Source organism: the organism of the source record quoted next, unplaced genomic scaffold (genome assembly GCF_019419815.1).
Source record: "Pyrus x bretschneideri cultivar Hongxiangsu unplaced genomic scaffold, Pyrus_bretschneideri_v1 Contig12, whole genome shotgun sequence".
NCBI lineage: Eukaryota > Viridiplantae > Streptophyta > Magnoliopsida > Rosales > Rosaceae > Pyrus > Pyrus x bretschneideri.
This window is the reverse complement of record NW_025999413.1, coordinates 1,804,454-1,940,595: the sequence shown is the minus strand read 5'-3', so window position 1 is coordinate 1,940,595 and position 136,142 is coordinate 1,804,454. Positions and strand designations below refer to the sequence as shown.

The 136,142-nt window shown below is 37.9% G+C and overlaps 21 protein-coding genes, 1 long non-coding RNA gene and 2 pseudogenes across 34 annotated transcripts; 8 read left to right on the top strand and 16 right to left on the bottom strand.

The window, feature by feature from the left end:
* Positions 1-128: 128 nt before the first annotated feature.
* On the top strand, positions 129-3,431 carry LOC103936433 (protease Do-like 9). The gene is made up of 8 exons (XM_009346264.3): positions 129-934; positions 1,184-1,383; positions 1,484-1,856; positions 1,987-2,219; positions 2,388-2,483; positions 2,582-2,632; positions 2,750-2,854; positions 2,966-3,431. Exons 1-8 carry the CDS (start codon positions 502-504, stop codon positions 3,149-3,151), a joined length of 1,677 nt encoding a protein of 558 aa, XP_009344539.1. The 5' UTR covers positions 129-501; the 3' UTR covers positions 3,152-3,431.
* Positions 3,432-3,674: 243 nt separating this feature from the next.
* Positions 3,675-6,806, bottom strand: LOC103936449 (WAT1-related protein At3g28050). 2 transcript variants are annotated; one of them, XM_009346285.3, is made up of 7 exons: positions 6,581-6,805; positions 6,378-6,443; positions 6,028-6,141; positions 4,880-5,126; positions 4,607-4,765; positions 4,370-4,521; positions 3,675-4,223 (listed from the first exon to the last, which is right to left on the bottom strand). In XM_009346285.3, exons 1-7 carry the CDS (start codon positions 6,775-6,777, stop codon positions 4,067-4,069), a joined length of 1,092 nt encoding a protein of 363 aa, XP_009344560.2. In that variant the 5' UTR covers positions 6,778-6,805; the 3' UTR covers positions 3,675-4,066. The 2 variants fall into 2 exon arrangements, with proteins under 2 accessions (XP_009344560.2, XP_048433840.1); XM_048577883.1 differs by lacking the exon at positions 6,028-6,141 and having other exon boundaries at positions 6,581-6,806.
* A 2,131-nt stretch (positions 6,807-8,937) lies between these two features.
* On the bottom strand, positions 8,938-11,416 carry LOC103936452 (WAT1-related protein At5g40230). 2 transcript variants are annotated; one of them, XM_009346286.3, is made up of 7 exons: positions 11,094-11,416; positions 10,948-11,010; positions 10,723-10,836; positions 10,095-10,326; positions 9,603-9,761; positions 9,362-9,513; positions 8,938-9,246 (listed from the first exon to the last, which is right to left on the bottom strand). In XM_009346286.3, the coding sequence occupies exons 1-7, from the start codon at positions 11,291-11,293 to the stop codon at positions 9,108-9,110; spliced, it is 1,059 nt and encodes a 352-aa protein (XP_009344561.2). In that variant the 5' UTR covers positions 11,294-11,416; the 3' UTR covers positions 8,938-9,107. The 2 variants fall into 2 exon arrangements, with proteins under 2 accessions (XP_009344561.2, XP_048433841.1); XM_048577884.1 differs by having other exon boundaries at positions 10,723-10,807; positions 10,938-11,010; positions 11,094-11,414.
* Positions 11,417-14,141: 2,725 nt separating this feature from the next.
* Positions 14,142-16,472, bottom strand: LOC103936453 (WAT1-related protein At5g40210-like). Its single transcript, XM_009346287.3, has 7 exons — positions 16,173-16,472; positions 15,996-16,058; positions 15,638-15,751; positions 15,310-15,553; positions 14,767-14,928; positions 14,547-14,698; positions 14,142-14,467 (listed from the first exon to the last, which is right to left on the bottom strand). The coding sequence occupies exons 1-7, from the start codon at positions 16,358-16,360 to the stop codon at positions 14,311-14,313; spliced, it is 1,080 nt and encodes a 359-aa protein (XP_009344562.2). The 5' UTR covers positions 16,361-16,472; the 3' UTR covers positions 14,142-14,310.
* Positions 16,473-18,636: 2,164 nt separating this feature from the next.
* Positions 18,637-20,712, bottom strand: LOC103945041 (eIF5-mimic protein 1-like). Its single transcript, XM_048577882.1, has 3 exons — positions 20,552-20,712; positions 19,569-19,910; positions 18,637-19,110 (listed from the first exon to the last, which is right to left on the bottom strand). The coding sequence occupies exons 2-3, from the start codon at positions 19,757-19,759 to the stop codon at positions 18,804-18,806; spliced, it is 498 nt and encodes a 165-aa protein (XP_048433839.1). The 5' UTR covers positions 19,760-19,910; positions 20,552-20,712; the 3' UTR covers positions 18,637-18,803.
* A 149-nt stretch (positions 20,713-20,861) lies between these two features.
* On the bottom strand, positions 20,862-23,528 carry LOC103936454 (annotated as a pseudogene).
* Positions 23,529-26,543: 3,015 nt separating this feature from the next.
* On the bottom strand, positions 26,544-29,154 carry LOC125474336 (WAT1-related protein At5g40240-like). The gene is made up of 7 exons (XM_048577879.1): positions 28,158-29,154; positions 27,989-28,051; positions 27,787-27,900; positions 27,444-27,687; positions 27,177-27,335; positions 26,933-27,084; positions 26,544-26,851 (listed from the first exon to the last, which is right to left on the bottom strand). Exons 1-7 carry the CDS (start codon positions 28,349-28,351, stop codon positions 26,695-26,697), a joined length of 1,083 nt encoding a protein of 360 aa, XP_048433836.1. The 5' UTR covers positions 28,352-29,154; the 3' UTR covers positions 26,544-26,694.
* A 156-nt stretch (positions 29,155-29,310) lies between these two features.
* Positions 29,311-31,799, bottom strand: LOC125474337 (WAT1-related protein At5g40240-like). 2 transcript variants are annotated; one of them, XM_048577881.1, is made up of 8 exons: positions 31,359-31,799; positions 31,167-31,232; positions 30,931-31,044; positions 30,788-30,851; positions 30,611-30,682; positions 30,256-30,414; positions 30,014-30,165; positions 29,311-29,907 (listed from the first exon to the last, which is right to left on the bottom strand). In XM_048577881.1, exons 1-8 carry the CDS (start codon positions 31,547-31,549, stop codon positions 29,751-29,753), a joined length of 975 nt encoding a protein of 324 aa, XP_048433838.1. In that variant the 5' UTR covers positions 31,550-31,799; the 3' UTR covers positions 29,311-29,750. The 2 variants fall into 2 exon arrangements, with proteins under 2 accessions (XP_048433838.1, XP_048433837.1); XM_048577880.1 differs by having other exon boundaries at positions 30,611-30,851; positions 31,359-31,798.
* A 4,607-nt stretch (positions 31,800-36,406) lies between these two features.
* Positions 36,407-38,717, top strand: LOC125474103 (probable inactive receptor kinase At2g26730). Its single transcript, XM_048577540.1, has 2 exons — positions 36,407-37,667; positions 37,987-38,717. The coding sequence occupies exons 1-2, from the start codon at positions 36,407-36,409 to the stop codon at positions 38,565-38,567; spliced, it is 1,842 nt and encodes a 613-aa protein (XP_048433497.1). The 3' UTR covers positions 38,568-38,717.
* A 2,880-nt stretch (positions 38,718-41,597) lies between these two features.
* Positions 41,598-44,512, top strand: LOC125474335 (RING-H2 finger protein ATL46-like). Of its 3 annotated transcripts, none has more exons than XM_048577878.1 (3): positions 41,598-41,860; positions 41,997-43,445; positions 44,280-44,512. In XM_048577878.1, the coding sequence occupies exon 2, from the start codon at positions 42,264-42,266 to the stop codon at positions 43,440-43,442; it is 1,179 nt and encodes a 392-aa protein (XP_048433835.1). In that variant the 5' UTR covers positions 41,598-41,860; positions 41,997-42,263; the 3' UTR covers positions 43,443-43,445; positions 44,280-44,512. The 3 variants fall into 3 exon arrangements, with proteins under 3 accessions (XP_048433835.1, XP_048433834.1, XP_048433833.1); XM_048577877.1 differs by having other exon boundaries at positions 41,598-41,865; positions 44,286-44,512; XM_048577876.1 differs by having other exon boundaries at positions 41,598-41,865.
* Positions 44,513-52,339: 7,827 nt separating this feature from the next.
* LOC103963935 (potassium transporter 8) lies at positions 52,340-57,608 on the bottom strand. 3 transcript variants are annotated; one of them, XM_048577874.1, is made up of 9 exons: positions 56,892-57,608; positions 56,706-56,785; positions 56,296-56,570; positions 56,128-56,181; positions 54,414-54,674; positions 54,279-54,331; positions 54,074-54,197; positions 53,738-53,992; positions 52,340-53,650 (listed from the first exon to the last, which is right to left on the bottom strand). In XM_048577874.1, the coding sequence occupies exons 1-9, from the start codon at positions 56,928-56,930 to the stop codon at positions 52,599-52,601; spliced, it is 2,193 nt and encodes a 730-aa protein (XP_048433831.1). In that variant the 5' UTR covers positions 56,931-57,608; the 3' UTR covers positions 52,340-52,598. The 3 variants fall into 3 exon arrangements, with proteins under 3 accessions (XP_048433831.1, XP_009375087.2, XP_048433832.1); XM_009376812.3 differs by having other exon boundaries at positions 56,296-56,785; positions 56,892-57,607; XM_048577875.1 differs by lacking the exons at positions 56,706-56,785; positions 56,892-57,608 and having other exon boundaries at positions 56,285-56,416.
* A 3,649-nt stretch (positions 57,609-61,257) lies between these two features.
* LOC103936173 lies at positions 61,258-63,421 on the bottom strand. Of its 3 annotated transcripts, none has more exons than XR_007255882.1 (5): positions 63,194-63,421; positions 62,651-62,767; positions 62,080-62,188; positions 61,556-61,822; positions 61,258-61,410 (listed from the first exon to the last, which is right to left on the bottom strand). It is a non-coding gene; the product is annotated as an uncharacterized LOC103936173 (long non-coding RNA). The 3 variants fall into 3 exon arrangements; XR_007255883.1 differs by having other exon boundaries at positions 61,258-61,405; positions 61,556-61,749; positions 63,194-63,420; XR_665592.3 differs by having other exon boundaries at positions 61,556-61,749; positions 63,194-63,419.
* A 3,789-nt stretch (positions 63,422-67,210) lies between these two features.
* On the top strand, positions 67,211-71,273 carry LOC103964002 (cyclic nucleotide-gated ion channel 18). The gene is made up of 6 exons (XM_048577539.1): positions 67,211-67,899; positions 68,533-68,745; positions 68,855-69,168; positions 69,662-69,773; positions 69,925-70,161; positions 70,290-71,273. Exons 1-6 carry the CDS (start codon positions 67,423-67,425, stop codon positions 71,076-71,078), a joined length of 2,142 nt encoding a protein of 713 aa, XP_048433496.1. The 5' UTR covers positions 67,211-67,422; the 3' UTR covers positions 71,079-71,273.
* Positions 71,274-71,954: 681 nt separating this feature from the next.
* On the bottom strand, positions 71,955-74,360 carry LOC108868435 (proline-rich receptor-like protein kinase PERK3). The gene is made up of 8 exons (XM_048577634.1): positions 73,712-74,360; positions 73,588-73,626; positions 73,378-73,494; positions 73,160-73,276; positions 72,846-73,064; positions 72,640-72,755; positions 72,297-72,557; positions 71,955-72,194 (listed from the first exon to the last, which is right to left on the bottom strand). Exons 1-8 carry the CDS (start codon positions 74,358-74,360, stop codon positions 71,955-71,957), a joined length of 1,758 nt encoding a protein of 585 aa, XP_048433591.1.
* A 1,038-nt stretch (positions 74,361-75,398) lies between these two features.
* LOC125474334 (protein DELETION OF SUV3 SUPPRESSOR 1(I)-like) lies at positions 75,399-77,075 on the top strand. 2 transcript variants are annotated; one of them, XM_048577872.1, is made up of 3 exons: positions 75,399-75,586; positions 75,751-75,862; positions 76,713-77,075. In XM_048577872.1, the coding sequence occupies exons 2-3, from the start codon at positions 75,769-75,771 to the stop codon at positions 76,844-76,846; spliced, it is 228 nt and encodes a 75-aa protein (XP_048433829.1). In that variant the 5' UTR covers positions 75,399-75,586; positions 75,751-75,768; the 3' UTR covers positions 76,847-77,075. The 2 variants fall into 2 exon arrangements, with proteins under 2 accessions (XP_048433829.1, XP_048433828.1); XM_048577871.1 differs by having other exon boundaries at positions 75,433-75,618.
* Positions 77,076-78,151: 1,076 nt separating this feature from the next.
* On the bottom strand, positions 78,152-83,004 carry LOC125474333. Its single transcript, XM_048577870.1, has 15 exons — positions 82,736-83,004; positions 82,292-82,386; positions 82,082-82,195; positions 81,786-81,890; positions 81,594-81,665; positions 81,270-81,382; positions 80,837-80,977; positions 80,323-80,391; positions 79,874-79,961; positions 79,694-79,765; positions 79,500-79,600; positions 79,252-79,369; positions 78,862-78,921; positions 78,632-78,742; positions 78,152-78,448 (listed from the first exon to the last, which is right to left on the bottom strand). The coding sequence occupies exons 1-15, from the start codon at positions 82,830-82,832 to the stop codon at positions 78,341-78,343; spliced, it is 1,464 nt and encodes a 487-aa protein (XP_048433827.1). The 5' UTR covers positions 82,833-83,004; the 3' UTR covers positions 78,152-78,340.
* A 2,239-nt stretch (positions 83,005-85,243) lies between these two features.
* LOC125474332 lies at positions 85,244-88,749 on the bottom strand. The gene is made up of 6 exons (XM_048577869.1): positions 88,482-88,749; positions 87,384-87,674; positions 87,168-87,274; positions 86,926-87,058; positions 86,602-86,796; positions 85,244-85,853 (listed from the first exon to the last, which is right to left on the bottom strand). Exons 2-6 carry the CDS (start codon positions 87,654-87,656, stop codon positions 85,539-85,541), a joined length of 1,023 nt encoding a protein of 340 aa, XP_048433826.1. The 5' UTR covers positions 87,657-87,674; positions 88,482-88,749; the 3' UTR covers positions 85,244-85,538.
* Positions 88,750-92,633: 3,884 nt separating this feature from the next.
* LOC125474331 (methyl-CpG-binding domain-containing protein 9-like) lies at positions 92,634-104,625 on the top strand. Its single transcript, XM_048577868.1, is given in 12 exon segments — positions 92,634-93,530; positions 95,197-95,911; positions 96,034-96,096; positions 96,098-97,126; positions 97,128-97,151; positions 97,267-97,956; positions 98,774-99,079; positions 99,612-99,947; positions 100,111-100,209; positions 100,347-100,778; positions 101,041-103,221; positions 103,820-104,625. Coding segments are annotated over 12 exon segments (6,657 nt in total). The 5' UTR covers positions 92,634-93,051; the 3' UTR covers positions 104,123-104,625.
* Positions 104,626-106,914: 2,289 nt separating this feature from the next.
* On the bottom strand, positions 106,915-110,178 carry LOC125474330 (homeobox-leucine zipper protein HAT5-like). Its single transcript, XM_048577867.1, has 4 exons — positions 110,036-110,178; positions 109,779-109,927; positions 108,759-108,998; positions 106,915-107,513 (listed from the first exon to the last, which is right to left on the bottom strand). Exons 1-4 carry the CDS (start codon positions 110,145-110,147, stop codon positions 107,010-107,012), a joined length of 1,005 nt encoding a protein of 334 aa, XP_048433824.1. The 5' UTR covers positions 110,148-110,178; the 3' UTR covers positions 106,915-107,009.
* Positions 110,179-116,797: 6,619 nt separating this feature from the next.
* On the top strand, positions 116,798-119,624 carry LOC125474328 (peptidyl-prolyl cis-trans isomerase CYP38, chloroplastic-like). 2 transcript variants are annotated; one of them, XM_048577864.1, is made up of 7 exons: positions 116,798-117,131; positions 117,406-117,702; positions 117,797-117,996; positions 118,458-118,693; positions 118,802-118,944; positions 119,080-119,151; positions 119,235-119,624. In XM_048577864.1, exons 1-7 carry the CDS (start codon positions 116,973-116,975, stop codon positions 119,460-119,462), a joined length of 1,335 nt encoding a protein of 444 aa, XP_048433821.1. In that variant the 5' UTR covers positions 116,798-116,972; the 3' UTR covers positions 119,463-119,624. The 2 variants fall into 2 exon arrangements, with proteins under 2 accessions (XP_048433821.1, XP_048433822.1); XM_048577865.1 differs by having other exon boundaries at positions 116,799-117,131; positions 117,409-117,702.
* Positions 119,625-119,631: 7 nt separating this feature from the next.
* LOC125474329 (serine/threonine-protein kinase STY13-like) lies at positions 119,632-123,829 on the bottom strand. The gene is made up of 6 exons (XM_048577866.1): positions 123,231-123,829; positions 121,946-122,067; positions 121,389-121,585; positions 121,032-121,206; positions 120,153-120,287; positions 119,632-120,053 (listed from the first exon to the last, which is right to left on the bottom strand). Exons 1-6 carry the CDS (start codon positions 123,520-123,522, stop codon positions 119,847-119,849), a joined length of 1,128 nt encoding a protein of 375 aa, XP_048433823.1. The 5' UTR covers positions 123,523-123,829; the 3' UTR covers positions 119,632-119,846.
* A 2,480-nt stretch (positions 123,830-126,309) lies between these two features.
* LOC103926913 (deoxynucleoside triphosphate triphosphohydrolase SAMHD1 homolog) lies at positions 126,310-131,075 on the bottom strand. The gene is given in 20 exon segments (XM_009335785.3): positions 126,310-126,727; positions 126,828-126,938; positions 127,283-127,298; positions 127,435-127,526; positions 127,625-127,705; positions 127,804-127,905; positions 127,993-128,085; positions 128,166-128,239; positions 128,321-128,376; positions 128,665-128,705; positions 128,707-128,728; positions 128,847-128,914; positions 129,021-129,059; positions 129,239-129,329; positions 129,494-129,578; positions 129,660-129,711; positions 129,803-129,909; positions 130,189-130,211; positions 130,297-130,334; positions 130,689-131,075. Coding segments are annotated over 20 exon segments (1,419 nt in total). The 5' UTR covers positions 130,809-131,075; the 3' UTR covers positions 126,310-126,619.
* Positions 131,076-131,798: 723 nt separating this feature from the next.
* Positions 131,799-133,175, top strand: LOC103926979 (annotated as a pseudogene).
* Positions 133,176-133,235: 60 nt separating this feature from the next.
* Positions 133,236-134,805, bottom strand: LOC103926914 (uncharacterized protein At4g28440). 2 transcript variants are annotated; one of them, XM_018642522.2, is made up of 3 exons: positions 134,670-134,805; positions 133,947-134,185; positions 133,236-133,805 (listed from the first exon to the last, which is right to left on the bottom strand). In XM_018642522.2, the coding sequence occupies exons 2-3, from the start codon at positions 134,167-134,169 to the stop codon at positions 133,585-133,587; spliced, it is 444 nt and encodes a 147-aa protein (XP_018498038.1). In that variant the 5' UTR covers positions 134,170-134,185; positions 134,670-134,805; the 3' UTR covers positions 133,236-133,584. The 2 variants fall into 2 exon arrangements, with proteins under 2 accessions (XP_018498038.1, XP_048433819.1); XM_048577862.1 differs by having other exon boundaries at positions 134,544-134,670.
* Between the last annotated feature and the right edge of the window lie 1,337 nt (positions 134,806-136,142).

Genomic DNA, 136,142 nt, shown 5'->3' with positions numbered 1-136,142 from the left:
TTTATTTCATTATTGCTTTTTGTCTTATTATCTTTACAAAAAAAATCAATATAAAATATTAACATCACTTAACTGTAACCGCACAAAATAGGAGAGCCAAGAGTGTATGGGAACTGGAGCGCTGAGGAGCCGGGTCCTGTACTCACAAGTCTGAAGACTCTTTGAACACTTTCCGCCATGTGAACCCAGTAACGAAAGTCTGAAGACTCTTTGAACACTTTCCGCGATGTGAACCCAGTAACGTAATTCCTGCGACGCGTAAGCTTTTCCCTCCGCCTTCATTTTCTTGTCCTCTACTCCTCCCTCGGTTTTTCTTACGCGCAGCTTCGACGAAGGCCGCCGTTGACTCCAGCGAGTCTCCAACGGCCAAAAGAACAAAACCCATTTTCTATGACGACCCACCGCCACCCAACCACCCAAACCACCCCCATTCCACGCCTTTTCATTATATAATCAAAACTAAAATCCCAAAACACATAACCCACTATTTGATCCAACACTATGCATATCCAACGCATCAGTCCCGCCAGCGCGGCCACCGTGAGCGACGCCGTTTCCCTCCCTCGCGCAACCGAGCCCATCAAGATATCGGCTTTCGGACTCCCCGACCAAAACGGCGCTTGTGGGAGAGATTTGTCGGTCGTTTCGGAGCCGCTGATGACGGTGCCGAGGTGGGAGAGGGTGGGGAGAGTTGTCCCGTCCATGGACGCGGTGGTGAAGGTGTTCTGTGTCCACACGGAGCCGAATTTCTCGCTTCCGTGGCAGAGGAAGAAGCAGTACAGCTCCAGCAGTAGTGGGTTTGTGATTCGGGGCAGGAGGGTTTTGACCAATGCGCATTCGGTGGATCATCATACCCAGGTCAAGCTCAAGAAACGGGGCTCCGATACCAAGTACTTGGCCACCGTGTTGGCCATTGGAACCGAATGCGATATCGGTATGCAGACAATTTTAGAATTACTTTTTGTAATTGCATAGTAATCCTTGAGGTGAATGCAGTTTAAAGTTTGCATCTTTTGTCGATTTTAATTCCGGGTTTTCGTTAATTGGTGATGCTTCTTTGTATGCAACGGTTTTACATTTGCATTTGTAATTGCATAGTTGTTCTTTGAGTTTGCTGCAATTTAGAGTTTGTTTCTTTTTCTTCTTTTGCGTTGCAATTTAAAGTTTGATGCTTTACTTTCAGCGATGCTTACGGTGAGTGATGATGAGTTCTGGGAAGGGATTTCACCTGTGGAGTTTGGAGATTTACCAGCACTCCAAGATGCCGTGACTGTCGTTGGGTACCCGATTGGGGGCGACACAATCTCCGTGACGAGCGGAGTTGTGTCGCGCATGGAGATACTGCCTTATGTCCATGGCTCTACTGAGCTTCTGGGAATGCAGGTGGTTATCTTATATAGTCTCTTACATGAAAATGAAATTTTGTCCGTCTGATTTCGAGTCTTGACTTGTGTTTTGGGGTCATTGGGATGCTTTTTTGCAGATAGATGCTGCAATCAACTCTGGAAACTCTGGTGGGCCTGCCTTTAATGATAAGGGAGAATGTGTGGGAATTGCGTTCCAGTCCCTCAAACACGAAGATGCGGAAAATATAGGCTATGTTATACCTGTACCAGTTATTATGCACTTTATTCGAGATTATGAGAAGAATGGCGTATATACAGGGTTTCCAATTCTCGGGATTAAGTGGCAAAAGATGGAGAATCCTGATCTTCGTATGTCAATGGGAATGAGACCTGATCAAAAGGGTATCCGAATTAGAAGGCTGGAACCTACAGCTCCAGAATTTCAACTGCTAAAGCCATCTGATGTTATTCTTAGTTTTGATGGGGTTAACATTGCTAGTGATGGCACAGGTATACTTTCTCTGTGTGTTTGCTTACTTTTCATGTCACTTTTGCTTTCATGCCCCCGTTGGTGACTCTCTATAGAAGAGTGGCAGATGAAATGATTCAGAAGTAATACCAGTTTGTATCAATTTTTTAGTTCCATTCAGGCATGGAGAGCGCATAGGTTTCAGTTACCTTGTCTCTCAAAAATACATAGGTGACAATGCCGTAGTACAAGTTCTTCGAAACTCGGAGACACTTGAGTTTAGCATTAAACTAGCAAAACACAAGGAGCTCATCCCTTCACACATTGAGGGAAAACCTCCCTCCTATTATATCGTTGCTGGATTTGTTTTGACAGCTGTATCCCTTCCATATCTGCGTTCTGAGGTGTGCCCTTGCTTTGAATTCTCTCTCTTCTGTGCTCATTCTCTCTAAGACTGTAATATGTATGTGTTCATTAGTTTCTGCCTAGTGCATCCAGGTTTAATTGTAAAGTGAACATAATAGATTTGTTTACCATGCTAAATCTTAACCTCGGTGTTTACTTATTTGCAGTTTGGAAATTTATTTGACGTTCCAATTAAACTGTTGGACAAGCATTTACATGCAATGGCGCAGTCTACTGATGAACAGCTCGTTGTTGTTTCTCAGGTTTCTCTCTCGCATTCTATTTTTCTCATGCTTTTCCATATTAGCATAAGTTCTTGTTGCCCTGATTTTATGGCTAACATTGTGCAAAATTGTGCTAGGTACTTGTTGCTGACATTAATATTGGATATGAGGACATCGTTAACAATCAGGTCAGAGACTAAGCTTTTCCGTTTTTCCTTTCTTTATCTGATGCAGCAAATGACGGTGAAAAGAATCGGTGATATAACATCTTATACACTTGTGTAATTATTCTGTGAAATGTGCAGGTTCTTACTTTCAATGATATGCCTGTGAAGAATCTGAAGAGCTTGGTGATCATGGTTGAGAATTGTGATGACGAGTACTTAAAGTTTGGCCTTGAATATAATCAGGTCTTTTTCTGTTTCTTTATCCCACGCACACACAAATACATGAATATATGCATGCATGCTATGCATTTTTCTTTTGTTGGCTGAATTGTGAGTTGCATACTTCCTGCGCAGATGGTTGTTCTGCAAACAAAAGCTGCCAAGGCAGCGACACTGGATATCCTCACAACACATTGCATATCATCTTCCATGTCTGATGATCTTAAGACTAAAGAGAATGCTTTAGAGGAAGTAAGTTCTATGGCCGATGACCTTAGAGATACGATCTTAGAGAAAGTAGAGGCTGTCTGCTGGCCTTAAGACTCAATTCAAAATTTAAGAGCAAACGCAGAAGATCACTTCACCTCTAGCTTTTTACGCAAATGATTTTTAGGATACTCTTATAGGAACCATGAATAAAACTTATCCCGACCCAATTTCCGAGTAGAGAGATTGTGGGATGAGTTCTTTACTTTTACTTTTAGTCGGAGAATATGCGATACTATGGGTAAAAGGAAACAATGTCACTTGTACAATAGCATATTTCGGGTTGTAAAATTATTTTTATGAAATAAAGATTACATCAGAAAGTTTCATACAACTTAAAAGTATCCTCTCTCAAATCATGTCCAGATCCCTCCCAAGCTCTTCCTCAAGTCTCTAAGTCTAGGATGACCTTGTAAAGTTTGATTTCGAGCTAGTTGTTACGTCCACTCCATCGAGATGAGGCGACTTCCAAGATTGAAAATCGCCGTTAAGTTGAGTTCCATCCATAAACAAATGTCGTCGATTATTTAACTTAAGGGGTCTCATTCCTCATCACCACTGTCGTGCATCACACATATACGGTCAAGAACAAACATCGATTTACATGCAGGAAACAATCCGTAGAACAGAGCAATACTACAGTTAATTACATATGTTAAAGATTAGAAGACCATCACAGATTGAGGCGTGTATGACATTTTGCTGTCCGCGCTTTGACGAAGTGATTCTGTAGTGTCAAATTGTGACTGATAATTAATGGTCGAATGCTTCTTACTTATAAGGAGCCAAGCAGTGTTCCAGAAGGTGGGCATTCCCTCATTGCATCTACAACTTCTGCAGTGTCTGCTAATTCTCCAGGCACAAACAATCATATGGAAGATTTCTAGTAAGCAAATAGACGTCGATGGTCAATCGAACGTCTTGTTTTCTACTTTCATACATGCATATATACATTTGCAAATCTTTGATTTACTTCTCGTTTATGTAGTTTTGCAATAAAGGGGCCTTGTGGGTGGTTGATGGGGATTCCAGGCTAGCAGCTACAGATTCTTCACCGGCATCTTCCTTTGTTTTTCCCCAGAGTACAGTATAAAACCCAATAGATATTATTGTTGCTCCAACTAGGCTGAAAAAATGCAAAAAACAAAGACATATTAAGTTGCACTTTCGCTAGGGGAAAAAGATAAAGGAGAGAGGAATGCACGATGACTATATTAGAGTGTCAACAACCCCTCTGAAAGAAAAAAAAAGAGGTTAGTTATGCTTTCTAACCTTCCGAGACAAAGAGTGTCACGAAGGAAAGCAACGCCCATGGCAACGGCAATGGCCATGGACAAAGGCTTGAACATTGTCACAAAGACAGGTCCCTTCAAGCGCAACACCCATGTGTGAACAGCATTGTTCAAACATGACCCAAATAGCCCCTAGACACAGAAAAATCGATACGATTAAGGTGTACTAGTCACATTAGATAGGCACTGTTTTTTTACCATACAATTAGTATCTTACTGAGCAGAGTATGGAGAGCAATGCAATATCAGGTCGCAACTTCCAAGCGCTGGAATTCGGTTCTGTTATCAAGGCAACCGCTGCAGATACGGCAACCACGCATACATTGTAGAAGAAGATCACGGTTAACTCATTCGGGTACTCTTTCATGATTTGTGCCTGTGAAAGTATTACTACTTTATAATTAAAGATCACGATAAGCCGGAAACTGAAGGATTTAGTAAGAATAGGATTTAGGGTTTAAGGTCGGAAACTGAACGATTGTATATTTACCTGAACAATGTACCAAAGTGGTACCAATATGTACTCAGCCGTTAGCAGAAGGCCACCAACTATCCAATTTGGGTTTGTTGGTGTAGAGTTTAGAAGAGGTTGGTGGAGTGAAAGGGACTGTGACCGATTAGCAAACACAATCGAAGGGCCCTTGTAGAGAGTCACCACAAATGCACCTGCAAGTGAAACTATTGTACCCAAGATTTTTGCTTGACTGCTTCTCTTTCTCAGAGCTGCACTTTCCAGCCTTTGGTTGGTAAAAGGAGAGAGAAACAAAAGTTAGTTGTTAATCATTGTCATGGTAAAAGACATCAATCTATGACCTACGTTGCTGAATTCAACTATTAGACGTGAGCTGAAGAATTTTAGGGGATTTAACAAATGAATCACTTAAACGGTAGTGTATATACATTTATGTATGGTAGGACTCCAAAAGTTACGGAATCCAACAATAGGCCTACTTTATTATTAATATAACGAGCAAAAATATTAGATTGATCGTCACACTATCATGTGTTGTCACATATCCATTCATGTTGTCACTTGTATGTTTTATTATAATACCATACTCTAGGTCTGTGAAATATTAACTTTGTCGTTAATTTATATTAATGCTTGGATAAATATAACGAGAAGAAACTTACATACAATGTACGGACCGTCATCAAGGTATATTTATAATAATACAGTGTCCTGTGCAGAGAGACTGACACATTTGCATATTATTAACCCAAAATGTCACAGTAATATCCCGAAGAGAACAAGTAAGTCGTTTACTAATAACACCACATATCATGTAACGGCACCCAAACTTTTGCATTTACCATAGAAGAAAACTAGAAGCTCAAGTAACCAACAATTATTCATCTCACGGTGTGCCTGCCCCACTCGAGAGAAAGAAAACTTAAATAGGAAAAAGCACAAAGAGGGGAAGTGTGATGGGCACACGTCCTCTCCCTTATCATAATTCCAAAAGCAACGTAATTTCTCTGGTCACTTCAACTTTTTTATACAGAAAGCAACATCACAAATTAGGTCACTAGATTTTTATCATTGGAGGGTAAAATAGTAAATGACCCGGGGCGGGGGGGGGGGGGGTGGTGTGGTGTGGGGAATAGGTGGCGTGGGGTTTGGGAGAGAGGAGGGACCTGAAAATGATGGCGAGGATGAAAGTGAAAGCTGGCACAAGGTTGCTGATGGCTGAAGCAAGCGTTGGAGAGCTGTAGTTTATTCCTGTGTACCCCATGATCTGTGATGAACTCCTGCCCAACCCAAGAACACCAAATTATTTAGCACTAAATAGTTAAACAATTAGTTAGTCCTAAAAACTTTAGCGAAGTGATTTGTGTACGCTCATTTTTCTCTTTCTGCACACCTTTGCATACATCCATTCGTTTGATTTATTTAATCCAAACGGCAGTAATAAACAACGGTGTACGTAGGGGAAAAAGAGTGTGCTGAAATCGCTTTGGGAACTTATGGGTTGGTATGATTGTACCCTATGAGTCCAAGAAGAAGAACTTTAGACATTATGGAGAAGTTGAGAGGAGGAAGCACCCTTGATCTGCAAGTTAAGAAAATTAGAGATGCAAGTTAGAAAAATTGATGAAAAATTTGTTAATTTTGACCAATTATATTGTTTACTGAGAAGACGGTATTCTAAACTGCTCTAATTTATGAGACGAGGAAGGAGATTTGAACCTGTGGGAGACGAAAGGAGCTGGGATGAGAACAAAGGCAGCAACAGAGTAAGAGTAGACAACAAAGACATGGTAGCTCATTCCATTTAAAGTGGCAGCTTTGAAGAGTGTGTTTAGGCCGACGTTCATGCACTCCATCGTCACCATCGCCGTGAACGGCAGCACATCTGTGTAACAAGACCTCCCTACTGCTGCCATGGATGCTCCTCTTTCGCTCTCTCTCTGTGTTTCTCTCTATAAAACTCAGAAGGAAACAGAGAGGATGAGATGGTAAAGTTAAATAAATAACGGGTGTTATCTGAGATCACAAAGCTACATCCTTCTTAAAGACAGGAGGCAACTGTAGGTTGACAACGATGTGAAATGTGGAAGGTTGATTGGCCCATTAAGGTCCTCTCTTTCGGAAAGAGATTTTTTCCGGATCTTTTCCTTCAAATTTCAGAAATCAAATTATTTGGATGTTTAAAATTTGATTCATCAGTAAAAAATTATTATAATTTAAAAAGGTTTTTACTAACTTCTTTATTTTTAACCGTTGGATTAAATTTCAAAGATCCAAATCACTTAATTCCTGAACTTTAGAGGAAAAAATCCGAAGATGACATATTTCCCTCTTTTTCTAACAAAAATACAAAACAATAGGAAAAGGAAATGATATGACTCTTTGCTTACATGACTAGGTGGTGCAGTAATGAATATATAAATATTATTGGATTCCACGCAATCTCAGAAAGGTAAAACAAGTTAAAGAACCCGATTTAATGCCGTGTTAAGGGTTTTAGATATGCGGATTAGCGGCTCACTGTTTGTCATCGTTGATAATGTTCTTTGGTCAGTATTGATATAGAAATGGATTGTCTGTCCTCCTATTTTCATATTTTTTTCATGCCCTCCTGTGATGTGTGGTTACAATTAAGCCACATCAATATTTTATATTAATTTTTTATAGCAATAATAAAACAAAAAGTAATAGGAATATAAAATATTGATGTAGCTTAATCGTGACCACACAAACAGAAGGACATGGGGAGAATATGGAAATGGAAGGGCAGACAATCCACCTCCTATTGATATATGTCCCAACTTAACTCAAACAAGCAACCCGTTCTATACATTATTAAGCTTCAAAGAAGCAGGTCATTGATCCATCACTAATTAAGATTAATATTATCTACAACTTAACCACATTTGCATGTAATTATGTGTGAGATTTTATAAAAACTGTCTCTCGATCCAATTTGTAAAAAATCATTCAAAATAAGGCTTATTTTGTTTTATAAATTATTTTATGTGAAGTTTTACATTTTTCAACCGTCTAAACTATGAAGAACATATTCGAACTTGAGTGCAAACTGCTCTAACTATCTTAGTTACGCCTAAATCTGCACCTAAGAAAGCTTTGATGACTAGTATGAAAGGCATCTCTATGATTATGGTATAGGATGCCATTTCTGAAAAAAAAACTATATAATATATGATATGGTCCAATAATGTATGTTTTAAGATCATTTTTCAATTGCGTGCAATAATCGAAGGGGGACAATTGTGCTAGTTTCGTGCTGTTTTGAACTTTTAAGATAACTTTATTTATTTGGGGTTCTAGTGTTTTCTATGATGCAAAATTTTCATTTCATTTTAGAGGACAAAAAATGGTGTGCAATCAGGGGACCCCTTCGATTTATTGGCTTCTTGTTAAGCGCTTCTGAGTCAACATTTATTGGCAACTTGTGACGAGTGACGGGGGCCAATCTTAATTCACAGTTGTTTATGTAGCTCAGGACAAATTTAATCAAATTATTATATGACATTATGCCAGCTTGGTTGAATTGATGTTTGAGAAATGGTAAGGGACTTTTTAAAAGTGAGTCTTTATATTTTCTGTCATCTCATGTTTTTGACACAATGTTTTGTAATTGTTATAGGAATTGACGTTAAATTGTGAGGTAACAGAGATTTCATGAGGAGCCCTACTTTTGAGAAGATTCCCTTAGCATTTATCTTGACGTTTAGGCCTAATTGAGCTTTGTCCTCACAAAGATTAATTTTAGTTCGAACCAACAATAATCACGTTTAGATGGAGCGAACAAAACCGTTGAAAAGCGATTTTATCTATTATTGAGTCTTAAAGTTATTCAAGGTCAAAATAGATTTTATGATGGTTTTTGGTAGATATTCATAAAACTGATTAAGAAATGTGATTTATAACTCACAAATTTTGAGATAAATATAATTGTTGACTTTTGGAAAGATCTGTGGTGCCGATTTAAAGAAATTGAATAAGCTTGGAAGTTGGAAGTTGTTTTACCATTTATTGAGTCTCAATACATAGTTTTATTATATTAGGGGCGGCAATTTGGGTAAAGCTATATAAGTGATAATTATATATTGAACTCGCAATTTATGAGAGTCAAATTGACTCAAACTCCAAACCTTCCACTTACTAAGTGAAAAAAATATCACTAGATCGTAATGCTAGCAGTGATACTTAACAATCCTTAATCAGCTAAATGTTCATTGTACACATAATTTTACATATTTTCAACTTTGTAGCTTTCCAACAGAGGGACCTTTCCCATACCAATAGGCAATGGTTTCATTTGTTCTTCCTTCGATTTACCCCATATTACAGCATAAAACCCCATGGACAGAATTATAGCTCCAACAATACTGCAAAATTAGGAAGATCATAGGGCAATATTTGTTATTCTAACTCCGAAAAGAGTCATTTTGCACTCCTTCCTAGAGAGAGAGAGAGAGAGAGAGAGGGGGGGGGGGAGAGTACCTGCCGAGAGAGAGAGCATCACCAAGGAAAATGACACTCAAAGCAGCAGCAATGGCTATAGACAACGGCTTGAAGATCGATATATAGACAGGCCCCTTCAAGTGCAGGGCCCAAGTGTGAACAAGCGAACCGAAGGAAGAACCAAGGCATCCCTTTAGAAAAGGAGAAAAAGTTCTGAGAGTTATACATTTCCTGAAGTAGCATAGTAGCTCTATGAATCTGACAGTCCTCACTCACGTACCGAGTAAATAATGGCGACCAATGCAATATCAGGCCTTAGCCTCCAGGCACTCAAGTTTGTTTCTGCTATAAAACATACTGGTGCTGATATAATTGTCCCACACAAGTTGTATAAGAAGACTAAAACTATCTCAGCTGGATATGCCTTCATGACATGGGTCTGTAATATGCAGCAGAATGATCAAGGCTAAATTTTCTAATCACCTTTGTTTCTAAACAACAATAGTGAGGCATTAAAAGATTAGGCGAGCATAACTAAACATTAAAGGATTAAGTGAGTAAATTAATGGAGCATGATGAGATATTGCCATCGCATTGACCGTTTTGTGACGAGACATCGACCATATATATGTATAGACTGTTTAGAGTTTAGTGTTTCTGCCTTATTTTTGGCTCCACAATAAAAGTGTGCTACATGGTCCATACATGGTCACAAAACAGTCAATACGAGGTCACATAGTAGGCCTCTAGTTGTACATATATATGTATATACCTGAAGGATATACCAAGTTGAGTAGAGAAGATACTGAAGAGCACATAGGAGGCCTCCAATTACCCAATTTGTTGGTGGTGTGCTTAACATTGGAGATGGATTAGGATCAGATGGAGTGGATAAAATCGTAGGGCCCTTGTAAAGAACCACTACCAATGCCCCTGATATTGATACTAAAGTGCCCATGATTTTAGCTTGGGTGCTGTAACTTCTCAGAGCTAAACTCTCCATCCTAAAATTAAAGAAGAAATTGACATACACAAAAGTACAAGAAATCCATCCACTCATATCATATTAGACAGCACCATCACATCACATAGCTTTATACCTCACAAGAAATTTCATAGAGCATAATATTTTTTTTGTGTTTTAATCATTCAAATAGGAGGCATCTTGTCCATTGTACAACCACTGTTGAAGATATTTGTAAGCCGCTTCTACTTGCAGAAAAATCACAATATATGTACATTCTTGTTTTCTTCTATAATCTTAACAAATTACTTTGCATGCGTGTCAAACTATGATTTGTATGTACAGAGAAGTAACATCTTACAAGTAAGGAGTCAAGCAAAGTCCGTAATGTATGTTTGACATGTACATAGTACAGGGGGAAGAGATAAAATGGAACCTGAAGAAGACGGCGAGAATGAAAGTAAACGCCGGTGTGAGGTTGCTCATAGCTGAATCAAGAGTTGGTGAACTGTAATTTATGCCTATATATCCACATAAATCAGCCAAAAACCTGCTTAGTTGATCAAAATCAAACATAATAACCAACTTAAATTACTTAATTAAACACAAAATTAATCAAAAACCACCATAGCTTTTCATGTGCAGAATTACATATTAATACCCGATCAGTCCGAGGAGGAAAACTTTGAGGAGGAGAGAGAGGTTGAAAGAAGGAAGCCCCGTTCTGCATCGAATTCGAAACGAAGACTCGAATTATCGGAGCATGGTAAATCTGGTATGCAGTGAAGAGATGGATGCTGTTATTACCTGGGATTTGGAAACAAGAAAAGCAGAGGGAGGAGGACAAGAGTGGCAACTAGGTTGGAGTAGACGATGAAAACATAGTAGCTTAGACCTTTTAAGGTTGCTGCTTTGAATAGGACGTTTAATCCCACGTTTGTGCACTCCACCGTAACCATGGCCGTGAACGGCAGAACATCCTTCTGAAACCACCTCCTCCATCCCATCTCTCTCTTAGAATGATTTTGTTTTGCTCCACTAGAACATCCTTATAAGTAGACCTTCTTGACGATCGGTTGGAAACAACCCAACCTTTCCTATCCCTTAGAGCAACTCCACCGTGACAATTAGCCCGTTGGACTGGCGACTTTTCCAACCTAATAGCTAGAGCTGCAAGCTCCAGCCCATGTGTGCGTGGGGATTGAGGGGGCCCGAGTGAGAGGCCCGGCTCCAATCGGTGATCCGAGAGTCTTGGGGCCATGTGATGCAAGCTAACATCATGATGACGTTAGTCATGATTTAAAAAAAATTACGTCAGGCGCGTGTCGTTCACATGTGCGTGGGGGCGCGTCATCGACAACTTTTCAATCGGTAGAGCCCGCAGCACCGAGTTTTGAATTGTTACCATTGTGGGGCATGTGGCGCGACGTCGTCTGTTGGATTTCAATGGATAGCTTATTTGGACCGTTGGATTTCCGACGGTCAAAAAAAAAAAACAATCAAACCTTCCGCCAACGGCTAGATGATGTGGCACAATATCAACCGTTGGATTTGAGATCAACGGTCCACGTTATTCGCCTTTATAAATTAAAAAAAAACAAATAACATTTAAAAATTCTGAAATGTTATGTTGTGCCCGTGGCACAATCTAGAGGGTTGGATTTCAAATTTTTTTTAATCCAACGGTAGAAATTAATTAAGTTAAAAAAATTAATAAAAAAATCCAAAAGAAATTAAAAAAAAAAAAAAGATTTTGCTTTTCTATAAATGCCTTCTCATTATCTTCTACTTTACACCACAATTTCATATTTTCTCAAATACTTTCAACCACATTCTAATCTTTCTCTCAAAGTTTCAATCCAATTGGTTTCCAACAAAATGACTAATGATGCAGGTACAAATTGGACGCTTTTTGAAGATGTTACGTTGTGTTCTAGTTGGGTTGAAATTACTCTTGATCCGATTACGGGTAATGAGATACAGTTGCGAGAAATGTGGAGTCTTATTCATACCAATTATCTTGAGAAAATTGGTGGGAAAAGAACCAAAGAATCGATGTCCAGTCGTTGGAGAATACTCAACCAATCGTTTAGTCTTTGAAGAGACGTCTTGGCACAAGCTAATGCTAATCTTCGAAGTGGGGAAAATTTAGCGGATCATGTAATAATATATTATTTATTTGTTTGTACTATACCTAAATTTACATTAGTTACTTTGATTATAATTATTTCTTCTCCTGCATTGTGTAGATACTTTAAGCACAAACTTGGTATGATGCCAAAACCAAAAACAAAAACAAATCATTCACCTGGTGGGAATGTTGGAATATTGTCAAAGATTGTCTTAAATTCAGAGTTATGCATGTCAGTTCATAAGTTGTCATGAATAACACCCCTCTACACTCTACGCCCGTTCAAGGAATGCACTGTTACGGACAAAATAATCGTCTAAAAGATCCGTACCTCATCGTTGCCTACTTCTATCAATATTTACAGAACGGCTGGACCTGCATATCTGAGCCGCAACTTGGATGACTCGACGGGAATGTGAGGCTCTTTGCTTCTTGCTTTGTCATCTCTCCTTCTACGCTCCTCATCTTCTTCCTCTTCCATCACATTTTCGCCCACCTGGAGATTGAACATTTCTTCTCCTTACTTAAACAATTCTTTTTCTTACTCATCAATTTCCCACAACATCCTTGAAGAAGACATTGTAAGAAGGAAGCAGAAACTATGAATAATGATAGAGATTTTGATTTTGGTGTGCGATTTCTTAGGATGGATAGTGGGTTATATGGAGGAAAAAGAAAGGATTAGGTTGTAAATAATGCCATGTGGCATAGCGTCGTTCGTTAAAAATCTAATCGCAACCTATCCTCAAAGATTGTAAACAAATTATGACACGTGGCGCAGCGTGATTGGTTACAAATCTTATTGGAAATCTATCCTCAACGATTATGAAAAGGTAACGACATGTGGCACGACGGCATTGGATAAATATCTTATCGAAATCTATCACAAAAAATTGTCTTTTTGGATAATGACACGTGGCGCAACGAGAGCGATTAAAAATCTTATCTGAAATTACAAATAAAATTATTTTGTAAAATAAAAAATACCAATATTTTATTGACTATTGCCATGGCTATTCAGTGTAAGGGGTAGAGATGCAAAATGCAGTTACTGTTCACTTGAGACTATTCAATAGTTAGTTGCCCTAGGGGGCCTTTGCAACGCTGGAGTTGCTCTTATGTGTTAGGTGTTGTGCCAAACAAAACATGAACTCAAGATTTTGAGTAATGGTACAGTTACTAAATATTTATACTATCATTTGTATTAGAGAGATAGTATAAATATGTGGTAAACTTAACATTTTGGCAAAAGATTTTAAACAAACAAAAAGATGTACAAAAAAAAATTGGTGCCATACCTCTTCCAAATCTCAGAATCGAAGGTTTTTTTTTATTTTTTTTTATTAGGTTTTTTTATCCAAAACGATCATGCGATTTGAAATGGTGGACAATCTTAGGGACCAAAGTAAGGACTTATGACAATCTCAGTGGCCATTTTGGTTAAAAAGTCTTTTTATTATTAGGAGGAGGAAAAAAGGTTTGAAACTATTTCAATAATATAGGAAGGGAGGGGGAGGGGGGGGGGGGTGTGGGTTTCGATTCGGAGATGCATGAGTAGAAATTCAATACCTTTCAAACAAAGTTTGGTCATCCATTCTTTTAAAATTTATATCAATGTGTCAATAAACGTGAAAGAGGATGGAGTTGGTTTATGAAGGTTTGAAGGGAGTGAGTGAGTCGTGACTGTTGTGTGGAAAGAACGAAAGGTTGGCAGGAGTTTTGGGTGGGAAGAGTTTTTTGTTTACATAATTTAAACTAAATTTCGAATAAATGTTGCAATACAAATCCGAATTTGGCATGCCTCACATTTTATGCCAATAAAATCTTGGCATTACCTATTACACATTCTTCTAAGTTTCTTTTCTGAAACTCCAATTTCCGGGTATTGCTATTTCATACTTCATTACTGATACTGCTTCGCAACAGCGGAGTCGTTTGGGTCGACGGTTCTGATCGTTGAACTGCATTATCAACCTCCATCACTTTCTCCTTTAGTTGTGCATATGTCACGGTATAAAATCCCAGCGAGATCACAATAGATCCAATCAAACTGCACAAGAAATAAATCCATTGATAAACATGATGAAAAGCATTTAAATGCAAAAGTTTGTTTATGTGCCTGAGCATACCTGCCAAGATAAAAGGTGTTGCCAAGGAAAACAACCACCACGACTGCTGCAATGGCGATTCCTAAGGGCTTAAACATGGCTACATAAACAGGCCCCTTCTTGTGCAAGCACCAGACATGAACACTGATGCGAAACACACTCACACAGATTGCCTATAAACGATGAGATCATATTAAAATTCCTTAATAAACACTATAACAAGATTTTTTGTTCTTCTCACCGCATACAAAATGCCGATTATCTCAATGGGAAGCTCCATTTTCCAAGCACTCAGATTATTCCTTTCCACAATTAGAGAGATAACTGTGCATTGAATTGTCAGAAACATGGTGTAGAAGAAGACTATGGTCATTTCTTCCGGGTAATCCTTCACAGTGGCTGCCTGAAAGTACAAGTTCATTTAACCAAAAAGAAGTACAACTTCATGCCACGCTTGATACCAAAAGTGACTTTTTATAGCGTGAGAATGCATGTGTTGCGTGCTGTAAATAAGTATTAAGGCGTGCATCAAACGAGGGATGATCGGGGTAAAAAAGGGATCATCAATCGATTTCAAAACAAATTTACCAATTTGAAATTTCCTCTTAAGAAATAAGTGCTAAAGAAAACCTCCAAACTACATCACAAAAACCATTTACATGTCACAAGAAAATCCCATCTCGAGCAAAGTTTTGCTTGAGTAACACATAAGACAGGGTAAACCAAAATATTCCCAATTTCTAATGCACCAAAGTATGAGGTGAGTTGTGGGATTAAATTTTACCTGAGCGATGTTCCATGTCGAAGCTACGAGGCATTGGATTGCAAGTAGCATACCTCCAAATATCCAGGTTGATGACTGTGAGACGAAAGATCTATGAGTCGAGTGATTCAAGAAGGAAGACAAGGAAGAATTCAAAAGAGCAGGGCCGTCGTAGAGGGTCACTATCAATGCCCCTCCCACTGCTATAATGGCGCCCAAGGATTTGGCATAACCGGTTGCTTTTCTCAAGTCTAGCTTTTCCATCCTAAAGTTGAAGTCCTTATTAGCCAAATACATATAGACCGTCACAGAAGTACATACAATTTATGAACTTAAAAGATATTCCCACCTGAAAATTATGGCAAGCAAGAAAGTGAAAATTGGGGTGAGATTCGCCATTGCTGCCGCAAGAATAGCCGAACTGTTTTTGACACCGGCGAAAAACAGAATTTTCCCTGAGCTCCTGCAGTACAGTTTTCTTCATCATTTATATGTCTGTTTTTCCCTTTGAAAAGAAAGCGGTGGTAGGATGGACTTCTCAGGAGTTCCATCCTAGACCATCCTAGTATTATTCTCGTCCAAACTCACTTAATTTTGGAGTTCGGATCCGATGCATTTGAGGTGGTATGATCGCATCCTTCATCATTTATATGTCTATATCAATTACTTCAATACGAATTTGATCAAGTGAAAGCAACTAGAATTACCCTATTAGGCCGAGGAGAAAGAATTGGCAAATGAGCCTGAAAGTCAAGGGTGGTCGCTTGTTTCTGCAGAAAAAATGAAATTGTACCTTTAAATAGTAGCGGGCACTGCCACATTGAAGTCAACGCTTCCCCAACAACAAAATACAAATAAACTTACTAAGAAAAAGATAATCACACCTTCGGTAGATGAAGAATGGGAGAAGCAAGAGGGTACCAAGAGCATTGTAGTAGACAATGAAGACAAAGTGGCTCATCCCTTCCGCCATGGCAACTTTGCTTATTGTTGATACGCCAACTTCTGCACACTCAACGATTGCCATGGCAGTGAAGGGCACGGCCCCCCATATGCGCTGTTGCCACACCATCTCTTACTCTCTTTTCGCGGTTGCAGAAATCAGAATGCTCCTTGTTCTTGTGAAGAAAAAGTTGCAAGGAGAGCAGAATTTGTGGTGCTCTCTTTCCTCTCACCTTAAGAGCAATATATATATTACTGAGAAGAATTCTCCACTCTCTTATTCTCATCTCCTTTCGTCTCCTTTTCTCATATATTATTTTTATAAAAAAATTAATATAAGATATTGACGTGATTTAACCGTAATTGTTCAAATAGAAAAATATAGAATGATAAAGTGATTAGAAAGGTAAAAAATCCTCTGTGTATTATACCAACCAGTCAGCATCTGTATAACGAAGTTATTAAATACAGTACAAGGTCATGTTTTTTTTTTTTTTAGGTCAAAACAAGTTCATTGTTTTACATACAACAAAAGTCATTACAAGTATCAAACGCAAGCATGCGCAGCATGAAGAATCCAAGAATAAGAGGTTCAGGCAGAAAAATATTTAATAAACATGTGTCTTTCTTTTATACAAACGATAATCAATTTATACTAAATTAATCTAAATTATAAAAAAATAACTCATACTTAAGTGCAGTGAAAAAACCCACTGTTCTAACCAATTTCGTAAAACGAAGATATGACAGAATAAGTTAATTTGAAAAGTACTGCTAATGACGTGCATTAACATGGACATTTCATACCTCAAGTTGCCCTCATTGCCTCTACTCAAAACGGCATGCTTCAAGCCTTAATTTTTTTAATTTACAACTTGGAAAATGACCAACGATATTTAATTTTCTAAAAATAAAGTAATGTTGACTATTTATCCATCGGCTTATTAATTTGCGAGAAGAGATTATTTCTGAATTTCTTTCTTCTAAATCATTAAGTTCGAGGATTCAGATTATTGAAATTTAATCAAACGATTAAAATTAATTTAATTTTTAAATTGGATCATTGTTTATAATCGTTAGATTAAATTTTAATGATCTAAATCTTCATGATAGTAATTTGCTGCAAGAAGCTACAGTAGCACAGAAACCAACTAGCAAGAAGCCAAACTATTAATGTTGAGCTGCTGATGCAGCCTTTGCATTAATTGTGAATGGCCTGCATCACCCACCTGTTAAGACCTTAAGGTGGCAGGACAGTATATGTACTTGCCCTCATTATTAGGGGAGAAATTTTAGTAGGGTTGTCTGAATTGATTGATCGTATATTTCTCATAAAAGAATAAGTTCCCTTGTATTTGGAGAGAAAATTTTAGTAGAATTACTTCTCTATCATTTGTTGGCACCTTGAGTGTAAGACTCGTTCCACATGGTTGTGTAATAGTGATTTGGAATGGCACAATGACGGTGAACCTGTTCCACCTAGTTTTCGTAAATCATCCGACCTCTCACAAGTACAACTCTCAATGCACACGATCTTACTCTTTAAGTCAAGCTGTTATACTCAATTTTCTCTCATTTAATAGAGCTCGTTTATAAAAATTCATTATACATTCTTGTTTCCCAAAATACACCAAGTGAAGAAAAAACAAAATTAAATACAAGTGAATGAGAAAAATGTTCTTTTGAAACTTTTGGTTCCTCTAGGTAGCGTTTGGTACGCAGACGGGACGGGACGGGACGGGACGGAATGGGACGGGACGAGACGGAACAGATGTTCTGTGTTATGTTTGGTACGCACAGGACGGAACAAGACGGTTGTTCCGTCCTGCGTTTGGTAGCACATGGACGGAACGGAACGAAAAGATTAAAATGACTAAAATACCCATGTTCCGCTGTTGTTTGGTACAATTTCATGGGCGGAACGGGACATGACTCTTTTTTTCTTTTCTTTTTTTTTTTTTTTTTTTTTAATAAGTTGTTCAAATTTGAACACTATTATCCATTATTTGTTTTTCTTGGTCCAAATTTTAATAGGTATATGTTGTGTTTCACATGCAAACCCCTTTAAAATTTGTAATTTTCCCCGTTTTCTACACCTCCATTCGAATTTTCACCACAAACCCATCAAATTTTATTGTGCAAATTGCAAAACCCACACCCCAATTCAATTTTTAGTCCTTAATTTTGGTCCTTTCAATTGTGGGTTGTTGTTGTAAGGATGGATTTATAAGATGTTACAATCCTATCACTAAGGAAATAAATAATTTACATAAAATCATAATAAATTGTTGAAGAGAGCTGGAGTATTCAAAGTAGGTGTGGATGGTTGGAGAAATGGCAACGAGAATTAAACTCTTCTAGTGAAAATTTGATGAAATGGAGTAGAAGAAAATTTAACAGAGGAAGGGAGGAAATTGATCATCTAATGCATTATTTGGGTTGCCTCCATGATAATTGGGAGGAACATGGTGAGCAGATTAAGGCCTTGATAGAGTGTATTAACAAATTGAAAGAAAGAGAAAAGAAGTTTTAACTAGGTCTCGAATCAAATGGATGCAGGTTGGGATTCTAACTCAAAGTTCTTTCACTAGACCACCATATAGAATAGATGATTTAATACAGTTGAAAAATTGCAAAACGTTCTGCTGCTGGTTCTTGCCGGACCACTGCACAGCATCCATAATAACATCCCACAAAATCCGCACAACTTCAACATCAGGCAATTTGGCGTCTTTGACACGCTGCTTCACAGTCTCAATGACTTCAGACATATCTGTTTCCTCTGTTATCTGGGTTGTTAAAGCAGATTTCATTTCCTTGAGCTTCACATCGAAAATCTTCTTCTCGTTGTATTCAACTAAGGCGAGTAGCCCTTCCTTACTGAAAATTGATACAAATAAGCACCAAGGTGTGTCAATAAAACAACCTTAATTTTGGTACAAGGTGTGAATAAAACAAAACGAATGTTCAAGTTAACACATACTTCACATGAAAGCCATCAATGAGCAATTGACAATAAAAAATCACATTACCATTTGCGGTACGATGTATTATCATGGGGTGACCAACCAAAGGGACTACTGGGTAAAAATACTTCACAGCATAATCAAAATTCATATTACAATTGACTGATGATAAAGACTACACGAAAATCAACTAAATTTATATGATTCATAGCCCTTCTACGAGAGAACCAAAAGCTTTGAAATATTTTACAGAGATCATACAGAAAGATGAATCAACAATAAAACAAAAGCATCGGCACATCTTAAAAATCAAAGATAAGTCTTATCTCTCAAGATGATCCATAATAAAATTCAATAACAGATCAAACTTACGTGAAATGCTCAGAGAAACTCTCATCAGTTCTCTTTGTGGATGGGAAGAATTCCAAAAGATTGTCTTCCACTTTACCCCGCTTCAGAATGGAGATCAAATCATCAAGGCTATTATCAATCAAATACTCCTTAAAGAAGTCAGTAATGAACGATAGGACTAGCCCTTTGCCAACAAGATTATCCTTGAGCATTGGCTGGAACACCGTTTCCGGTGGAAGTCCTGACAGTGCATCCGGCAAAACACCAGCATTATCCAGATAAATCTGGACCACTGCATCCGCAAAAGCTGCAGTGTCCAGCGGTGCTGCAATATTCCGTTTGCGGGTCTTAATCCGCGTGCCACTGTACATAAAGGAGAAACAAAGGAAAACAAAATTCAGTATACAGGGCTAAACAATTCATACTAATGGGTGTGGAAAACCTACAGTATGCAAAGATGGGCAGATAAACATTGTCCAAAACATACTTTCTTTGTTAGATTTCAAAAATTCATTATAACCTCAAATAATTACAATGCCAGCATTATCAATTCCATTTTATTGAGTAGAGCCTGATGCAACAACTCATTTTACCGTCTTTACAAAAGGACAAAAGGTCATAGGTTATAACTAATTAAAATTGATAAAAGTTCCTTCCTCAACAAACCATATAGTTATCAGTTAGAGAAACCTTGACTCTGAAACGTAAGAAAAACATGAAAGCATATGCAAAATACACAGAGGAAACCAACCAACCAACATAAATAATCCAGAACCTAATTAAATAATAAAACAATTTTCTTAAAGCAAACCAACCAACATAAATAATCCAGAACCTAAAATCAATTATTATCCAAATAACCCTATCACAAGATTTTCTCCAAATTAGAATCGACTACTAATTAAATAATAAAACAATTTTCTTAAAGCAAACCAACCAACATAAATAATCAAAACCAAAATTACCCAAAAATACAGAGGAGAGAGAGAGAGAGAGAGAGATACCTGAGGACCACCAAGTTCGCAGAGCTGCTACACGGAAGAGGACGAGGAGGAAGGTTGCGAAGGGGACGAGGAGGAAGGTTGCGAGGCTGCACAGAAGAAGATGAGCAGGAAGGTGTTGCGAAGGGGAAAGGGATGCAGAGGTGAAGAGAAACGGCTGAGAAGAAGAGATTTTGTTTTTAGGGTTTGTAAACTGATTTTGAAGTTGTAAATTTTGAAAAAGACCAAGGGCATTTTTGTCTAAAAATATTGGAAATTTCTGTCCCACAGACGTGGAACAACCCGTTCCAGGGTGGGGGTGTGGAACAAAAAATCATCCAAAATCTGTTCCGTGGAACAGCGCGTTCCACTCATTTTAGGCGCACCAAACGCGGGACGGAACGCCTCGTCCCACTCTGTTCCGTCCCGTCCCGCGTACCAAACGCGACCCTAGTGAATGAAATGTTGTTTAAGCAATGCAAAAGAGGGGTCTTTTTGGTGGATTGTGTCAAGCCGTGGACTTCCTTCGCCACAAGATTGCTTTTTCTTTTGCTCTTTCCCCCAAATTGTAGCATAAGATGCAATTGCAATGATCATAGATCCAATCACACTACCACAAACATATAAATTTCAACAAAGTTTCCAATGTACTTGACTAATACATGTCTTTTCATCAACAATGCAAATGGATAGTGCATCTATCAGAAGGTTTCGGATTGAATCTAATGATGTAGATATTAAGAGAAACTGTTGCGTACCTGCCAAGGTAAAGCGCGTCGCCTAGGAAGATGACCACCATGAATGCTGCAACGGCAACTCCCAAGGGCTTGAACATGGATACAAAGATAGGTCCCTTTTCGTGCAAGCACCACAAACGAACACCAACTCGAAAAACACTCCCGAATATGGCCTAATTAATCAAAACCAGTGTGTATATCAATTTGAAGGTCAAAGAGACCGAATTACAAACATTCTCAAGGATCAAGTTTAAGGTTCTTCTCACTGAGCAGACAATGGCTATCATCTCAACGTCAGACCTTAGTACCCAAGCGTTTGGATTTGTTTCTACAATTAGAAAAAATATTGTCATTGGCTTGTCATGAAGAAGGTGTAGAAGAATACAGCGGTCACCTTTGATGGAAAATTCTTCACAAAAGGATGTCCGAGGGAGGGGGAAAAATCAAGGTCATAGCAGGAGTTCTTTATTCGCAAGGAAATATGACAATGTAACAGGCTGTTACTGGGTTAGTGTAGGATTACCAGAAAAATGTTCCATACTGCCGCTAAAAAGAAAGTGATTGCGAGGAGAAGACCTCGTAGACCCACATTGTCTGGTCTGAGATAATCAAGTGTAGGTGAAGGAACTCCGCAGTGATAAAGCTGTTAACTTTAAGATTGTTGAGACCTTGTATAGAACAACTACAAATGCCCCAGATACCGACACAAGAGTCCCCAACAATTTAGCAAGACTGCTTGATCTCCTTAAATCCAGTGTTTCCATCCTTGTTTAGAAACTGCTAGCAACGCTAGCACATTCGATCAGTACATAACACGAGAAAAACAAAACAAAACCCCTTCTTACCCAAAAATGATTGCCAATATGAAAGTAAAGATTGGCACAAGATTCGACATAGCGGATGAAAGTACTGGGGAACTGTATTTGATGCCATTATAATCCAATATCTGACCCGAAATCCTGCAACAACGTATCTTTCTTTCTCGTCGTATGATATTTAAGTAAATTCAAAATGTATGCTTTATGAGAGCATTACGCAGATTATGAACAAACAAAACCAATAGAAAAGTTAAATAATTACCCAACTAGGCCAAGGAGGAAGAGTCTACAAAGGAGTGAAAGAGGAAGACAAATCGGCTTCTTTCTGCAGAGTATTGAAAATGTAATTATATATTACATGGAAGTAAAAGTAATCACTATACATATAGATGAATTGCAGAGGTGATACATATGAAATGAAATTTAAGGGTGAGAGAACTACTGTAAAATGAAAAAAAGGAAGGAGAAGGATGGTAGCAAGGGCGTTAGGGTAAAGTAGTAAACGGCAAAAACTGATGTGCTCATTCCTCTTGACATTGCTGCTTTGCTTATAGTTAATACGCCCACATCGTGGTAACACACCAACCCACCTACAACTACAACCAGCCGGCATATCCATGGATTTCATGCCTCTGTCTCTCAATTTAATTTATTTTTTTCATATTTTTTTAATATAGAACTCTCATACATACAAAGTAAAACAAGTATATATACAGGAAGCAGGCGTACTGATCAGGGTGCTATATAATTTATCACATTTTATACGACACGTGGGGAAAAGGCATTGGTAACAAATATATTAATACCTGAAGTGCTGCTACAACAGCCAAATTATGAGGATTCCTCCAACATAATCAAGATATGCTGGATTAATTTAAGGTTAGTGCCGAGTGTATAATCATTATAGCTCTTTTGCTAATCCGATTCACGAATGAAACTTTGCGAGTTAATTTCGTTGTCATATATCTTTTCGCAGATGATATAAGTGTTGATAGATGATATTTTTTTTATGTATGATTTTCATAGATGATATAATGTTAATAAATAAAACACAAGATGGAGTAAATGTAAAGCTTAACCTTTGACAGAAAGCGTTCGAATCTTAAGATCTTCACCCAAGTAGGTCAAAGACAAAGTATATAAAGTGCAAGTGCAAGTTCACTAGGAATGGAGTTAAGATGAGATAGGTGTGAGGACTAGAAATCAGGAAGTACCAAAGAGTGAACACTTTTGCTATCTTGAATCTTTATTGCAAAAAAAAAAAAAAAAAAAAAAAAAAGGGAGGATTAGATGAAGATCTTTACCATAAAATACAAGCTGAATGGATGAAGTGAAAGAGTGCATAGGATGTGTTATGCAACCATATGCTAACACGGCCCCCACACCTATATCACCAAATATCAGAATAGGCACGTGTTGGCCGACACTCGAGGGTGACGAAGCCATTTTGAACATGCATGCAACATATAAAGAAAGAATGAACGTAAACAAAATGTGTAAATTTGAATATAATGAAGTATGCAATTGCAGGATCATGTTCAGAACATACAACTAATCAAGAATAATGTGAAAGAATTAATATAAAATGTTACGAATAAAGGAGTGGGTCCTACACAAGGAAGACTTGATGATACCTATGCGGAAGTGCCCTGACACCGCGATCGAATGCCTCGATTCTAACTCCTGAGGGAGTGCAAAACAAAGGGTGAGTGGATCAAAGTTTATAATAATAATACTAATAGTAAGAAAACCATTTTCTTTATGAACATACTAACCCCTTGTTTGGAAAACACATATATAGTACTACATAGTAGGTTTTCTGAAAACTCTAGCATGCCATGAAAAACGTTCGTAAAATACATATGTGTAAACCAGTGCTTAGTAATGGTAATATAGTCACCCGAAGGCAAATTCGTAAACATCTGTAAATCATAGCAATGATGTACTCAACTAGGGGAATCATAATGGCCCGAAGGCATAACCATCACCCGAAGGTGAACCTCTACGACATTGGGTTACGCTAGTGAAGAACATAAGGGTCCATCACCCGAAGGTGAATCTATACGACTCTGGGTTATGCCAGAGAAGAAACATATATGTATATGTAGTGGGTCCATCACTAGAATATGAAGCTGTACAACTCTGGGTTACGCCAGAAAAGAAATATAGGGTCCATCACTCGAAGGTGAAGCTGTACGACTCTGGGTTACGCCAAAGAAGAAACATATACATATAACATAACACACTGATACTAGCCGTGGCTAGTGAAGCTGGGAGTATGTCATAAATATCCACAACTATTCCTTATGTCCCTAGACGTCTACATACTCGGTTGTGTGTATGTGTTGTATGATAACCCACTAGATAATCACTGAAAACGTATCTCAAAATCTCATATCAAATCCGGAGCTCAAAAACTCAAAGCCTCATCACATAAATCCATGATAATTCATATTCGTAAATCCATAGAATTTCATATACGAAAATCCAATAATTCATAACTTTTAGTAAAATGTAAATTCGATAAATCATAAATATTTTGTAAAAGCAATTTAAATAAATCATAAATTCTCTGTAAACCATAAATATAGAAATTCGTAAAACATAATATAAAACATACTCAATTTATGAAATATGCAATACATGCAAGCCTAATATTTTATTAAAAAAACATGTAATTTGAGAAAGGGTCCACTCACAGATATTTTGTTGTCGGGGTGCTGCTCGAACTAGAGAGGACGATGTCATTTCCCACCGACGCAACTAACACAAATAAGGGCTATTTAATTAAACTCTACTAAAACGATTGAATTTGGGAAAACGGACTGCAGATTCGAATTCAGCACGTCAAAAAACCTAAAGAGGAACCTTGGGTTCTCCTACACCTTGCGACAGGACGATGGCCTAGAAGACCACATGCCACCGCACGCACCGAGATGGGTCGCCGAAAATTCACAGACAACAGCCACTGCAGCGGAGCACAGTACCTTCGGCGAAAGCGCATGATTTCCACGCGTCGACCATGAACACTAGGATTGGGTCTGGGTCAGGTCGGATCTGGGCTTTGGGTTGCTAGGTTGGATCCGGGTCAGGGTTCATGGCCCAAGGGTTTGGGTTACATGGCCTAAAGGTTTGGGACGGTTATTGGATCGGGCCCAGTAGCTGGGTTTTGGATCTGGTTTGGATTACAAGTCGGGTCGACTCGATTTCAGGCCGTGGGTCGGCCGAATTTTGGAAAAATGTCCGGGAAATCCCCGAGCTCCGATTAGCTCAATTTCAGGACTATAACTAACATGCCATATATAAATTTGAAGCTACGAATGAGCGGGATAGAAATATACTTTTCGTTTCCTTGGCCATGGCTAGAGTTGGCCGGAAAATCACTTTAAAGTCATCGGACAAATAAGGGAAGTTTCCCCTCTTCGTTGTTTATGTGTTAATCCGTCACAAAAGTCCACATGGAAGTTAGGAAAATAATGTAAACAGTGATAATGACATGATATGAGGGTTTTCGATCCTTACCCGTCAGTGTGGTGGTGCCTCGGTGATTGGCAAAGAACAATAAATAGTGAGTTTGAGGGAGGAGAGAATTAGAGCGAGAGAGTTTAGATGGGAGCAAGAGGGAGAGAGAGAGAGTTCAAGAGAGGGAGAGAAAAGTAGAGAGAGTTCTAGAGAGAGAGAAGGCACGAAGGAGAAATGGGCACCCCAGAAATGGGGAGAAAGTCTACCACATGTCAGCCAAGGAGAGGCCCAAAGTGGAGAAATATCTCTGATAGTGAAATTACCAAAATGCCCTTAACGTTTTTGAATTCTGTAAAATCTTCGTTTTAGCTCCAAATTCAATTCCACTTACGCCGACGCATTCATAACGATGAGTGCTACAAGGATATGCCAAGGAAACGAATCTTACAAGACATGACAAGATGGTCAACAAAAGTCAATGTTTTTGCCTCTAAGGGCGTTATCGTAAATTCACACTTTAAAATTATAAAAAACTGTAATATTTGGGGATAGGTCGTTACATATACCACTAAAGCTCAAAAAAAAAAAAAAAAAATTAGACGACAACAATAAGGCCAACAATGCTTATGGCATGATATGTTGGGCAGTCAAGCATTAAAGCGTGCAAAAAATAAGTATAGCAGAGATGAGAATGTTTCGTTAGATATGTGACATATGAGAAAGGACATGATCAAGAATGAAGATATCTAGTAAAGTAGAAGTGGTGGCAATTGAAGATAATATGAGTGAAAAGTAGTCTATATCTTGGTTTGTAGACGCAATTAAAGCAATGCCCATGTTACCTGTATCTTCCAAAAAAATTATTTGAAGAGATCATTGCGTATGGTACTACTATGTGGATGATATAGCACCTGATCGTGTTAATCAAGTTCGAAGTAGTAACAATGGCAGATAAACTATTTAGTCCTGGCATTGTCGATTAGGTCATGCATCTTTTGGTTATTTGAGAAAGTTCCATCTTTGTTTCATAATGTTTCATACTCTTCCCTAAATTGTGATGTGTGCACAGTAGCTAAAAGTCACTGAGTTTCGTATTCCTTGAGTTCAATAAAAAAACACGTTCCTTTCGAGTTGATTCATTCTCGAGTTGTCATACATCTTCCGTGGCTCTGCATTGCAGAAGGGGAGCATGTTGGGTGGCTGATGCCGAGCTGTGGACTTCTTTCTCCATAGAATTGCTCTTTTCTTTGCTCTGTGCCCACATCATAGCATAAAATCCAATTGCAATAATCAAAGATCCAATCACACTGCCACAGACAAATTTCAACCGATATAATTTCTGCCTTGATCATAAATCTAATGAAGTAGATATGAATAAAACCCGTTACCTGCCAAGGTGAAGCGCGTCGCCCAGGAAGATGACCACCATGAATGCTGCAATGACAACTCCCAAGGGCTTGAACATGGATACAAAGATCGGTCCCTTTTGTTGCACGCACCATGAATAGACTCCAAGGCGAAAGACACTCCCCAATACAGCCTAAATAATCAAAAGCTGGTATATATCAATCCTAAACATAAAAGATACTTAAATAGCAACATTTTCAGAATCAAGTTTATAGTTCTTCTCACTGAGCAGATAATGGTGGCCATCTCGAAGTCGGGCCTTAACACCCAAGAATTTGGGTTCCTTTCCAGAATTAGAGAAAATATTGTGCATTGGATGGTCATAAAGAACTTGTAGAAGAATGCAAAGGTTGCCTTTGATGGATAGTTCGTAACAATCGATGTCTGACAGATCAGGGGAAAAAAATAAAGGTCAGAGCGGGAGTTTGTTGGTTTACAAGTGATATATCCGTTTCTAGCTATTAATCGTAAATGAAGGTAACCAATACGTACCAGAGCGATGTTCCATAATGCACCAAAGAAGCAACCCATTGTAAGTACAAGACCTCCACAGACCCACATTGTCTGTTCTGAGATGATTAAGTGCGGGTGAAGGAAGTCGGGGGTTGATACAGCCTTTAACTTTAGGATTATCGATCCCTTGTATAGGACAACGACAAACGCCCCAGATACAGACACTAGAGTGCCCAACAATTTTCCTTGGCTGCTTGCTCTCCTTAAATCCAGTGTTTCCATCCTAGTTCAGGAAAAAACACGAAAGGTAATAGTAATTCATCTGATGTGTACATAGAGGAGAGGGGAAAAAAAAAAAACAAAAAACAAAAGCCCTTACTACCTAAAAATGATTGCCAGTATGAAGGTAAAAATTGGTGAGAGATTTGATATTGCTGATGAAAGTGTTGGGGAGCTGTAGTAGATGCCACTATACGCCAATAGCATAGCCGAACTCCTGCAAGTTGCACAAAACTGTATGCTCTACGAAAGCTTTACCCAGATTATGAACAAACAAAACCAAGGGAACATTTAAAAAATATTACCCAATTAGGCCGAGGAGGAAAAGTCTACAAAGGAATGAAAGAGGAAGAGAAATCGGCTTCTTTCTGCAGAGTAATGAAATATGTCATTAATTATATGTTACATTGAGTAAAAATAAACACTATATATGTGTGTGTATGAACTGAAAGGGTGTGAGAGGAAAATTATTACTGTAAAATGAAAAAAGGAAGGAGAAAGACGGTAGCAAAGGCGTTGGAGTAAACAGCAAAAACATAGCTGCTCATTCCTCTTGACATTGCTGCTTTGCTTATGGTTGCTATGCCCACGTCTACGAACTCCATAGCTACCATGCCTGCGAAAGGTAACACACCCCACATACAAGTACAACCTATCTCCATCTCCATCTGAATCTCTCTCTCTCTCTCTCTCTCTCCCCCCCCCCCCAACTAATCACAAAGTAAAACAAGATACATAGAAAGCAGGCATATTTTCCAGGACGAAACTTTCATATAATATATGGATGACCAGAGAGGAAAGGGACAGGTTAACTTATTGGCAACAAATATTAAAAATATTGTCACCTTTTGTGGCACGATAATAATTAATCAAATTGTTGTCTCTTTCCTACAAAACCAATTGTGATGATTCCCCAAGACAAAATGAAGCAAGTGCAGGACTATTCAACATACAAATTAAAGTCCCCACTAATTCTTAAAGAGTGTTACCACTTTTTATTAAAGTTTTAAGGACTAATTTATCCTCTCATAAAATGACATATAAGGACAGTAAAAAAGGAAGTATCATTCCCTCGTCCCTAGCGATTTAGCACACCGCTCACACCCCGTTTTATTGTCGCCTCCTAGCCCTCTCAATCTTTTCTGAAACTTCAACCTCCAGAATGGACAACATGATTAAGCATGCTATTTGATCAAGGTTATGAGACGGACTGGATCTTGTGGACAGGTGATACAAGTGAGGGTCATGTTTCTATTACTTTGTGTAGGTGAATGGTGAGGAGAGAGAGGAAGGGGATGAGGCATTTGGAGGGAAGTTGCTTATTGCGGATTGAGATGCCATTGCCAAACCCGCTAGCCAGGCACAAGCAAAGCATGCAAATTACAATGGAAGTGCAGCATATGTGTATGATTGTTTCAAGTCACTGAAGAGCTCCGCATTTTTCTTTCTATTGTGTTTCAAAATTGTTAAACAAGAGTCCCATGTTCATTAGAAGTATATTGTAATCTGTCAAAGGATGTGATAATTGTAATCTTGTGCATTCAGTATAGATGGGATTATGGGAACTCAGTATCCCAGTAGGACTCTTGTAACTCAAACTAATTATTTATACCAATGAATGCAGCAATAAAGCCAACACTTCCGTCATATTTGGTAATATTATTCAAAGAATTGAAAATAGAATGGAGAACATGTTACATGAGAAGGAAATCAAGCATTGATCGGGCAGTAATGATCGGAATAGGAGGCCAATGAGCAGGGTGTTGGGGGTAAGGGTGCTTAGGGAATAACAATGGGCGGGAAAATAGTATGGGTTTTTATTTACTTTTTATGGTGGATCGATATATAAGATGAGTGGAAAGATAAGATATTAGGATCGGTGTATCAGCACTTTTCTTAAATCGACCTCACACCTTTTACAAGTTTAAATCCCATTTTACCCTCTAAATAAATTTGAAGCTCAATTCTTTTTTATCATATCCTCTGTATCGTTCTAATTTTATTGGATATCCCCGAAGGGACCTCTTTCTCATCCTATTCATGAACAAATTTTTGCAAGTTTCTTTGTCATTGATCTTCCGCCACTCTGCACGGCAAAAGTGGAGCCTGTTGGGTGGCTGATGCCAAGATGTGGACTTCATTCTCCATAGCGATTTTCTGTTCTTTGATTTGTCCCCATATCATAGCATAAAATCCAATTGCAATAATGATTGATCCAATTACACTGCCATAGACATAGATATTAACATGTAAAGGTCATTCGATTAATCATGCAAATGCTTAATCTGGGAATGTTGAGTTGAATTTAATGAATGAGATATAAATAAAACCTGCCAAGGTGAAGCGATTCACCGAGGAATATGACCACCATGGCTGCTGCAATGGCAACTCCCAACGGCCTGAACATGGTTACAAAGATTGGCCCGTTTTGCTGTAAGCACCAAACATGAACAGCGGTACGAAAAACACTCCCAAACATAGCCTAAAATAATGTAAATCAGAACATATCAATTCATAATCACCGTGAAACAAGTTCCATCACAATCAAATTAAGATTTATGGTTGTTCTTACGGAGCAGACAATGGCGATCATCTCGATGTCGGGCCTTAATACCCAAGAATTTGGATTCCTTTCCACAATTAGGGAATATATTGTAGTTTGGATTGTGACGAAAAAGATGTAGAAGAATACTATGGTCACCTTTGATGGAAAGTTGTTAACAATGGGTGCCTGAGAGATGGGGAAAACTGAAAACTCAGTTTCTAAGTGAACTTTCCACTGATAATGTAATGAATATATTAATTGGATTGCAAACGAAAAACTTGTATGTAATCGGGGAAATATGCCATGTGAGTGTCTTGCTCATCATGTGACCTGAGGATATATCCCCCGATTACAAGGTAGAATCTCTTGGATTGCAGGGTACCTGCACAATGTTCCATATAGCAGCCAAAAGGCAAGACAGAGCAAGGAGAAAACCCCCAAAGACCCAATTTGTCTGCTGCGACACGAAGTGCTGGTTAGAAAAGTTTGGTGGTGATAAACCCTTGAACGTTAAGATTGCCGAGCCCTTATAAAGGATCACTATGAAAGCACCAAATACCGATACAATAGTGCTCAACAATTTGGCTCGAGTACTTGATTTCCTTAAATCCAGCTTTTCAATCCTATATAGTTTTGAAAGAAGTTATAAGAAAATGCAAACACGCGATGTGTGCATAAGAAAGTAAAGAAAGGGTTCCATACCTAAAAATGACTGCCAGTACGAAGGTAAAAATTGGTATGAGGTTTCCCATTGCTGATGAAACTGTTGGTGAGCTGTAGTTGATGCCATTATATGCTAATATCAGGCTCGAACTCCTGCAACAATCTTCCTTGTCACATAAGATTTCGATAGCAGTACGAAATTGATCTAGCGATGAGAGCATTCATTACGCAGATTATAATTAAGCAAACAGAACAAAATGACACAATATTCTTACCCAATTAGGCCAAGGAGGAAGAGTCCGCAAAGGAGCGAAAGAGGAAGAGAAGCGGCCGGCTTCTTTCTGCAGAGACAGAGAGAGTAAACGGAAGAAATGTCATTGTTTTACCTTAAGGTAAAAGTAATCACTGATGAACTGCAGAGAAGATATGAAATGAATGGATGTGAGAAATGAGAAGAGAATTATTACTGTAAAATGAAGCAAGGAAGGAGAAAGATGGCAGCAAGGGCGTTAGAGTAAACAACAAAAACATAACTGCTCATTCCTCTTGACATTGCTGCTTTGCTTACAGTCGTTACGCCGACGTCTGTGAACTCCACCGTCACCATAGCCACAACAGGTAACAAAACACCCCACCTGCAACCTACCTGCATATCCATGCTTTCTTCTGCTCTCTCTCTCTCTCTCTCTCTCTCTCTCTCTCTCTCTCTCTACCAAACTCTTTAAGTACTGACAAAGAAGCGTACAAAACAGGCATATTAAAAATCAATCTTGCCATTGTTTGTGGATAATGATTATTATACTAAATTCTGGATTAATTTAAGATTTGTGGACAAGAATAAACTCACAAAACCCACCCACCCCAGATTAAATGAATTTGCTCTTAAGCGTTTCGCAGTAGACTGGAAAGTTGGAGATATTAACAATATGAGAATTAAACTCCTTCCATCTGAATGTTCTGATTCTTATTTTTTGTCCAATCAAAGAATAAAAAATAAATAAAAAGTAAGGCCAAATTTTTTTCATGATCCTTGTGGTGATACCCAACTTTTAAATAGACCTCTCTGGTGAAAAAGTTATTAATTGTAATCATGTGGTGAAATTTGTTATCAATCATAGTCCAAATTAGATTTTTCCTCATTCTTCTATCATTTGTAAGGACAAAATTGTTTTTTTTCGTTTTTATTGATTCCATCAACCAATCATAAAGCATCATATGGACATAAATTTTTTTTTTTTTTAAACTTTTAGAGCTACAATAAAAGAATAAATAAACAATAAAATTTCAAGATTCATATTATCAGACTTTCTCATTTCAAAATAGCCAAGAGTCCAAAATCAAGATTTAAAAAATTACAAAGACATCACCGCGTTTAGATTAGAATATAAGTTATTATATATGCAAACATTGAATTTAGTTTTATTTTAAGAAGAATAGCGTTGGAATGGACGGCTAGGTTTATGTGAGAGAGAGGGGGAAGGTGGTGGGTGGTCGTTGTGGTTGTGGCTGACAAGGATAGGGATTGGGGAGGGATTTTTTTTTTCCTTCTATTTTTGTTGATTATAAAAAAGTGGAATTACCAAAAAGAAAAGAAAAAAGAATGGAATGACCTTTATACCCTTGCATGTGGATGAGATTTTGACAGAAATTTCAATTTGGACTACGATTGATAATGAACTTCACCACAGGGTTAAGATTAACACTTTTTTTACCACATGAGTCGATTTAAAAGTAGTGTCTCACTATAGGGATCAAAAAAAAAAAATTTAGCCAAAAGTAAATGGGTCTTTAAATTTTTATATATAACTCATTTATTAAACTCCCACTTTTATAACAATAGCAGAATACGAATTAAACTCACAGTGTCTTATTCCTATATAAGTATTACACTCACCTTAACCAATGTGGAAGGTATTAGTTAATTAATTTTCAATGATTTTGATTAGAAAATTCTTCCACTAAAGTGACTACAACTCTAGAACTGCTTTATTAAGATAGGGTATTGATATTCATACATTTTTTTTTTTTTTAACTTCTCATATATTCTTGTTATGTCTATTGATTTCTCCAATTCATTTGATCTAGTTGCTAAAAATTAAAAAAAAAAAAATTTACATGAGAAGTATAAAAGTATGTGCGGAAAGCACTCCCTGAAGATATTATCCTTCCACATCTATATCAAAACAGGTCTTTGACACTTCATCTTACGATGTGTCACCCATGTTGTCTGCCATGTGGCTTAACATCTCTTGACACCTGTTCCTTAGCCCCAATGACTGCATTCTTTCTTAAAATAGAACTGCTAGAGCAACTCACTAACTTTATTTTTTCACGATATTATATTCTCATCCCACATAAAAAGTTAAAATATATATAAATAAATAAAAAAATTTTAAAAAATCCTGTTTTCCCACCAATCAATACTCTTTAAAAGTCCTTGCATCAATTCAACTTTTTTTTTTTTAATTAGAATAATAAAAACTGAAAATAAATTAAAAGTTTTAATTTATTTTTTGTTGGAGAAGCCATCCAACGCCACAACCCACAACCACCCCCTTACCCAAAATTGGTTAACCCCCAGGAACACCTTCTAAAATCCCAACCACTCCAACCTACAGGACCCACCCAAAAACCCCGGTTGCAGAACCACATCCCAAACCACCGCATTCGGACCTAGACGGCAAATATTCACAAAGAAAATAGAGACTGGGAAGGAGAAAAAGAGAAAAGAGAGGAAATTAGGGCTAGTTTGGGGGTTACTTCAATTTTTTTAAAAGCAACTTCTAAAAAAAGCTGAGATCTTAATTGTATTTAGTAAAGAAACTTTTTTTTTTTCAAAATTATGGGTCAAAAACAACAGAAAACAAATGCAGCTCTACACAAGCTTTTAAAAAAAGAGTTTTTTTTTTTTAATTGGAGACAGTTGAACAGTACCAATTAATGAAACCCAATATACGACTGACCTTTCAGCATTATGCAAGTTTGCAAAGAGACAAAGAAAAGAGTGGGTTCCTGACCTTTTCCTTTTTCTTGCTGATATTTCTAGGCGAATGTTAAAAGAGTAGGTTCCTGACCTTTTTATCTTGCTGATATTTCTAGGCGAATGTTCGAATTCTTGTGTTGTCTGTTACGAAATCTGTCAATGTACTGCACCTAGGTCAGTTGTTTACTTTAAGTCGATCGGGATCGCGTTTTTAATTTGAAAATTTTGGTTCTGTATGCCTGGATGTCATCGATCGATCGATCGATCGATCAATCAATCTTGGAGAGTACAATATTTGGTAACTATATAAACTTTCACATACAAAATGTTTTATTGTGTATTTGAATTTGATACAAAAACTTCTGCAGATATTGCCTTGTCCTAGAAACATGCTGGCAAACTTTCACGGGGCTCTTGAAGCTTAGTGATGTGGTTATGATTTGTGTGTCTAAGTTACTCGACAATGTGCAAGCAACTTGGATCATATCTAGCTGCTGCAACTATTCCAGGAGGATCAACCATTAGGTTTCGATCCCGAATAGAGGAAAGCCATTCTAAGGCCTTATTCAACGCTTGAATGTGCAAACCAAAAACTGAGGCTAAAACCGCGTTTATGGATAGATGAAAGCTCTTAAGTTACTGAAATCAGCATGAACAGGAACTGGAAGGTTAGGTTTGCTTCTTCTTCTTATTGCAGCCTAGGCTATTAATTTTCACTCTTTCAAATCAAATTATCTCGATTTGGTGTTGTAGTTCATGAGAGGTATTGGCTTGAGGAAACTTTTCTGGTCCCATGCATTTTTCTTTTACGGAATGATATCCTAATCTAAATTATATGGAGATTCGGACTTTAGTGCAAAAAGGAGTACACTGCCTTAGCAACTTGGTCCATGTACTATTACAATCAATTGTAGCTGAAATTTGTTTCATATAAAACTAAACGTATGGGATGAATTAATGATCTCTTAATTAACTTTATGTGATGTAGGATTTGATGATGTAGAGATCAGTGATGAGGATATCAAAGATGAACAGGCTGCTTCGTGGTGATGATAACGTGCATCTCCCCATATGCTATTTACATATGCTGGTAAATTGGATCTTGAAAACAAACAGTACGATATATTAAGTTAGTATAAAATGATTCGGATATACAGTTTCGGCTTTGTTATTAAGTTTGTAAAAATTCGACCACTTGGAGTTACCTAAAAAATTTTGTGCGGCCCTGGTTATAAATACATGTCATATCACACATATTTACTATCTCTCATCATGTTATACGATAAAAGACAGAGACACACGATCAAGTAAAACATTCAGTGACAGATGCGCAACGAGATAAGAAGTTTCAAAGTTTGGCATCATCAGATTGTCTATTTTGTGTTTGAGCCGAATGAAACGCTGTAAACATAATTATTCGAATCTGTTTCAGAAATATCGACTTCAAGCCTGAGCTCATCTAAATTAATTTGTCTTATGCTTTGAGTTTTGTGAACTTTAATACTCCCTCAGGCCAAAGTTGCAGTCGATACGATGAGCCCCCTAGATAGGCAATAGCTATTAATTAATTAAGAGATAAGCATGAAAGCCACGGAAGAATATAAAATAGACAATCATTGTTAGTTAAATAAGTGCAGCACTATAGGATAGTGACCTAATTATTTTGCATTGTTTCTGTACAGTTGTACTGCATGGCAGTCCCTGTTGGATAGATCAACGCTTGATGAATACGTCTCAGCCATTGAATCATAAATTCTTCAAGCATTTTAAGGTGACTTTTTGACAAGATCAACTTCACCAATGGCTTTAGACGGGAGAGTAACTTACCTCAGTGTGACTATAGGTCAAATTAATCAAGCATCGATTTATATTTTCAAAGTCTTATATAATAACGTTAGATTGATTTGAAATATCGCCACAACTACATTCTTGTTATAAGTAATTTTTTCTCTTTCCAAGAACAACTAATATTATACCAATGTTAACATGGTTGATAAAGAATTCTTTTTAAAAGTATTTACGAACTTGCTTTTTGTTTTCATGTGCTACTATTAGCCTTTAGATTGAATAAACCAAATGAGATTAAGTGACCAACAAAGAGAAAGAGTGCATAAGGAGTAAACAGAGTGTGAAAATTACTACGCTTTTCTTGTAAAGTTTAATTCTTTTAAGTATTTCTCATTCACATTAACATATGTCAGAAAATTACACTAATTAAGCATTAATAAGTAATTACAAAATAAAATAAGACTTTGTCACCCCCAAAATCATTGTTCCAAAGGAGCTGGCAACACATTTCCACCCGTCATTAGGCTGCCGGCGCCATATATTTTTCAAATAACTACTTAACCTTAGCTAGCCAACGGCTTTATCTCCTAAGTCTCTAACATCAAGGTAAACAAAAAGACGCCAAGCACTCATTGTATAGAGTCGGCAAATCACATCACCCTTGAGAGTTTGTTCTCCCTCAATCCCACTTATTGCAAGCCCTTTTACACGTACGAACGCTAGATCGATATTTGTTAAAAAAAAATGAATAGAATCTTTGTCTTGGTAATCTTCTTTTCGTTCTCCCTCGTCCTCCATAGAACGCATTCTGTGGAAGTTGAAGTCAAGAACTCACTCATTATCTTCCTTGCGAAGATTTCTAATGGTGTCAAACCCGGCCTCTCGTGGGGTTGGAATCCTTCCTCTGATCCCTGCAAGGACCATTGGCAGAATGTGGACTGTGATTCTCTCAACACTACTGTCACAAAACTCTTTCTCAATGGCCAAAATCTCACCGGCGCGTTTGATGCTGCTTCGCTTTGCAACACGAAACCTCTCGCAGCTTCTCTTACCACCCTTGCCCTTGATGACAACAACATTGCTGGACAAATTTCAGGTGAGATTGGACACTGCAATCAGCTCACTCAATTCACTGTCAGCAATAACCGTCTTTCAGGTACCCTCCCTGAGTCCCTTACTGCACTGAACAACCTCAAAACGCTCGATTTTTCCAACAATCAGCTTACTGGGCTGATTCCGAATTTTGACTTCTCCCATTTCGACAAGTTCAATGTCTCTAACAACAAGTTCCAAGGACCAATCCCTAATACGAAAGGCTTTGTCCAAGCAAACAGCTTCGTGGGAAACTCCGAGTTGTGTGGAGATCCACTGGCAAACAAGTGTCTGTCGTCATCCTTGACAACGGATGGGAACTCGAAAAATTCCAAGGGTGTCTCAAAAAATCAAGTGATATTATACATAGGATATGCTATTTTGGCATTGGTTTTTATTGTGCTATTATTTTTCAAAATATGTACAAAGAACAAAAAGGAAGCTAAAAAGGTTGATGCCGCGAACAAAGTTTCGGCAGTCGATGAAAGCGTGAGCAAAATTAGTGCAGCATCAAGTGAGTTCAAGGGAGGATTAAGCAAGTCCAATTATTCTGTCACAATGTCAGATGATGAGAGCCAGAGCACTAATATGGTTTTGTCTTCACTTATCGTCCTCACGAGCCCTGTGGTGGATGGATTGAAGTTCGAGGACTTGCTCAGGGCCCCTGCCGAGTTGCTTGGGAGAGGCAAGTATGGCAGCCTCTACAAGGTCATCTTCGAGGAGGGGATGGTACTGGTGGTGAAAAGGATAGATTGGGCGATTTCAGGTAGCGATTTTAAGAAGAGAATGGAGAGGTTGTACCAGGCTAAGCACCAGAATGTGCTGCCGGTTCTTGCCTTTTACTCTTCGAAACAAGAGAAGCTTCTGGTGTATGAGTATCAAGAGAATGGAAGCCTCTTCAGACTCATCCATGGTAAAAACTTTTTGCATATTTTCATAAAATATATAGATATTTTGTTATTTGTGAAATGATTTCTTTAGGCCTCTTTTCCCTTAGTCCACATTAGTATTTTTATTTTATATCAAAAGAAATTAAGGAACAAAATTAAAAGGAATTGCAAGGAAATCATTTCCTCATTGTTTTGTTTTACACTAACTTTAGTTACGAAATGATGTAACATGTGATGTGACAATATATTACTTGCTAGAAAAAAAAACGAGATTCGAAGTCTGGTTTTCTGTTTTCTTTATGTAGAATGATTCTACCCTGTAGTAACAACTGTATGATTCAGGAAGCCATAGGGGCCAAGCATTTGACTGGAGCAGCAGGCTCTCCGTTGCTGCTCGCATAGCAGAAGCTTTAGCTTTCATGCATAAGGAGCTTCGCGCAGAGGGGATTGCGCACGGCAACTTAAAATCTTCCAACGTCTTGCTCAACAATAAAATGGAGCCCTGCATAAGTGAATACGGCCTCATGGTAATCAAAGATTTAGACAACCAAACACCGCGCAAGGCTTCTAGGACCAGCAGTACCTCAAGCGCCTTCAACGGGGACATTTACGGGTTTGGTGTGATCCTTCTTGAGCTACTCACGGGCAAACTTGTGCAGCATAACGGCGTGGATCTGACGGTTTGGGTTCACTCAGTGGTTCGAGAGGAATGGACTGCAGAAGTGTTTGACCAAACCCTAATGTCGGAATATGCGAGTGAGGAGAGGATGGTGAACCTGCTGCAGGTGGCTATAAAGTGTGTGAACCGTTCTGCGGAGGCTAGGCCGAGCATGGACCAAGTTGCCATAATGATCAACACCATTATAGAGGAAGAAGAGAGGTCCAGAGTCTTTGATCCACAATCATCTATGAGCCTAATTTGATTACGAAAATAGTTTTTCCAATTTAAGCCCATATTTATCTATATTTCCATGTAGTAATTAAGTCCATAATAGCATATTATTTTAGAGAAATGTTTGTATTTTGAACCAATAAGAGTATAATATGCAGCCACTATCTCATGTCTTAATTGAGATCTGAGTTTTGTTGTGATATTTTACTCTTTTAACTGTGCAGCAAAATTGCTAGCTAGAACTAATCCTTAGGCTTATCTTAGAAATCTTTTGGGGAAAAAAAAAACACATGGATCAAATTGATTTAGATTTAAGGAAAGAAATTGAGAAATTTTTTTGGCTGCAATCTAAAAGACTGAGATTGCATAGCCCAGACATAGCTTGACAAAGTTGACTAAAGCAGTGTGCTTCTTTATCTGTACTCAAGTTTGAATTTTCAATTCCAGACATAGCTTGACAAAGTTGACTAGAGCAGTGTACTTCTTTATCTGTACTCAAGTTTGAATTTTCAATCCCGTAGTTTAGATTATATTGGAAAAGCTAATATCTTTTAGGCACAAGAGCAGCAGTGTGCTCTAGCCTTTGCTTGTTAGGTAGAGGGAAGCAAACCTTTTTTCAACTGCTAGAAACTGCTTTAGAAACTGGGCTTGTTTGAGAGGCATCTATAGGTTATCAAAATGCATAATATGAAAACATGAAATTTTGTGAGAACCCCCAATTGCCATTTGAAGTAGTGTTGTGCTAGTAATCATGAATTGCAAAACAAAATTAGCAGTCCTGTACGAACCACTGATTGTCTATGTATTCTGAAAGGACCCAACAACCACTGATTGCCCACTCAACATTGGAAGTCCAGGGCTAAAGGTGGCTATTTCAGGTTCTTATCGTTCTGCTCTTTTTCTATTGTTTTTCTTCATTAATTTTTTTTTATTTATTTAATTTCAAGGCTAAAAAAAGTGCTTAGGTGGAAGGCGAAGAAGGTCTCCTTCCCCCGGGTGCGCGCGCGCGCGGGGGGTGGGGTGGGGTGGGGGCGCCCAAGTCTTCAACGAGATATCACTCTAGAAGAACTAGAATTCTAACCTTGTATCAGGACCTACGGGCCAAGGGACAGTCTCAAGTAGATAGTTCACAAAGTAGGCGCCCTATTCAGTAATACGGGATGCCCTTGCATAACTTCCTGAAGTATTTCCCATACAACCGGCTCTTTTTCCCGAATTTTACTCTTAGCAACTCCTATATTCGAAGCAAAGTGTTGTCTAATTAAACCACGAATTACAAATGTCTTATTAAGCTCTATTGCTATTTCGCGAGGCAATCCACATCGATGTAATGAAAGTGAGGGACCTACGACAATCACAGAACGCCCCGAATAATCGACCCGTTTGCCAAGCAGAGTCTCACGAAATCTTCCCTCTTTTCCTTCAATTACATCTGAAAACGATGAATAAAAAGAAAATAAGATAGACCAAAAAACTGTCTTTGATTTGAACTCACCCAATCAAAAATCCTTCAATTCTCAAATCAATAGAGAATAGAATAAACCATCCCCATGTGTCATAAGTTGAACAATCTAAGCTTAATGCCTATGATTAATTTGTAGAAATTCATTCTTGAAGACTATGAAACTTGTTACTTGCGTCAATACCAGATCGGTACATTTTGTTATTGACATATTATAAACATCTTATCAATATTATGTGGGATCCCCTATTCTTATTATTATTTTTTACAAACAATATATATAGAGAGAGGAATATTTGAACTTGGATACATTACAGAAAACACATCATCTTTAACCAATGTGATCTTATGCACACGCCTAAATTGATCTTATGCACACGCCATGATTATTATTCTCTCTACAGTGTACCCCGATAGTTTGCGTGGCAAATTAAACATCATCAAATGGCAATTATACATTTTTAACTAACAGGTGAAGAGATTGCTTGGGGGGGGGAGAGAGAGAGAGAGAGAGATAGAGACATCTGGGCAGACTAGCCTTGGGATAATGTACCTAACTGCAGGCAGCCTAAATTATTTTGTCATCTTTCTTATCATTTTCCAACTAAATTATGATTGCAATCCAAAACCCTCACCTAATTACCTAATTGCCTTTAAACTTAAGATAAAGTATATATTCACAACTTCATGCTTTAAAGGCACACCCAATTAACCATCATGCACGTAATATCATTAACCTAAAATGTTGAAAAATTTAACAGATTAGCTGAATGTAAAGTTGCACTCATAACTTACTTACACTTCACTTTTTCTTTATCAACATGGAGAAAAGAATCGCACTTCCAAACTCTTTTAACATTGAAATGAAAATATCATCACACTGAGATTAGTTTAAAATAGAATAGGGAAATTATATTCACACATCTCAAATTACTTCTCCCACATCTTTTTAATTTTTTAATATTTTTCTATCAAGTGTTAATAGTTTATAGAAAATATTAAAAAATTAAAAAGGTGTAGGAGAAGTAATTTGAGGTGTGTAAATATAATCTCTCAATATAGTATAATCCTAGTTATACTCGAGTTCAAATCTCCATCTCTTCAATTTAGATTAGTTTAAAACAGAATATCATTTGTATAAAAAGAAAAAAAGTGACGGAACCATCATATAATAGCGATCACGTGTCAATAACATATTAACAACAAAACATTCGTTAAAAAAAAACACAGTTATCTTGGCCAACTGACCTACTTACTTCTAAATCCATCACCAGAAATGGCGCACATAATTAGGTTCAAAATGGAGTAGGGTGTCACATCTCTAATGCTACCAAAATATTTTTATTTTTTCCAAAACTCAGCCACTTGGATGTGCCTTAGAAAAGAAGTCATCCACCCGGTTGGCTGGTTCGTTATCCTACACCCTAATCCACCGGAATACAGACAAGCCATTTTGAGTTCAAGCCCAGGCCCACCTCGAAGCCCATGGTTGCGGGGTTAAGCACTTTGTCGCTTACGGTTGACCATACGATCCCCACGCGCTCCCTTCAGCACGTGGGAGCTAAACGTTAGTTTTCCTTTTTGGCACTTTTGGAACTCTCGCCACTGTCACTCTTCTGGCGCTCTCTGCTTCCATCAATCAAAAACTCTAGAGAGAGAAAGTGACACTTTTGGAGAGAGAAAGAGAAACCCAACTTCACTTTCCTCTTCTTTCCGCTGTACACTTACCACCGGAATCAAAAGGCCGGAGTCTTTAGGGTTTCTTCTTCTCTGCTGCAACTTGGAAGCTAGCAAAGAGCATCGTTTTGCTGTAGAGCTTTTGAAAATTACATGAAAAATGGTGGATTCCTCAGAAGAATCAAGTTAGGTATGCTCCTTTTTTTTATTCCGCATTATTTTTGTCAGATTCTGTTGCGTTATCAGTCATTTTGGTATGAAAATTGAAAGCATACATACCGACAATAGAAGTTAGATAAAAATATTGGTATTTATCTGCAGGAAAAAAAAAGTTGGGGATGGAAATCTGGCGATGATGGAAGAAGAACTGGGAAAAGTGATTGAATTTGGCTTTAATCCCATGAAAAATGAATTGGGTTTGTGTTTGATTAATCTCTGAGTAAAGAGAAGAGCATGGTCATTGGTTGTAACGATATGTATGAACATTGAAGGGGCTCGTAGCGTAGTTGGTTAATAGCATTCGCCCTTGCATTCGAGCTCCGGTGTTTGATTTCACCCTCCCCAGTATCACTTGTATCAGAAAGCTTTATGATACCTCGAATGGCAGAGGGGAAAGATCTTAGATGGTTTTCTGGGCACACTCATTTGAAGATGTCTTGGGTTCAGCATCAAATCCAGGTTAAAGATGGTTATTTGAGCTACCCTCCTCCTTTTTCTCTTCAATCTTCACCCCCATATGCTGGAGCTTTTCGTAGTGAATCGAACTCGAATCCATCACCACCGTCATCAGCCGGTTCAAGAATTAGTCCCGCTTTGCTTTTTATAATAGTGATTCTGGCTGTGCTGTTTTTCATCTCCGGTTTGCTCCACCTGCTCGTTCGATTTCTTACTAAGCACCCGTCTTCCTCAGCAGCTTCTCAGTCTAATAGGTACCCAGAAATGTCTACTGCTGATGTTCTTCAGAGACAGCTGCAGCAGCTCTTCCACCTTCATGATTCCGGTCTAGATCAAGCTTTTATAGATGCACTACCTGTTTTCCAGTATCGTGATATTGTGGGTGCGAAAGAGCCGTCCGATTGTTCTGTTTGCCTTTGTGAGTTTACCGAGAAGGACAAGCTCAGATTGCTCCCTACGTGTAACCATGCTTTCCATATCAACTGTATAGATACTTGGCTGCTATCAAATTCAACATGTCCTCTTTGTAGGAGTACCCTTTTTAATCCCGAGTATTCGATTGAAAACCCAATTTTTGATTTTGATGACTATAGAGAAGAAGAAGGGTATCCTGGTAATGGAGAAAACGGGTTTGCTTCAAGGCAAAAAACCGTGGACATTGACGAAATTGTTGTCGATAAGGGGATCTTGCCTGTGAGACTCGGCAAATTTAGAAAGGTAGATGCTGAGGTAGAGGAGACAGGAGGAGGAGAGGGTAGTAGCAGTAGATTGGATGCAAGAAGATGTTTTTCAATGGGTTCGTATCAGTATGTGCTTAACGATTCAGAACTTCGGGTTCCCTTATCAAATGATCAACTAGGCCGCAATGTAAGGCCAACAAGAGGGATAGAAAACAGTGGTAATCTTTCAATTGATAGTGACATGGAGGGAAAGAAGATCAGCAGTGTGACTAAGGGTGAAAGCTACTCTGTTTCCAAGATCTGGCTCTGGTCGAAGAAGGGCAAGTTTTCAAGCTCGATAGATACTCAGATGGGCATGCCTTCGTCTCTTAACACAGACTTGCCATGGATGAATAGAACGCAACCAGAATGAGAGGTATATTCTTTATAGTTTCCATGGTTGCTTATTAATCCAATGATCAAAGCGTGTTACGCCTTAGTCTAGTTTCGCCTTTCCAAAATTTTTGTAATGCTAATTCTGTACCTGTGATGATTGATTTCGTACCATATCGCGTACTTTTTAAAAACCAGATATAATGTCTTGTGAAGACGGGGTTTTCTAATGTTAGGGAATGACAATGCTGGCAGCCGTAGATATGTTCTATGCCAAGGTTGTGGGAAATTTGCGTTAATCTTGTCACATGGATTGCGCTTTCGTGCATTTGTTTAACGCAATTTCAAAGTTGCGGAGGTTATGTAGGTCGGCAAAGCAAATGTTGTTGTAGTTCGTTCGTAATGGGATCCATGGAATTAGCTCTAAATTGTTTGCAGTTAGAACTTCATTGCTTCTATCTTCTGTATATGTTTTCTCCAAGATCCTTGTTTGGCAAAGATAATTTGAGACAAACAACAATCCAATCAATGCTGGTTTTAAGCAACGATTCTCCTGTTGAAGGTTTTGACCTTTGCCTTTAAAGGTCTCAATTGACAATTTTCATGAGCCGATCTATGGCAAGGAGAAATTAGTCATTGTTCCGAGCATAACCTGATATACCAAATGTAATAATACAAGTGATTAGAATTTATAACACTTTGAGTATCAGACTGTATTTCTGGCACATTGAAAAACATTTCTATTGCTAGGGGTCAAGTCAAATGCATTTTCCTTTTCTTGCTTTTGATTGGTCGGAGAAGTGGTTTTCGTTCTCTTATTTTTTTTCTCCAGCATTTTTTCATGTTTTTCCTAATCTTCGGATTGAATGATGGTAAGGGACAGGGAAGCTGAAGAGTGCAGAAAGTGGGGATCCATGAAAGCTGTGTGACAGACTGACAGAATCTTTTGCTTCTTGGGAAATGAGACCTTTTATTCAAAAATTGGGTGTAGTAGGTGCTCACTTTTTTCGACCCGACTTCTCTGTCATTCCTGTTCTTATACATTCTTATATCATCCTATTTTGTACGATTACGATTAAATTATATAAATATTTTATGTTGATTTTTTTACGAAGATAATAAGATAAAAAATAATAATAATATAAAATATTGACGTGACTTAACCGTGACCGTACAAATAAGAATGGATGGAAACTAGAAGGGCAGAGAAGTCAGGTCCCACTTTTTTGCCATTCCCATGTGGCCATGTTGAAATCAAAATTCCCCTCATAATTTCAAAAATTTGTGCTAAAATAACAAGCAAAAAAGTTAAGGTTTCCACATTGTATTTTGTATTAACTCAAATAAGATAATAAAAAAAATTAACTATAACCAGTGATTTTGTTTTGGGAGAAGAGTTGTCAACTGAACTGGCTCCTAACTACTAAAAATATTGTTAAAAAAATAAAAATTAAAGAGGTTGTACCAAGAAATAGATATTGTTTTTTTTTTTTTTTTTTAAAGACCAGTAATTTACTTCTTCAGGGGCCGAAAAGGTGTCTAGAAGCATTTTATCCTCTTCTAATCACTATTGTGTAATTCATACGCATCAATAATTGAATTCAAAACATGTGTTGTAAAATTCAAATATAAAGTTCGTCGCCATGGTCATTTGGTTGTTTCAAGAAACAAATTTGAATGGTACTACTTTATGTGTCTACTTTGGGATTGGATTGGAATATGCAGATTTTTTTTGTGGGTCAAAAGGATCACACGGTCACCAATGCACCAACGAATAAATAAAAGTGTGAAGATGCCCTCTTTTATGTATTTTTGGGCTCCACAGATTCCCCTTGATAAGTACAGTAGAGATGTCCGCGCAACGAAAATCACAGGATAAGATAAATCACAGGATAAGATAGATTAGGGATTTGTCCCTTGTACATAGGCTATAGCTACGGCTGTGCGTTGAAAATCGAGATTCATTTGTGACTTGCCCCTTGTACAATTGTATGGCACAAGTTAATTAGCGCTCGTCTGACGGTGCTTTTAGGAGAGCTGAAAGCGTTTTGTGGAAAAAATAAGATAGTTAAATTTTGAATTATCAAATGGGCAAGCTTGGTAACCAATAGCGTTTCGGTGCCCTATTGAGTAAGGGTCGGTGTTTGTAAAAATGTCGAGCTGAGAGGATTTGCCTGTATTTCGGTCATCCGATCAAGGACCCTCAAATGAGTTAACCAAAAGTTTGTCTTCACCGACCGAGAATATATTTTCTTCCCGCTATAATACTCATTACGCGACTGTGAAAGATGTAGAATATTTCAAGAATATAATATATATATATATATATATTTATATTGTATGATTGTATATAATAAGCATATGTATATGCGTGCGTTCTATATTGGCAGAAAAGCCTTGGGTTCTTTGCCCAATAATTACATCTCTTCAATTTGAAGCATTGCAACTTTTCATTGTTGCTAACAAACATATCCATTGATTGGGTATCTGATCGCATACTTTATAACATATATGATCATTGGGTAATTGGTGTTTTGTATCAGATATGTCTTTTGGATATAATGCTGCAATAAGTTGTATCACATGGTGAAAAGGCATACTCAAACCAAATGATGTGTCTAACGGGTGCAATACTCTCTATATATTAGTAACATTGGCATAAGAGAAGATTCATTCAGAAATTTGTTGTCTACATAATTTCTTTGCTCTCTCTTCTCTCTCCACCACATTCATACAATTTCTTTCTAGTTATTTCTAAGGGAATACAATTCGGTTTTGCTAATCTAATATTTCATACTTTGTTGTATCCTGTAAGTGATTTACCAAGAACCATTTAGCAAACTCATTCGAATAGGGACAAATAACACTTTAAAGAAACGATTCAAGTCGTACCTCAAAATCATCATTCGGATTATTCTCTGTATTATATATTTATTCTAACAAATGAAAGTTGACAAAAGATAATTATACTGGTTTGGTGCTCGGAGAAAGAGAAAATATAATGATGGAAAGGAAGATAAGAAAAGTGGTGATGATGGAGAAAGGGATGACATGCGGAAAGAAAAGATAAGCAACTTGCCCGTGCTTGTGGCTTTGTGGGTGCCTTCCTTGTCAAAACACCACACACAAGCACGCAAAGCAAATCCCTAGTAAAAGTCTAAACTCTCGTTTCCTAGTTAGGATTAATAAGGTGGATAACTCGACATATTTGAGGTACGTCGAAGGCAGAATAAAGTAATTGTGGTCAACTTGAAGGTAGAAGAGGTATGGTTGTATTTTTTTTTATTTGTAAGTAAGAGTTTTTACATTCGATTCTTGCTAAAAATGACTTCAAACCAAATTATTATAACTAGCCTATAGTGAAGTTTAGCCAACTTGGCCATCCTTAGTGTAGATAATATCAAAAGTATTCAAAACTTAAAGGTAGAAGATGTACTTATTAAGAAAGTTGAGCTATTATTCCAAATCCCCTTCAAAATATGATGATTATATGAATAAATTTTTTGCATGTCTAATCCTCTCAAGATCTAGTTAGGAACGAATTTCAAGTCTGTATTCTATACAACTTGTTATGGGTTCGATTCATGGCGCTGGTGAACGATGGTAGTCAGAGGGGGCTGAAATGCTTCTATGAGTCTTCCCAGCACCTGGAAGAGAGGACTGGCATGGCGAAGCCACCATGTGGTTCCTTTTTTTATTTTTATTTTTTGTAACAAATGATATTATCTATACTAAAGTGGTGGGTGAGTGAGTTAAGCCTCACAATAGGTTAACAATAATGTAGTTCGAATTCGCCGTTGGCGAAAATCAAACCTAAGACATCTCACTTACAAGTAAAGAAAAATACCACTAAACCGTAGTATTAAGTGATCATTTACCTTTACTTTTATTATCCTTGAATCTTATGAGTTATCTATTCTAATTCAATCCTAGAGACCAAATGAGGCTTAAAAGGACAACAATCAAGTCAGTAACACAAAAACAACTTACATACAATAAAAATGTCAAGTTAATGCTCGTGATGTCGGTAAGCTTGTAGACCGACATCACGACATCTCACTTGCATGCAAGTTTCTGTGTAGTAACACAAGCATTGAAGAACTTTCCGAACCAACATATACACTTCCAACTAGAGAGAATATATAAATTTTAGCCAGGAATCAATATTTCATGATCTGCCATTTATTAATTAAATGAACAAATGAAACAATGAAAAAAATCTGATCGTATATTTTTAAACTTAACCAACAGTCACGGCTTCCTAAATAGCAAAATAATCAAACGCCGCCGCGCTCCTCTATTCTCCTCCGCCGTCAACTCTCCCGCACAAACAAGCGCGCAGCGCACCGAACACCCACCATCAATTTCCTCTGCTTTCTTTCACACGCTCTCTACGTCCGCTCATCACGTGACTCTCACGTCAAGGAGGGGGAGTCGTTACTCAAATCCATCGACGACTTGGCCGACGCCGGAATCGACGCGTACCGGCACGAGAAATCCCTGTACAAATAATCATCACTCAAATTACCGTTCTGCCCCGGCCCTTCGTCGAAGTTGAGGGCGTAACTCATGGGGTCGTATTGGAATTTCACGGACGGCCTGGGTTTGTTTTTGTTGAACCGTCGGATGAAGGTCTTCCACTTGGGACCCGCGAGGAGCTCCGACCACTCCCGGATCTTCTTCCAGCCGCGGTTCCACCACAGACCCTCGCAGTCGCCGGTGGAACGGATCCGCTCCCACGACCCGTCGGGAGAGGAGGGTTCGATTCCAAAGTAGGGGATCCAGAGACAGCACCCGCTTCTCCTCGCGAGCATCAATTCTTCCCCGTCATCGGATTCAGCGGCGGAGTCCGTTTTCGGATTCGGAACGGCATCGTACGCAATTTTTGATGCCATAAAAAAACCGAAAATTGGGAAAATTAGGGCTCAGAAATCAGAGGGAAAATTGGGCAGAGAAAGAGAAAGATTTAAGGATTTTCGATTTGGGTAAAATCCCTAAATCCATAAATCTTTCTCTTTCTGCAAACCCTATCGCCCTCTCTCGATCGATTGCTCTCCGGATTTTCTGATCCGGGAGCGAGGAGTTTGAGGGAGACAAATATAGGTCGATTTGTAACGGAATTCTCGCTGGTGGTGAAATGTATTTTACCGTGCACCGGCTGCCAGGTGTTAATCGGAGAACCAGCAAAGTTTTAACGGTCGAATTTGGTGAGTTTACCAAAGAGGGTCCTCTGTGGCGCGGGAGCCAGGTCAACGTTAACTGGACGCGATGAGGGTAATATTGGAAATTTGGTAGTTTATGTAATTCCATCTGTCACTGGCGGCAACAGACTGTTTGTGATTAATCATATTTTTAATTTATATTATCAATTCCAGGTTAATTATGGGGGAATTTTTTTATCATCAATTGTTTTATTAAACAGATTGGCTTGTCCAAAACCTAGAAAATGAATCGCATATTACGCTTTATTAGAGTGCGGGAAAACAATTATATTTATGCACTTTGATTTGGGTTTGATCCCCATAGATCCTTCTACCTCCTAACAATTAATAATTTAACTCACTAACGTTATCGTTTGTAAAAAAAATTTAGAAATTGAGGACTCATTTAGAAGTGCTTTTAAAATGACTAAAAACACTTTTGGTGAAAATGTTTTTTAAATCAATCATTCGTAAAAATGCAAGTGAATCATGAAAAAGCACTTGATGAAGCACTTCAAGTGCTTTTGGAATCCAAAAACATTTTCTCTAAAATCGTTTTTAGTCATTTTAAAATGACTTCCAAACAAGCTTGAATGAAGAACATTGTAAGATACTGTCAAGGGTTATTAGTGATTCTAACATGGACTTCCTTCTTTTTAGATTTCTGGGTACTAACTTGAAAAATGAAATATGCATGTCCATTCAGGTCATTATACTTTCTTTTTTTTTTTCCTTCTGTTTTTTTTTTTCATTTTTGTCAAAGAAAGTAGGCTGGCTGGCAAGCTGGGTTTGACTGAGCATGAAGCACATTTAATCTTTTTCTTTTCCTTGACCAACAAGTAAGCACCCATTTTTTCCTCCCTTGAAGTTGAAGCAAATTGTTGACTTGTAGGATCAACGTCGTTTTCTTAGAAAAGAATAATGCGTTTTTTTTTTCCTATATATTAATCTTCTTTACCAATAATATTTCAGACAGAATAAGAACGCATTTTTTGAAATTCATCAATTAAAAGATACAGATGAAAAAATTCAACTGTTGAAACTTTAGTCGTGCATGATTTCATGATTTGGCCAAGTAAATTGATGGATATATTGATATAAAGTCCAATCAAAGTTGACCTACTGCTAGGGCAAAATTATATATAAACACTCAAAGCAAAATATTCAAAGCTTGTTTGGCAGCATAGAATTTAAAAGTCCAATTTTATCCTTTTGAGTTGTTCACGTAACAGAAATGCTAAACACACACGTCTTTTTTTTTTTATCAGACACACTCATGTTTAATCATATTAGTTGTTTTCGTTTGATTTAATTACTTTGATGGTCAAAAATAAAGAACGATGTATAAAAATCTAAAAAATGTATGTGGAAATTAGCTCTTTTTTAAAAAGTTGTACCTCGTTATGTACGCATATTCCCGCTGAATAGGTCAACTGCTATATATAAGATCATAAACATGTTTTAAATTTTTTTATTTTTTATTTTAGACTTTTACTTGTATATGTAATGATTATCTAGAACATGTTTGAATGAACATGAAGTCGCATAGATACAGCATGAACCCTAATATTAATCAACGACGTATTGGAGCGTTTAACTAAGTCCTTTGTTTGCTAACCCACTGGTAAGGATGGCCTACTAACGTGAGAGGCTTAGAGCGTGCTTAAAGTAACTTTACAAGATTAGTGAACAAATTTCAAACACCATAACCTCGCTTGACCAAGGCTTCATCACCCATCAATCGCTTAACTAGTCCTTAACCAGAACTAATTAATTATCTACTTGAAATTAATTAACTAGTGAGAGTTGAATCTGTAACAAGTCAAAATATTTAATGCATGCATGAAGCTAGCACTAAATCAAATACTATTCTGTGTGCATACATATTTCAAACAAATTTAGGCCATGATGGCTTAAGAGAAAATATTAATCATACCTAGATAAACTTGCACGACTGAATTACTGGGTACAAGCATTCAAATTATACTACACCCAGCTAGTTATCCAGTCCTATTTTTTTTATTTAATTTCCTCTTCAAACTTTGAATCTTTCTCCATTAGGGTTTCAATTTCGTTCATGCTTCCTCACATGAAACCAGTTCTCTTACGCGTTTGAACGGGCACTCAAATTCAAACTATATTATTTTCATACATTTTTTTAGTCAAACAAAACAAGCTTACCATATTTCTCTCTATAAATACCAAGCCCTACTTAACACAATTTTATAACTCCAAGCAAAATCATTCAACTCATTAGAACCCAGTGACTCCAATATTCTCCAGGAATCATGGCCAGAGAAATCATCACACGCCAACGTTTCGTTGTTGCCCTACTTCTGGTGAGCTTTGTTTTGCTCTTTGCCACCGTCGAAGCCCGTCCTCTTCACGAGCATGGTTCTCACGTTCATCACCAGATTCATCGTCACCCCCACAGCCACCGGGAGCATCACAATCCAAGGAAGACCGCCAGTCCGAGCGGAGGCGGTGTTGTTAACTATTTTTCTGATGTTCTTTCCCTCTGGGGAGTCAAGAATTCTGGTCCAAGCCCCGGCGTCGGCCATTAATATTCCATGCACACAAATGAAGTGGTGCTAGCTAGCTTCAAGCTCCATATGTCAGTCTATAGGGTTCGAAGGAACTGCTCGTGTTATACGATATTGCACGTGGCAGTCAGAAAATAAGAAATTACACTGTTTGTATTTCCTAGTTTAGGTAGTCAAATTTATACAATTGTGTAAAAAAGTATCATTTTTTAATTTGCTCAATATTCTAATACTAAAGCTATATATTTCGAATTTACATGTTTGGATTTTATTTTGGTTTTAATAAGTTGAAACTATTAATCTAAACCGTTGGAACTTAATACATGATGAGCCATATGGTAGCTGAGAATTATATTTCATGGGCCTGCTTTTTGGTTTCTTAACCCTCATCACCTCTCATCACGTGCTTATTAGATCTCATTGGTCATATGCTAACAAACTAAAGGGGTCTCTCGTGATCTTAGGAATGTTTTTAATTCTCTCTGAATCTTTGTTTTTCCTTCAATAGTCAACAAAAGCATTCCTGCAAGAGAAACGGAATGTCACTATAACGGTAACCCAAACTCAATCACATATTATTATGTGAATAAATTAAAGAGAATTGTTATTAGCACTCTAAAAATCTCATTCTACACTCTTCACAAGTGTATTTTTTTTTCTAATTATAGAAAACTTGGAGTGCTAAAAGAGATCTTTGGAATGTTAATACCAATTTCCTAAATTAAAACACGATGACAATTTAAATTGATTTTAAATATCACTTATGGCATTTCGGTATAGATAAGTCTCTCTCGTGTCCTATGAGGTTTCTTTTGGAGTAGGGCTTTCAACAATCATGACTCGTCCACGTGAATTAGCACCGACTCCCATTCCCATCGTTATCACATTTATTTTTGCAATTCGATCTTTCTACTATATAATCATGGAAGTAGTTCATCACTTTAGATGAAACGATGAAACGCAGTCGTAGAACCTCAATAAAATTTTATTCTATTAAATAGAATCGACTGTATAAATCTTAAAACGTTATTGCGCTTAATTTTGCCTCAATTCTTCTATGAGCTCCAAGTACTTCATGTATTTTATTAAATTCACGAATCGCAAACATAAATGTAGAAAAATTGATTACAGCAGCGTACTCCTTTCATACCTAAGTTCGAATCCACCTTACCAGTTTAAATTATATCAGAATATCACCCGAATAAAAAAAATGTTGATTTGATCAAGAATAATGTGCTAGAAGCTTTACAAACTGAACCCAAATAACAAGCCCAAAACTTGGCCCAACTCTCTTATTGATGTTAGCATATATTTACTGAGGAAGCATGCTCAGCACCATCAGAAGCACTTTGCATTGCCCAAGAGCTCTACAAGTTTTTACAGTGCAAGGGGCAGCATAAAATGCCATGATGTAGAGTACATTTGCGTACAAGTTGTACCGTATACGCAGAATTATACGTGGTAGACCATCCCAACCTCTAGAGTAGATGCATGAGGAATGCTCAAAGCATAGCTCGGCCCTCGAAAATTCCTCCTCAAGAAATCGTACCCGAAATTGATCACTATTTTCTTCATAAAACTTGAACCTCTCTTCGCCTTCACGTATGAGTGGCCTAATATAAATGCCATTCCTGCCTCCCTTGCTTCCATCAGTTCCTGCAGCTCCTCTACTGCTTCCCTATCGATTTGTGGGGTTTCTGGAACAACAAACCTCACTCTCTTCTTTGCCTTTTCTGTAGGCCTTATCTCCTGCAACTCCGAGGTGCTTGCTATTTCGGAAAAATCTGCCTCGTCTACAGACATTCTTATGCCATCTAAGTTTGATGATGAAGTTCCAACAACTGTCATTTTCTCACTGTCTTCCAACTGTTCTGGACTGAGATTGCATTCTGGTCTCTCTGACCGAATGAACTCTGCAATACTGCAAACCAGATCCCTTTCGAATTCCACGTCATCCTTGTGAACATCACGGTAACCATAGCGTGCTATGCATCTGTATAACCGGTATTCCTTTGGACCAACTCTTCCCACTAAGAATCTTTCCTCGGGTCTGACATGTGGGACTGGGACGGATTTGATGCAGAGGAAAACTACAACCTGATGGAAAGCAGGGAGGTTTGTAACAAAGTGAGAGAAAATAGCGGGGATCCCAGAGACGAGCTCAGTGTGTATAAGGCCAATTCCCCGGACTCGAACAATCCCTAGAGTAGGACCTAAACTGAGGAGCCAGTTGATGGAGACTTTATTTTGGACATCAAACTCGTACTTCTTGAAGGTGCCGTAGTGCCAAACATACATAACCATTAAGAAGATGAATGAAAGAGCAACCGGGACCCAAGCCCCTTCACGAAACTTTATGAGCGATGCTGAGAAGTAGAGTGCCTCAAGGGAGCCGAAGAATAATATAAAGCAAACTGCCCAGAAGAGGCTTTTGTGCCAGCACAAGACTATGACTAGAGACATAAGGCAGGTAGTTACCAGCATGACAGTTATGACGGCCAAACCTATATGAAGGTAAGACAGAAATACATTATACAAAAGCTAACACGCACACGCACGCACCAAAAAGTTAAGGTTGATGTGGATGGTACCTGATGCGTTTCCCATGGATTTTGTGTCTCTAAAACCAATGGTAACAGCCAAGCATAGCAACATCAAAGTCCAGTTAATCTCGGGGATGTAAATTTGACCATGTATTTTCGAAGACGTGTGGATAATTTTGACCCTTGGAAAGCAACCCAAAGCAGAACATTGTTTGATTATCGAGAAAGTTCCAGTTATGATGGCTTGACTTCCCACCACCGCAGCGAGTATGGCTATTGCCAAAACTGGCCATCTTATTTTCTCTGAGACAAGGAGAGAACTCTAATTAGCTCAGTCGTACAGTTTACAAGTTAATAACTGCTGCAAGTTTGGTAGACACATACCAGGAACTGATTCATAGAAGCCAATCCGATAATCACTTGCTACGATATGATGCCTAGAAAGGTATGCAGCTTGTCCCATATATGCTAGAATCAGCGACGGGTAAACCACAAAGGTGAAAGCAATCTGCAACATAAAATGCAACGGGCTACTTAGTACAATGGAAAATCTCCAATCAACCAAATATAGTCCATTCAGTCCGGATACCTTGATTGACGTCTGTGAAAAGTGTCCGAGATCAGCAAACATAGCTTCGGAGCCTTCAAAAGATAAACAAGATAATGTCAGAGAAGGTAAACTAAGCATCCATGAAAAGAAGGTTTACTATACAGACTCTCGTACCTGTCATACACAATAGTATACCGCCCAAGGACATCCAACCTCCCTTTCGGGTCTTCTTCAAAAATTTGTACATGTAGTACGGAGAGAGTGCTTGATAAACATCGGGATTCCAATGGAAGATGTTGTATACACCAATGGAACTGATGCACAAAAGCCATGTGATCACAATTGGTGCAAACAAGAACCCTACTCTGTGGGTCCCGTAATGTTGAAGGGCAAACAGAAATACGAGTATGACACAAGCAACCGGGACTTCAACATCTGCAGAAACCACACATTATGAGGAATTACAATAAGTTCATAACCAATTTATTGAGTTCAGGTAAGAAACCATGGCATAACTTGCACGTAATTCATCAAAGATATAGGCAAACTATCTGGATTGCCAACCGTCATGGTAGGAACGTGTATAAAGCAACATATTAAGCAGGAAAAACGACGAGAATAGTATATTCTAATTGTATTATATCTTAACATGCATATGCTTAAAACGAGATCCAACCGAAAATTTTCTGTTAGCAAGTACAAGAAAATTAAAGTTGGCAGGATCATCGACAAAAGAGGTTAAACGATACTAATTGTGAAAAAAAAAACACACACACACACAAATATACAGTGTGACCGATATAAGGCGAAGATCTAACTAGAACAGTATAAGCACTTTGAAAATAGACTGATGAGATGGTGACTTCATTCAGGTTGATAAAATGTTTTAATCAGCAGCAAGCGGGTCAAGGCTCGATACCAAAGTCATGATTATGTACGTCTGATCAGAGGCTGATTAGTGATTAGGACACAGGTCATAATTCATAATCTTATCGACAAGTTTAACTATGGCCATATTGCCAATCAGATTCAAAGCAATGAAAGCGATGCAGTGTCTGCTCTAGGTCGCTCTTTTAACTTTATCTATACTAATCAGTCTTATCCTAAATTAATCACCTTTCTTCTTCATCTTGTAGCTAAATGTTACTTTATAAAAGACAAGACCTTTTACTCTCATGAAATTTAAACTTTGTTTTTTCAGCCACTTGTTTCGCCTTTAGTTTTCTACAAACAAGTTTAATCAAATGTCGACAGAAAAAAGAACAGAGAAAAACTAACCAGGTGTTCCACTAATCAATTTTTATTAGCTTGGTGGTGATTTAACTTTACTTAAAGCAGGCTAATTTGTCTTAATTTTTTGTAGGGTCACCGCCATAATGTTTTCATTTATCCGAAATTTTGGTATTGCCTGCCTTGTCACTTACTCCGCGTCTGCGCAATAGAAACCAAGAGAAAGCTTCTGAAATTTAGAACATCCATGACTTTGGATTAGCATCTGCAAAAACTAAGATTTTGATACCAAAACATGATTTGCATCTGCTAGAAGTCTCTTTGCAGATATATTCGGAATAGATGCAAAGATATCACTAAGCAGCTTCAATTTTTAGATTTCTCTTTGGCGTGTTAGCAGTCTTAATCCTGATTAACTACTCAAAAATATCTAAATAATTCTGTACTGATCATGAAGTCATGTTTCCGCTGTGCGTATTTTAGTATCCAACATTTCTATTAGCTCCTAAATTAGAATTGGAAAGTTATATTCTATCTAGATGATCAAGAATGCAGAGAACATCAACCACATAACCAAAATCCTTAACTCAATATTCTCCTAAAACAATGTAATTGATTTGCAGGATCAGATTAAAAGCTCCGGCAGCGAAGAGCTTACATCGATGCTGCTCTTTCGACATGGAGAGCTCCAGCCCCGAAACAGCGGAAAACACTGCATCCACAAATAAGCAAATTCTAATCACTCAAAATCCCAATTTCCACAAGTTTCAAACCCAAAAAACCAATAGCATGATATTGATGATGATATATATAATCTCAAAAGTACCAGAAATTGCTGGTGTGAGCACCCCATCACCAATAACCATACAAGTTCCAATCAAAGCCAGAACAAGCAGCACCTTTTTCAGCACCTTATGCTTCTCCAATGTCGATTTCAAACTCGACCCGAAAGCACTGTTGGCCGCCGGAACAACCCCATCTTTGGTGTACTCCGATAGCTCCTCATCTGCCAGCTGGCAATTGGGCAAGGAGCTCACCCTGGCGTGCCGGGAAAGCAGAGAATACAGAGCAAAAGTTCCACCTTCGCCATTGTCGTCGGCTCTAAGCACAATAAACACATATTTCACTAATGGAATCAGCGTCAATGTCCAGAAAACAAACGAGAGAACCCCAAAAATCTCCTCATTGGTTTCTGAGTGGTGAATATCTTCTGCAAAAGTGCTTTTGTAAACATACAGAGGAGAAGTGCTTAAATCTCCATATACTACTCCCAGGCTCTGGTAAGCCAGAGTTAACAGCGTCTTCCATGAATCTTTCTGCAACAATTAAGCAGAAGCACAAGAAGCACTTATCAGAAAAGCTGAGAATTTGAATTGGGGTAGTGAAACACTCACACTGACAACACTCGGCCGCATGTATTACCTTGATTGGATGGCTGCGGCTCACCCCCTCCAGATCCATGACTGGCAGTCTAGAAACTATACACAATCCATTTTTTCAAGGAAAATAAAGAAAACCCAGTTCAACCAAGTCGAGAAAAACAAGAAATTGGACAGAAAAAATAGCAAAGATTGGATTTTTATTTATTTTTCTTGTGCTACTAGTACTAGTTTTAGACCAACCAATGCAAACAAATAAAGATAAGAACAAACCAAAATACCAGAAAGTATAGAGAATGGTAGGGTGGTTGGGAACTAGGGATTGTAGCTGCAGAATAGAATATGAAGAGAGAGAGAGAGAGAGAGAGAGAGAGAGAGAGAGAGAGAGAGAGAGAGAGAGGAGAGAGTGGAGGAGAGAGAAAATTCGTCTTTAACTTCTTTATTTTTTGTGAAAACAAATGGTAGGTTTGAGTTTGGTTCTCTCTTTCAGCTAAAAAGTTGTTTGTTCTAGAGAGATGGAGATGTGGAATCTTTCTGAGTAGGTTATCCTCTCCACTTGGCTAGTTGGCTGTGTCTGAGAGAGAATAGAACACTGGGAGTGGGGGGAAGTAGTGCTCTGTAAACAAGCATGCACTCACTGCAATTTTCTTAACAATTCACACTCATCTCCGTAACCCACCATATATAGATATATATATATATATATATAGTTATAATTACAGTTATAATCTGACACAGCAATGAAACTGCAACCCATCAACTGCGAGACTGCAAGCTCCTCACTTGTCAATGAATCATTGGTCTTTATCCGGAACCCAGGGCAACTATCCAGAGTGGCATTTTTGCAGTTTCATGGTGTTTGATGGGGAAAAGTGTAATTTAAATAATATAATAAGTTAAGGACTAAAAGGGCAAACTCTTTTTGTTTTGTTGTTCACTAGTGTCCACGGGATTTTACAAAGATATAATGTAGTGAAATGGGTGTGCTCTGCGGTTATAGTGTTTTTTGGTGTTATTAGAGGAAAATGATGGTCATTTATTTTGTAAATTGACAAACTAATTAGACAATAAGGAAAATGCTAGGACGACGGGAACGTTCTATCAGAGAGTTAGTCATTTCTAGTCGATATGAGTAGGAATGAAGTAGCCTACGTGTGGTTGATAACTAATCATGGGTTCTTGGTTGGTTCTTTCTTTCAACCTTGTGCAAGTTTAGAGAGTAAAGTTTATATTATTCTAGTCCAGAGTCTTATGCGTAGCTCTACTCGCCTAATTCATTATCATCTTTTCAACAACAATAAAAATGATAGGGCGACCTATATTTTGTAAATCACATGATGTGGCGGTTGATGGTTGAATTATATTTGTACAGTTGCCACATTATGTGATCTACAAAATATAATTTGAAATAATTATCTTTCTAGCATCACACAAACAATAAATTGTTATGTTTTGGAAACTCATGATTGCTCTCTAATTAGACTAGTAGCCTACCACCACCTACACTCTAGCACATGAGCATTATACATTTCTCTTTTATATTTCTTATTACGATAAAAATATAATTTATATAAATACGTATTCACGTAATAAGCGACACACAAATAAAAATAAAAATACATGATTAACGGTCTAATTAGAAGAAGAAATATTCTTGGGTTAGCCAAGAATCTCTTACCTACTCTTAATATATAAGTTGATAAGTATGTTTTATTTGATAAAAAAAAAGATTAAGTACGTTTTAAGCCAGCTAGCTTTTTCTTTATGTCTCAATCCATAATATTTGAAAGAATAAGTTCAAATGGTGTGCTGTTGAAAGACAATGAAGTTTGACTGACCATTTGCAGGGAGAAACTCTGAATGCAACCGGATTATTTCAGGCTAAGTGATGGAGAGATCTGCCTAATCATCGAGCGAACACAACCGGGCGATTGCATAGGTCTTAGTTTTCCTAGCCAAGGTTCTTATATCTTTCACTATCTAAAGTGAAGTCGCATTAAGATACTAGTGACTACAGAGGTTAGACCAGAGAAAAATATGTTAAGCAGCCCTAATAGTTTAGTTGCTTCCAGAACCTAAATAAGCAACCACAACAACAGAAGCAAAGCTTTATCTCACTATGTAGAGTCAGTTGTATGAGTCCTATAAAGTCGCTGCCCTCGATTTTGCGTAGTTAGCTTTAAATACTCCATATCTTTTCTTAAAATCTATTTCCAGATTTTCCTCTACCCCTTGACCACTTTAATCGATTTTCTCTAATTTTATAGTCAATTGTGGTTCCTCTTGTTTTACCTCAAATATCATCCTTCTATAACCTAAATATAAGCATTTATTACCATAAAGCAAATTTTCCTTATTGTCTAAGCAATCCTGCAAGAACGGGATACATCCTCTACTGATATTATAAAAGAATTTTCAACTTCTTGTGATGCAAGGAACGGACAAAGAGAAGATGAGAGAAAAAAAAAACAACTTGGAATTTGAGTTCTGTAAGTAAATTTAACTCCAACCAATCAAATCATATTTGAGTGAACTACTCTCTCACACAAAAATTGTGACAAAGAAAAAGGTCCCCAAAACAGGTCCAAATCCGACCAGATAATTTGGTGAAAATGCAGCACTTACATGCGTGATGCATGGATGGACCCCATCCTTCCCAATGCCCTAAATGCTTTGTTCTTCTTGCTTACATGAAACTGGAAGTGCTCAAATTAGGTCGGGGAGCCCATGGAATACTTTTTAGTGCTTTTACACATATACATGCAGAAAAACCTTTACCTACTTATAATTTTAAGCAAGTGGACGTTCATCATCGACATCATATAGACAACTAAAAAAAACTAACTCCCGAAGTGCATATATGGATGTAACCAAGTTGGTTAAGACAATGTAGTTGTACATCAACCTAAGTTCGAATCCCTTTTATCATAGTTTAGGTTAAATTAAATTATCTCTGGAATTAAAAAAACAAAAGAGAACTTGGCAAATTATCAAAAATCAAGTCTCAGTTGTTGAAAAAATCATAATTAAATCGATTACATACTAAAAAAAATTGATCATTAGAGGCCTGTATCTCAAAAAAATAAAAATAAAAATAAAAATAAACTATAAACTTATTGTTCCATTAATATTCTTAATAGGAACAAGATACGATTCATAAGCAGATAATCTGCTTACGATAAATGATTCCCATATAATAATTATGTATAAAAAAATGAGACAGAGGTGCATGATTGTGAAGGAAGGCGGGCATTCACATCATGCTAGCTGAATGTGGAGGAGGAGTGAAGAGAATTGTGCACGTATTAAGATTGATTAAGATTGAAGCAGTAGAGGCCAAAGAGGAAAGAGAGATCGAGTAGGGCTAGCTAAAAGCTAAGTGCAAATCCAACTTGAGAAATACTAAAGTCACTCTTTCAAAATTGTGCTCTCTTAAACTCGTCACTTTATGTTTTTTACATAATATTTTATAATGTAGACACAATAATTGACGTTAAATTATAAAGTATCATTAGAAAGTCCATTAACAATATCACTTTTAAAAGAATTCTCTTAACATTTTTCATCCAACTTTCTGTCACTTTATTATTAACTTTCTTTTTCGAGTGGTCACAACTTTTTGTTTCCTGTTGCATCAACTTTGGGATTTTTCGCATCCAAGTAGAGATATTTGACGTCAAATAGTTTAATCCCATTACCTTGAGTGACCGATCAACTCTTTCACTTATCACTTCAGTTGCCCCAAAATAATATCCAGCTGTTGTTCTTACTATTTTTATCAAATTCCCCATGGTATTCAATTGCACACAGTAGACACATGCTCGTGAAAATAGTATTTTCTTTATAAAGAACAACCAACGGACCAGATTATAGATGACATATGCATGAGTGAAAAAAAAATTAGGCTTTCAGGATTATGAAGTTAATTAGGGCAAGTGTTCGATCTGAATTCATAATATGTACTAGCATAGAGCACACACTTTGTGTGTGTGAACAATTTCTTTTAATAAGTGCATTTTTTTTTCTATATTATTATTAAGACACTACAAGAAAAATGAGCATTGCACACAATAAATTATCTGTGCCCTTTGAGGCCAAAAAGCACTGACAATTGTGCTCATAGACCAATAGCAACAGTGCAGCTACTATCTCTATGTCTGTGCCCTCTATGGGCGTCACCATTTCTAAAAGGGCACAATAGGGGTGTTTGTGCCAGAGAGGCCAGCACAAATAATGGCCCATTTGTGCCCCGTTCTGACAACTTTTCAAATCAGCTTTTCCAGCTATGTTGGCACTTATATTGTAATTGTGCCAACATGAATTAATTAATAAAAAAAAATCAAAATTGAATCTAAATTGAGGAAATGCAAAAATTTAAATTTTCACGAAATGAAGAATGCCTACAACCATGAAACCAACTTTCACTTTATGAATCTCACAAACATATATTGTTGTGTTACATATTTTCTCTCTAATACCCAAAGAAGAAAAAAAAACTTGAAAGCAAACATTTTTGGATAGATGCATCTTCCCAGCAGGCCTTGCACCTCATCAAATCTTTGCTGCTCCATAAACGAATTAATCAGATGACATGCAGTATATGGACTCTCACAGAAGTCATGAATAACAAATGCAAAGAAAAAGAAAAACCACACACTTTACAGGAGCAAAGAAAATGAAGGGATAAAGAAGGTAAGAAGGGAATACCTTTGTGGGAGGACTCTTATTTGCTTCAAGGGTCTTTCCACCACTTGCTTTAAGATGATTCTTATATAACAACTCCACCCTCCAGAACAACCAACAATGGATGAGGAAAGTATACAAATATTCCTCATCAAAAATAAGTCCACCCTCCATAACAACTGACTCTACATTACTACATTGTTCAGACTCATCACACTCTGCATAAGATTACATGGCTAATTGCTCAAGGTTCAGATTTGGTGCAGAAATATTATCATCTTCATTTTGATTCTAGTATTCAAACACAAAGACCAGGGTACATTTTGTAACAAACCATAGAAATTGACCAAATGGAATTAATGCTATTAACAGCGACCATGGCCAAAAACTGTTGAAGACCGACATAATCTCTAGCTTGATGCCAGTGAGAAAAGACTCACTCAGCTAACATAGACTACTATATTCATCAGAAGCCAACACAAATATAGTCAATTCAAAACACAATCAGTCCAAAATTATACCTAAACAGAGTTAATTAAAATCAATACCTACAAGTTCCAGATCTGCCATCTCAAAGATTCAAATTCCTCACTTCGGGTTGTAAAAGCAATTTTTGGGTTGGAGATAATACATTCAGCTCATGGTCACCTGACTCACCTGAATCATAGAAATATATAAGTATGTATATTATTTATGGTCAAAGTGAGTTGCTTAGTTTAATCACATACCTGGTAAATATTTGTTTAAGTTAGCATAGACAGTATAACGATATTACATTTTCCATGATGAAACTTGTACTAACATGATTAAACATTAGCACCTTAAGAACTTCACATTTGAATACATTTTTTTGTATTTCACTTCTGATTTCATCTCTACCTAGATCCAATTACTAAATCCTCTTCTTTCAATGCTACCACACCATAAAAGAAAAGTCAAAAAACGAATAAATAATTATTGGGGGAGGGGTGGAATCAAGACAACTCCTAATAAATCAATAAAAAAAAACTTACGCTTTTCCAAAAATTGAAGATCCAAAATCCTAAAATTCTAAGCAACATGGCTCCGTAAATATAATAATAGATATGAAATTCTTCCATACAAATAAAGAATACGAACCGGCAATGGGGGCGTGACAAGGCCAGGGCCTTTGAGGTTGCAGAGACAGAGTGAACAAGGCTCTAAACTGCTCCAATATGAGTTGGATCGGGTCGACCAAACCAGTCACCGAGAAACCTCACAGTATGAAATAACCAAAAATCCATCATATTCATATCCAAAATTGCATGCAACGGGCAAGTATGAAAAAAAAATGTAAAATAATTTCAAAACTCAAATCCATAAGCAACAAGGCGAGATACAAAATATACATGTCAGATCTCATAAGATATAAACTCGAAACGAAAAAACACGAACTCAAATATGATGCATGGGTGGTGTTGGTGTTTTTCAAAGAAAAAAAAAACAAAGGAAAAACCCAGATATGAGAGGAGTGAGAGAGAGAGAGAGAGAGAGGTATAGAGAGACCCTAATCCAAAATCCCTAATTCAGAGACCGTTTTCAAAAGCTCTGATTCATAACCCATATTCAAAATCACTAACCAGATTCAAAATAAAACAATATCCATGAGCTTTGGTTGAGTTTATTGCATGATATTCTTACCTTGTGGAGTGAGGAGGAGTGAGGACTAAGACTGAGAGCTCGATTCGGGCAAGGTGGTGTGGACTGTGGGTGGAATCGCGATTCAGGGGACGAATTCACGAAGTGAAGACTGAGGATTAAGGATTAATATATATGTGTGAGACCAAAGTAATCCATTTGGTAAAGAGAGAAACGGATGGAAGAGAGAAGTGGGTGTGGGTGGGTTAAGGAGGGGAGAGAGAGTCTGTGGTGGGTGGGTTAAGGGAAGGAGGGAGACAGAGAGAGAGAGAGAGAGAGAATGGGGTACGGATGGAAGAGAGAAGTGGGTGTGGGTGGGTTAAGGAGGGGAGAGAGAGTGTGTGGTGGGTGGGTTAAGGGAAGGAGGGAGACAGAGAGAGAGAGAGAGAGAGAGAATGGGGTGTGGATTGGTTAAGGGTGTCGGTGGATTAAAGAGAGGGAGAGAAAGTAAGGTGTGAGTCATAAGTCTTAGAAAAAAATAATAAAAAAAATTAATTGTGTCTTTTGAAGTAATATAATAAATATATTTGAATCCATTGTTTTGAAAAAGTTGAGAGAGAAAATTATTTGTGCCAACTTTGTAGAGAATGAGCACATTAGTTGGTGCCCTTATAGAAGAGGAAACAAATACAATTTTTTGTGTGTAAAATTTGTTCTATACCCACAAAATAAATATTTGTGCCCTTAATTTTGTATCCAAAGCCCTTTTTTTTTGTAGTGAGAGAAGCCACCTTGTCAACTTTTTTCTCTTTTTCTTCCCTATTTTGTCCTCCTTATGTAAATATTATGTATCAAAAGTGAGGGTAAAATTGGAAAAATAAGTATATGATTGTCATTTTCTAAAAAAAAAAAAAGAAAGAAAGAAGGTAAAATAGGAAAAATAGGAATATGCTTGTCATTTTGTCAAAAGGTACAAAATTACTATTTTACCTCCTTTTTTAATCAATAGGATATATCAAAAGTAAGGACAAAATAAAAAATAAAAAAAAAGTTGACAAAAAAAGTTCTGTTAATAATAGTACATAGATTTTAAGAGAACGGCAAGACGGCCAAGACTTTGCACTACTTTATATATGGGCCGACTAGTTACATTTAATTTATTTTCATTTCAAAATTAGTATTTTGCAGGAGTATTATAAGGTTCTACTCATACCAAGATCTCATATTATTTTTATTGTTTTCACTGCGTTATTTCTACATAAATTCTTACATGGATTATTTTGTTATTTTTTTAACCCTATGCTCTTAAAATTAAATTTTTAAAATTTTTATGCACTCAAATGTATAAACACATTGCTCGCTGAAGCATATATCACTTTTAATAACATAAACCAAGATCATCTCTATCTCTTCTCATGGTAAGAGGTAGATCATCTAGATCTATATTACTTAAAGCTGATAGAGGAAGCGTTGAATTAGCAATGTCAAAACAAAGTGACGCGTAAAAACGCTGGAGAATCTCCACTAAAGGATCTGCAGATCGATGCAACAGTGGAGAACTTGCGGGCCATTGTTATAGATAGTAAAATAATGTTATATATATAATCGGTGGAGATTCATGCAAATATATATACAATATAATTAAGTACAAACCATCACCCGAGGCCAGAAAATCCGGGTTTTATGCTGCTTCTTACACCTACAGGTCAGCTCTCAGCTCAGCAGCTCAAGATTGCATCACCAAATCCAAATTATTACTTGTTTGATCAAAATTAAAAAATCGAAAGTATTATTTTGACCAAAAACAAATCCAAATTATACATGATTTTTTTTTCTTCTTTAATTTCAAACATGGAGTAGAGGATTTACAATTTTTAGTGGGGTTACTGCATAATTTGTGGAACAACATGGATGTGATCCAAAGCTTTAATTAGATCTCCTTCTTCTTGGGAAAAGGAGTACTAGAGGGATATCCACAAATAAAACAACAAGAACAACCAATTTTATTCTACTAAGTGGGGTCGGCTGTATGAATTCTAAAATACCACTACACTTAGTTTTGAGCCAAGTCTTTCTTTAGCTCTAATATACTTCATATCTTTTCTTAAGGTTTCTTTCCCAGTATTCTTAAGTCTTTCTCTACTGCTTTTGCCCACCCTCCGTCTCATACATGTGCCCAGGTGTTGAAAATATTACTGTTCTCTCATGTCTAATATTCATTTGCAATGCTTCTTCTTGTTTTCTAGGAAAAATAAAAAAGAGTTACTTAAATCTTATATTAGTATATTATTTACTCTAATTACAGCAGGTAAACGACTGTCATATGACTCATATCCAGCAAGCCGGCCAATACTTGAGAAAGTTTTATTCTAATTAATGCATAATATTTTTTTCCCTAATTAATGCATAATATTTTTTTTTCCCTAATAAACACTATTTTTTTTTCTTTCTTTATAAAAAAATTATGAAAGGGTGTTATCCTCCACAAGAATATTGTTTCTGAAAATTTGTATTGACTCTTGATTTTTTATTTTGCTTGTTTGGACTGTCGGGATGTGTTATCACTCGTTTCATATGACAGCAACCAAAGAGTTTTCATGGCAGGCCAGTCCCTACTGTTTGAAGACTTGTTTTTTCTTTCTAATTACAAAATTAATTTGTTTAACGAGAAAGAAACATAACGTTGAAGAATGCCCTACAAAGTTGCGTCTCTTTTTTTGTCTGTGTAGTTAAGCTAGAGAAAATTTTCAATGTGCCAGAAACACAACTTTATCCACTAACTATTCTCGACACAGCTAGGTAGGGTTTCCTAGCGAGGCAAGCCAGTGGAACAATAGGCCCCAAATAATGTCTGCATGCGATTGTATGGTCAATTGAAGGTGCCCATTTTCTCAAGTAATTGTTGATTGCTTTTCATGGAACTTCTAAATCTGTGCAACTACAAATTCAGTTCACACAGCTAGTTGCCAATTTTTATTTCATTTTTATCGAAATTTCCAGTTTTGCTTTGTAATTCTTAGCTTTCATAACCCGCTTGGGTCAGCACACTAGTAAGGGTATGTGGAAATGATGTCGTGATCGGTAGGAGTTTGAGTTTAAGGGTTCAGAATTCTTATTTGCAACAACAACAAAAATGCTTATATTTCTATAAAAGCAAGAAAAAATATAGATATTATCGAAATTTGTCAAAGTGGGCTTTGATATTTCTCAATCTATATGTCATGACACAATGACAAATAATCCAAACCCAAATTGTTAATGACTCAATAATAAGAATTGAAGCGAATTGTTATTTACACTATGCTATTTTATTTGATCATCTTTGTCATCTATGGTTTAGTATGTTTTTTTTTCCTGGTGAGGAAAGAAGTAATGGCAGGTATGTGAGGAACAAAAAATGGCTTACCACTTAGTAGCAACGACAATAATACAGATACCGCAAGCTTTATTTAGTTTATAGGTGGATATTTAAGTCCCTGATCAATCTATAACTCAATTCTAAAAATGCGCCTCTTTCAACATTGAAAAAATAAGTATTATTATACTAAAAGCTAGTTCATGTCCATTACCTTATATTTGTTTGTTAATCAAGTCCTCAGCCTAATAATTCACTCACTACGATTGAGTGTGTGAGTGTGTGATGCTAATACAAACTCTAGTTAATGCCAACACTGACTATAAATTGTAAACTTTGCCGCGAAAATCTCATTTTTGCATGGATGATACTGTCCTTTGATCTTTTTCGATTAATTCAATCCGATACCGAAAATTGAAAAAAAAATGTTTCAAAAAAAAAAGAGTATGTGAATATCACGAACTTTTTTTTTTTTTTTTTTTGAAACCCAGAATATCACGAACTTTTGCAAAGAGAAAGAGAGCAAAACGCAAACACTAGCTTAAACTATTTGAAAGAGTGGACGTAAACGTGAAACCGAAGTCCACGCTTTTTCTCCCGTTTCCCGCGAAAATCTCAACGGTCTAAAAATAACGAAACCCTTTCTTCCCAATTTGCGTCCCTTCTCTCTCCCACCCTCTCACCCCCACGCCATTGTACGGATTTCTCCATCCTTCTCTCTCTCTCTCTCTCTCTCTCTCTCTCTCTCTCTCTCTCTCAACACTCCATCAAATCACATCATCAATTGATCAAGGTTATGAAAATTTGAATTTCAGAAATTCTCTCTTAAGTTTTCGCAAACAATTTTCGATCTTCGTGTGCGTGTGGGCGTGGAGATCAGTACCACGAGGTTCCACACCGCGGAATCCGAGTTTAAACCCGGAGTCCACCATGGAAGATGAATAGAATAATCCCCACGCCGGCCGCTAAATTCCGCCCCCTCTACACCGACCCTAACTCCGCCGACGTCTCCACCTCCGCCGTGCCCGACGAACAGAACCCGCTCACAATCCTATGGAACCACCAAATCCTCGACCCCGACAGCGATATCGTAGCGCATTGGAACCACATCTTCCTCGTCATATGCATTCTGGCCCTCTTCGTCGACCCTCTCTATTTCTACCTGCCTTGGGTCGGCGACACAGCTTGCTTGACCACCGACAACCAGCTCGCCGTCGTCGTCACCTGCTTCCGCACGCTCACCGACCTCTTCTACCTCCTCCACATGATCATCAAGTTCCGCACCGCCTATGTCAATCCCAGCACTAGGGTTTTCGGCCGCGGTGACCTCGTCATGGACCCCCACCTGATTGCCATCCGCTACTTGAAGTCCGACTTCATTGTCGATCTTGCCGCCACCCTTCCGGTCCCCCAGGCATGGCATTCAAACTTTGATTTGATTAAGTAATTAATTTGTAATACGTTTCATGTCATTGTATTGAATTGAATAACTCGCTAGATTCAAAGTATGTTGAAGGAAGTAACGGAGCCAAGCTTCCCAATTTTGTACAAGTTGAAGTAGATGATGAATTGGTTACGAAAGAAATGGATAATTGGACAAAATATGGAAGTTGGCTTCATTTTAGTGATTCGTCTAATATGATCGAATTCTAGCCAAATTTCGGAAGTTAGGGCTCGTTTAGGAGTTGATTCTGCACTTTAAACACGTGAGGGTTGTTTCTCCATAAAATCAATTTAGCGATTTCTAAAGTGATTTACGGAGAAGCATATGAGAGAGGTGCTTAGTGATTCTGGCCTTCTTAGAAATGGGATTCATTAATGAGAAGCCACAGGAGAGGTACTTCAACATAGCCTCTCGATATCCTATCCAATCGTAGCCACCAAACATGGGCAATTTTAATTTGTGATTCCCTTTGATTGCTTGCAAGAATCGTGTTTCTAGTTGACACCGATAAATTAGTTTGGAATGATTCTCCAGAAAGCGTAGTAGAGTATTGCTTTTGAGGTTTTGTAAACAAAAGTTTGCTTTGCTTGACTTGTTGCGCAGCTTGTAATCTGGTTGGTGATTCCAGCAACGAGGAATTCGAGAGCTGATCATGCCAACAACACTCTGGCACTGTTCGTTTTGATTCAGTACATTCCTCGGATCTTCCTCATCTTCCCGTTGAATCAACGTATCATAAAGACAACCGGTGTTGTAGCAAAGACTGCGTGGGCAGGAGCTGCATACAATCTCCTCCTCTTTGTTCTAGCCGGCCATGTAAGCAACAAAGCAATCATCCATTAATTGTTTACTTCTGATAAACTCATCAATGCAGCTAATTACTTTGGTTAAGTTAATTCAACACTAATTCCCTTTGCTGCTATAGATAGTTGGATCTGTCTGGTATATATCTTCCATAGGGCGGCAGTTCTCTTGCTGGAAATCCTATTGTAAAGAGGAGAACTCGAAAAGGATTGTTTCTTGCCTCACAAGTTTTCTGGATTGTAGTAGTACAGAACTACCAGAACGGAAGTACTGGGTCAACGTCACCGAAGTCGTTAAAAGTTGTGATGCAAATAATGAGAAAGCCAAATTTAAGTTCGGAATTTTTGGGGATGCTTTCAAGAGTGATGTTGCTACTACAAAGGACTTCTATCCAAAGTATCTGTATTGTTTGTGGTGGGGTTTAAGAAACTTAAGGTATCATTCTACTTAAATGTTATAACTCTGTAACTGCTATGTTACGCGAATCTTTGCTGTCCATTTGTTTTCTGTGGAGAAATCTAAGCTGCATCTGTATTCACTTCTGACCATGTTCGATTACTGAATCGATTTTGAAATCTGTATTCCTGGAAATAGTTTGACAAATGATTTTCTCAACCAATGCTCTATAATTGGCCTTAGAAATAAATATACAGATACGTAAGATATACATCGAGTTCCATCGATCTAGTTGATCATGATTAATTGCTTTAGGAACACATACATATAGTCGTGCACACATGAATGATGCACCTACATAATAACTATTGACAACACACACACACACTCGTGATCTTTGGAGAAACCTTTTCTCTTTTTCGGTTATTCTTGTCAAGAAAGAATCGATGAATGCCGGACTTCAAGCGTTTTAAGATAGTATTTTCATGTACTCTACCGTTGTTAGTCCTGATACGGTCCTTTCTCTTTGTAGTTCATATGGGCAGACTCTGAAGACGAGCACGTACTTTTGGGAGATAATGTTTTCCATTACACTATGTCTCACTGGTCTAATTCTGTTCTCATTATTGATTGGCAACATGCAGGTATTGTATGACCTTTCAGCACCAGTACTATTTATGTAGTTGTATGTTGATCGTGTCAGGGTTGCAGTTATATAGATCGACTGCGATTTGATGAAAAGTGTTTGCAAATACTGATGCTGTCTAACTGATACTTGCTTTTCCCTTGTTTCAGACTTATCTGCAATCAATGTCGATAAAATTCGAAGAATGGAGGATTAAGCTAAAAGATACTGAGGAGTGGATGAGGCATCGGCAGTTACCTGAGGATTTGCGCGAACGTGTTCGTAGATTTATGCAGTACAAATGGTTTGCCACACGAGGAGTTGATGAAGAATCCATATTGCGGTCATTACCTTTAGACCTCTGCCATGAAATCCAGCGGCACTTATGCCTTTCGCTTGTTCGTCGTGTAAGTCTCTGTCATGAAACCCAAAACCCTATCAGTGGATCAATGGATTATGTATGCAACTAAAGCAGTTGAATTTTCGCAAATGGAGGTATTTCTACTTTGATAAATCCGATTCTGTTATTTTTCAGGTTCCTTTTTTTTCACAAATGGATGATCAGCTTCTCGATGCCATATGCGAACGTCTTGTCTCATCCTTGAGTATCCAAGGCACGCATATAGTTCAAGAGGGTGATCCAGTAAATGAGATGCTGTTTATCATTCGAGGGAAACTCGAGAGCTCCACAACCAATGGAGGGAGGTCCGGGTTCTTTAACTCCATCGCTCTTGGACCTGGGGACTTCTGCGGCGAGGAACTGCTGACATGGGCCTTGATGCCAAGCTCTAGTCTCAACTTGCCTTCATCCACGCGGACAGTTAGAGCTCTTACCGAAGTTGAAGCTTTTGCACTTCGAGCGGAGGACCTTAAATTTGTTGCTGGGCAATTCAAACGCCTTCACAGCAAGAAACTACAGCATGCCTTTAGGTACTATTCCCACCAATGGAGGACATGGGGTGCTTGCTTTATCCAAGCCGCTTGGAGAAGGTTTAAGAAGCGAAAGATGACTAGGGACTTGGCTATGCAGGAGAGCTTCTACTATATGCAAAATCCAGGCCAAGAGGAAGACGGTTACTACTACTATGACGAAGAACAAGCAGGTGGAAATTATGAGGGTGATGCGAGTGGTGAGAGATCAGGAGAGACTGCAAGCAATTCAGGCCAAGGCCAACATCTTGGGGTCACATTTCTCGCTTCCAAGTTTGCTGCAAATACAAAACGCGGAATTGCACAGAAAGCGCAGGTGGTTGAAGCTGCTTCTCCCAGTTTGGACATGCCTCGGTTGTTAAAGCCAGATGAACCTGATTTCTCTGCAGATTGAGACAATATACGAAAATGAATGATCAGGGAACAGGAAAACGATCTAACGAAAGAATAGTTAGGAACAAAAATTTGTTACAATGACGTAAATTTATACTGCAGTTAGATTAGCAATGACCATCAGTTTTCTAGTTCTATAATGTTAAATTATTCGCTCTTATATATCGGTATAATGACCTGTAATAGATTAAATGTATTAACTACTGTTCTCCAAGATTCTAGCTTATGGTATTTGAATTTAGTAGCTAAAATTAATTTTCAACCTAAATTGCGATACAAGCGTGCTGTGACGCTCTTGCTTGTGGCCATTTTGGACTTAATATTCGGAAATCCATCAAGGTTGTAACGCATTATGCAGAAGGTGCAGGTTAACCACAATGGGATCTTTCATGCTCGAAAGTGCAAAACATTTGGCTTTTACGAACACACTGGATGAGTGCGCGCTAGAGGACTGCGAATTTACAGCTTCAGTAACTATTTGCAGGTGAAGGATGCTGCCTACTACTCCGGAAAGAGACTAGCAAGTTCGATCATAATTTCGTAGTACCTCTGAATTTCCGTATCCACGTTGTACAGTTGAGCATGGAAATACTTGTACATCTGTAAGTTCTATGAACTTCTACTATTTCATAATTCCAAATTTTGTCATTTTAGTTTACCAACGCCTGCATTTAGAATGCTGGTTTTAAACTCACGCACACGTCCACACGCGAATTTGATGCAGAATCACAAATGCATTTGTATTCTGCTAATAGTATTGACATATTGTTACGAGAGTAAAATTGAACTATGAACACTAAAAAAAGCATTCTCATAACAATTTATAAGTTAATAGTTTCTGTTTCTGTTTCTATTTCTGTTTCGGGAATTTAAACTGTCAATACGAGAAGCTAGCATCTGGTGAATCTTCAGGAGTAGAGGCCTTTGCATGCGTTGATATGTCATGCGCCTCCTGTAATCTCACAACAATTTGCTGCATTGACGGTCTTTGTTGTTTGAGTGCTGTGCATGAGAGAGCCAGCTGAAGCGTCAGATTAAACGCTTCTTCTGAGTATTCCCCATCAAGTTTAGGATCGGCAAATTCATTGATGCTGCCATCTCGGTTGAGGACCTTTGCCTAGCAAGTAGAAAGAACAGATTGAATCAATGCCGGAAAACTTATGTAATCAATTTGAAAGAGAAAAAAAAAGATTGTGGGAGGAAATGGTGATTTTCTGACCTGTTTATTTAATGGCATTGGAGTGTTCAGATTCATGTTGATAACTTTCTTCCCCGATAGGATCTGCAGAAGTACGATTCCAAAGCTGTAGACATCTCCTGATGAATTTACGTGGTTGTTGTTCCGATAGTCAGGATCAACGTACCCGAAAGTTCCTCTCACTTCTGAACTGACATAGGTTTCTCCCAGCTCAATAATCTTGGAGAGTCCAAAGTCTGATAGCTTTGCTTCAAAATTCTCCCCAAGGAGAATGTTTGTTGGCTGCAACAAGAAAAAATACCATCTTAGAGAGTCCAACTTTCTCATTCATTTAGGGTGACACTGTTCAGTTGGATCCTCATACCTTGATATCGCGATGGACGATGCAGCCTTCTGGATACGTGTGGAGGAACGATAGACCTCGAGCGCTATCAATTGCAATCTCAAGCCTGTGGATCCAGGACAGGTTCCTATCTTTCCCTGTTGTTTAGTTACCACATTAATTTATTAACCTCCACAAAACCTTTAGTTTGAAAAGCTAAAAAATTTCGTGTCAAGGCAAAAGAATACCGAAAATCCATTCTGAGAGGTTTCCGTTGGGACAAAGCTCATAGACAAGGAAGCACTCATCTTCGTTTGCACAATAACCTAGCAAAGTAACAAGGTTCGGGTGTCTGATGTGCGATAAGCTTGTAACTTCTCTGGCAAATGTCTCCACATTTCCGTCATTGATAGTGTGCTTAACTGCTACACGCTGATTGTTTGATAGTACGCCTTTATACACCTTTCCTGTTATATTATGAACAAAATATATATAAATTATAAATCATCAGATTATACGATATCTATGTTGGTTTTACATCATCTTTTATTTAGATTCTTACCAGCAGTTCCTTCGCCGATGAAATTTGTTGGGCTTAGATTGTCTGTAGCAGAATAGACTTCCTTGATAGGAATTTTTGGACAGCCTGAGTCCTCGAAGATTGCTTCCTTAAATGCTGCTGTTTACGTACAAATCAGGCTTAATTAGTATGCACCATATGCTAATTGCAGCTTAGATTTGGTGTTGATGTAGCTGTGAATGAATTAGTGTCTGGCATACCGGCTTTTTTGGGTGGTGGTGGAGTTGATTTGGTACGTTTCTTGGACAAAATGCAGGCAGCTAGTACTACAAAAACAAAGGCAACCACGACGCCTCCTCCAATCATAATCCATAAACCTAGTTCCATCAAGTATCGTAATTGTTAGTGAAAGAACCTGGTTTTCAGTATTGAAAATGTGAGTATTGATTCGGTGATGGAGGAAGCCTTACCTTTACTGAATTTCCTGTGACCCTTCGGCGGTTGATCATCTGCCAAGGAGAAAAACATCATGTACAAACAACTTTTAATGAATCAATACACGCGCATTGTGAGAAGTTTTATCAGGCTACATACCAGAGAAGCCTTCTTGTGACCCAAGGCAACTATAAACTGCAAGAAGATGCCCTTTATCTTCAAGTTTAATGCTTGTATACGACACCAGCACTGCGAACCTGCAAACATTAGTTTGAGATTCCAAAGATTCTGCATCCCAGGACGATGAACGCAATGGTCCTATGTCTTCCCAACTCTTCACACAAGAACCGCACATCTGCCCCTTTTTTCCATCAGAAAACGGGAATCCACACTTCCTCTCCAAACCTTTCAACTTGTCGCCCAATCTATTCCTAACTTCAGCGACAGAGAAGTCAGAGCAGCCACCGGCACCACTTGTCAACTTCTCAATCCCACAGCCGAAAACATCCTTCTGCAAATTTTTCATGGAAGCCAAGCAAACCCCCTGCTCGGCAGAGTCGAGGTATATCAACCCTGTTTGATTCGCGCGCTGCCCCAACGCGTAGAGGTAGTCATTGAACGCTGATGCGCAGCAGTCTTTGTGCAGAAACCCTCCCCAGTCCCCTTCTTCGCAAGTTGAATTTGGAGACGGGGATGATCCCAAATCAAAATGAAGGCTGCAGTTGGACTCAGAAGGCATAGCAGCAGCAAAGCCAGCGGTGGTGATCAGTATGAAGATTGTAGCATAAACAAAAACTTGTTTCGCCATTTTCGGACCAGAGGGAAACGATGAGAGAGAGAGAGAGAGAGAGAGAGAGAGAGAGAGAGAGAGATGAGGTCTAATGTGAAGACAGTTGAAAGAGTTTGGATGCATCGCTTGTACGAATCAAAAGAGGAATATTTGGAGGGTTTTGCTGCCGGCCTAAAGTCCAATGCAAGCAAAGCTGAATTGAACTCGAGATATTTGGCGGGTAGTTTAACGATGGAAAACGTCGCTGTTTGATTCATTCTGTGTTTTTGGCTCTGTCTCTCTGTGTTGATGAAAACTTCTGAAGCGTACAAGGCAGACGGAAACTGACGGCCGTTGTGACAGTTAGTGACAGTTACTGGTGGTGAAAAAAAGTGCTTCTCTTTGGACACAAGGGAAAAGGCCTTTTTTCATCCTGTCACTGTGATTAGCAGCAAGTTTATGGTAGGATTTTCAACTTTTAAGTCCTCAAATCTAAAGTTTAATTTCTCATTGTCTATAAGAAGTCTTCAAATCAGCGCTTATCATTGCCATTATCTACTACTAGCCTTTATGCACCTGCTGATGCGTTCGCAAGAAGTTTTTTTGAATCACGTGCGTTACGGACGACTTACAGATTTTTAACCAAATGTGTTAAGTATGACTTACAAATTTCTATTTTGTTGCCGATATTCAGATCTGCCTAGATATTTTATTACAGATTCCCACGGTGCGGGGTTGCCATACCATATCCACTCGATCACAGTTACACTTATATGTGGGGATTTTTTCCATCTCTAAGTAAATAAGAAATAAGAATTGAAATTATTTTAATTCTTGAATTTTATGCGTTTACTAATATATGGATGAGAGAATTATCTCACTACTTAACTTTTTTTTCAAATTTATGTACACGTAAAAAATAAATAAATAAATGCACGTTTCCTCTTAAATACCGAAAAATAAGAAATCAGATCGACAACATATACTAGTTGTTCTGATTGTATTTTCATCATTGTCAAATGTTAAAGCTTTTCAATTCTCATTTTGTAATTGGCCAATTCCTCTAAACTTTTCTAATATTAATTTTTTCCATAAGATTAAAACCATATTTTTTCAGAAAAGCAATGTGAAGAATATCAAAGATATTTGAGAAAGGTATATAAAAAGAAAAAGAAAAAGAGGTAAAAGCACAAGCCAATAAATCAGTCCTTGAGTTAGAAGAACAAGAAATCTCTGAAGCCTGGATCGCCCTTGACCAGTTACTAGTAATTCCCTCTCTCTCTCTCTCTCACGTTAGGTAAGGGTTCTGAAAGAGATCGGTGAATTCAATTTAGGGTTTTGCGATAATCTAACTCAAAAGTTTGCATCTTGATAAAGTTCAATTATTTGGTTCTGAATCTGAGCTTGGTTATTGGTTAATTGATTGCAGATTTGTGAGCTCTGTCAAATGGAGAAGGATCAGAAGGTTGCATCGGAAGAAGACCCCAAGATCGATTTGTTCGAAGACGACGACGAGTTTGAGGAATTCAACATCAATGAAGGTAATTTTTGGAACCCTAATTTTGTTTATTATCTGTAGTTATATATATTTTTTAGTAGTTAGTAGGTATGCAGCTATTTGTTCTGTAATTGCTTCCAATTACTTCATAGAATTGATAAACTGAAGTGGGTTTGTTTCGATTAACTTCTTGCTATTATTTTTAAACTTATAAGATCGTCCTGCTACTTTTACTTGCGAAACCGATTCGTTGTGAGGAGCGTGTAATTCGTATATCCTAGCATTATCTTAGCATACAGTCCATCTAGTCTGGTCTTTGAAGATAATGATGATTGCGAAATAAGTGCGAGAGGAACCTCCTGATTTCGTGTTGTGTTATCTTCGATTGTTGTATGAAATATCCAAGCCTGTAAATTGATTTTGGCATCAGAGCACCAACACCCCGCGATGATGCTAAGGAGGTTACTTGTTGAGACAGATGGCATTGATTCTTTGTGCTAAACAGGATATTTGGTTTCGTTTTAGGATGCAGCGGCGGCATCTATGTTTTGTATTTTGTAATTGAGGCAGCCTTCAGTAGATATTATTTTCAGGATATGAAACAGCGGTTTGCGAAATAACAAGGTTTGAACTTGGATGTTACAACGCGATGAAGTCATACAAAGATGTGTTTAGTTATAAACTATGACTACAGATTGTGTTTGGTGGAATACATTCTTCCATTTAGGCTTCACCTTTTCATTTTAATGAACTTTGCGTTTATGAAAACTATTAAGTTGAACGGGATATACACAATGGGTTTTCTCCCTTAGTTACTGATAGGATAAAGCATTATCTTAAATTTTTATAATTTCTTTTTGTTATTGACTTGGTTCCTGTGTTTATGCGGGCAGAGTGGGATGAGAAGGAAGAAGAGATAGATTCAACACCACAACAATGGGAGGATGATTGGGATGATGATGATGTCAACGATGATTTCTCTCTGCAGCTGAAGACAGAACTCGAGAGCAACGCTGAGAAGAGTTAAGTTCATGTCTCATTGGCTTCCTTCCTAATGAACTTCATGATCGTAGTGATTCGGTATAACCTAGTATGCCTGTGATTTGGTGGGTAGCCAAGCCCTTTCATTAGAGTACCAAAAACTGCAGTATTTACCGTTGTTGTTTAAAGATAATCGACTTGCAAGATTTCAGTAACTCATTATGTTCGGAATCATGAAGAGTGAGGAGCACCACGTAACTATGTTCTCTCGATTATCATTCTGTTTTTGAATGTGGTCAGTTTCTTGCTTTTGAAGTTTATGTATGAGTCAGTAGTTAAGAAATTTATAGGCTTCGAATGGAATTTCGTCTAACGTGCTGTAGGACGAAGCTTCTAACTGCATGCATCACTTTCATGGCTATCTCTACAGCTTCAGATCCCCTTCTTCCTCTTCGATTTCTTCATCTACGCTGTCGACTATCTCACTGTTCGTCTGCTCAGTCTCTTTCTGTAATGCCCTCCCATCTTCCCCCTAATCTTCGAACCCATGCGATAGCTATGACCTTCTTCCCCGATTTGTCCTTTTTCGGCATACAATACCTTGTCGCCCATTTTCAATAGTTACAAACACATCCCGACGTTCGTAATATGCCAATCAATTTTGTATCGAGTTGTTATTTGCACTATAAAAATTAAAAAAACTCGTCGTCCACGGGTGAATTTAAAATAAATAATGGAAAAAAGATTACTATTTTGAAGTACTAGTAATGCAGTGCGCGCTCCACCATCGGTATCCAAGTTTGAATTTTCCGCCCCCCCTTATTTTAGGTGAATTTTAGCATAATTAGTATATCGTTTGTTAAAAAAATACTAGTAACATTTTCTGAGGCAAAGGAGTGGAGGATAAAATTTATGATAATAATAGCGCACTTAGCATAAGGGCTATGTTTAGACGTAAAATTGACAAAACCATTCTCCAACCAAAGACGGCCTTGGGCTACAAGAACAAAGCTACATGTAGCCCAAGGGCTGGACACGAGTAGCCAGCCCTTCAGCCGTTGGCTTAGTTCATCTTCTTCCATCACTTGGCGTTCGCGCTCCTCCAGTTCCGAATCCAAATTAGAACTGGAAGCGCAATTGAAATTCATTGTAGAATTGTTTTGAAACATGTTTGAATGGATTGTAGGAAATGTCTGAATGATAGTGGAAATGTTTGAACTCGAGAGCAACGTCTACCCTAATGAGTTACATGCAGACTTCTAAATACGTATATAATTGACAACAAAAAGGAGATACTAAACAAACTGTACGCGGTGTTTCAAAAAAAAAAAAAAAAAAAAACTGTACGCGAAGAAAAGTAAAAATAAATAAATAAATCAATAGTTATAATTTTGTACAACTTCCATCGAAGGTGACGATGATCTAGTGTTCTAGGGCTGTTCGACGGGCAGAATTATCACCTGCCAAAACCACAAACACTTTCAAGTAACTTTCCTGTATAGACATCGGATAGAAGCAGGCCTAGCTTTTCGAGACAGCGTCAAGCGTTACCACCTTGTTTTGCCTTGAGGACAAGCTCCTCTGTGGTGGTGCCAATGATCTCGTTAGCACGCTTCAGCCCAACGCAGTAAAACCGTCCAACAGAATCCTAAATTCATGGGCAGTTTCAAGTAAGTAAAAGGAAATGAAAAAAAATGGTCTTCCAGGAGCGAGCGTGGCTGTTTCTCACGTCCTACATTTCCTTTTCACGGTTATATTTAAGCAGTGATAATCAGTCTCGGTTGAAATACAACTCTATAAACTATCACAGAAGGGCTTTATGGAGTCTTACCTGAGCAACAATTTTCAATTTCACCAACTTCTGAACTGCATCCTCCACCTCGAAATTGCAATTGGCGTGAAACTCATCTTTAATTAGTTCCTCACACCACCTATCCAGGTCCTATAACAAATCATCCCCAGTAAGACTTCAGCAATACTAGTTAAGAATGCATATTATAATTCTTGTAATTACTCGGAAACTGTAAATGGAAGTAGAAAAGCAATCTGAGAGATATGTACTTCTAAAGTAGCTTTCCCTTGCTCCATTAATATATAGTAAGCAATTATCACCTCCTTGACCTGCACATTCAAGAGATTGAATACCGGTATAATCTTGAATAAATTCCAATTTTAAATGAAAAAAAAAATGAAGTTTAGGTTATATCATTAACATGTCGCAACTGGATCAATTCTGTTTAGATACCAGTAGGACATAAACCCTGAAATTCTTCCTTTCGATTGTATCTCACATTAGATACGTGTAAATAAATTGTGGAACATTCAAGCTAAAGTCCATAAGGGTAAGCAACCAGCTAAGGTTTTGGCACTGCGCCACATTTCTATGAGTACGTGCAACCGTGAGCATTAGTCTTCGTTTCTATGAGAATGTCTATAAAGTTTACAACTTACTTCCTGTTGAATCACATCATCACACAAGTGAAGAAGAGTGCCCCTTCCGCTATCTAGTTGTTTGTCATACATGGACTGTGTTATCAAGTTCTGATATGCAACCAAGTTCTGCTGAAATCTACAGACAATTAAGAAGTAATAGGCACATTAGTAATTAACAACTTATTCAATTGCGGAAAACGATAAACAATAACGTATCACCCCCAAGCAACCAAATTGGAAAAACATGAATTGTAACAAAACTTTACGTGAAGTATATCTTAGCACAGTAACCAATCACAGTCGAAAGAATTGCAATAATGACCCAAAGATCAGCTTTAGGCATTTCAACCGAACCAACAACGGCAACCTGCAAAAAAAAGAAATGGTAAGCTGCATTTTCACCACAAAAATGACGAACAGTGCACCAATACAAACTTCATTGCTATCTCAATAAACTGACCAGCCCAACTACAGCAGAAACAAGGAACTTGACCCAGTCCATTGGAGTTAATCCCGGGTTCTTCTTCTCAGGCTGTAAATGGCAAAAGGTTCCACACCAGGTCATCAGTTGTACAAGGGCTATGAGAAGTATAAAATCCCATAAAAGAGAGGAAAAGAAGAAAGGGCAAGAGAAACGCACAAGAACTATCTCCATATCAGCCATCGGAATATTTCTGAAGTGCTTTACATATATTCCCCGTTCTTCTTTCGCTTTGGTACTTGCCCGCCTGAACAGTAATCATTCTCTTATCAATAAGTATTTTTTCAAGGTCCCTTCAAGACTGGTTTCCTAGAGCATGAATTCAATTAGTAGGCAATTAACCCCCCTTGCCCTTCAAAAAATCCATAAAGTATCATGCATTGAACTTTCTCCAATATAAATCAAAACTGTTTGAAGGCCTAGTTTTCCTTTGCAAAAGAATACACTATAAGAAGCAACTAGGAGCACGCTCATTTCAAATAATTTAGACTGTCAACACTGATATGCCTAACCTTGTGACTTGAATACTAGCCAAATTTTTCACAAGAAGATTATAAATAAAATAAATAAAAAATAAAAAAAGGTATGTTCAGTCTAAAAAACAGTACCTGTAAACAACAATTATCCTGTCAAAGGTTGGCTCTTTGATTGTCGTCTTGCTCAGCAAATTTTTAACACTGAAGGACACAGCATATAAATGTCATGAAGTGGAAATAATTACCTTAAGATTGAGACAAGGAATACGGAATCAGGACTAAAATGATTTTAATTGCTGTTGAACTTTAGTATATATGTATACTCTGAAATAAAGAGTATAGTTTAAAATTAGAGAACTTTCAGCATAAGTCCGAGAAAAATCCTAGGAATATATAGATCACAATGAAAATAAATGTTTAGGATATTCCAGAGTAATCCAAAGCAGTCTATACTCTATATGGACAAGAATTCCAAGTTTCAATAGAGATGGAAAACTTCAGGATCCATCCAACTGAAACCTAAGAAATCATGAATGAAGAAATAAGATCCCGCTGCATAGAATGGCAAGCATATAGCTCAGTAATATACCAAAACTAATAGCTCCACAAGAAAATACACTAAAACTAAAGCTGGATAAAGAATAACCGTAGTTCCATTTTTTCTAGACGGATTCTTTCAATAAATAAGTCTTCATCTTCTCCATCTGCTCCAGAGACAATCTCATCATTCTTTTTTGGATCAGACTTAGGTCGTCCACTTGACCATCTGGATAAAAGTTTTTCGATCCTGCAATCAGCATAACACCAAAAATGAAATACACAAAGAAACTCTTAAGTTTGAATAAATTAATATCTAAAACACATCTTCTCAGCTATTTGCTCAATGGTTTTGGCAATACCAATCACCAATGATGCAAACTATGATGTTCCAGTTATTGGTCAACGATGATGTTTCATTAAAAGACTCATAATTGTTCACCTAGTTTACAGTTTAAATAGTTTCAACTATTATCTCCAAAGTTATGTTATTCCAATTTCCAGTAGGTCAATAATAGACAACAGTTAAAAAAATTATTTACCTAGTTATTCGTAAAAGATATGCCCAAAAGCGTGCAATCATCATGTCCACTTTCTCCATGAAAAAGTAATCAGTTGTCTGATCAAGTCCAACGCCACGCCGGAAGATAATGTACTGAAGTATGAAACAATGCAGATTAGATCTCTAGAAACACAAAGACAGTGGAAGGAAGAGAGGGAAGGTGGGAGGCTAACTAGTATTTCCTACATTAACAAGGAAGAGGCAGATAATCTAAATAGAGCCAATCCTATATAAAATCAACTCAAAATATTACGGGTTTAAAATTCCAAATTGTTTCCAGTGTTTTATAATGAACTTGAACTACCTTATCAGCAAAATCTGGAAGGTTTGGTTGAGGATGCTCAGCGAAATAATTCTTTAAGAGCTTCTTATCAAGCTGCATTCAACAGAAGCAATACTTGGGATCAGGGAATGCGAATGACATGAATATACTAACGTTATCAGGTATGTACTTAATGAACTGAAACAGGAAAACATATTTGCGAGTACAACAAACCTTAGATTCGTCAACTGTGATGGGTAGATTTAGAAGATACTGGCCTGAACGTGCAACCTCAATTTCCTCATTACTTGTTATCTTGAAATTACTCTTCTCCATCACCTGCATCATAACTAGCAGTTTAGTTGTCCTACTTTCAAACTGGTTTCCCATTGCGTAAATATAATCACTCAGTTCCGACAAGAGCTTTCTTTTGGCTTCTCTTTTTTTCACTTTTTCATGTTTCTTTTAGTTGTATGGGCATACGAGAAAACAAAAACATAAAAAGACATAAAGTGAATCAGCCTTAGAACCTGAAATAAGTACTTCAAGAAATTCTGCTCAAGCACATCAACTTCTTCTGCGGAAAAGTTCTGCTGCTCTAATTTTTTAGCCCCATTTACAGGATCAAAGAGGGAGTACAATTGCTGCAAAGAAAATTTGATAACATGAGAAAACAATACATGCCGATTGTTGATGCGAATCGTCTCCATGTCAAAAGGGCACTGAATACATGAGCATACCATCAAATCCTCGAATTGCAGAAGATACCAAGCCCGAATTGTGTACTCAACTCTCTTGCACAACTTCAAAAACTCCGCCCGGTCGGAACTATGCTCTGCAGAATTTCAAAAAACCCAGATTTTTCAGTTAAGCAAACACAATGCAAAACTAAACAAGATCAAAACTTTGCAGCAAACCCTTAAAAGTTCGAGAAAACATAAACAACCCACGAATCGAATTCTTCCGGCAGTGCCAAAACAGCAAAATTTAAACAAAACCCAGCTAAGCAAATGCAAAACCAAACAAGAACAAATCTTTGCACCAAACCCACAAAAGTTAGAGAAAACAAACACAACCCATGAATCGAACCGGGCCGACAAGTGCTAAAAGCATCAAAATTAAAACAAAATAAAATAAAATTTGAACAAAACCCAGAATTTAAACAAGCTGATAGAAGAACCCACCAATGAGGTTGGCCAAGGTCATGATAATCTTGGGCTTGATGATTGGGATGACGGATTCGCGCTCTATTCGAATCATATCCTTCTTCTTCTGCTCCATATTTTGTGCTTTGTTTTCTCAGAATTCTGAAAAACTGGAAGCGGAATAGGCAATGGCAGATGCAACACCGCTGCCCCTTTTTAGTTGGGTTGAATTTGGGTTCTTTATCGGGATTACAATCAAAGGTTTCTTGGGGTTTTGGTTTTGGAATTTCTTGTGGGGTTGTTTGTATTCTTGCGAACAGAGAGTGTAGTGTCGGGGGAGAGAGAGAGTGAGGCGGAAGGGAGCCAGCCACAGAAACCGAACCAAGTGGAAAAGGGAACAGTGATACTGCCGGTGCTGGTGACAAATATCTTTAGGTCGCATTGATTGGACTCAATGGATTTACGGCGGTCTAACTAGTTTACCAAAGTTTTTTTTTTGGATAAAGATTGTCTGTCGACTCATTTTCGGTACTCTTCCATTTTTACTGTTTTATGTGATTACGATTAAGCTACATTAATATTTTATATTATTTTTTTTTATAGAGGTAATAAGATAAAAATAAATAGTTATATAAAATATTGACGTGGTTTAACCGTGACCACACAAACAGGAAGGCACCGGAATTGGGAGGGTAGACAATCCTTGTCCTTTTTTTCGGGATAAATTAGCATGTTTGGTACTTTATTTCAATTCAACATTTTAAATTCAAAAATAATTTTCAAGTTTTTGGTTTTAAAAATTTGATTGGTATGACTATTTTCTAAAACTAAACTTAAGACTAACTCAAAATTGTAGTATATTCTCTAAAAACACAAAAAGTAAGTTTTTAGAGTTTTTAAACTTAAACATACTCATTTCTTTTCTCTCTCTCCTCTCCTCTTACTCCAAATAGTATTTGTTGATCTTTTTGCGTTTTTCAAATACAGCTATTTTTATATTATTAATCTAAGCTTTCTAAGAGAAGGGGAGAGTTTGAACTTGGAATGCGATAAGGAAAAGAAAATGCCCTAATTACCAGAGTAATCTACCACTTGCAATATAACTGTTAGGTTAAGGAACACAATGAATCAACTATAACAATCTAAAATCGAACTTGTTATTTACATGAGTCAAACATAAAACTTTACACTTATAAAGGCAAAGTAATACTATTATATCGGTAACACCATGCAATAGTGTAACTATCATATGAAAATGCACAAAATGTGCTCAGAGCTTTTGCAGGGAAAAGGATCCTCACCAGATCCTTTTTCCTAGGGATCCTGTGATCATGGTCATTCATCGTACATCGTACGGTCAGTTTTCGTTAGGTACTATTTATATTTAATTTTAAATTTCAAATAATTTATGATCACACGATTTATAATGAATGGACACGATCACGGGATCCCCCAGATCCCCAGGAAAATGATCCGACGAAGATCCTTTTCCCTTTCGCAGTTAGTGGTGGGCTCGTAAAACTGAAAATCGAAAAAATTAGATTGAATACTTAACCCAAAAAAAAAAAAAACAAACAAACAAACAAACAAACAAACCGAATAAAGAAACTCTTGGTTTGATCTTGATTTTGGTGGTTCATAAACCAAACCAAATCAAATGATGTAAATTAAATTTTATCTTTATTTATTTATTTATCTTGGATATTCATTTTTCAAGCTCAATTCCAAGTCAACCATTAGCCTATTTTCAATTCAAGGTTCGGTAAACTTAATCTTAGGCCCAAAATGTTGAAAGCCTTAATCACTAATTTGTTCTTCAATTTCTCTCCAGTTTCTATTTTAAAAAGAAATTGGAAAAAAAAAATGAAACCAAACCGAAAAGACCAAACTGAAATAATTCGATTTCTTCTTTACAAATTAAAAAACCAAACCAAACTGAATAGTAATTCCGGTTTGATTTTCAATTTTGGTTGAAATCTAAACTGAAGTGAAACGGACCTACTTGCACTTTTATGACGACGAAAAAATACGTTGTAGTCAGGAAATCTTAGGTCGATGCTCGTGGATGACGACATTGATACCAAATCAGATTAGTGGATAATGTGACTTCATCCAACTTCCTCCTTTTTTAATGCAACAAGGCGTAATTTTAACTGCTTCAACCACAAGCCCTCTTAAAAAAGTCCAGTTTAGTGGGTAACAATAAAGAAAAGTTCATGTTTGGTGCGCATAAATCAATAATTTCGTTACCGAAACAGCTTATGCTACCAAGTGAGCCCCCTGCATTTGGGTTGACACTAGCGTGGGGCTTCCCGCTCGGATGTTAAGAGGTTCAACAAGTGACGTGGTCGGACACCCCTACACAAGTTAAGTAAAACGCAAAAGCGAGCGAGTAATGAACACTTCGTGATCACAAAATATCTAAAACCAAAGCTAAGCGGCCGGGATGTGGTTGGCTAAGAATGCATGGGCTGATTAGACTTTTCACCCAATAATATGGGTGAGGAAGGAACACTGTCATTGTGTGAGCGGATGGGCAGCAAATAATTGAATAAAAGAAACATCTCAACATTTCAACAGCAACGATTGAAGGAACAAAGCCAGGCAGTAATAACTTGACCTGTGAAGAATATTATCGTAGAACTATGGCTCAACTACATGCTCCGACTGTAGACCGAACATCTCAACCTTTCGAAGAATTTACAAACACGAAAAAATGAAAAGAGAAATTGATGAAGCAAATCAAATCAAGGGCAGATATAGGCTTTCCTAAAGCTCATATATGTTGAAAATGGAGATAAAATGCTACTAAAGCTCATGCGTGTTTCAATTTAAACCTGTGTCAAGAGCCCACAAGACCTTCCCGAGATATACTGGTAACCCGAAGAACAGCTTGTGCACTGAGAGGCGAGAGCTTTGACTGACAAAAGTTCTCCCATGAGCTCGTTTCTGAGAGCTCAGGCGCTGGTGCTGAGCTCGTTTCTGGATGTTCAGACACAGCTGCTGGTGGGGGATAATCAAATTTCTCGTAAACAGTCTGCAGCTCCAGGAGGAGGATCCGAGCAGCCTCCCTCGACTCAGGAAGCTGGTCACGAAGCTGGGATGCAGCAATTTGAATTAATTTGTCAATCCCATATGCTTTAATACCTTCAACACCCTGTTGACAGAAACACGATAAGCATATAACAGGAAGAAATGAGTAGAACCACGTCTAGTTGAAGGTCTTGCTGAATATACCCTACAATATGCTTGTTCATTTTCTCAATGTGCAATACGTGATAACATACAAGTCACAGAACAACAAACAATATGAAACTAGGTGCACTCAGGGAGAAGATCGCACATAAGAGACGGGGTTTGGATATGCAATCGAGTAATAGTTGACACAAAGCACATGGTTGCACAGTACAGGGTTCAATGAGGCCATAGGAATCTACATGGTATCAGCACAGGAACATACACTTCAATGAAACTCCAGCTTTTGGTTTTTGAAATCTATATAACGGTTAAGCCATTTTGCCAATTCCAGTTTGATGGGACATGTCCTAAACAATAAGCAAAAGCTAAAGCAGTACAAGAGTATATATAAAAGGGGCAAAGGAAGATAATGAGTTCCTAAATGACTATCCCCCACAAACAAAAAAAAAAAAAAAAAAAAAAAAGAATAAGATGTTACATCAGGAGCAGCACACAAAAAAAAGCAGCATCTGCTACTACAACTTGATAAAACTTGGAAATAATGCAACCCTCAAATGAATCTGGCAATAGCAATTTGGGGGGTGAAGGAAAAATAAATCAATAAACAAACATATGAAAGAAAATATAATTATATGAAACAATTGAAATATCACTTCTGATAAGAAAAATTCAATGTGGTGAGCAATAGGATATAAATGTCCTCTTACTAGTCGTGGAACACTTCGACAAAAGCACGTTGATGCCTTTGCTCGAACTCTAGGATTTCTGTTCTTCAGATATGGTTGCAACTTGGGTAACAACAATGTAGGGGAAACCCAAGTGGTCATCGCTACTAAAGCTCTCTCAGCAGCCTCACATACAAATCGTTTGTCTTGTGAAGACTTTAGAAGAAGTTGTGTAAGCTGCAAGGGTCAGGTTTGATTAAATTGGGGAAAAAAAACTAATAATTCATTGCATATAAGAATAGAATCCTTTACTATACAAACAAAGTAAAGCAATACAGCAGAAAAGTTTCAAAGATTTCACATTACCATAGGGTCCAATGAATCAATCACAAGATCAGTATATGCATTGAAAATATCAGCAGAAGTCATAATTGCAGTTTTGCAAACAGCACTTCTTGGATTCTTAAGTGACTTTACCACAAGCAATATTACATCTCCCCTATTGAGCAAAATGGTGACAATCGTTAAATATGTCAGCCCTCACAATCATCAGTAACACATAATACTTCTTTGGATCAAGAGCATTCAAGTGAGAGCATGAGACTTACAGCATATCAAGCATGGCTTCTCTGTGAAATATAGAAAATCGGCGCACATTATTGAGTGCTTCACACACCAGAACCCAATCTTTAGATTCTAGTTCGGTTAAGAGTGTCTGAAATATCAAACACATTATACAGGTAGCTGACATGCTTATCAATTGTGAAAGGTCAGAAATGCCTAGGTTATAGTAAAGCGCCACAAGAAGGCATAAAAACAAATACCTTAAAACTTGTATCAAGATTTTCTAGATCATTCAGATTCTCAGACTCAATGTATGCCACTTCAGCAATTCCAACCTCGGGCACGGAACTTGCAAGTTCCTCACCATTTATGGAAAGTGAACCCACCAAAGCGGTGGTTTCCTCCAGGCATTCTTCATGATTTTCATTAGCATTTGCAGCAACAGGCTTAGTTATATTCCCTTTGCTAGAGCTTTCATTCTTCTTCTCAGATCCAGGTATGGTATTGAGATCTCTAAGAGCATTTTCAGACATTGCAGCTAGCCTTCAACTCTGCAACCAACAAATTTCGACCGGTGAGCACGCAAACTCAAATGTAACGAAAGAACATCCACAATTCTATTTACAGTTAACATTCACCTAGCAATTTCATAGAGTCAAGATAGAAATTCAATTCCAGTTGCTTGGAAGATCCAGAAAACGAAAACCTCTTACTCCGAATCTCCAACAAAATATGAAAATACAACTTACTAAGGATAATAATGAACCATAACCAAAAGCATATAAGTAACAAAAAGCGTAAATGTTATATTGATTGAATTTCGAGTGTGAACACGTACTCAAATGTAACACAACGTCCACAATTCTCTACGCAGTAAACAATCAACTCGCAACATCATCAATGCGAGATAGAAATTCAATTCCAATTGCTTTAAAGATCTATTAAACAGAAACTCCATTGAAAATAACACTTAATAGTGACAACAATACGCGAAAAACCACAGAAATAAAAAATTCGAAAGCATCAGTAAAACTAAACCTAACAGAAGATCTAGGGCTCCAATCACTGTACAAAATCAAAAATAGTAAAAACAAAACTAAATCAATCAGCTTCAACACGGATCGTACGATTTCCCCTAAAATTCACACATTAAAATCTAACTCTACAGTGTATACACACACACACACACACACACACACACACACATATATACACATATACATATATCGATTCAATCGGAACTCCGAAACGAAAATACAATCAGTAGAACAAGCATCGATTGTATGAAATGTGCGTGCGATTGCGATTCGGCGAATGCGCATACAATCCTACAGAGAGAAAGAGGAGAGAGAGAGTACCAGAGAGAGGGAAATGCGACGGATCAGAACCAGCAAGCGTCAATGGAAGCTCTGAGTGAGTCCACACTCCCAGAAAATGGGCGGACTTTAAATAATCGATTTTTTATTTATTTATTTTCTTGGTGTAACCGGCGAGGCAGCAGATGACGCTCCGGACGACGCCGCTTTGTGGTTAAGTGGGTTCAACTCGACCTGGGCCGGCAGAGTCCGGGTCCCGAATGCGACCGCCTCCCATATCGTATTTAATTTTGAGCGGTGATATTCCCACCTGATATTTTATTTTCCCATCCATCATTTAATAAAAATGTTAATAACATATTTATCTTTTTAAAATAAGATTCTTAAATTCCTATTTAATTCAGTACTAAAATAATAATAAATAATAGTGGGTGGGGTGTGATATCTTTGGTGGAGAGAGGTTGGGAAAGATTTAGGTTAGAATCGACGGAAAGGTTGGAGGAAGAAATAGGCATGTGCTAGATGAGGGCGAGAAATTACAATGGAGAAAAAAGAGAATTGGATGTGAGATCTGCGGTTTTGACAAAAAAAGGAGGAAGAATAATGGTTTGGGGATCCGGGGTCTCTGCAAGGCGACGTTAGGTGTGAAATAAATGATGAATGTCTAGGTCTTAGGTCTTGCATTTTCTTTCATTTTTTCAATTTTTATATATTTATTTATAATATTATTTAAAGATATATCAGAGTTATTTAAAAAAAATAATATTATGGTTATTTTGGGAATAATAATGGGTGGGGAAATATAATTTTACTTTTTTAATTTTCTATGGTTGGTGGGATTATCATATGGATGGAAAAATAAGATACTAGGATGGGTCTAGTAGCACTCTTAATTTTGTTTGTTGCGGATATTGGCTCGGATTTGGCCCATTGATTTGGGATCTAATTTCGAAAACGCCATTGCCTCGCATTATTGCCATCTTTTTATTACTAGACATTTAATTTTCCGTGGTTTCCTTGTTTGAAACCTTGATTTTGATCTGACGCTCCAACAGGAAAATGAAACTTTTGGCGTGCGAATTAAATAAAAGAATGGTAAATGTTGGGTGATGCTATATCTTATTTATGTGACCACAATAAAATTAGTGTGTATGCATACGTATTTTAGGTCAATTAATTTATGACCATATGTAGTTTTTTGAAGTTTGGTTCAAAATTTTCTCTTTGAGCTTCATAGTTCTATTAAAAATGATAAAACTAATTGAATTAGACTGTCTAGTTTGATTTGGGTTTGTGTTATGTTGCGAAATCGGACCAAAATGGTCAAATTGGTTATTACATTTTATTAAACTGTATCTTTGATATGTTGTTTTTTGTTACGTGCCAACAAAGATTTCCCATTTTATGCTTTTTGACAACATCAATTCGTTGGTCAACTTCGAGCTAATAAGACCTTCTTAAAATCTATATTTTCTTATTTGTAGAGTAATTTAAAATATCGTATTGATTAAGGCTAATCATACGTGGATATATCATATTCCACAATCCACGTAACTATAAAACATTTGGATCGATTATAAAAAGAAAGGAAAACTAATGAAAATGACTTGAAAACTTTGAGTTTTAATGATAATGACAAAATAAAGGGTAAAGTGAATAGTACCAGGATTGACTTTTTAGTGTAAAAATTTGGTTTTTCGTTAAAGTGAACAGTACTGTGAGCTTTTCGTTAAAACTCCATAAAAAATGATTAAATTGAAATTTAAGTCGTATTTTAGAGGCCATATGCAATTTAGCGAAAAAGTAAAAACTATACTCTTAAGGAATTTTGTGCCAACTTTAAAAGACTGAGTGTTTTCTGTTTTTATTAATGGAAACAGAAAGTAATTAGTAAATTGACGGTTGATTTAGGCACATATTTTGTCCCTTAGCCATCAGATCACATCTAAATAGTTGTTGGTATGTTCGACAAAAATAAAGTTAATAAGACCCCATTTGGACGAAGGAATTTCAAAGAAAGTGTTTGGATATGCCAAAAAATGCTATATATATATATATATATTAGTACATCAATATCTTTACATTGGGAAAATAAGGAGTTTGGCTAAATCACATAATGGCCAGTCTAATTTGGTATTGAATTCGTCTTCCACGAGATTCAAACATAAGACATCTCACTTTTAAGTAAAGAGAAATATCATCAAACCATAGTATTGAATGGCAAAATACTATATTCTTTAAACAATTTGGTAACACTGGATTTGAAAAAAAACAATGTAATTTACACAAATGATGTAGCTTAACTACACGAAGAGGATTTTGAGATTGAATGTAGAGAAGACCACACCAATTACTATAACTAACTTGGCTAGGTCTAAATCTGTAACGTAAAATTATTTGAAATAACATAGGCTTTGTGCTCCTCATTGCACTCATGTTCAAATTTGTTCTTGTAAATTAGAAGAATCCTTGAAATATATGATAACAAAGTTTTAAGGGAAGAAATCTCCATTTTTTTTTTTTAACGATCTAGAATCCGAACCGTCTCTTTTTCAAGTTGCACCTTGTAGATCATCATTGCAAAATATTAACCAAATAAAAAAATATTTGATGTATCTAATTGAATTAAAAAAAATTGACGAACAATATGTTATAAGAAACATTGAAATTTCATCGTAACAATTAAATATGCAAATGATTTTGGATTGAATTAAATATTTACAAGGATGCATGACCTATGCATCAAGACTTACAAAATATACGATTCAGACATTGAAATTCAATTAGAGTGATTCTCATAACTAAACTCCATTTAAAAAAATGAAGATTCGCTCTCTTAAAGGTTCTGTATATTATTATTGTAATAAGAAAACTTTTAATGCCATTTTACGCCCCTTAATTTGGAATCTTTTTCATTCAAATTGGCTCTGATTGGAAACGAAATCTGGGCCGTCGAGGATGTTTCAACTGGCCTTTTTTCTATATGCGTCTTAAAAGATAATCCATCCCTAATCCAGTAATTAGCATAGTAATACAGTAATTAGCATAATAATGGTAACTGATTAATACAGTAATTCACGATCCACACAAAGCACAGAAAGAAACGTCTCTTCCTCTTGTACTGCAGATTTCGCGATCTTTTGCACTCTTCATAATTGAGACACCTACCATTTATAATTGCTAACAAAATCATGAGAGATCCAAAGTAATCATTCAGGGCAAAGAAATGGAAATGACATAATTGTCATTCCACAAACTTCCATTTTAGCCGGATAATGTATCTGGCGTCTACGTATGTCTTTCTTAAAAGATACGCAACGCCTGTTTCGTCTAACACCTCACATTTGTCAAATTATACGAGTAACTATGTTGATGTTTCTTTGTCATCAACGCACTTAATATAGTTGTTTATTGTTGTGATCGACCGCTTGTGTCTTTTATGAGAGATACGGAGGCCTACTATGTCTGACATCTCACATTTGTCAAATTGTACGAGTAACTGCATTGATCATTAATTTGTCGTGAATGCACTAAATGAAGCTATATCCATTATCTTAGACACCTACATGCATCTTTCATGAGACATACGCATGTTTGATACCTCATGTTTGTCGCATTATTCAAGTAACTAAATTGTCAGTTTTTTTTGTCGTAAACGCACTTGATGGTGCCATTTACTATCTCATACTCTTAAGCACGTCTTTGATGATATATTTACATGACTGCTTCATCTGACATCTTACGTTTGTTATACTAGTAACTACATTAGGGTTACTTTGTTGTGAATGAACTGAATGAAGTCGTCTACTGTTTAGAGCACATGCCTCCATATCTCATTGGAGTCGTACAAACCTACTTCGTCTGAGATATACCCGCTATAGCTGCTATATTCACTAATCTCAGATGCCAAACTGCATCATTTACGAGAAACAAATACGCATGCTTAATACCTCACACTTATCACAACCATAAAATGCTTTTCAGAACAAATTACGTAAATTCGTAATCACCATGCATATAATGCCGCAATTATGATCAATAACACGAAATTCTATGAAACTACTTATGAGAGAGGAACAACTTCGTCCACAAAAAAACATGTAAACGGAGTTATCAGACATGCGTTCTAACCGTATACACTACAAAACGCCCACCAAGTCACGAGATTCATCCTACTCTGAGTCCAGAGGAGGTTTTCCTACGCAGAGCTGCACAGAGCACTGTACTCTCGGGGAAGGTGAAGCCCAGTCTGCGCCTCTCCTGATTGGTCCACGTGGGTAACTGTCGTTCTACGTCAGCGAGTACACATATAAATCCCCCGTGAGTCCGCCCCACTTTACCCTTACTTCTCACATCGCAGTTCAAAAAATTAAACCAACAGAAAAAAAAAGGTTAGAGAGAGAGAGAGAGAGAGAGTCTAGAGAGAGAAAGAGGGAGGGTCAGGGCGATACGGTGCGGTCCTCTTTCGGTCTCTTCGTTTCTGTCTTCTTTTTCTCCTGTGTTCCCTCGAACCCAAAAACCAAAACCTCTCCTTTTTGTTCGTGTCAAATCTCAGCCGTCCGATCAAATGATACGAGCACCGACCTCGAGCTCCAAACCCCGACTCGGATAAATGGAACTAACGGATTCAGCTGCCGACGAACTCAGAGCAGCGGCAGCCGCCGCCGCCAACGCCGAGCCAACTCGCTCCGTACTCTGCATCGATCTCAATGAGATCCCTTCTCCTTCCGAAACCCTACCCGATTCCTTCGACGTCGTCCGGTCTTACCACGACCACCCTTCGCCGCCTCCCGGCGGCCCGGCCGGAGTTCCCGGCTCAGCTCGAGGATCCGCATGCGCCGCCTGCGGCAAGCCCGAGGTTCGCGGGCACGTGGTGGTCTGCGACGGCTGCGAGCGCGGGTTTCACCTCACATGCGCCGGAATGCGCGGCCGGCAGGCGGTGAATTTGGTGGAGTGGGTCTGCGGGGACTGTTTGAGTGGTGGGGTTAGGAGCAAGCGGTGGCCGCTTGGAGTTAAGGCCAAGCAGATTCTCGACATCAACGCCTCGCCGCCGAGCGACGTCGACGACATCGCGGAAATGCGCGAATTGAGGTAGGTGGTTTCCCGCATTTGCTAAAATATTCAGCTACTAAACTTAGTTTTGCTTTTTCTAGTCCTGCTTTCAATTTTTCGAGCTCGTTTATGCAAACAAATCTGAAAAAGAACGATCGTTAAGGTGTTTATGGACTTACCAAGAATGCCGTGCTCTGTTTATGTGTGGTTTACTACATTTCCCATCATAAATTACATGCTAATAGGCTAGTTCCTGTCGCAGCACTTAATTTCGATCAATGCATGCATGCAACATTTAAGGCCATGATAATGCCATTATTTAGTGACTGATTTGGAACGTTCCACTTCGCGCTCTGCATTCGGGTGCCCGTGTTTTGCACCCGAAAGGTTACTCCTCATTCGATTATTTGTTTTACATTTTTCAAAGCATCTGGGGAGCCCTGTTGGCTTGGGGTCACCCTTTATCCAGCATTGGTTACCCATTGGCTCATAACTGAGATAATCACTCCAACTCACCACCTTTGGAATACCCAAAAACTAATTATGCTCTGCATTCCCCAATCTTCACTCTGCACCATGCCATGTGGACTGCCCATTCGTCCTAAGGTGTTGAATTAGATGTGGGGAATTTTCGTAGGAATTAGTCTGTCCGATTTTCCTTGTATGAGATTGAAAGGCTTGACATTTGCGTGCCTTTCTCGCTCTCTGTGTGCACGTGTCAGATGAAACACCATGCTAAAAGCTTCGTGTGCACGTAAGAAATTGCAGTTTTGGCATTTTATCTTAACTACATTTTTTGTGTTAATTAGGAAGAAGTTTATTTTAAAAATTACACTCTTAAAATAGGACAGACCTGTAATGAGCATATTGTTTCAGACTGCTTTAAATTGGATTGTGGATTGGGAACATAAACTACATGCTAATGTCTCGTATAAACCATGTACATAAACTAGAAAAAGGAAGCTTTATAACTTCTCTTTGGACATGTGGTATCCCTACTAAGAAACTTCAATTTTCCAAAATGATTTTCAATGTGTGTGTGTATTTTTTGTATTTTTTAAATGAGTAGCGAGTAATATGGGTATACAGCACCGTCGTAAGAGTTTGCCTCTACACCCAGGTAGTACCTGCATAATAACTTTGGTATTATACCTTTCGTTGTGTTCCAGCTTTAAGCTGCCACCCATAAATCAAATCAAAACTGATAGAGCATAACTAGTGTCTTATCACTTGCATTTTCCTTAAGCGCTTATAACATTTATGCCGTGGTTGGATTTTCCACTGCTTTATTTCTAAAACTAAAATTGTAGATTATCCTATATTATGGACCGTTTTCTTACATTTTCTAAACTCATCATTCTTGCCTATTTTGACTACTTCTTTTAAATGTACGCCTTTTGTTGTTTTCTCTCGGGCTTTAAGCTGCTACCTCTACAGCAACAAACCTGGGGAGCTTAATTATCATTAACTTGTGCCTTACTGCTTGCATGATTCATAAGCGTTTCTAACATTTTTGTAGCTGTTATGGGTTTTACGGTTTGATATTGTAAAACTAACTGGTAGAGTTGTCTTATACTATGGACTGTTTTCTTAGCTTGTCATTGTTGCCTCTTTTGTCTATTACTCGTTGGTTACTATTTTGATAAATTTCATTAAATGCACATTGTCCATAAGTAGTTACTGCTTAAACTTATTTTGATTATAGAAAGCACACTCCCGGTGGTAATTCTTTTGGTGGCAATCCATTTGGTGCCCCAGTGACATATTCAAACTTCTTGTACTCTGGAAACGGATATGGCTTGGAAAAAGGTGCTGGGATTACACATGCGACTAAAGTGGGTTGGGAAGATATATTGCACCACACAGAGACTATGGGTGGAAGCTTTGAGGAATTAAGTTCGAGGTTTCCGCTCGGGAAGCATAGTAATAACAATAATACGGCTATTAGAATACCATCCCGGAGTCCAGATGAGATAGTTCTACAGGCTCTTAGAGATTACATTTCTGAAAGGCATGGTGTACTGGAGGATGGTTGGCGTGTAGAATTTAAACAGTCAACAGCCAGTGGTGAACCATATTTAGTATACTGTGCACCAAATGGGAAGACATTTGGCTCAGTATCTGAAGTTGCATATTTTCTTGGCTTGACGCCTAACTACAATTCCATGGGCTCTGAAATAAGATGGGAGGGTTCTCTTTCTAATACTGAGAAGACTTATCTACCTAGAAAAAGAAAGTCAAGACTCTTATATTCCAACGGATTAGCTGAAAATAAGGAAAGTTTGCTCAGTGGCTATTGCAAGGAGCTCTCTTCCAATGGTATAAGTACGGAAGCTTTTGCCCGTGGTTTTGGAAATAATGTAAAACTTACTGAAGCAGGGACAGAAGAACATGGTTGCCTTGGGTCTCGGCAAAGTACTGTAAGTTTATATTCTCTGTTTGTTGTAATGTAAAACTAATAACGATTCTCCTTGATCAACATAAAATGGATGTTATATCAGCTTGTTTTACTTTTCTGATTTGTGCATTTTTTATTTTCCAGGAGGGATTTCCTGTGCAGTTTGAAGATTTCTTTGTTCTTTCTTTGGGAGAAGTTGATACAAGATCCTTCTTATCATGATTCAAATCAGATCTATCCTGTAGGTTATAGGTCATGTTGGCATGATAAGGTTACTGGTTCTTTATTTGTGTGTGAAGTTTTGAATGGTGGTGATTCTGGACCTGTTTTTAAGGTCAGAAGATGTTCGTGTTCTGCCTTGCCAGTTCCCAAGGGTTCAACTATCCTCTGTAGGCCACAACTTGGCAACTTTTACAGTCAAATTAATCAAGAAAGTCATGACTTGACTTCTGATAATGATGGAAGTATCCAGATGATTCTGTCAGATCCTTCTCCGCCTATGGAAAATGATATTTTGTCTTGCCTGAGGAGTTGTTCGGTTGAAGTCAGTGATGTCCAGAAATCAGCTGAACCGCAGTTTGAAGATAATTCCGTTTATGAAAAATCTGGAACTCTTTCATCTGCTGATTTGGGTGTGATGGATGACATTGGTGAGATTTCAGTAGAAGACCATTCTTCGTCTGCAGCTTGGGGAATGATTTCAAAAAAAATTGTTAATGCTTGTTCTGAAATATTTAAACAGAAGGGCATTCTTAAGGTTTTCTGTAAGCATGTTGAAAATGCTCAAGGCTCCCAAAATGAGGTTATAACAAATGACAGTGGCAACGTGAACCAATCTCCACTGGACAAGTTTTGTAGTTCACCAGGTTCCGTCAGCATCTCTTTTGAACTTCAGGCCGATGATGAGCGTGGCTTCTCTTATGACGTACTAGCGAATTGGCTAGACCAGGACAGATTTGGATTAGATGTGGATTTTGTGCAAGAACTTTTGGAGCAGCTTCCTGCTGCCCAATCCTGTTCTCAATATCAATCTCTTAACGGTAGAAGTTCTAATTCTACACAGCTAACTGTTGGAAATGGGCTTCTAGTGGTTAAAATGGGAGCTGGATTACATGGTAAAGAAGAAGCGTTGGATGGTTTGTTTAGGAGGTCCAAAAAAGTGAAGTTGGTCAAGGATCACCGCAAGATTGATCATCCACCTCCTCATGGGAAGCCATTGTGCTTGAGGATTCCTCCATGCCCTTGTTGGTGATGTTTATCAGGTATGAGATGTTTCTTGCAGTTTTTCATTTATTATAATTGTGTTAGTTTTGAGTTTGTGTTGCCACATGATTGACAAGCATGAAGCTTATTGGCCTTTTTTCTTTATCTACCCAGGTTTGGGAATTATTATCGCGCTTTGATGAAATTTTGGGTCTAAAGGAGGCTTTTTCGTTGGAAGAACTTGAGGAGGAACTTATTGACCCTTGGTTCGGCAGGTCAGATCTTTCAGAGAAGTTTGATAGGGAAAACCAGGGCACTCAAGCTTTAAGTTCAGATAGAATTGATTATTCAAGTGGTCAATTATCTTTGACCATGGAGTCTGGCTTGGCAGTTTCTAGGAATAATCCACATGCATTCATACATATGGAAACTGGAGCAATGAAGGAGGCAGCTCAAGATAAACTTGCATCTGTAACTTATAGCAGATGTTCTGGCATAGCTTTGACGAAGGCTCATGCATCACTACTAAGAGTGCTCATAGGTGAGTTGCAGTTTAAGGTTGCTGCCCTGGTGGATCCGAATTTTGATTCTGGAGATCTGAAGTCAAAACGGGGAAGGAAGAAAGATGTTGATATTTCAATTCCTGTGAAAAGAACGAAGGTTAATATACTCCCAATTAATGAACTGACTTGGCCAGAGTTAGCACGGAGATACATCTTGTCTGTATTAGCCATGGATGGTAACCTTGACTCGCCTGAGATTACCGCTCGTGAAAGCAGTAAAGTGTTTCGCTGCTTACAAGGTGACGGTGGGGTGCTCTGTGGGTCCTTATCTGGAGTAGCTGGGATGGAAGCAGATGCACTTGTAAGATCAGCTCTTATCCCTTCATGGTCTTTTAGTATTCCAACATTTAGTGCTGTTTACTTACGTATTGTTGTAAATGAACCCCCATCTAAACAAAGCTATGTTATGTCATCTCGTTTACACAGTTCAGCTACTTTTATTTCCCGAAATACATACCTCTTTAACTTAGTCAACTGCAGCTCCCCATTAAGAATGAAGAAGAAAAAAGAAATTTCTTTAACATCAGTAGCTACTGCAGTCCATAAAGAAGCTCGAACTTTCACTCTATCCTGTAAAGAAGAGAAAGCTATTATGTCCCCGAAAACAATAATCATTCCATACTTACTCAAACATTATGAATAATTATTTTGGTATTTGACCCCTACATGGGATTAAACAAGGTGTCCTCTTAAGAACCAACATACCATCTAGATTAGCTTTTTAAATGTATCTGGTCTTCCTTTAAGGCTATAGTTGTTCACTCTGACAGTTGGGGTATATGACTGATAACATTTGAGCATGTTAGGTTGCACATAAGGCTTGGTTAATTAAATAGTTAAATTGGGAAACCTGTGGCATATTGCGAATTCTTCGGCAGTACTATGCTCCATTGTTTAGAAACAGTATCTGCACTTGTTAGGATGTTAGTTTTACATGTCTCTTATGGGTTCCACTGAGGAAGTTTGATTCATTTCACCTCTTCAATTGGTGGTACTGTAGCATTATGTATCTTTTTCTTTTTTTCATTTGTGTTTTTATGTGCCCCACTCTCCAAGTGTAGATCTCGTGCAATGACAGGCGACAAGAATGCATGTTAAACTGTTTCTTTACTTTTCAGTTGCTTGCGGAGGCTACAAAGCAAATTTTTGCTTCACTTAACAGAGAGCATGATGTATTTACCATAGAAGAGGAGGTGTCTGATGGACCAGCTGCTGTCGAGAAGAATTTGGGGAATGATGGTAATAAGCCACTATGGGCGCAGGTGTTGGAACCTGTTAGAAAGCTACCGACAAATGTTGGAACAAGAATCAGAAAATGTGTTTATGAGGCTTTGGAAAAGGATCCACCTGAATGGGCGAGGAAAATTCTGGAACATTCAATCAGTAAAGAAGTTTACAAGGGCAATGCATCAGGACCTACAAAGGTGGTTTCTCAGTACATAATTATTGCTTAACTACTTTTTCTCCTGGTTGTGTACTTGATAGAATATGAAGATTCATTGTGAATGCCATGTTAGCATTGGCTGACTTTTATTGGGAATACATGTTGTGGACATGTTTCCTGTATTATAATATGCCTTTCAACAACAATATTCTGAGGCAGTAATTTACTTAGAGTTCTAGGAGCAGTAACTTTGCTCATACTTTACTTTGAATTACCATATGAAACTATGACATATTTCTTATAAAAAATTTCTAAAATGCATTTTCTTTTGCATATCGACTGTAAAATGTAATTTGTTTGTTTGATTAGGTGGAAGGAATCTTTAAACCATTTTAAAATATATTTTCTTAGGGTACGCATGAAATTGTGAATGTTCCTTACCTTGCTCCTTACTAAACTAAGGATTATGGTACTGTAAGACTGTCTATGTGTCCAAGTTATGTTTATTTGTTGAACCGGTAATAGTAAACATGATTCTAAATTGGACATTCTTTCTTGTTGGTTGAGCACAGAAAGCTGTTCTGTCACTGCTAGCAGATGTATCGGGTAAAGCATTGCCACAAAAGGCTGAGAAGGGAAGAAAACGGAAAATAAATGTCTCAATTTATGATGTTATCATGAAACAATGCCGCATTGTATTGCGTCGTGCTGCTGCTGCAGATGACACAAAGGTTTTCTGCAATTTGCTCGGGAGAAAGCTAATGAATTCAAGTGATAACGATGATGAGGGTCTTCTAGGATCGCCGGCCATGGTGTCTCGACCTTTGGACTTCAGGACAATTGATTTGAGATTGGCAGCTGGATCCTATGGGGGATCACATGAAGCCTTTCTAGAGGATGTCAGGGAGGTCTGTTTTCTTTGACAATTGGATTTCTTGAAAATTTTTACTGCACACTTCAGCATCTCCGGTGACCCTCTTAGAAACATTACTGAAACTTCAAAGCTGTAAACTTCTGTTTAATTTAATCTGTTATAGTCCATTAGTTCTAATCGTTACTTTTACTTTGCAGTTATGGAGTAATCTACGTATTGCTTATGGGGATAAGCCTGATTTGGTTGAGTTAACCGAGAAGTTAGCCCAAAATTTTGAAACATTATATGAGGAGGAGGTATGTACCTTTCTGTCCCATATCCCTACCCACACCTTGACACAGACATAGGCACATGCATCCGCTGGCCGTTCACTACTCTAATTACAAGCATTTAATCAATTACCGTACCATATTCAGTTGTTCTTTCAATGCAGGTTGTCCCTCTTGTTCATAAGCTTGCAGAGTATTCAAAGTTGGAAGGCCTCAGTTCTGAAAGGAAAAAGGAAATTGATGATTTACTTACTTTCACAAATGGGATTCCCAAAGCCCCTTGGGATGAGGGAGTTTGCAAAGTATGCGGCATTGATAAAGATGATGACAGTGTACTGTTGTGTGATACTTGTGATGCTGAGTATCATACTTACTGTTTGAATCCTCCTCTTGCAAGGATCCCGGACGGAAACTGGTATTGCCCCTCTTGTGTTGTTTCTAAACAAATAGTTCAAAATGCATCAAAACATCATCAGGTCATTAGAAGACGTCGTAAAAATTACCAGGGAGAAGCTACCCGTGTTTTCTTGGAGACACTTGCACGTTTAGCAGTGAAAATGGAAGAGAGCGAGTATTGGGATATCAACGTTGATGAGGTTTGCACATCGATGCCTTTGTGTATAATTTTTCTGGTCACACTAGTTATATGGCTGACCACAAGTGATTGCATTGTCTTACTGGTCCAGCCATTTTTTTTTTTTGGCATGGTCCATTCAAAAAATCACCCTATTGTTATCACTTATTGTATGGCTAGAAAGTGCACCACTGGACCTTTAAAGATTTGAGTATGATGGTGAATTATTGTTATTTTAATCATTGTTTATAAACTTACAGTTATCCCTTTTACTGTGCTTGCAGAGAACATTCCTGCTGAAGTTCTTATGTGATGAGTTGCTTAGTTCAGCAGTTATTCGTCAACACCTTGAATATTGTTCTGAGACATCAACCGACTTGCAGCAGAAATTGCGTTCTTTATCTGTAGATTGGAAGGTCCTCAGGTCTAGACAAGAAATTTTGGTTTCAAGAGCTGCAAAGGTCGATGCTGGTGACGGTATAAAGGAAGGGATTTCGGCTTCAGTTGAAACCAATGAAAGATGTCTTCATCAACCACATGTTTTGAGTGGCAGGTCTAACTCCTTCAATGCAGTCTCTGATGATTCGGCACTAGAGGGTGCTCGAGGGTTTGATAAACACCCATCTGTCAGTAATGCAGAATATAATAGCCAACATACTGTAGACACTGAAGTTAGGGAAAAAGATGTCCATTCTGCTTCAGATGACATCTCTGCACCTGGGAAGTTTTCTTCACATATGACTACCGATAAAAGTGAAATATCCTCTAGACAAATTGAGAGTCCTTCATCAAATTGTTTGCCACATGAAATCAATGGGTCCAGTAAAGAAATCGGTTGTGTTGATCATCCACAAGACAATGCGGAAATGGATGTTTCTCTGCCTATAGATCAGAAAGGACTTAGCAACCCTTCAGATGTGAGGAGTAATCATGTGGGAGAGCAGATGTCACCTGCTTCTGTGAATGAATCACAGTCCTACCACCTTGAGTTGAACTCTGTCAAAAATGATTTTTCCGTTTTGGAGGATTCAATTGCGAGTACAGAATTCGACCTCTTAAAGGTGTTGGTGCGGAGAGAGTTTTTAGGAACTGATTCCCTTGGTGGCTTATACTGGGTTTCGGTTCTTCCGGGCGGACATGCTTGGATTATTGTAGATCGAAGTGTGTCATTTAAACATGGTATAAATATGAAAGATTGCAGAGACCCTGTATGGAGGAGTTCTGTTACACAGAGTTGTGGTCCAAACAACAGCGTTTCCTTTAGGGCACCTTGGGTTTCTTATCAAACTGATACAGAAATTGAAGAACTTATAGGTTGGTTAAAAAACAAGCACCCTAAGGAAAGAGAGCTGAGGGACTCAATTCTGCACTGGAAAAGGTCGAGGTTCCAAAAGTTTGAGAAAATTAGAAGCCGAGGTCAGGATGAGCACCTAACCGCTATTTCTGTGACTAGAAATGCTGATAAAACTGAAATTTCTGATCGTCTTGGTACTAGGGCAGCCACTTTGCTGAAGAAGATGTATGGTCCATGCTCCGAGATGGAAACCACCGACATCTCCAAAAAGTGGGGAAAGAGAGCTAGAGTAACCAATGACGAGAAAGGGTACCGGTGTGAATGCTTGGAACCCATTTGGCCCAGTAGACACCATTGCCTCTCTTGCCACAGAACCTTCTTCACTGATGCTGAACTTGAGGGGCATAACAATGGTAGGTGCATTCCAACTTCAGCAGCCTGTGAGAAGGGAAAGGAAATAAGTGATTCTTCTAAAGTTAAGGGGAGTATGAAGTGTGAGACGAATCGGGAAGAGGGCAGAGGTGAACTGAACAGTGTTGAAACTTCCAAAAGTGCATGTTCAGAGCTTAGTGCAAAGTTGATTAAGTTTCAAAATGGAAGTTTAGGTTGCCCATATGACTTTGAAGAGATCTGCTCCAAGTTTGTGACCAACGATTCAAACAAGGATTTGATACAGGACATAGGTCTTATAGGTTCACATGGAGTTCCATCTTTTGCCCCAGCATCTCCTTATCTGAGTGATTCTACGCTAGCGATAATCTCTCAGAAAGATGTCGGTGTACCTGGTAATGGACTGGGGCCTGCTGAACAGCTAGTTTCACAAGGAAAGACTAATGTTGATATTGTAAGCAGTAACAATCTATCCAGGACAGGTGATGGAATGATGTTACTAAATGCTAACAAACTAACTTTGGGATCTCTGGAACGAGGGGAGGAGAGACATTCAAATAGCCATTCTTCCGTTGTGGGCGCTGGTCGTTTCTGTGTGGTCCCCCAGTCTTCTTTGAGGCCCTTGGTTGGTAAGGTTTGTCAAATTTATAAGAGACTCAAGATCAATCTGCTTGATATCGATGCTGCAGTCCCTGAGGAAGCTCTAAGACCATCAAAGGCACAATTGGAAAGGAGATGGGCCTGGCGCGCGTTTGTTAAATCAGCAGTGACGATATATGAAGTTAGTATTTATTCCCTTCGTTCTTTATTTGAACAGTACTTTCATAATCATTCTCATGCTATTGAATACATTTGTGCATCTTGCTTAACTAGCTTTGCTTATTTGAGGTTGTTAGTTCTGTTACTAATTCAGTTATGTGGTGGAGCATTCTTAGGCCCTCTGATTTAATGTTGTAACATACGTCAAGGGTTATGTTGCCGTCCAATTGTCAATGAGGGTAATTATCAAATAATAGGTTTTCTGGCAGAAGCCAATTCCTATTTCTACCCAACAGAAATATTTAGCAGTTCAGCATAGACTTGGCTGATTGGTGGAAATGTGATTGTAGCTTGTTATAGCATGATTTTGATTACTTTCAGTAGAATTGACCCGTGGACTAGTGGAGAAATAGCGATCTACACTTTAATTATCCTATTCTTTGGCATGAAATAAAGAAAGCACAAGAAGACTAGATCCTCTCAAACGACCTTTAAGTTATTGTTGCATAATGTGATGTTTATTTTTTGTAGCAACTTTTTGTTTAAACAACCCATTTTAATATCATACATATCTTCATCAATTTCTTGGCATGATGCGAATAACATGCTTGGTTTTTCAGATAGTTCAGGCAATGATTGTGCTGGAGGACATGATAAAGACTGAGTATCTAAGGAATGAGTGGTGGTATTGGTCATCATTTTCAGCTGCTGCCAAAATTTCAACAATCTCTGCACTTGCTCTGCGTATATACTCTCTTGATGCTGCTATCCTGTATGAGAAGATGCATCCTAGTTCCGATCTGACTGACAAGTTGGAGCCCAGCAGCGCACTGGACCTAAAGCCGCTTCCTGTTTTGGATTCAGCAGAAAAAACAAGGTCAAGCAGGAAATCTAACAAGAAAAGGAAGGAGACAGAGGGTTGATATTAGTGTGATTCTGAGTTTGTGGAGATTAATCCGGACAGGGCTGTTCTCAGTGGACATGAAGAAGCTGTGGGTGACTGAAAATGACCGTCACACCACATTTTGGTTGGCATTGGACCAGAACAAACCAACAACTAGTTTGACAAATTGAAGGTGGTCACTGCCGCTGCTTCTGAAGCGTTGATCTGTACATAAAAGGTAAAGCTTACATGCTAACTTGGATGCGGAGTATGAAAGCAGTGCTTGTACAATATCTGCTTAGAGGATTCGAGTAGCCGGACAAATTTGATATGTGCAGATGAATCCAATTTTCAATGATTTCTGCTGCTGCTCTCAGAATTGTTGCTTGGAAATGGAGAAAAGGAATCAACTGGCAAAGAGAGCGAGACCGATATATAGATATAGTGGGAACTTAGTGTAAAAAGACAGAAAAAACAAAAAAGAAAAAAATGGGCAAATGTTGAGCTTTTCAGGTTTTTAGGCAATATTTCATTCTTTATACAGCTCTGTCTCTCTCTCTCTCTCTCTCTCTCTCTCTCTCTCTCTCTCTCTCTCTCTCTCTCAAAGTGGCAGTTCTTGAGGTATTTGTGCTGGCTGATGAACCTCTCGGTCTTACTTTTTTACATCGCGAGGACTCAGTTGCCATTGGCATTCTTTTCTCATCTGATATACTTGGGTTATTGGTTCTCACTTTTCGGTGCTTTGCTGGCCGCCCAATTTTCTATTCAGGTAGTCTGCGGACGCTGCACTCTGCTGCCAGCCTTCCCTTTGTAGCCGAGTAACAGGTAACAGACGTGCATTTGTTTGTCAATTATCATGATTGCAAATTTTCGTGGGGGGAAGAATTATGTAGTTACTTAGAATTGCTCAGCTTTTGATTAGATCATTGGCAATGTTGTCTTGGACTTATGTAAGCTCCATGGGACCAAGAAAGCTAGGTCTGTGAGCTTCTGTGAGCACCATTGCACTTTATGCATCGGTCGGTTGGACCTTTGTTTAGCCGGACGATTCTTTCGGCTTGATTGAGCCCTGGTTTGGCTTAACTTTTAACAAAAGTGGGTATGAAAAAAAATTGGAGCATTTTGTGTTTGGTAAACATTTTAAATCAGCATTTTTTTTTCAAAGTTATGGGTGAAAAAAAGCTAAAACCCAGAAGCTGTAGCTTCAACAAAACAGCTTATTTTGGTAAAACATGGATGAACAGTAAAAAATAAATGAACTTGGTAATATGTCGGGTTGCAAACTTCAATCTGATTGATGACGGCGATCTAACCCTGACCATCGCACCAAACAAACACTGATCCTTTGATTCAAAGGTACAATATCGAAGATGCAGTGACACAAAGAAAACGTTTTTCTTCAATCTAGAAACAACAAAACGACGTTCAAATTGTTTTGCAGGACCGAAACGCCGGACGGGAGTAAGTCAGTTGCAAACGTTCCGGGCTGCAAGGTGATCTCCCCGTCAAATGAGATATGCGTTTCGATACGGGGGACGAAACGTGAGAGAAAGGGGAAGGTATGAAAGTGGGTGAGGACTGAGAAATTTCAGGAGGGGGATCGTCTATTTGTCGATTGTTGTTAAAACGAAGAGAGAGATTGTTGTGAAACCATGGTGGGGCTCCTCTGGTTTTGCTGGGTTACTTATATACTGGGAAACCTTTCTATCTCCCCCATTTCTCAATTTGTTGGTTGAAAGAGGATAAGCATTATCCATCTAAGTCCTTAAATTAAGAATTGCTAATCCAATCCCCACAACAAATCCAACACTTCAACCTCTATTCCTAAATTACAAGATAAACGATGAGCAGCACCAATCTAAAATCAAAATCCAAAACAAAAACCAAATCTAAAACTGAAACGAAATGATGGAAGGAGCAACATCAATCAAGAAGAAAGAGCAGTTTCAATCAAAGAATTCAGCTGCGCACCCGGATCCGATTTCAATTCGTGATGTCTTTATTTATGAATGGGGAGTGACTACGGAAGAGATGAAATGACCATCTTATCCTCACACGTGAATTTTTTTTTATTTTTAATTTCTTAATTATAAATATTATAAAGTTTATAAATGTTTTTATTTAAAAAAATAAAGTATATTTAGTAATTCACCTTTATTTGTTAAGAAAATTAAATTAATGGCATATCTAGTATTATACTTTTTTTGGTCATTTCACACAGTCACATTTATTTTACATAAAAGTTTACCAAACATTATCATACTGCATTTTTTTTTTCCCAAAAGCACTTCCACAAAAAAATTTATCAAACACTTTACTGCTTTACTTCACAATTACTTATTCTCACAATACAGCAGAAACAGTTTTTTTTTTCAAAGCACAGCAATACCAAACCAGTCCTGAGTACAACTACTACATGTGTATTGTGTTGTTCGGATTCGTTTCCTCTGTAGCCATTGGATATGATGTTATCGTTGTCGATGACCAGTGCAGTGTGTCCTTCTTTGTTCTCTCTATAGCAGATGGTTTGTATATGTAAGTTGATTTCGGGTTTGGGTTCATCCTACATGGGATTGGCTAGACTAGCTGATACGTTTTGGAGGTTGATCGCCGTCAAAGTAGTCGGAATGCATCCCTTCTCTTTCCTCGCCAAGCTACCGGCCCTTATAACGGTGCCAAGCTACCGGCGGTAGATGATAACTTAGAATTGCTCAGCTCGTCTCATCCGTTTGATTTGGATCATTAGCAACAATTATCTGTGATCTATGTAAGCTTAGTAGGATCAAAGAACAGATTTGTATTGACATCTTTGGCCGCGAATATATAACGTCGTTGAGGAAAACACTTTATTATTAGGGAACACTTTCAGGGGAAATAGAGTAATTAAGCAGATAGGTAGTACACTTCAATTTAGGGGATTTAGCCATTTAGGACCACCCCCACCAGTTCAAATAAACACCTTCCTCCTGTGCTGCTTGCTGCTCCGCTGCTGCGGCTGCAAAGACATCGGAGAAGTAACCCTGGCCGTCATCGCTACCGTCATCTTCTCCTGAGAGGACTCCGCGACGACGATGTTCTACATGATAATGTGGCACCGTGTATTGATGATGATGATGATGAGTATCATGATCATGAGGGTAGTAATTGTGGATGTTGTTTGGGAAATTGTAGGAGTCACTGCTGTCCACAGGCTGAGGGCCTTCGGCCTCGTCCACCACTGCACTTCCTCCGCTCCCTGAGCTCAGGCGGTCCTCCACCTTGACGCTGCAGCTATACTGGAGACTAGTTATCGGAACAACCTCCGTCATCTGATCACCGGCTGGAAGAAGAGGGCCGCGCTTCTCGTCATCGTGATCATCAGCTGCAAATGCTGCTGCTTTTGTGCTATTAGCCTGCTCTTTACCTCCAAGCTTCTCGTTTATGGAAACCACCTGTATTCATTTGATATAATTAATTAAATTCCAAATTTTCATGCGTGAGATCATATTCACCATTAAAAAAAATGCATGAGATCGTATAGTAATTAAGTTATATAACTAGATTAAAACAAGCGTGCGCCACTTCGAACGTTTAAGGGACATTCAAACTTTGATTTGAGATCTACTTCATTAATATTGTGTAAATGATAAAGTATAAGGAGAATGCGTTCATTGCAAGCGTGATGTTCCAAGCTACTAGTAACTCAATAGATATTGTAACAGTAAAATCCGTCTCATAAAAGTCTTTTTACAAAAGTACTTACTAATGAACGATGATGAAATGTCCACTAACCATTTTAACATGCATCTTTATATATATAACTTGGAAAAATACCACAGTATATTCGTTCTGTGACTCTGAAAGTGGCTTTTTTATATTCCGTGGGGTTTGAAACAGATGCTATGTTTGATGGAAAGATATAAATAGTGATGAATCTGATATGTAGGGACCACATTAAATTTTCATTTGTTTTAGCTAGGTGTTCACTAAAGTACAATTTCTTTTTTATTTTTTATTTTTTTTCAAACGATAGATTTGTTAGAAAATATGTTAAATTAGTCACGGATTTGAATTCACGCTTTCATACAAGGGCTCAACTCCTTTTCACCATTGTGATAAAGGGCTACTTGCAAATACAATATATAATTATAAATAAGAAAAAATATATATTTTTTTGTCAAATAATGGATTTTGTTAGATTAGATGTTAGATTAGCTACAGACAGGGTTCGAACCTACGCTGTCATGGAATGGCTCAAGTCATTTCCATCATTGTGGTAAATGACCACTTACATAAAAAAAAGAGTTTGATCCCACACTCATATCATAGAGATTTGATTTAAAAAATAAAGTGTTGGCTGTCGATTAACTACCTCACTCCCTCTCCTCTTTTATTTGGATTTAAGACTAACAACATAAAATAAACTTATACAGACAACATCATATATGAATAATAATTTGCGGCAATACCATGCTTTTGTCCGACTTCAAATCAAGTTATTTAATATGTTATTAGCGATTTAAAAATAATTGTTATGTTCACTTTCCTTAAAACTATAAGGGATTATTGCAAATGATATTTTGAAGTGCTAATAATAGTTTTCATTATTTGAAATGACTTTAATCTTTCTCTCATATGAATTGAAAAAATTACTTGGAAAACCAGGTAATGCAATACTAGTGATGACTTAAAATTACCTGGGATTTGAGCTTCTGATTCTCCTTGAGGATGGAGTCGTAATTAGACAAAAGGGTGTCATAAGAAGACTTGAGAAGGTCGTAATCCTGCTCGAGCTGCTTGGTCTTCCACCGAGCGCGGCGGTTCTGGAACCACACGGCCACCTGTCTCGGCTGCAGTCCTAGCTTCTTGGCCAGCTGAGTCTTTCGCTCTGGCTCCAGCTTGTTCTCTGTCTCAAAGCTCTTCTCCAGCATATGCACCTAATCATTTTAATTAATCACAGAGAAAAAGAATCAACACTATGTTCTCGTAACATGATCAATTTACAGCCATCAGATTGATTTTATTACTTTGATCATATTCATATCTGATGATTTGATTGCATGCTATATAACAAAATCAAACAGAAGAGAACAAAGTTGAGATAGATCAGATAACCATCTGATGAATCGATGCTGATAAGGTGAATATGCCAGCTTCAGCATATATATATATATATATATATACGTATGTATGTATGTGAGTATGGTTACCATCCATTCAAAACAACAACAACAACAACCAAGTCTTATCCCACTAAGTGAGTTCACTCAATGAATCTTAGAACGCTATTGCACTTGGTTTTTGCATATTGAGCCAAAATCTATGTCATGACCAAATATTTAGCTTAATTAGGGTTAAGGAATATAATTCTAAGGCAACTTAACAGATTAAAAAGAGAGGCAGATGTATGTTAGTTCAGTTGACCCAAACAATGTGTGTCCCTTTATACCCTAGTTCGAAATTCAGATAATGTTCAAGTAGATTAGACTATACTAGTGAAAAACACACTGATAGCCACAGAATAAACCCTAATTCTTGTTCTCGGGACACAAGAGGTTTTAGCCACGACAAACCGTGCTTGTGTGTGGCCTTTTTGGCCATTGGCCACGGTTATACTTAATACTACTTTTCACCGGACTTTTTACATTTCATTCCGACTTTTTACTGTTAGTTTAGGATATGATCACCTTGTAAAAAAAAACAAGAGACGTACAAACCTGGTCAGGAGTGAGGCGGCGCTTCTTCTCCGGCAGCTGCTCGTCGTAGTATTCCTCATCGAACAGTTCGTCCTGCGACGAGGAGGAGCTGAAAAAAGGTCGCCTCCGTGAGCTCTCCTGATCCATCAATCCCATCATCGATCTTGGGCCTTCATCATGAACAATCAACATCCATAATCCCAAATCATTAATATACTAATATCAATCAATAATCAGCTACCATAATCAACAAAGTCAAGATTTGATCAAGTAATCACCTCGAAAAACGTGATCAGGATTCCCAAGGAACAACATGTTGCCACCACCACCTTGCTGGCAAACCGCCGACGACGGCGAAGGTTCAAAGAAAAAACGGCCCGGCTCCATCATCTTTTCCAGCTAAACAACTGATCTCTTGATCTTCCTCTGGTGAACTCCGAGCGCTGGCAGGAACTGGTGGCGCGTGAAATCTCCTCCGTGGATTCTTTCTTAAAGACTGAATATTATTATGTACTTTGTTTTAAGGGGTGTGGAATTAATTAGAAAATCATAATCTTGTGGCGGAAAAAACTGGTGCTCCAAAGCAACCTCGCCGGAGTCTCCAAAGGACATATACAAAATCCCATCATACCACCACCGATCTTTTCCAGCTCCGCCGCCCGAACTACCGTTATGGTGAAGAGATATAGTAATATTGAAGCTTTATGTAAGACGGGTTCAATAGTAGAGAGTACTATCAAACAAGAAGTTGGAGTTTAACGCTCCAAAACCTCCATGGAAATTGAGATGGTAAGGCCGCTGGAGCTTAATTGAAAGTCCGCCGGAGAAGGAGGATAGGATTTTTGCAAGGTGGTGGCAGAATTGGGATATGGTGATCGGTGTGTCGCTCCTAGGTGTTTTTTGCAGCTAAACTTGAAAGAGGCGAGTGTAGCCCATTTTATATACGTCGCATGCATGTGCAACGTCGAAAACACCCTTTGAAATTGACTTCCACGGCTTTTTCTCATTGGATATTTGAGTATTTTCGAATTGTTGGACTTGGGTGCATGTGGATAAACCATTGCCACAATTTTCGTGACAAATCTAGACGTAGTCAAGTTAATCACGATGTAGTTTAGTGTGTGGTGCGAATTCTAAGTATTTTATAGGGCTGGCTTAAGATTCGATTTCTAAGACTAGTGAACTACACGATAGTAGTTAGAGAGAAGCTGCAGTACTTTTGTGAGTCTTCTCAACTTTTAAAAAAGTGAACTGACGTGGCTTCGCCACCAATTGATTTTTTTTTTGTAAGAAAAGAAAAGTTGAGTAGAGGAATATGTTTATTACTTTGCATCTGATAAAATCTTATTTTACGTAATTTAAACTAGATTATAATACCATTCGAATAAGATGAAAATGATTTTACATCTATCAAATCACGAAATTTTATTTTCTTTGAATATTTTGAAGAGAATAATTCCATTCATAAAAAAAAAAAGACCAAAACTAAATAATTTTTTTTGTAGTGATGCAACAAGGACGGGCCCACTGCACATCTGTTCATGTGGGATGGGGCGTGGGGTGTGCGGGTTTTTGAGGCTTATGGTGGTGCGAGTGCCAGCCAATAAACAGGTCCCATGCTTGGTGGTCGGGGGATTGTCTGATCCACATCACTCCAATTGTTGTGTTCCGATAAACGGTTCTGATTCTCTCCTTTTTTTCTAAACTTTTTTGACCCGGCCAACTCCAACCATCTCTCTCTCTCTCTCTATCAATTTTTTATGCAAATATCATAACCAACTTCTAAACTCAATTGCTAATGGAGAATCTCAACATTTCTTTTTCATTTGGTATAAAATATTCAGGAGAGTGATTTCTGCACATTCATTTTTTTTTCTTTCAACTTTTATAATTCTTTACTTGAATAAATTAAATGAGAATGAATCGGCAAAAGTAAATACCATATCACTTGCTCTTTGTCTATAAACCCTACAAGTTACAAATTTCGTTAAGTTTTTAAGGGACGGGCTAGTGGGTTTGTCACGACAGTACATCCTTTCGGAGGCTGAAAAGGCTCACAGAGACATTTCAAAATTATTGACAAAGTATGTTCCACATAATACAACAAGGATCAAACACAAGTTAATACCTTTAATTTTAGAGTTTTCTTCTTCTTGTTCTTGCCTAAACCATAGCAAAAGCCTTGCTTAAATGTTCCTTTTGCTAAGTAGCTGTAAGCCTATAACCAATTTCCTATATAAATGCAAAGCAGAAGAAACAAAAGGAAGTGGCCTTGTTTAAATTAAAGTCAAATGAAAATGGTGGGGTTACTTTTTTATTTCTAATCATTTCATTGTTGATATTTGACACAATTTATGATTTTTCGAGAATCAAGAGATAAAATTTGATAAAGCTGATTGATTAGAACAACTTCTATATCATAAAATTAATATAGAGTAAGGTAGAATTGAAATACATGGTAAGAATCCTCTCCGAATCAATTCACTCCGAATCCCCGATAAGGATCTTTATACTCGCATCGGCGCGGACCTTGTAACCCTCATCCTCACGACCAGCAGGCCGTCTTTCTCTCGTTGCCACCGGCAATGACGGTGAGCTGGGATCAATGACATAATCGACACCTTAACCCAAAATTTTATCCCAAGACTTGGCTACTATTCCCCTATGTGAGTGACGAACGCAGTCATATTTTAGTGCTTATAGCAATATTGTGCCACGCACTTAATATTATAATGTAGTTGAAGATGATGTTTTCAATAGTTTAATTACTAGTGCCAAAATTATGCCATTTTCTTTCTCTAATACTTGAATTCAACCTCCATACTTAATATTTTTTTAGTTCTATACTTTTAATTAAATATAAGAAAGATAAAAAACTTATAAATCATTCAAGGGAATCGAGGGATGAAATGTACTTGTCATGTGGTGCATCAAACGTACAATAAGTTGATTAACAAACGATTTGTCGATATTGCCGAAATATAATATAAAAGCTAATGCTTGGAGACTATATTTAAATTATATTTTGTATATCAGATATAATTGTTGATGATTGAATTGATACTTAAGTGTTGATTAATGTGTTTATTTCTTATTGGTAGAACATCATCTAATTTGAATTGTAGTCTAAAAAGTTGGTCAACCTAAGTATATAATATATAAAAGAAATGTTTGTTGAAAGTATCAATCCCACATCGGAAAAATGAAGGACCTTGATTGCGCTTATAAGTAATTGCGGTATTCCCCCATATTGCCAATTAATTTTAAGGAAAACTAATGAAAATAGCTTTTAAACTTTGAGTTTTAACGATAAGGACAAAATAAAAGGTAAATTGAATAGTACCAGGATTGACTTTTTAGTATAAAAATATGGTTTTTCGTTACAGTGAACAGTACCTGAAGCTTTTCGTTAAAGTTCCCATAATTTTATGGTGGAACCCCAACTTTATTTATGGTATTAGAGCAAGGTTGTCGTATGTATGAAACTCTTGACCACACGTGCTTCATGTCACCCGATTTGTCATGTTGAAATATATATAAGAATTGCAGGTTGTCTAGCAACTGCACTTGGAAGAGGAGAACCATCAAACTTCGTATTTATGGGACCCTGAGAGAATCAAAGTTTTGCTTTTTGTAGTGGAAGATAAAGGAAAAATAGAGCCTAGCTACAAAAGTAACAAAGTTACAAAACATAAGAAACTTTAAGTAAATTTTTCTAATTATTTTCTTCTTCCTTTTAATTAAATAATTTCAGTCGACTAATTTGAAAGGTGTAAAGACATCTTTTCAAAAGGATGTTGCATACTCTGCTAGTTTTCGATTATTTTGTCCCGATAAGAATTTGTATCAACCATTGCAGATGAAGACCTTATTTGTGAATATTCAACGCCTTGGTTATAATTTTTCTTATAAGCGTCATTATTATTCTAAGCTAGACTACGATAAAGGAGAAAAATTTGAACTCAGCATACAATAGGTTGAAGAGAAAGACTTTATTCACCAAGACAGTTTACCATTTAGTAATTTTGCTTCCTTAATTATAAGTTAATTATACTGATAATTTAACGAAGGCATTAGCAAATTTTTCACCACAGTTTCAAATGATTTACAGTGGATAAACTCAGAGACCATTTCAATCTATTTTCATTGTTAGAATCAAATTGTAAAGCTATGTCAATCTTAAAGACTATTCTGATTAAACAATGTAAAGCGGAAAAAAAAAAAAAAAAAGCCTGGATGCACGTTATTTTGGTGCTTACCAAGGTGGTCCATTTGGTATTGGCAGGCAGGAATTTTCCTCTATGTCAACCCCTCATTGGTAGCCTAGCTAGAAAAGAAAACCACAGATATGCATATATTATATGTATTTGGTGAGTTCATATATACAACATTGACTTAAGCAATCTAGATCAAAGCATGTGATGTGTCATGAGAAAATGATGGAGGTGCACATGTGTAAGCATCTTAAGTTTGTCGTAGAAAATAAGCAATATAATATTAATGAAATCGAGAAAATTAAAATGTTCAAGCAATACAACTGATAAAAAATGCAGCTTGAATCTTATAGATTGCAAAGTAGCTTATCATAGGGATATAGTTGATAGATATTAAGTTTTTACTTATGCATTTCAAGTTTGAAATTTTACACTTATCTAATTATTGTAATAATTTCGAATTTGCTCTCTCTCTTTAATAATAAAAAGTTTAAAAAACATAGAGATCTAATTCACATCTAACATTTTTTATTTATTTAAATTTTGATAAATTTAAGATTTGAAATAGTACATTGATAGATCATAGATTAGATGAATGTCCACTTTCCATGTGTTGGCCAGTTGTGTGCCAATGGTTTTGTTCTCTAATGTGGGAATATATACGAAGCAAATTCAAATTTAATAATTTAAAAAAAAAGAAAAAAAAAGAATCAAATTGAACAATTAAAATTAAAATAGACACTTCTCATCCTAAGAAGGAATGAGATTCACTTCTCCCCAGAAGATAACAAGTCTTGAGAATCTGTTTCTTTAAGCAAGAAAGATGGTAAACATTTTACAAGTACAATTTTGTCAATCTTTTATTCTCTTCAAGCTATAGCAGCAATAGGGTTTCTGAGTCAGCAACGGAATCAAGGAAACAGCCCCATCATCGATCACTTTTTCTCCTTTTTCAGTGGACTTGGCTTCCGCCGGCGAGCACATTGCGTATAAAACGTGTCTATCTCTTTTCAAGATTAGGTGCGCATATTCTCCACCTTTATTTAGGGGAGAATACTTTCACGATACAGTGTAACTACTTTCTTCTTACGTGAGATAAGAAGAGATACTGACCCCGAAATTGAGAATAAAAAGTCGTCAAAAGATTCGCATTCTTGCTCTTGAACTTAGTTGAGTCACGAAGATCAAGTTGGATAGATATTATATCAGTTTGATAAACTAAAGATAACTATATATCCACCATTGTGCTTAAGAGACTTTGTCCGTGTGATTAGTATAACTACGTTCATTTTTTAGGATTAATCTAGAGTATATACCAAGTAGCACCATCATTTATCATTCAATCTCACACGTTAAAAAAAGTATCAATTCTCTCTCTCTCTCTAGATCTGCTGCATGCAAGGGGAGTGTTGGTGCTTTTGTTGTCCACCCAATTAGTCAAAAGATACCCTCCCATTTAGTCTCTTACTTCAATTGTAAGGAAAGAGACTAAACAGGAGAGTATCTTTTAACTAGAAGTGGATTAGAACTTTAGGGAAGGTCCAATTGTCCCACAGTGTAATGATATGAGAGAGAGAGAGAGAGAGAGAGAGAGAGAGAGAGAGAGAGAGGGAATGGAAAGCAACGAATTCAAAAAAGGAGGGCACCAGGCACCTGAGAAAGAACAATGCTTTTAAGATATGTTTCTGTGCGTGTATGGTGGATAGTGGCCATCAATATTACCCATCATCAACATAAAGTAGAACAAATACAATGCTCCTCTCTCTCTCTCTCTCTCTCTCTCTCTCTCTACAAGTACATACTATATGTCTCGTCCATTTGTCCATCTTCCAAAGCCTTTGTCTTTGAAATAGATGGCTTTGGCGGGTCTCAATATAGAATATGTCTTGTAATTGAGTGTATATAATATCGTCTGTCTCATTGATTGAGTATGAAATGAAAACAAAAGTGTATACAACTCAATGATATCATATATACTCTCCTTTAGGGGGTAAACTTGTCACACATGTTAATTTTTTGTCATTAATCTTTTTCAATTCATTCGATTCAACGGCTAAAATTTAAAAGATGTGTAAGAAATAAAAATGAGTATGTGAATAGCATTACCACACTACAATTCAGCTGGTTAATGCATCTGTGAGCAGTCTTACTTTAATGGGCTGAAAGTAGCCCATAAGTGATGGATTGTTGTGCATCTTTGGTATCAACGAACAGTCTCACTTTGATGGGCTGAAGGTTGCATCTATCCAATAGGCCCGCCCATGATGCCACAAAACTCTGGGAATGTTGAAAAGAGGGCTCTATCTCTAAGGCCAGAGGAAGAACCTACTGCGTATGACACCCACTGTATTTCTGTCCGACGCGACTCTTCGTTGGTCTTATTCTATGTAAGTTAATATTGAAAAATATTTTTGAAATCAATTTTTAATAACAATACAAGTTAATTTTGAAAAAACGCTTCCTGCAAAAAAAAGCACATAACTATTTCCTTCACCAACTCATCAAATTTGAGTTTTAGAGGTCGAAACAATACCATGGTCAAAACTCGACATGCAAGAAACTTGACAAATATGCTCTCTTATTGCCAATTCACCATGTAAAAAAATCTATCAAACAAGTACTTAGATACGTGTACTTTTCAAATATTTCCATCAACACTCCCAAGTGAAAAATCCAGAGTTTCAAGACTCAAAATCCAAGAGTTGAAAGTATCTTATCCAGAGGGTGAAGACTGAGGATGATCATGACCCAATCACCATGTGCCACGCTGCCACAAATCTACCATTATTTTGTTATGAGTGAGAGAGAGTAGAGAGAGAGAGAGAGAGAGAGAGAGAGAGAGAGAGAGAGAGCGCAACAGAGCAGCAAGTCTGCAGCAAAACCAACCCCAACTCACCAATCACCTTATCCAAACTATTATCCAATCCCCCTCCCTCCCTCCTCTCTCTCTCTCAGCCTGCTAATGTCAACTAACTAGAATCCTGCAAATTGTCAAACTCCAATGGCAGCCCTCCTCTCCTGCCACTACTCTGCTGCTTCTCCAGCTTCCTCCTCCAAATTCTTCAGCGGCCACCGCACTCCCTTCTCAATTCCCCACAACCACCTTGCAACCCGCCGTTCTTCCCTACGCCCTGTCCAATGCCAGATCCACAACCAACAGGTGCCATTTTTTGTTTAAATTTTCAGCATTTTTATTCAATCAAATTCTTGGCAGTTAATAAATTTTTTACAATATTGGAATGTACGAACCGTATAGAATATTGGGTACTTTGTTAAGTTCGAATCTGTTCAGAAATCTGTGACATTTTTCTGCAAAAGTTGATTGTACATAGAACCCATTAAGCATCTTCAGTTGTTTATGCAGAAAGGGAAGATCTTTTGCTGAAAAATGTTGATTGTATATAGAATCCACTAAGCATTTTCACTTGTTACAGCAGAAGGGGAAGTCATTCTCCATCAAGGAGTGCGCGATTTCGATAGCATTGGCGGCAGGATTAGTAACAGGAGTTCCTGCATTGGATTGGACCAGTAATGCCTTTGCCGCGGCTAATCCAGCGGTGCCTGATGTGTCTGTACTGATCTCTGGACCGCCGATAAAGGACCCGGGGGCATTGCTGAGATACGCTCTGCCTATTGATAATAAAGCTATCAGGGAAGTACAGAAACCGCTTGAAGATATCACTGAGAGTCTCAAGGTAGCTGGGGTCAGAGCACTCGATTCCGTTGAGAGGGTAATTCATGAAACAATTTCTTTCATTGCCTTCATTGTGTTTATGTATGAGGAACTTAGATAGATGGTGACTGAGACTTTGAGTTGGGATGCAGAATTTGAGGCAGGCATCTCGAGCGCTGACGCAGGGGAAGTCTTTAATTGTATCTGGCTTAGCTGAATCGAAGAAGGAACACGGAGTTGAATTGCTTGCCAAGCTGGAAGCTGGAATGAATGAGCTTCAACAGATTGTGGAGGATAGAGATAGAGATGCAGTAGCAGCAAAACAGAAGGAGCTGCTTCAGTATGTCGGGGGGTGAGTATTTCACAGAAAAATTTACTTGTGCCATGGTGAAGAATTTTGGCTTTGTAATTTCGTTACGTTTAATTGATCTACATGAACAGAAAACCGCCTCTTATGACATATCAGAGTGGCTGTAAGAAGCTAAAACTGTGCGAGTGTAAGATAGAAAGTAGAGGTATTGAATTCCAAAATGCGTTCTTTCTGTCCAAAAAAACTGCAGAGTTGCGGTTGTAGGAATTTTCGTGTTTATAAGTGAGACACTGAGACCATTAGTAAAACTGAGACTGAATCAGCCGGCATTGTTTGCGGCAAATACTAGAAAAAGCACCCGCTATGCCCCCTAGTGTCGATTGAGCTAGAGCTGAAAGGACGTTGAAGTGTGCGAGGATTGTCAGTTATAACATGCGTATCCTCATATATGCCCTTGTCATTGACTGCAGCTGAGATCTTCCTGGGGCATTGGGTTTCTGCAGTGTTGAAGAGGATATGGTGGACGGATTCCCTTACGAAGTGCCTGAAGAATACCAAAGCATGCCTCTGTTGAAGGGGAGAGCGACGGTGGATATGAAGGTCAAGGTTAAGGACAATCCCAGCCTTACTGATTGTGTCTTCCGTATTGTTCTTGATGGTTACAACGCCCCTGTTACTGCCGGGAACTTTGTAGACTTGGTGGAACGACACTTCTACGATGGCATGGAAATCCAAAGAGGTAACATCTCATAGTAAATATGCACTCTTATGTATTTCAAATTTATGTTTACTAGTTCATCTGACCTCAAAACTTAAAATTTCGACTTGCCTTTGCTTTCGCTTGCAGCGGATGGTTTTGTCGTACAAACTGGTGATCCTGAAGGACCTGCAGAGGGTTTCATAGATCCAAGTACAGAGAAAACCAGGACAATACCATTAGAAATCATGGTCGAGGGAGAGAAAGTACCTTTTTATAGAGCAACTTTGGAAGTAAGCTTCTCACACCTCCCTCCCTCTGTTTGTATCCAACGAACGAAAGTTCCGGAACTTAATGCAAAAAACCTACTATAATCTGTGTTTGCTTATACTGCGTAGACATTGATTGTGAAATTCGTATTTTGACAGGAGCTCGGGCTGTACAAGACACAAACAAAGCTCCCGTTTAATGCGTTCGGAACAATGGCTATGGCGAGAGATGTAAGATCAACGTCGCGGTTCATCTTTTCTCGTTTGATCGATTCAGAAGTTGAGATTAAATGGTTTTCAAATTTTGTTGGCAGGAATTTGAGGACAATTCTGCTTCCAGCCAAGTGTTCTGGCTGCTCAAGGAAAGTGAGCTAACTCCAAGCAATTCCAATATATTGGATGGGAGGTATGCAGTGTTTGGATATGTAACGGAGAACGAGGACTTCTTGGCAGATTTGAAAGTTGGTGATGTTATTGAATCAATCCAAGTAGTTTCTGGCCTGGAAAATCTTGCCAATCCAAGCTACAAGATTGCTGGCTAGGGACCGTTCTGTACTACTTTGTAATTTAATTCCGGGATCCGGCGGTCGCATTCCAGGATCCGGCGGCAACCGTCGTATTGTTTTGAGAGAATTTGTACCATTTGTTTGGAGAATAATGTATTCACTTGGTGTTTTCTATATAAACATTAGACAATCTGGTCCTGTCCTGTGCTGTGCTTGGGAAATTAGCATAAAGAAACAAAAGCCTTACAAGTTTATAGTCCAACAAGTAACTGATGTTGCAGAGCACATATTAAACCTACAGCCTCCACACTTTTGTATTCACTTCTCTCAATCTATTCAATTCAATCAAACACAAATTGAATTTCCCGAGCGGACACGGTCCTTTCGCGTCTCTCGCTTGCCCAACGAGGAGCAAATCTTTCAAGGTCCGCGGTACTTTAGGAAACAGAAACAACCCTGCGGCTGATCCCCGGGGATCATACCTCCACCTTTAGATGTGTCAATGGCCTCCAACATGGCCACCACCTCGTCCATCTCAGGCCGCCTGTCAGGGTTAGCGTCCCAACATCGCTTCATCACATTTGCAAGAGCACTTGGGCAACAACGAGGTATCTCTGGCCTCAGATTCTGTAGTTTCATATAGATATATGATTTTTCTTTTAGCATACAACTTTGACGCAATAATTTATCTCGTGGATTCTAAGAAATCTTATGGATTTTATCTACCTGGCGGACAACGGCTGATGTCACTTCCGAGAAGCTGAGATCAGGATACGGCATGTCACAACAGTATATTTCCCACAAGCAGATGCCGAAACTGTACACATCACATTTTCTGTTATACGGGTGGCCATTTAGAACCTGTTCCATCCCGCCATTGACAAAAAGTCAGATACAGAAATACAGAAATATTGAGGAAATAGCAGGAAACCACATAATCTTATGATCTACAAGCAACTCGTTGACCATAAACAGATGTTCAATAACAGAAACGAGCAGCATCGGACTAAATAAAGCAACTCGTCATTTTTTGTTCATATGAAGATCCATTATATTGGTGTCATGTATAGGTTTGCTGTCCATCATGGCACAGCCAAATAGTGGGAACATCACTGAGATATGTTATGGCACTCCGGGTCCATCTGCAGTGTTGGAAATATTTGAGGCAAAATCATGACGTATAGATGCACATCTTTCTCTATAAGAAATCTACGAAGACCATCACATTTTTTGGAATGAAATTTCTATTTTTAGAACATATTTTCCATCACATAACTATTTTTGCTTATTTACTGATGTAACCTACGGAAGCGGAGTTTCTATCAGGAATTATTTTGTCGGGATATACAAAGCATTACAAATGCATCCAAATACAGCATATTAATAACACAATCTAGAGAGAGAAACATCTCATTCTTTATAGGGAAAATTCTTGCACGTGTCAGTTCGAACAAAACCCAGCAAGGTAAACAACATGACAGCCTTCTATGATTAACCAACCAGGAGAACTCTGCAGCTTGAAGGCTACAAACCCACACAAGGTTGCATGCATGCAAATAAGGTGCATTACTAAAGATTTAAATTAAAGTTAATCAAAGGGCATACCTCTGGAGCCATGTAACCGAGGGTTCCAGTTTCCCCAGTCATTTCATTAGGATTTGAAGCCTCAACACGAGCAACCCCAAAGTCGGCTATTTTTACACTTCGTGTCTTGTCCAGAAGCATGTTTTCTGTTTTAACATCTCTGTGAACAATCTTCTTCGAATGAAGATAGCACAAACTACAAAAAATACAGAGAATGGCAGTTCAATCCTCATTTTAAAGAAATACAAAAACTCTGCACGTTCAAAGAACAAGTTCAATATATAGCAACTAACATGTCTTCTTGGAAGTTGAAAAGGTTTAAATATATCAAAGATCCAAAGAATAAAATAAAATAAAGATGGAGTGCGCGAATATGACCCTCGTGCAAGATCCAATGCCAGTTGGACAACTAGTTTGAACGCCAGCTTCCTTCTGCGGTTCTTTATGAGGTAAGATTTCAGTGCACCGCCAGGACAATATTCGACGACAACACAACAAACATTACTTGGCATGCCAACTTGGCCATTATCTGCTTGTATGTGTAGCTCCGATGATCCCATTGTAGCCCCTATAAACTGCAAAGAAAGATTTGGCAAGAATAAGTTATATGGTGTTGACGTAAGCAAACCAATTCATATCACAATAAGACTCCAACTGGATCAAGTTTGTGGGTGCTCCACGCCATACTGAATCAGGCCAAGAAAAAAGCGACATTGCATCTTGAGAACCGACATCCACTTTAAAGTTAATTTTGTTTCGACACAGCTATCTTGTATTTATGTTGAATTCCAACACTACAGTAAATTCTGTAGATACATGGTTCTAACTAAGAGGTTAAAGAAGACAACGTATGAGAATGTTTCACTTATGCTTTTCCATTTAAAACGTTATATGAAAGCTCATAACATACAATAGTGAAGACATCGAAATGTTACCTTGGTTACATTAGGGTGCTCAAGCTTATGCCAGACAGCAACTTCTTGAGTAAAAGCTGCTCTTAGTGAAGCTATTTCAGCATCTGATCTATGCCCCTCTTCTCCCCAATCTAGAAGTTTAACTGGACATTGGAAAAAGAGGGAAAGGTAAGAGTTAACGTACAGGTATTTCTATGATTCAGGTTAAATTACACAAAAGATCAATGAAGGTTCTCTCGATCCTAAACAGCCACGTCAACAGTTTAATAAATACAAAACGTCAAGCATAATGAGACAGTTATCATATAAAGTATCTCCTACTGATCCAAGCCTAATTATGGTCTTCACCATAGATTAATTTGGACTATTTCCATTTCTTGGTTGAATTACTTTGAACGACAGTCTCACGAATGCTAAGATGACAACTCATCTGGCAGATTAGTAGCTAGCCAGTTTTGAGTCAATAATCTTCCTATGCACAGCTTGTGTCTCCAAGTGAGAAGTTAAAAAAGTGCATATCTTTATTAAATTAAGATGCAAGGGTTCTTTTTAATAGGAAAAAAGTGCAATTACTACAGCTAACTACCAGCTGCTCTCCCAATCCGTGAATCACGGACATTGTGCTGCAAGGGTCTATCACAAGCCCCTCTAATTACTAACAAAAATGCATAAGAGACACTTCCCCTCTGTTGTAGCTAATCAAATTCAGGACATTAAGAATAAGAACAACAACAAAAAATCAGAAGCCTTCAAGAAATCCCCGTGCGCATTGGAAAATAACGGTGAGATTCAAGGAACTAGCTTAAGAAAAAGTTGCAGAGAAGCCTGAAACTTCTATGACACCATTGAGATGGAGACAAAACGAGCAAGTTCAGGTGCTTCTCAAACAAAGCACTGTGCTTCCAAAAGCACTTCCATTTCATTTATGAGCCAAAAACCAATAGGTTTTAATTCATTGCATTCAAAAGGCTAGCTTGACATTGTTAAAAATTTCATTGGCCCTCAAACCCGAAAGACTCGATCTCAATCAGTCATACATATAAACAAACTAAAACATCCTGCGTTAAATACAAACCAATATAAACGTCACTATATTTTTCTACACACAGAAAACTTCAAAACAATGGCGTCCATGACGTCCAAAGAAGCAATCTCACACATGCATGTATATATCGAAAGGATGAGTTTTTCCAGGAAATATCAAATTTTTATGAACGGGTATTGATTTTCATCAAATGGGCACAATCAGAACCCAAACAAAATATAAAAATTCCAATGAAGAAGAAGTGTGGCAAAAGAGCAGTACCGGCGACGTCTTGGCCGTCGTAAATGCCACGGTGAACCGCGCCGAAAGTGCCACGAGCTATAGCGCCCTTGACGACGAGCTTGGAGGGATCAATCTCCCACTCTTGCCTTCTGGGAGTGTTACTCCTCGACGCCGCCACTGCCTCTTCGTCGTCCTCCGGCTTCTTGTTCTTCTCCATCGTCCATGCCCTGCTGAGGTGCCGCTGCAGCTGCTCGTCCAAGCTCTTCAGATCTATCTGATCCGCCCTCAAATACCCGCCTCCGCCTCCTTCGCCGTCGCTCTTCTCCTTCATTTTTTTTTCACAGTTTGGTGTCAGAAAGTGAAGAAAGCTCGCTGCTTTTGGGGTAGTCAGTCAGTCACTGTATCGAAAGCTGTCCGCTTCTTGTGAGGATGTTGCAGAAGGTGGAGGAGGAGAAGGGTTATAAATGGTGTCACCAAGATCAAGCAGTAGTAGTGTTACTCTGTTGCTTCTCTCGCCATCATCCATGTGGGCACATGGATTTTGCCTGAGGACGACGTGTGTTTCTGACCCACCTCACTCTCTCGCCCACTTTTTCCCTCTCTCTCTCTCTCTCCCTCCTCTCTTTTCTTCTAATGCTTTGTGTCCTTCATCATAATGCATCATTTACCTCATCTTCTATAAAGATGTGATTTTTGGCAAATTGTCGATGGAGATGTCTGACTATGACAACTCTTACATTTTACGGACGAGCGTAAGTTTAGGTGAGTTTTGGGTAAAATTAAAAAGAAACACTTAAGTTCTTACGTTTTGATGAAAGATGTCATACAAATTACATGGTCAAGTTATTAAACGCAAGATTTTCTCTTATCTTATCTTAAAAAGATCGATTCTGATCTATCTTGTTCTTGAGAGATTCCTAAATATAATCGCATACGTGTTTAGAGCTGTTTATAAAAGAAATATATCTCCAGCTACACATCAAACTCTCTCCCAGACCATGCCATAATCTGTGGATTTATGTGCAAGTTTTATTAGTAAGTGAATACTAATTTGGTTTATAAAAGCATGTTTAAGTGATTATTCTTAAATAGTGCGGTTTAGTATTCTTCTTATACTTGGTAGCATTTTTTGTTATTTTTCAGTGTGCTGGGAACACGGTCCAGTACACTTAGTATCATAATTTAAGTATCTAAACACTTATATTATGATATTTGTTGTACCATGACCTGATCTTGACACACTGAAAAATTCCTATTTGGTTAAAATTGTACATCATAGGCTAAGCCAAAGACAGAAAAACACATTTTAAAGGCATATGGTGCTTAAGCCAAAAGACATATGGAAAAGGCAGATGGTGCCCTAATAATCCCCACCATACAACCATCAATTCCTTTGTTTGTTTTGCTTCTCCATTTATACAAAAAAAGGGTATGGTCTTGTGGTGGGAGTGTGGAATCCCAAATTAAATTATTACCTCTCAAATTTGGTTAGGGTTGGCAAAGATTTTATATATAAAAATATGGTTTTTTTGTTAGAGTGGAAGAAAAGAGGATTTCGGTTGTGTGGTCCAGACTCCAGGCAATGTCTATGCCAAATTGAGGATGTTCTGTTGCATGGTTGGGAACATATTTGGTTCATATATGGAAGGTTTGGTTTCTCAGTTTTGTTTTGGTCAAGGCTTTGGTTTATCATTGAGAGTACTTTGAATCATGACAAAAAGTAAAGGGCCTTTAGCAATAGTGGACATTATCATGTTAGAATTTGACCTAATGAGATAATGAGCAACTTATTATTCGTTCTCAAACGGAATGTTACGATCAGTTGTTAACGCGCACAAATTAATTTAGTTGTCTATATTTTGTAGATCGACAAGCGTGAATGATCTTGATTAACCCAATTAGTCCTAGAATTACTTTGTTCTCAAACTACACCCACTCCCCTTTTTTTGGTCCAACCCTCAGTGCTTGTTAGTAGGAATGTCTAACCACGTTATTTGTGAAGTATCTATTATGTTGGTCTCATCCAGCTTCACACGGTCTCATTCAATATGAGAGCTACCCTACCAAATATCTTCTCTAATAAGACAACCATGCACTCAATGAAGAATTCTTAAACTTTATTAACATTGGTTATTAGCAATTTTTCTTTAGGACAATAGCAGCAGATAATGTGCCCTGATAACCAGAAAAATTGGATTATCAGGGCATATTTGTTAAAAAAAAAAGTAGAATAGTAGCAGATTCCCAGGTGAAAAGACCTTATCTTTGGCTCAATAAAAACAAAACGGTAATTTCGGAGTTAGCTTTTCCCATGAACATCAACACAATACATGTGACAGCCTTCACTTTTTGACTTAATTGGGCAACAAAAGCAGCAGAGACTGGTATTTTAGTCGGTCAAGGGGTTCACGGGAGGAGACAGACTTCTTGGATACTAAGAGAAAAGGCCCGTGATATTCAAGCACCCTGCCGACCAAAGGTTCCATCCCAACCCTAAAATGTTCAGATTTTTCTCTGCATTTAAACAACGGCGGGCATGTTTTTTTATGGAATTTAAAAAAAAAACTTCCGGTACTGTTTATTTTAACGAAAAATCATATTTTTACACTAAAAAATCAATCATGGTAGTATTCACTTTACCCTTTATTTTATTATTATCATTAAAACTTAAAGTTTTCAAGCCAAATTCATTAATTTTCTTGTTTTTTTTTTGGTAGTATTATTCACACGCCCTTTTTTACCTCTCACCCGCCCTTGTTAAACTTTATCCATTGATCTTCTTCAATTCATTCAATCCGACGGTAAAAATTGAGAACGGTGCGTGAGAGATAAAAATAGATGTATGGATAGCACCACCCTTTTTTTTTTTTTTTTGTCAAACGATAGATTTTCTTAGATTAGCCACCCACGGAATTTGAATCCACACTGTCATATAAGGGCTCAACACCCATCCATCACTATGGAAAATGGCCACTTGCCACTGGTGGGCATGTTTGGAAATGCTTCTATAGGGGCTATAAGTGTTTTCTGGCTATGATTGCTGTAAGCACCTAATAAAAGCACTTCTAATAAAAACACTTACGAACAAAAATGCTTCTAACATAAGAAGTCCCAAACAGACCCTAAATCATTCCCGTGACATAAATACTTCAGAAAGATATAATTATATGATTATAATACACGCCGACCATCAACACATTTGTCAAAAAGAAGGAGAACTTAGACCTAACACCTTTCAGAAGCTTACAGCTGAGGCCGTTTCACTAATATAAGTGAATGGTATACAAAAGTTGCACCTTGTAGTGTGGTATATTCCCAGTCGACTAATTGATAACGGCCATACCTATACAAAAAATATCCAAATTGATCCAAGTCTGAATTCCGGCTTACTAGATAACGGCGTAATCATATAAATGGCGGCGCCTCCATCATGCTAAGATACGACGCTTCTTTTTCTCTGGTGTTGCATGTATCTGTGCCTTGATCCCGTATGTTTTTAGCTGAAAGTTCTCAAAAGCCTCAGAGATTGCTCCGACCTGTACATTGTGTTGGAGAATATGAATATGTTTAGTCAAAGACGGTAAGGGAGAAGATAAAGCCAGTGATCAAACTGTGGTAATGTTTAATTTGACAGACCAGCTCAGGCTTTTTGGAGTACACACGCACAATCATATCTTGATATGATGTCGGCAGCAAGTGACTAATACGATCATCGCGTATGGTGAATTTTTCATGGCTATCGTAATCCTGAACAGATACATCAAACTTGTTTTCAGTGACGCACCAAAGACCAACCATAGAAAAGAACTGAATTTTCGCCTATCTGCATCCTACAGCTATCACTTGTTTATTAACACACAAATTTTGTTTCTTCCTGACTAGGTAAAGATGTGTCATTTAACAAGTTTCAATTCCACAAGTCTGAAATAGTCTACATTCCTTTCATTTTCAACGAGTCTCAAATTGTTTCTCTTTTCGTTTCATTTCTGTCGGCTCTCCGATATCAAAATTAATGACTATTTCATCTGAATTATGTATCCGTATAAAGGGTTTAGATACAAAAGACTACTGCATGGGTTTAAGAGACGTACCTGGAAAAAGCTTATACTGGAAGAGGTACATGCATTAATAAGAGAAAAAAGGGTCATTTGATGCTTAATAACAGTTGCACCGAAATATAGAACCAATGGCCTTTTAAAGGACATTCTCATCAAACCAAAAAAGGGAGAGCATCCTCAAGTACCTTTCAAGAGGATTATGTCTCCCACGAGTCAAATCAATCCTGACGTTGCTAACAGCGACATCCTCCTCTTTCAATGTCACTCCTCCATTTTTCTGTGAAAAAAGTAACATGGCGTTAGTAGTGAGACAATTTTTAGCAATGAAGAGACACACACGCATGCACTGAAATGGAAAGGACTGGTTGTCGCAACCTGAGAACAAACAATATCTTGAGCGGTGACATTTTTGAAATGCTCCATTTTTTCCTTGGGTACAGAATACTCGTTGCAAAACTGCCACCAAACATTATCAAACCACAATAGAGACCCATAAGTAAACTTTCTCAGATTATTCACGGTGTTCAGAAAAGTAGTGACCAGCAAAAACTTACCTGATAAAGATTTCTCCTCCTAATGCGTAGGATTAAGTCCCTAGCTTCCTTTAGTTCTTTGTTTGGAGCTGTCTCAATAGTTCTAATTATGGTGTCATCTAACTGCATTTGAATCATTTCAAGCATAGCATTCTAAGAATCAGGGCAATAATAAAAATGAAATAAAATGTAGTAAAATGCTCCTGATACCTTCCAGTACTGTGAGGGATCCTCAATCCGTGACGCAATGTCAAGAAAATCATTTGCTTTCACTAGGGCATCAACCACCATAAGCTCTATAGCCTACAAAAGCAGTTCTTTGTCAGATTCAAACACTGAACTCATCTGTACTGGGGATGCTCAAGAAACTATTTAGTCTATACCTTTACTTTCGGATGTGTATAAACTGTTCGATACAAATCAGCACGGGTAGCAAATAACTTGTGGATGGTAAGATCTAGAAATTTAGGCAACCATTAGCATGTAGAAACCGAAAATACAAAACTAATCTGATAAATGAATTTGACAAAATACTAACAATCTTTGGCACGATAGCATATTTCATCATCCAGAACCCGCATTGTCTCCATTAATCTGCAAGAGGGGGAAAAAAATATGATGATAGAACAGATCACCAATATATCACCCATGTATTCATCTTTCCTTCACTTGATAAGCAGCCGTAAAATGAATTTGGTTCAGCTTAGTTCCTAGTAAAGTAGTCCTACTTGAAAGGTCTTAGCTAGTTTTTCTAGTTGGTGGATTTCTTATCCGCTTGTAATTCCTTCTATTATTTTAATAAAAAGCTATTGTTTCTTTAAAAAAAAAAGAAGAAAAGAATAATAAGATGCATCAAAGTGAACTTTAAGATCAGAAAGAAACCTTTGATACTCAAAGTTCAATCCCAGCCCACAATTGCAGGCAGTCACGAAGAATATAATCAAACCTATTAATGATAAATATCTCCATAGCATTAGATTCCAGTAAGAAAGTTACATAAACATGCATTAAAATGAAGTACAAATGAGTAATACCACATCAAAAAAACCTTGAGTCTCACTTACTTGTCCACATCAATTCCATTACGGCCATTTGCAACAATTTCATACAAAAAAGGCTTCTCTCTTGAGCTCTAATAAAAGTTTAAAAGAACATAGAGAAAGGTTGGGTCAAATAAAATGACAACAAAATCTAAAATACATAAATATTATACTAATGCTGATTTTGAAGAATCTTACCTTAGGCACTGCAAATTCAGAGCTGGCCAGTATCATCTCCTGTCAACCGGGAATTTTTTTTAGCAACAATAGGAACAGAAAACCTAATTTATATCCTTGCCGTAACTCGAGTACTGTTTAAATTTCATTGTCTAATAAAGTCTGGAGCTGGCTAGAGAGAGAACTTCAAATAATATAATGCATCTGTAACAAGTCCTATCGGGCAATAGATTACCAACCTTAACTCTTTTAACCATCTCAGAGTCGATCTCAATATGATGCTGATTAACAATGTGGTCAACCATCTTCACTGACATGTCTTCATGTGACCTAATACACAGAATTTTCACTATATCAAGGAGACAAACTTCTAAAGCATACATTCCAAGTATAGGGTTTTTTTTTCCTTTCTAACTCTTTTCGTGATGGGAAACGAAATCTCAAAGAGCGGGCATTCAACCATAAAAGAAAGTTTAAATGGATGTAAAACATACCAATGGGAACCACTCCGAACCTGGGGAAGAAATTCACGTTCAAACAAGTGACTGAAAGGCCCATGGCCAACATCATGCAGAAGTCCTGTAAATTAAACGATATATATATATTTTTTTATCAGATGACACAACGAAGGGACAATACGCTAGAAACAACTAAAATCACCTGCAATTTTTACTGTCTGGAGATCAAAGTGGTCAATATCCAGCTCCAAACCCTGTAAGGATGCAAGCATATATGAAAATGACGAATCTTTGACATTATATGTAATTACCAGTCCTCAATGATATTAGACTACAGATTTCTACCTGATAATTTTTAAGCCTCTGAGCAGCTTCACCGGCAAGCCAATAGACACCAAGTGAATGCTCAAACCTGGAATGTGTAGCCCCTGGATAAACCATGTGTGCCACTCCTGAAACGTCGACACAATGACATACAGAACTTCATTTACACAATGCCAACACTCTGAAACGTTACTCAATACAAGAACAATTAAAACATATCATATTCTAATCAAAAAAATTCTGAAGCCACATCCACATTGAATCGTGCATCTTAAGCAAAAACTAAAATAAAACCTTGGATTGCAAAACTGTCCACGGATATCAACTACTTCAACGTTTTACAATGAAAAGGTTTAAACTCATTGTTAAAGAATATACTATATAATCGAACGGTGCATAAAACTCACCGAGTTGTTTCAACTCCCGAAGCCTGAAATGCCATGAAATCATTAAATTCACAGCAAACAACAAACACAAATTTCATTTGACTTCGTAATACACAAATTCCAACTTACCTCTGAAACTCCTCGGTATCGATGAACTTCAACGAAAGCTGCAACCATAAAAAACACAGTAAAAACACTTCATTCAACATAAATTTCAGAACTGTAACAACAATGCGTCAATGCCAAATCAAAATTACCCCTTTTCCATCCATAACTGAAAAAAACAGTAAACAATTACCCATTTTCCATACAAAATACGGTAAAAAACACTTGGCCATTCATAAATTTCAAAACTTTGACAACAATGGCAAGCAACAATTACTCCTTTTCAATTTACAAGTCAAAAAATCAAAAACCCATTAGTTGTAAACGAAAATACAACTGCATGCGCCAAAAAAGGTACAAAAATTACTAGCAAAAGGCACAGTAAAAAACTCAATGGGGGCCTCAGAGAGAGTTACCGCGTCGAGGTAAATGTTGCCATGGACACTGTCGTGCACGTGCTTCGAGAGACGGAAGTCTTGGGAGGAGGCGAAGCTGCACATCGGCGAAAAAACGCGGTCGTTGTTGTACGCCCCCATTGCTTGCAGCAGCAGTGATGGATTTCGCAGACACAGAAATCGGCGCGGAAGCAGAGAAATAAGGTCGGAGATAAAAGAAAGAAACGTACTTTATAGTTAATCACATCCGATTAGCGATTAAGACGAGATAATTACAAGCTTAAATTCCGAGAAATTAGGGCAGGGATATGGAGAGACAAAAACGAGAAGGGAACAAGACGAGGCGGGTGGGGTGTAGCCAAGTAAGTGGGGGAGGGTGTGGTGCCGCCAAATTCTCACACTTTTATTAATGCCGGATGAAGAGTGTTTTTTGTCTTTGTTTTTCTTTAATTTTTAATTCTAGGGCTAGTTTGGTCTGCGGTGAATCGTTGAGTCAGGGGATCAAATTCATTGGGAGAGCAATTTACATAGATCGAAATGTCAGGTGATAGTCGTGGTGGGTGACAGTTGGCAGTTAATCCACTAACTCGATCATAAATAGAAAGATTTTGTCGAACTGTACAACTCCGACAGTGTCAGTTGAAATTAGAGACCGATGCGTTTAGTGATGTTTAAAATATTTATATAGGTGCTAATATCCATATACAAATTTACAGAAATACTGATAGATGTATTGATATCTATAACAACATCAATTGCCTTAGACGAAAAATATGAAAATTTGTAATGGAAAAGGTATACCAACTCATTCGGATTTAGTCGAAATTAGAGAAAAATTTCTCAATAAAAAATCAAATGTTTGAAATTTGCCAGCAAAATTTATGTAATGAATTGGTAAGAATCTTCGATATTCATTGATTTCTTTCATTTTTGAATATTTCAAAAAAAATATATATTTAATTTCGTGGATATTTTAAACGTTGAATGGTTGGCCATCCGTAGCGAAACTATGCAGTTTGGCCCAATCTTAGATACAAAGAAAGTTGAGACTGATGGGCCTTTTCCATAGGCTCAGACCATACTTCTTAACGGGCCGCACTCCAAATATCGGATAAGATAACGTATGTAAACGGGAGGCCGATCCACCACCAACGAGATTAACTTCCACTTCTGCAACCATGGTGGTTATGTCATCCACTTCCCCTTCTATCAAATCCAACTACACTCCCCAGCTCTCCACCGCCGCAAACCACCACCTCAGCAACCCTTCCAACCACCCCATTTCGCCATCTCTACTATACCTCGGCCAAATCTATGGCGACCCCACGAGACACAAGAACTCCAAAGCTCCAAGCTCAAGTAGATTCTTCTCTGTTAAAGCCTACATGGACAATCCAAATTCCATCTCCAGCTTCGCCAGGTCGGGTTGATAGCGAGGATTCTCAGCGACGAAGGCGGCCTCGGCGGAGACACGGTTGATTTCGCAGAGTTTCGGAGGCCGGTGGGGAAGAAGTGCACTACTGATGATTCTAGAGTTTTTTATGAGTTCCAAGATCGACGAGGCCGGGTAAAGATCGAATCTTTAACGCCTGTTTAGAAATGCTTATTTAAAAAGCACTTTGGCTCACATCAATTTTTTCAATAAAAATGCAAGTCTCATGAAGAAACACTTGCCAATACTTTTGTAAAAAAGCTCTTCTTCACCCATAAGCACTTACAAGTTTTCTGCGGTGCTTTTGGTTGGCAAAAAGCACATTTTACCGAAGCATTTTTTGTGTTTTTGAGATGGAATTTGCAAAATGGATGAATTATGAGCTAGATTTTGTTGTTTTGTCTAGGCAGGGGATCCTCTGTATGTTCTAATGTGCTGTTGCGTAGCAGCCATTGGTGCCGGTCTTCTGAAATCCGAGGAGATTTTAGAAGGGGCGGCGAGGCTGCGTGTTTCAAATGATATCGAGTTCGAAGAGCAGAATTTCATTTCCCTGATCAACGAGGCAAAAGAGGTTGGTTTGGTTGGTCCAAGTTTTTGATCATTTACTTGTGCGTGGCTGAAATTTTACGGGCGAAACTAAAGGCGCCTACGCCGATTATCCCAATGGAGATTCGGGTTGAGAAAGCCCTTGAAGGGATTTACCTCTGTTGCTTTGGGAAGGATCCGATGGAAGAAGAAGACGAGAGACTTCTAAATGTAATGCTTAGGGCGGTTTATCCATCCGTTGAGCGGTCTGAGCTACAACGGATTATTAACGAAAAGGCACAGAAAGTAGCCGAAGGCAGTACTGACGGCAGTGTTCGAGAGCCAAAGCCCCTGTCGAATTAAGCTGTTCAAATGCAGAAGGACCTCCAGTTCCTTCAACAAAATAGGGATAGAGACACTTGATCGAAGTGCTTCTCCTAACTCGTAACTTGTAAGCACGGATTCGCAGTTTTTGTTTCAAAGTTTGAATGATAGTGTAAGTTTACGAAACAACTAATTAGCGAAACAACTAATCAACCGAAGATTTGCCATCCAACTGCATACTTTTGTTGGTAGGGGATAGAAGAGATAATTCCACGACGAAAAACACGTAGGGCTAAAACTCCACTTGCATACAATATGATAATCTCATGACAGCAACAGCTCATAGCCTAATACAAATCAAAGAAAAGCAAGCAAGTTCCTTTTACACACTATTTGACTGGAGTTACCGGCTGTGCAGTAGGCCAGAGTTGCAATGGCGCCCCTCATACAAGTAGAGTCCCATAGAAATAGCTCCGTGACATCTGCTAAACAAGAAACTTTCTTAGGCAGGCACTGAGAAAAACTACATATCAATGTACCACCTCATTAACCAGAGAATTCATATCTTTATACTGATTGAAATTCTGTTTCCAAGAACTGAGCGGGGATGTGAAACGCGCTAGCGAAGGTCACTTTTCAGCAAACCACTTGACTGGCACCAGGATTAGCCAGTTCATTAACATTAATCAGCTCATATTCCACCAGCGATAAGTTATTATCTTCCTTAACAGAGAAGCTGGCGGGTTCGGTTACTTCAACTCGACCCCATTTGTCCACAGCAAGCCTCATAGAACCCTTGAACATGTCTATTTTTGCGTTGCGCAGGATCACCGTGGCACCAGTTGTCATCAAATCAACTGTCCATAAGAAAGGCCAAGACATAGTAAGAACAAAACTCATCTAAAATCTGTGCAACCCAACAACAACAAAAGTTAAAACATGTCGTCAACAGAAAACCAAGAACAAGATCAAGATCAATGTCTTATTAAAGGCACTACCTTGGTCATTTCTGGCAGTGAAAATGATGGTTCCGGTTTCGTCTCCAACCAAGCATTCCGCGATCCTCATCTGACGAACTCGGATTCCATCAGGACGGGCCTTCTGCAATACCATCTTCACACTAACAACCTTCACAACCAAGGTATGTCCCTTGGTGTCCGGTTTCAGCTGATCAACCTTCTTGAATACAGGCTTCCTCTTTGCCGGTTTTGTTTCCGCCATTTCTAACAAAAAAACTCTACGATTACCCGACAAAGAGAAACACGTCAACAATCCGAAACAACGTCAAAAAATCTTAACCAAATACAAACATGAATCTAGTACTCGAATTTAACCACATTTGCCACAAGATACAAGAAAGTTTCATAACATCTGAAAGAACAAAACGTCCCGAATTCAATTAGTCACAAATGTTCATAAAGATGCAACATTTATCATTGTAATTAGTCACAAATTACACGATTAGTCACGCACTTGATGAAAACAAAACAGAAAATAAATGGAAATTAAATATATATGTGTGTGTCTATATATATATATATATATATATCACACACATATACATATCAGCAGCTAAAAAAGCAAAAAGCAGGAACCTTTCTTTCTCTTTTCAGATGGTTTTTTGGTTCTCAAAAACAATATCTGATCCTTGAAACAACAACTCAGAATCTTTAATACTATAAAATGAAGAAATTGTAGACAGGATTCAGTTTTGGGATTACCGTTTAGAGAGAGAGAGAGGGAAAGGGAGAGAGAGATTAATCTGTTTGTGGTTTTTTACAGTGGTGAGAGCAAGCGTGTGGTGGAGGTATTTGAAGACCGTCGAAATCGCCTTTTGAAACGAAAGGTTACTGGACCAACGGCCGTTTGATCTTCCACTTTTTCATGAACAAATCTTGCTCGTACACGTCGTCATGATCAATGAGATAGAAAGAATGCTTTCTGTATTTCATTTCTTAATGGGGAAGTTATTACAACTGAGTCTATATACACTTTGCTAAACAAGTTTAGTGACTAATAACACTAGATTAACCACTAACACAGTGATTAGTTACAAAATAGTTGTAACCAATTTACAGCTGTCACAACAAACAGAAAATATATAAGTATGAGGTGTCCTTTTACCCTCCCTCAAGCTAGACGAAGGAGACCCGAGAGATAGCTTGGACTGTAACAACTTGAATTTGTCCTTGGAAAGTGCCTTGGTGTGAATATCTACAATTTGATGTTGAGTACTAACATACTGAATTCGAATCAAACTGGCTAAGACAAGTTCTCTAATATAATGATAATCAATTTCCACGTGTTTCGTACGAGCATGAAACACATGATTAGATGCCAAAGAGATTGCCGAGACATTGTCACACCAAAGTTGAGGAACCTGTCTAAGTGGGAAGGTGATATCTTTAAAGATTTTGCAGATCCATGTCAATTCTGCAACAGTGTGGGCGAGAGAGTGATATTCAGTTTCTGTAGAGGATCGAGCAACAGTGTGTTGCTTCTTTGCACTCTAGCTAATCAAGTTATTACCCAAATACACACAATAACCCCTTGTAGATCTTCTGTCAAAGATGCAATTGGCCCAATCATCGTCTGAAAAAGCTGTGAGATGTAAGGAGACTTTCTTGAACCATAAACCTTGATGTAAGGAGAATTGTTGAAGTTCTTGGAGTAATTACCATGATTGTTGCGCTGAAATTATCCTTTGCCACGATTGTTCTAAAATTTGGGAGGAGCATGAAAATGAGCATCAGCATAAGCTTGGGGAAAGGAATAGTATTGTGGTGTAGGAAGGAGAGGACCCTGAGATTGAGCAACAAAGGCCTGGAAGAGTTCTTGAGCGGAAGAGACATCGCTTTCTTTTTGCAATTCATGAACAATTCCTTGTTGATCAACAGACCATGTAGTTCATCCAAAGTAGTTGATGAAATTCTCAGCATAATAGAGTCAATGAAAGATTCATATTCATTAGATAAGCCATTAAGAGTGACAGCAATAAGATCATGATCAGAAACCGGAGAACCAACCACCATTAAAGCATTTGAAATACCTTTGATGCGTTGCAGATACTCATAAGTCGAGAGATCACCTTTGTGTATAGAATGTAGACGAGATCTGAGTTGATGAATATGAACAACAAATACAACTCCAAATCGATTTTCAAGATTAAGCCAAAGTTCACAAGATGAGGTCAC

Bases quoted from the DNA above. Each gene is read 5' to 3' on its own strand.
- LOC103964002 (XM_048577539.1), top strand. From the start codon at position 67,423: ATGAATAGAATAATCCCCACGCCGGCCGCTAAATTCCGCCCCCTCTAC. The intron at 68,746-68,854 runs GTAAGCAACAAA...TTGCTGCTATAG, and splicing joins TCTTTGTTCTAGCCGGCCAT to ATAGTTGGATCTGTCTGGTA. The intron at 69,169-69,661 runs GTATCATTCTAC...TTCTCTTTGTAG, and splicing joins TGGGGTTTAAGAAACTTAAG to TTCATATGGGCAGACTCTGA.
- LOC103936453 (XM_009346287.3), bottom strand. From the start codon at position 16,360: ATGGTGTGGCAACAGCGCATATGGGGGGCCGTGCCCTTCACTGCCATG. The intron at 14,929-15,309 runs GTAAAATTTAAT...TTGTACTTTCAG, and splicing joins CGACATGGAACATCGCTCAG to GCAGCCACTGTGAAGGATTA. The intron at 14,699-14,766 runs GTGAGAAGAACA...CATCGTTTATAG, and splicing joins TAATCGGCATTTTGTATGCG to GCAATCTGTGTGAGTGTGTT.
- LOC125474328 (XM_048577864.1), top strand. From the start codon at position 116,973: ATGGCAGCCCTCCTCTCCTGCCACTACTCTGCTGCTTCTCCAGCTTCC. The intron at 117,997-118,457 runs GTGAGTATTTCA...GGGTTTCTGCAG, and splicing joins CTGCTTCAGTATGTCGGGGG to TGTTGAAGAGGATATGGTGG. The intron at 118,945-119,079 runs GTAAGCTTCTCA...GTATTTTGACAG, and splicing joins TTTATAGAGCAACTTTGGAA to GAGCTCGGGCTGTACAAGAC.
- LOC103936452 (XM_009346286.3), bottom strand. From the start codon at position 11,293: ATGGGATGGAGGAGGTGGTTTCAGAAGGATGTTCTGCCGTTCACGGCC. The intron at 11,011-11,093 runs GTAATAACAGCA...AATTCGATGCAG, and splicing joins TTCTTGTTTCCAAATCCCAG to AACGGGGCTTCCTTCTTTCA. The intron at 10,837-10,947 runs GTATTAATATGT...TCAACTAAGCAG, and splicing joins TTCCTCCTCGGACTGATCGG to GTTTTTGGCTGATTTATGTG.
- LOC125474332 (XM_048577869.1), bottom strand. From the start codon at position 87,656: ATGTCTGAAAATGCTCTTAGAGATCTCAATACCATACCTGGATCTGAG. The intron at 87,275-87,383 runs GTATTTGTTTTT...TTGATATTTCAG, and splicing joins ATCTTGATACAAGTTTTAAG to ACACTCTTAACCGAACTAGA. The intron at 85,854-86,601 runs GTAAGAGGACAT...TTCTGTCAACAG, and splicing joins GTCGAAGTGTTCCACGACTA to GGTGTTGAAGGTATTAAAGC.
- LOC125474335 (XM_048577878.1), top strand. From the start codon at position 42,264: ATGATACCTCGAATGGCAGAGGGGAAAGATCTTAGATGGTTTTCTGGG.
- LOC125474334 (XM_048577872.1), top strand. From the start codon at position 75,769: ATGGAGAAGGATCAGAAGGTTGCATCGGAAGAAGACCCCAAGATCGAT. The intron at 75,863-76,712 runs GTAATTTTTGGA...TTATGCGGGCAG, and splicing joins GGAATTCAACATCAATGAAG to AGTGGGATGAGAAGGAAGAA.
- LOC103945041 (XM_048577882.1), bottom strand. From the start codon at position 19,759: ATGCTCAAGGATAATCTTGTTGGCAAAGGGCTAGTCCTATCGTTCATT. The intron at 19,111-19,568 runs GTAAGTTTGATC...ATCAATTTTCAG, and splicing joins AGTTTCTCTGAGCATTTCAC to TAAGGAAGGGCTACTCGCCT.
- LOC103936449 (XM_009346285.3), bottom strand. From the start codon at position 6,777: ATGGCAGCAGTAGGGAGGTCTTGTTACACAGATGTGCTGCCGTTCACG. The intron at 6,142-6,377 runs GTACAATCATAC...TGGGTTGGGCAG, and splicing joins CTTCTTCTTGGACTCATAGG to GAGTTCATCACAGATCATGG. The intron at 4,766-4,879 runs GTAAATATACAA...ATACTTTCACAG, and splicing joins CACTTTGGTACATTGTTCAG to GCACAAATCATGAAAGAGTA.
- LOC103926914 (XM_018642522.2), bottom strand. From the start codon at position 134,169: ATGGCGGAAACAAAACCGGCAAAGAGGAAGCCTGTATTCAAGAAGGTT. The intron at 133,806-133,946 runs GTAGTGCCTTTA...TCTTATGGACAG, and splicing joins CACTGCCAGAAATGACCAAG to TTGATTTGATGACAACTGGT.
- LOC125474336 (XM_048577879.1), bottom strand. From the start codon at position 28,351: ATGGAGATGGAGATAGGTTGTACTTGTATGTGGGGTGTGTTACCTTTC. The intron at 27,901-27,988 runs GTAATATTTTTT...TGCAACTTGCAG, and splicing joins TTCCTCCTCGGCCTAATTGG to GAGTTCGGCTATGCTATTGG. The intron at 27,688-27,786 runs GTAGTAAGGGCT...TTCCTGAACTAG, and splicing joins ATACTGGCAATCATTTTTAG to GATGGAAACACTGGATTTAA.
- LOC125474329 (XM_048577866.1), bottom strand. From the start codon at position 123,522: ATGAAGGAGAAGAGCGACGGCGAAGGAGGCGGAGGCGGGTATTTGAGG. The intron at 122,068-123,230 runs GTACTGCTCTTT...TCCAATGTCCAG, and splicing joins CGACGGCCAAGACGTCGCCG to TTAAACTTCTAGATTGGGGA. The intron at 121,207-121,388 runs GTCATATTCGCG...TATTTTTTGTAG, and splicing joins GCATTGGATCTTGCACGAGG to TTTGTGCTATCTTCATTCGA.
- LOC108868435 (XM_048577634.1), bottom strand. From the start codon at position 74,360: ATGGCGAAACAAGTTTTTGTTTATGCTACAATCTTCATACTGATCACC. The intron at 73,627-73,711 runs GTATGTAGCCTG...TCTCCTTGGCAG, and splicing joins GTCACAAGAAGGCTTCTCTG to ATGATCAACCGCCGAAGGGT. The intron at 72,195-72,296 runs GTCAGAAAATCA...TCTACTTGCTAG, and splicing joins CAATGCCATTAAATAAACAG to GCAAAGGTCCTCAACCGAGA.
- LOC125474103 (XM_048577540.1), top strand. From the start codon at position 36,407: ATGAATAGAATCTTTGTCTTGGTAATCTTCTTTTCGTTCTCCCTCGTC. The intron at 37,668-37,986 runs GTAAAAACTTTT...TGTATGATTCAG, and splicing joins CCTCTTCAGACTCATCCATG to GAAGCCATAGGGGCCAAGCA.
- LOC103963935 (XM_009376812.3), bottom strand. From the start codon at position 56,930: ATGGATCTGGAGGGGGTGAGCCGCAGCCATCCAATCAAG. The intron at 56,182-56,295 runs GTACTTTTGAGA...TTGTGGATGCAG, and splicing joins GCTCACACCAGCAATTTCTG to TGTTTTCCGCTGTTTCGGGG. The intron at 53,651-53,737 runs GTACCATCCACA...ACCTTCATATAG, and splicing joins ATCCATGGGAAACGCATCAG to GTTTGGCCGTCATAACTGTC.
- LOC125474330 (XM_048577867.1), bottom strand. From the start codon at position 110,147: ATGATGGAGCCGGGCCGTTTTTTCTTTGAACCTTCGCCGTCGTCGGCG. The intron at 109,928-110,035 runs GTGATTACTTGA...TTCATGATGAAG, and splicing joins TCCTGATCACGTTTTTCGAG to GCCCAAGATCGATGATGGGA. The intron at 108,999-109,778 runs GTTTGTACGTCT...TAAAATGATTAG, and splicing joins GCCGCCTCACTCCTGACCAG to GTGCATATGCTGGAGAAGAG.
- LOC103936433 (XM_009346264.3), top strand. From the start codon at position 502: ATGCATATCCAACGCATCAGTCCCGCCAGCGCGGCCACCGTGAGCGAC. The intron at 2,484-2,581 runs GTTTCTCTCTCG...AAATTGTGCTAG, and splicing joins AGCTCGTTGTTGTTTCTCAG to GTACTTGTTGCTGACATTAA. The intron at 2,633-2,749 runs GTCAGAGACTAA...TGAAATGTGCAG, and splicing joins AGGACATCGTTAACAATCAG to GTTCTTACTTTCAATGATAT.
- LOC125474337 (XM_048577880.1), bottom strand. From the start codon at position 31,549: ATGGATATGCAGGTAGGTTGCAGGTGGGGTGTTTTGTTACCTGTTGTG. The intron at 30,166-30,255 runs GTAAGAACAACC...ACATTATTTTAG, and splicing joins TGATCGCCATTGTCTGCTCC to GCTATGTTTGGGAGTGTTTT. The intron at 29,908-30,013 runs GTTTTATTTATA...TGTCTATGGCAG, and splicing joins GAATCGCTTCACCTTGGCAG to TGTAATTGGATCAATCATTA.
- LOC125474333 (XM_048577870.1), bottom strand. From the start codon at position 82,832: ATGGAGCAGAAGAAGAAGGATATGATTCGAATAGAGCGCGAATCCGTC. The intron at 82,196-82,291 runs GTATGCTCATGT...TTTTCTTTGCAG, and splicing joins TGCAATTCGAGGATTTGATG to CAATTGTACTCCCTCTTTGA. The intron at 80,978-81,269 runs GTAAATAATTTT...TGCTGATTGCAG, and splicing joins TATCTTTTACGAATAACTAG to GATCGAAAAACTTTTATCCA.